General features: G+C 50.4%; 1 protein-coding gene and 1 non-coding gene across 2 annotated transcripts; one reads left to right on the top strand and one right to left on the bottom strand.

The window, feature by feature from the left end:
• Positions 1-11020: 11020 nt before the first annotated feature.
• Positions 11021-11101, top strand: trnal-caa (transfer RNA leucine (anticodon CAA)). Its single transcript has one exon. It is a non-coding gene; the product is annotated as a tRNA-Leu (tRNA).
• Positions 11102-66352: 55251 nt separating this feature from the next.
• LOC140398058 (uncharacterized) lies at positions 66353-124668 on the bottom strand. The gene is made up of 3 exons (XM_072486271.1): positions 124656-124668; positions 67212-70706; positions 66353-66799 (listed from the first exon to the last, which is right to left on the bottom strand). Exons 1-2 carry the CDS (start codon positions 124666-124668, stop codon positions 68233-68235), a joined length of 2487 nt encoding a protein of 828 aa, XP_072342372.1. The 3' UTR covers positions 66353-66799; positions 67212-68232.
• Between the last annotated feature and the right edge of the window lie 19511 nt (positions 124669-144179).

The following is a 144179-nucleotide window of genomic DNA, read 5'->3' as shown; positions in this document are numbered from 1 at the left end:
CCGACCCCTTCCTAGTCCAATTTTTGACCATGACATAACTACCGGGCTGGACTGAAAGTGAGCTAGGTACTGGGGGCGATGGCTGGTGAGCCGCGCGGACCTGGCCATGGAGTTCCTTGAGCACTTGCGTGAGGGCTAGAACATAGGCGGCCATTTCTTCAGTCATCTGATGAAACTGAACCAGTCTGGGAACCTGCAGGCTCCAGGGAGTTCTAAGTGGCCTGCCATAAAGAATCTCGGCGGGAGAGAGCCGGGCCGGTCCCGCAGGTGTAACCCGCAGCTGGAAGAGGGCAACGGGGAGCAACTTAAGCCATGTCAGTCCCGTGTCTGCTCTTAATTTAGCCAATTTAGTTTTGAAGGTCTGATTGTGTCTCTCAACCAACCCGGCCGCCTGCGGTCTGTAAGCACAGTGTAACTGCTGGCGTATGCCCAACTGGGAGCAAAACTCCTTGTTAATTTGTCCAATAAAATGAGGCCCATTATCAGAACTTAACTGAGCTGGTATACCGTACCGGGGAATGATTTCCCTCATCAAGACTTTAACCACAGTAGCAGCTTTATTATCGATAGTCGGAAACGCCTCGACCCATCTGCTGAACACATCCACAATGACCAAAACATATTTGTAACAGTGACACCTTTCCAACTCAATGTAATCCATTTGGAGCGTCTCAAAGGGACCACTGGGCAACGGGGTTTGCCCCTTCCCACAAGGGATACCTTTTCCGGTGTTATATTGCTGACAAATCAAACACCGATTACTGATACTTTGGGCCAACCCCTGCATTTTAGGGTGCCACCAAGTGTCCAGCAACAAATCACTAGTCCCTCGAGCCCCACAATGAGTTGCAAAGTGTACAAATTCAATGACCCATAAAGCCAGCACATCAGACATACAAGTCTGATGTGCAGGCGTGGTCCATAAAAAGGAAACAGAATCATATGTACAACCTAACCATTTCCACATTTGTTTATCACTCTCAGGAGCGTCCTCCTGTAACCATATGACGTCTTGGATGGTTGGCATTGACTTGTCAGAAGCAGACATATTTATAGTAGATCGTTTAGTCTGACTTAACATCTTAGGCACCATCACTTGCTGAATTTGCGCGGCTGTTCGCACTGCACGATCCGCTCGTTCATTACCAACGTCAACTGGGGTTGTACCATTCGTGTGGGCAGCGCATTTAATAACGGAAATCTGCGCTGGCATAAGGAGGGCCTGCAGTAGGTCATTAACTAAACCCCGGTGGGATATTTGACCACACATAATCATGTCAGGTTGTTCTGACGAAATGTCACTCAAATCGCCCCTTATTGTGGTAGTTTCCTGAATCAAGGCTAAACATTCTTGACCAGGCGCGTCCTCATGGACAGGGGGACCACTAAGAAAACAGGCTGGATTGATAGTGGTACAGTATTTAAATGTCAGACGTGGATTGTTCAAAAGGTATATCTCATACCTATTCTGACGAGCTGCGGTAAGATGCTGACCATTCGCCCCATATCCCTGGCATGGTACTGGTCATGGACCTGACGTGTAATATGAGGGCTTACCGAAGCTGACTGTGGCCATAAATGTGGTGATATTGTAACAAAATCGGCTGTACCTTCTTTTCCCGTGACTGTGGCTGTAACCTTGACTGGCCATTCGGTCTCAAGTAATGGCCGGTATTTGTCCTCCAACTCCCTGTTTCGTCCAGTTCTGTCATAGGCCAGGGTAACGTGATGCAGTGACTGTTCAACGTCTAACGTCCACCACTGGGGGGTGATAGAAATATAGCACTGTTGTCTCATCCTCCTCTTCGCTGATCCACCCACCCAAAGTCTCTATATTGGGGCTCCTGCTGGTAAACTATCATTTCTGCCGCTTGTTGGGGTCGCAGATCATCCTTTTTCATTACATACTCAGTCTTAACCTTTGTAACTGAGCCTCCTTCTTGGCCTACACCCTCCTTCCAGTAAAATCTGACTGCCCTTGCCATCTGGGAAGGGTCGTTCTCTGTCCAATTCATGTTATTACATTTCACAGCAGTAACCACAGAAGGTGGTAGGCAATGCATTAACATAGCACAGTATTGAGGGGAATTCTGACCATTTTGATACAGCAAATCGCCTGACTGCCCCCGGTAGATTTCATTAAAACGCTCCAGAAATTCCTCTGGCTCTTCAGTCTTCCTAGGTTTTAGGTCTAAGATAACAGAAAGATTTATGGGCCTTTGAAATGTGCTATTCAACGCATTCAAGATCTGTGTCCTTCTTTTCTCTATTTGCTCTTTTTTTTTTTAAACTTAAAAATGTTTGAAAATTCAAATTGAATTACTGCAACTTGCAAGCTTAGCTCTGATCTCAACTCAGAACTAAATTTACAATTTGCTTAACACAAACTTGTATAACATTTACAACTTAATTATTTCTTTATCTTAACAATTTTTCTTTTAACAAGTTTTTTTTTCTTTTACATACACATAAGTATTAGCAAAATCAACTATCATCTCCAGATTGACACTTTTTAAAATGGTGTCCATGATCTTCTTTAAGTTTCTATTAATCTCCAGATAAAATGAGATAAACCTTATTTCAAGTAAGTAAAACTTAAGATTCTGGCAATTTCAATCAATTGCTTTCGAAAATAATAACTTTTATCAAAGAGGTGGAGAAACCCACTGGTTTCCTTTAATTAATTCAAAACGTAACTTTGCTGGTGTTCACTGACTCAAAGGAAAGATATCCGATTACACTACAGGCTGCTGCTGTTATCTCAAAGCCTGAGTGAGAAGCACTGTCTGTTTTCAACTTCGCCTGCTGCTGTTAACCCTTTGAGAGACTTCTGCTTCAACCAATATGCAGCATTCCCCACAATCTCAACTAGACCTCGGAACTGCGTTTTTCGCCAATACAGTCCAAGGAGACAATTTTAGCTTAATCAACTATATATTTAAAACACTCACACATAGAGTTGAACCATCTTCAGATTTAAAAACAGTTATACTGGACTGAACCTTCATCTACTGAAGTCACATCAGCCCCTGAACCCATATAATAGACTGGACCTTCATTACTGAAGTCCCATCAGCCTCTGAACCCTTATACTTGGAATTGAATCATCATTTGAGATGTCCCCATCAACCCAAAACCCTAACCCAAGCCGAAACAACAATATGAAATCCCATCAATTAAATTGCTAATCCCCAGACTGACCTGTGATTTCGTCGAGGCGGTCTTTCTGTGCCAACCACGAGTGACCAGACTAATCAGACGATAAGAAGAGCGGTCGTTTTCCAGTTCTACATTGAGGGCCCTTTGTTCCCCATCCTCCTGTTCATAATCAGTCTAATTCTGATTTCGCAGTTGGATCAGGACCGCCCTGAGAAATCCCGGTTTTCGGCACCAAATGTTGATTCCCAAATTTCTTTCTCTGTCAGTCTGGCCTCAATAAAAGTTGAGATGGATTCGCACATAAAAAGAAGTTATTTATTTAGCTTGCAAGCTTGATTCATTTCATAGAAACATAAGAGACATCCAGTTTCCTATATCCCAGAAAGCGAATGAGCAAAGAAACAAAGGGATCTCTGCAAATCAATTCAAATGGTATCAAGTTTCACATACTCGACGCCCATAGGTCAGCCTATATCCCTCCTGACCTGTTTGATCTATTCTGATTGGCTCACTTCCAATCCCTTTCTCTGGCCCCTATCAATGCAGCATCACTCTCATAGACACACCTCTTCCTGCTTTTTCCATGCGGTCTCAAATCCCTTTGTCCCTAACTGCCAGAATCAAAGTGGCTTATTTCTACATTACATTAACTAGTATCTCTAAAGTAACTATTTTATATCACATTCGTCATGATTATACTGCCTGCTTTCCCAAGGCAACGGGGAGTGTATAAAACACTATTTTTTTAGGCCACTGCTAGAATATTGCGTAATGTTCTGATCATCATATTACAGGGAGATGTTATCGCACCAGAGAATGTACAAAGTAGATTTTCGGATAGGTGCCAGGAATGGAGAATTTTGGCTCTGAGGAAAATTTGTGGATAGGCTTGGGTTATTTTCTTTGGAACAGAAGAGGCTGAGGGGAGACTCATAAAATTGAGCGACCATGATAGAGTCAATAGGAAGAATTTATTTCCCTTAGCACAGAGGTCAATAACTCGGGGCCATAGATTTGAAGTAATTCACAGAAGGCTTAAAGGAGAGTTGAAAATGTCTTTCACCCAGCCATGGTGGGGATGTGGAACGTGCTGTCTGAAAGGATTATAGTAGCAAACCCTCATTGCATTTTTGCTCCATAACCTACAAGACCACAGACTCAGAACTGGGAAGTAGGATTAAGCTTGGTGGTTTTCTCAGCCAGGTCAATGACAATGGACCAGATAGCCTGCTCTGCCATCATTTTGTTTTTTTATTTCTATGAAAGCAAGAATGTAGGGTGGGAGGTGAAGAGAAGCGGGGCACCTGGTTGAGAGCGATGGAACCTTTAGAAAGCATAACTGCCGATGGGAATGATGGGATGAGAGGGGCGCTCAGGACATTGTGGGGACTGGCAGGAATTTGTTGAGGCCACATTTCCCCAAAACCGAAATGGCAATAGCTCTTGCCCCCACCTTGTCATAGAACATAGAACATAGAAAATACAGCACAGAACAGGCCCTTCGGCCCACGATGTTGTGCCGAACCTTTGTCCTAGATTAATCATAGATTATCATTGAATTTACAGTGCAGAAGGAGGCCATTCGGCCCTTTGAGTCTGCACCGGCTCTTGGAAAGAGCACCCTACCCAAACTCAACACCTCCACCCAACACCAAGGGCAATTTGGACATTAAGGGCAATTTATCATTGGCCAATTCACCTAACCCGCACATCTTTGGACTGTGGGAGGAAACCGGAGCACCCGGAGGAAACCCACGCAGACACGGGGAGGACATGCAGACTCCGCACAGCCAATGACCCATTACACACACCACGTCCCACCTAACAAGAACAAAGAAATGTACAAAGAAGCAGAAGAGGTCTGAGAGAAATGAACAAAGAATAAAATAAGATATAGAAGAGAAATAATTAGACAACAACACGCAGTGAATGAGTGAATATATTCTCCTACTTACCATGTAAAACCATTGAAGATTGACTAATGTATTAGAAATCTTGCATTGACGCGTGCTCCCTGTCAATTTTTCCAATTATGTTCTTAAGACTAGATTTATAATGTAAACTGGTTTGTAAACTTGTCATGCTGCATTTAACATTCTCATTCCATTGGCAGGTAGGTGCAACATTATGGGCCTCAGCTTTTTACAATCTAGATTAATGACTTGGATGAAGAGATTGCAAATAAGTTTGTTGATGATACAAAGCTTTGTGGAAATGCAAGCTCTGAGGAGCAGCACTGTTACACAGTGGTTGGCAATGCTGACTCAGCACCAGGGACCCGGGTTTAATTCCGGCCTTGGATGACTGTCTGTTTGGAGTTTGCACGTTCTCCCTGTGACTGTGTGGGTTTCCTTTGGGTGCTCCGGTTTCCTCCCACAGTCCGAAGATGTGCAGATTAGGTGGTTTAACCATGCTGAAATTGCCCCTTAGTGTCCAGCAATGTACAGGTTAGGTGGGGTTATGGGGACAAGGCAGGAGAATGGACCTGGGTGGGATGCTCTTTCAGAGAGTCAGTGCTGACTCAATGGGCGGAATGGCCTCCTTCAGTCAGAATTCTGTGATTCTAAGGTAACCAGATGCAGCTCAGAATAATTAGCAGCAGCAAGGGCAAGCTTGGGCCCCCAGCTACCACTTACTGCACCAACATCTGCAACACCTCCGCCATCTTCACAATACCCACAATCTTCACAATTAGGGCTGCACAGCAACACAGTGGTTAGCACTGCTGCCTCACAGCTCCAACAACCCGGGTTGAACACAGGCCTCGGGTGACTGTCTGTGTGGAGTTTGCACTTTCTCCTCGTGTCTGTGTGGGTTTCCTCCGGGTGCTCAGTTTTCTTCCACAGTCCAAAGATGTGTAGGTTAGGTGGATTGGCCATGCTAAATTGCCCCTTAGTGTCCAAAAGGTTCGGTAGGGTTACTGGATTATGGGGATAGGTGGAGGCGTGCTCTTTCCAAGGGCTGGTGCAGACTCGATGTGCTGAATAGCCTACTTCTGCACTGCAGGGATTCTATGATTCAACGATCCGCGTGGGGAAACGATTGTTAGAGACTGAATAGCTGGTGAATTTTCCCACAGTCGATGATAACCATACAAATATTAATCCCGGAAAACCTCGGTTTTCCTGACAGTACATAAGCATGAGCATGGATGAATTTGACTGAATGACTTTTGTCTATGCTGTGAATACTATGTAATACTATGGCCCAGATCTTCTGGCCCATAGATTATCAGAGACCATACGTATGACCCAAGATATTCGAGAATACCCCATGCAAGTCCCGATGCATTGAACAATGTGTGAATTATCGAGGAAGTTTGAAATCCCAACGAGCAATTTCCATGCTTCCTGGGACTCTCTGAAAAAGACTTTTGGGCTGGATATTCTCCGATCGCCGTCGCTGAAATCGCGTTCGACGATCGGCTGGAGAATCCACGTTTACGTCGGAATGGGAGGAGGCACCTTTTTTGCGATGTTTCGTCCACTCAAAAACAGTGTACGGACAGTCACCTGAGGCCCTTCCCCGGTGGGCCAAATCCCCGATGGTGTCGCTCACGTGTGCTCACACCATTCAGGGACCTCACATGGCGGCTGCGGAATGAATTGAACGCCGGCCTCCAGCTCCTCTGTGGCTGGGCGAATGTCTCTCATATCACTGTTAGGACTAGGGCTTTCCGCATTGCTGGGCGGCCCGAATGGGCATTTCAATGTTGGATAAACTGGGCTACTGGGAGGTCCTTACGCAACCGATATGCTGATTGTGATGCTAGTCTCCACACGGAACAAGGATACTACTTTTTATTTAATGGTACAGCGACCAACGTTTTGTCACCCCCATTTCCCCGCCGAATTGCTATAGGGACTCTAGTCCCTACCACAGTCCCCTGCCCTTCGGCGTGGAACCTGCATAATCAGTTAGCACGCCGGGCAGTCTCTGCTGAATTTTGCGAGAACTGGAAAAAACCTCAGGTTCTTGCACCCAACCGGGGCCACTCAGCCGGGTGGGGCATTCTGAGCGTATTGACACTGGGAGATGTGGGGGGTTCCTTGGCTGTCAGTGATCAGAATTATTTTATTTGCGGCCTTACCATCTTGGGAAATGAAACCTTGGGAGCCCTCGGGGCAATAACTAAGGAGTTGTCTCAGCTACGGTTGTTTGCAATGCAGAACCGGTATGCTCTTGACTATCTTCTGGCCCGTGAGGGTGGGGTATGCGCCATAGTACAGGGCAAGTGTATCATGGGAGTTCAGGACTTGACCGCTAACATCACTAAATTTATGGATCGCATACGGGATCACTTGGACGGGATGCAGGATCCTGGCACTTGGGGTAACTGGGGATTTGGAGGATGGAAGGACTGGTTGATAAATATGGCCATGTATCTAGTGGTAGCTATCGGCTGCATCTTTGTGGGCCTGGCCATCCTTAAATGTGTGATGGGTAGAATGCGGGGTGCACTGGATCAGATCACCGCCCCAATCACCGAGAAAAAAAATTTAACTGTTAAAATCCATGAGGGTGAGGCAGATGAAGGGGGGCTAAGACAGGAATTGGAAATGCAGCGACGGATCTTTTTAGATGAGGAACCGTAGCTATGGATTGGATAGTTCGGTTATCATGGAATGATAAAAGGAGGGAATGACGAATGTGATATAAAATAGTTACTTTAGAGATACTAGTTAATGTAATGTAGAAATAAGCCACTTTGATTCTGGCAGTTAGGGACAAAGGGGTTTGAGACCGCATGGAAAAAGCAGGAAGAGGTGTGTCTATGAGAGTGATGCTGCATTGATAGGGGCCAGAGAAAGGGATTGGAAGTGAGCCAATCAGAATAGATCAAACAGGTCAGGAGGGACATAGGCTGACCTATGTCCGTCAAGTATGTGAAACTTGATACCATTTGAATTGATTTTACAGAGATCCCTTTGTCTCTTTGTTCAGTCGTTTTTCTGGAGCTTAAGAGGCTGGATGTCTCTTATGTTTCTGTAAGATGAATTAAGCTTGCAAGCTAAATAAATAACTTCTTTTTACGTGCGAATCCATCTCAACTTTTATTGAGGCCAGACTGACAGAGAAAGAAATTTGGGGATCAACAGGGGTGGGAGCCGTTCTGCTGGCACGGGGGGCTTTGAGGGGGGCTGGGAGAACTGGTAGAGGTGGTCCAGGCATGGCGAGGCTGGTTATAGGGGGGCAGTTTTTGACAGGCTGCCGCAGTGCGCATGCGCGGCCAAGGACCCAACTCTTTCCCGGCCATATCTGCAGGTAAAGCCAGGGGCTTTACGCTGCGCAACTACTAGCCCCCCACCGGACGGATGATTGGTGTCGTAGCAGCGCCGACTTTCTGGTCGTAAGACCAGACGGATCCTGCAGACATTGCCCCAGGATTGGAGAATCCAGCCCTTTGACTCTCAGTCGGAGTTGGAGACTTTAGATACTTACTTACTGAAACAGTTACCCAAGAAACTTTGGACAGAAAAATCCTCGCCTAACCCCTGCAGAACCATGGAACTGATCCCCTCCCCCAATCACTCACACTGATCCTCCAATTCGCCCCCAACCCCTTGACTACCCCCTGATCCGATCCAACTCCCCTGATACCCACACTACCCCACGACCTCCCCCTTGTCCAAGTCCCCTGACCTGACCTGACTACCACTCCTGGCCTGGCTCAACCACCCCCAGACCCACCAACCAATTCACCAACCGAGCCGCCGTACACACCTAACCCACCTGCCACCATATCCACCTGCCACCATTACACGTGAGAACACCACCTACCAGGTACGCGGTACATACTCGTGCGACTCGGCCAACGTTGTCTACCTCATACGCTGCAGGAAAGGATGTCCCGAAGCGTGGTACATTGGCGAGACCATGCAGACGCTGCGACAACGAATGAACGGTCATCGCGTGACAATCACCAGGCAGGAATGTTCCCTTCCAGTCGGGGAACACTTCAGCAGTCAAGGGCATTCAGCCTCTGATCTCCGGGTAAGCGTTCTCCAAGGCGGCCTTCAGGACGCGCGGCAACAAAGAATCGCCGAGCAGAAACTTATAGCCAAGTTCCGCACACACGAGTGCGGCCTCAACCGGGACCTGGGATTCATGTCGCATTACATTCATCCCCCACCATCTGGCCTGCAAAATCCTACCAACTGTCCTGGCTTGACACAATTCACACCTCTTTAACCTGAGGTTACCCCATCTCTGGATCTGTAAAGATTTAATCACCTGCTAATTCTCGTATTCCAAGTATTGTCTGGCATCTTTGAATTTGTCCATATATATGTTTCTGGAACATACCTCTTCATTCACCTGAGGAAGGAGCAGCGCTCCGAAAGCTAGTGATAGCGAAACAAACCTGTTGGACTTTAACCTGGTGTTGTAAGCCTTCTTACTTATTTCTTTGCGGAAGCAATTTAAAGTTCTCACTGCCCTGCACTCTCTCTATGGACCTGTACCTTGCAAAGCTTCAAATATTCATTCACCTTGAAAGAAGCATGAACCATTCCCTATGGAAAAACATTAACATCCTCCAATAATCCTCTGTAAACATATTTCTTCCAACCACACTCCTCATTCTAGTGAATGACAATTTTAAATTAATGACTCCTTGTCACCGACTCTTACACCAGAGAAAATCAGCTCTTATCTATTCACTCCATCAAAACCCTTCATAATTTTAAAAAGCTCTATAATATTCCATTTTAGCTTTTTCGACTCCACCTGAAGTAGTCCTAAGAATCTGGAGTGTGGCATCATTGCTCTCTTTGGATTTAATATCCTTTCTATAATGGAACAAACAAAATTATGCACAATATTGTAGCAGCATCCTAACTGATGCATTGAATAAAATTCTCATCACTTTATTCTTGTAATCTAATTCCCCTTCTTTATCTTGGGCAGTTCCTCAGTGTCGTGGATGACTTCCTTCCACTCTGGGAGGTGGATTCTGTGGTGGGTAAATAGTCCGATCCTGGATCCGCAGACTCTGCCACAGGTTTGGCAGGTGGTGCTGGATGAGATGGGTGGGTGGGATGCTCTGGATTCTGCACTCTCCTTCCGATGTTTATGCATGGCGTCCACGTGCTCCCTCATATGACGCTCGAGGTGATTGCACCTTTGCGGATGTTTTTTCTCCAGCTTGTGCGTTCCAAGGCAAGCGATTCCCATGTGTCAGTGGGGATGTTGCATTTATTTAGAAAGACTTTCAAAGTGTCCTTGTAGCGTTTTCCTCTACTCTCCTCATGATCGCTTGCCACTGTGGTCTAATTCCCCAGTGCAGCTCCAACACTAAAGAAGAACATCACAGCTTGCTCGATTGGCACCCCATCCAGCACCTTCAACATTCACTCCCTCCACCACTGACGCACCGTGGCAGCCACGTGTACGATCTAAAAGATGCACTGCAGCAACTCATCAAGTTTCCTTCTACAGCGTGTCTTCACCTGGTATGAAATAGTCCAATCTGATGTACCACTACCCCAGGAATCCACATGGCACCGTCCCGAAGTTTTGGACGTACACCACGTCCCCTGGTTGAAACTCCTGGCCGGCATTCGCTTGCCTTGGTTTTGACTCTGCAGGTCCTGATCTTATTGTATTTTCTCGCCAACATCGAGGAATGTGAGACTGAGAGTGGTTCTGAGCCTCTGGCCCATCAGCAGTTCCACCAGTGCTATGCCCATCGCGGCATGCGACGGGTTCCGGAAGCTAAACAAAAACCGTGCCAATCGAATCTTCACAGACCCGTGGTCTGTTTCTTCATCTCTCTCTTGAAGGTCTACACCACTCGCTCGGCCAACCCATTTGAGGAAGGGTGATATTGCAAATTGCCAAGCTACAGACAGACAGGTAAGGTGCGATGGCCTAGTGGTTAAGGTGTTGAACTCAAAATCCAGTGGGTTTCCCTGCATAGGTTCGAACCCTACTCGCAGCGGCTATGATCCAAAATGTTTACCCGGTATTAATCATGCCCAGTAATGACGATAGTGGAGCAATATGCAGAACACGATGTCATATCATCTCAGCATCAATCTGAAGTTCTGAATTATTGTGGATGGCACGGTGGCACAGTAGTTAGCACTGCTGCCTCACATTCCAGAGACCGGGATTCAATTCGAGCCTCGGGTGACTGTGTGGAGTTTTCACTTTCTCTCCGTGTCTGCGTGGGTTTCCTCCGGGTGCTCCGGTTTCCTCCCACAGTCCAAAGATGTGCAGGTTAGGTGGACTGGCCATGCCAAATTGCCCCTTATTATCCAAAAGGTTAAATGGGGTTACTGGGTTCCAGAGATAGGGTGGAGACGTGGGCCTAAGTAGGACGCTCTTTCCAAGCGCCGGTGCAGACTCGATGGACCAAATAGCTGCCTTCTGCACTGTACGTTCTATGATTCTAGTGCACAGGTTAATGAAACAATAAACAAGCAAACAAAAAAGTGGGGGTCATTTAGTGAGAATTAAAGAGCAGGAAAGCTATGTTAGCTCTTTGTACAGAACCTTGCTTAGGTCACTTGGCAGATTTTGAACAGTTCTGGGTATTCAAATTATATAAAAAGATAAAGTGGCACTGGATAACGTGCAGATTTGAATGATGTCCGAACAGGCTCAAGCCCTTTTCTCCAAAAGAATAACCCGAGGTGTTATTTGATAGGTCTATAAGATTCTGTGATTCCGTGAAGATCGTGAAAGGTTTTGACAGGGCAGCTGTGGAGAAGGTATTTCCACTTGTCTGTAATGCCAGAATGAGGAGGCCATAAATATGAGAGAGAACTAAGAAATCTAACAGGGTATTCAGGTAAAATATCTTTCGCCAAGTGCGATTAGAATGTGGAACTCACTATCACAAAGAGTAGCTGAGGTGAACAACCAAGATACATTTAAGGGGAAGTGAGATAAACATGCGGGCGAAAGGAATAGAAGGTTATGTAAATGGGGTGAGAGGAAGGACGGGGGGTGAGAGGAAGGACGGTGGGTGGAGGTGTGTGAGAAACATTAACACTTGAATGGGCCTGGCAGGTCACATAGTGTACCTTTATGCTTGAAATGCGTTATCATGCTTTGCAACTTTGGGCAGAATTCTCCCATCAGGAACGAGGGTGGGATTTTCTGCGAACCGGCGGGGCGGGCAACTCCGGCGCGAAGGAGTGGCGTGAACCACTCCGGCTCGGGCCGCCCCGAATCCTCCGCACCTTCAGGGGCTAGGCCGGCGCCGGAGTGGTTTGCGTCACGCCAACCGGCGCCGAAGGGCCTCCGCCGGCCGGCGCGAGTTGGCGCATGCACAGGAGCACCAGCGTGTGCTGGCATCATCCCAGCGCATGCGCAGGGGGGGTTCATCTCCGCGCCGGCCATGGCGGACCGTTACACCGGCCGGCGCGGAGGAATAGAGTCCCCCCATGGCACAGGCCCGCCCGCGGATCGGTGGGCTCCGATCGCGGGCCAGGCCACCATGGGGGTACCCCTGGGGCCAGATCCCCCCGCACCCCCCCCGAGGACACCGGAGGCCGCCCGCGGAGCCAGGTCCCGCCGGTAAATACCTGCCGTAACATGCGCCGGTGGCACCGGCCGAAAACGGGCGGCTACTCAGCCCAGCGCGGGCCGGAGAATCGCCGGGGGGGCTGCTCCCAACGGCCCCCGACCGGCGCAATTCCCGATCCCGCCAAATCCCTGGCGCCGGAGAATTCGGCAGCCGGCGGGGGCGGGATTCATGCGCCCCCCCCCGGCGATTTTCCGACCCGGCGGGGGGGGGGGGGGGGTCGGAGAATCCCGCCCCTACTGTTTCCCGCTGCAGAGGCTGATGGGAAATCACGCTGTATCTTCATGCCCCACCCTCATTAATCAATTATGCACCAATGGGGTTTTGCGTCATATTCCATGGTGGGAGTGGGCTTAATTGAATGTGTCTCTTCGTCATACCTGGGTGCCAAATTGAAAAGGCGTCCAACATTACTGACCCAACATTGAAGAAGGAAGATGGAAGCCCTGAAGAAAGAAAAATAATCTTCAGGAAGATGCCGAAGCTGGAAGATGGACCTCCTCAAAGCTGTAATATCCTGATAGATGCTCCCCCAACTCATTGCTGCGGCCTCCATACCAAACTTCAGAGGTATAAATTCCTGACGTCTGCACGCCAAGTTGTTCCAGACGTGTTCTGGACCAGCAGGGTTTGAGGAGATTCGGGGGCATGGGAAGGTTCCGGTTGGGCTTTCATCTACATCCTAGATTGCAAGATGCAAATCAGTTTGATGCCAGCCTCCAGCAGGTTTCCGGATCCGCCTTGGCACCAACGGAAAATCGCACAGGAAATTCACATTGATATTAAACTGATTTTTGGATTACCGCTGAATTCTTCCCCAAACCGCTATTGAACCCACCAGCGGGAGCGTGGGTGAATTCTGCCCTTTGCTCTGGCAAACTGCACAATTTCCTGCCTGTTTTCAATGGGAGCACCAGTTGCTAAATTACCAATTCACCCAAAAATCAGGACAAGCAGTAAATTGGCAATTTCACCAATTGTGCATTTTGATCCTACGACCATTGTGTTTTTGAGCACAAATGGAATAGTTGCAACATAAACCCACCATTAAAGCAATCAAGATTGGCGTTCCCCTCTGCTCGCAGACCTTTGCCACTAATTGTACACAATCAGGAGACCGGGTTAAAGGAATAAACTTGACAATGACATTTCTCATCACTCACATACCTTCACGTATACCACAGGTATCAGTCAGTCTTTAAATATCCCTCCTTCAGGACCAGCAGACACCTGCAATGGTTCTTCAGAATTCTCATAAAGAGGTTTCCACAGGTTTCCTGTTAGTTTTTTTACCCACTTAAAACCCAAGACATCATGAGAGGTAACGAGGTGAGTTGAGCCTTACAGGTTGTGCAAATGGTCTCGCTTACCTTGGCCACCCCTGTGAGATCATTAAACATCTTCATGCACTGCGTGTGGCAAATTATAGGGTGGTAGAAAACATAGAAACAGAGAAAATAGGAATAGGAGGAGGCCATTCGATCCATCAAGCCTGCACTGCCATTCATAATGATCAGGGCTGATCATCGAACTCAATAGCCTGATCCTGCCTTCCCTCCATATCCTTTGATCCCCTTCACCCCATGTACAATATCTAATTGCTTCTTGAAAATGTACAGGGTTAAATTCTTCCCCCCCTTGACACCGAAAATCAAGAACTGCGCCTGGCGTCAAATGAACGCCAGGCTCCGGGACCTCACAGGGGATGGTGACGCAATCCTCGCCCCACACCAGAGTCGGCATGCAAAACCAGCATTTGAATGCGTTTATATATCATTATAGGGTTTGACCCAGTATGCTCCAGGCCTCCGCGATTCTCCGCCCTTTCCAGGCGGCAATGACATGAACGCGGTTCACAACAAGTATTGGAAAGTGGGGTCTGGGCGCCATGGCTTCTGAGGGAGAGAGAGGGGAGAGAGAGGACCTCAGTAAAGCCTTTGACAAGGTGCCTCATGGCAGACTCTTCCAAAAGGTGAAGTCCCATTGGATCAGAGGTGAGGTAGTAAGATGGATACAGAACTGGCTCGGTCACAGAAGGCAAAGGGTAGCAGAAGAAGGGTGTTTTTCTGAATGGAAGGTTGTGACTGGAATGGAAGTGGTATTCCACAGGGATCTATGCTTGAGCCTCTGTTGATGGTGGTGTACATAAATGATTTGGAGGAAAATGTTGCTTGTCTGATGAGTAAGTTCGCGGATGACACCAAGGTTGGTGGAGTGGCAGACAGTGTTGAGGATTGTCAGAGGATACAGCAGGACTTAGACAGGTTGGAGACTTGGGCAGAGGAATGGCAAATGGAGTTTAATCTAGACAAGTATGAAGTAATGCATTTTGGTAGGTCGAACAGAGAGGGGAAATATGCCATAAATGGCAAAACTCTTAGGAATATAGAAAGTCAGAGAGATCTGGGCATGCAGGTCCACAGATCTTTGAAAGTGGCAATACAAGTAGACTAGGTCGTCAAGAAAGCATACGGATTGCTTGCCTTCATTGGATGGCGCATCGAGTATAAAAACTGGCAAGTCATGCTACAATTGTATAGAACCTTGGGAAGGCCGCACTTGGAATATTGCGCACAATTCTGGTCGCCACACTACCAGAAGGATGTGGAGGCTTTGGAGAGGGTGCAGAGGAGGTTTACCAGGATGTTGCCTGGTCTGGAGACTGTTAGCTATGTGGAGAGGTTGAATAGACCCGGACTGTTTTCATTAGAATGACGGAGGTTGAGGGGTGACCTGATCGAGCTCTACAAGATTATGATGGTCATAGACAGAGTGGTTGGGCAGGCATTTTTTCCAAGGGTGGAGGGGTCAGTTACCAGGGAGCATAGGTTTAAGGTTTGTGGAGCAAGGTTGAGAGGAGATGTGCGAGGCAGGTTTTTTACAAAGAGTGTGGTGAGTGCCTGGAATGCGCTACCAGGGCAGGTTGTGGAAGCAGATACATTAACGGCATTCAAAAGGCATCTTGACAAACACATGGATAGGATGGGTATAGAGGGATATGGTACAAGGAAATACTGAGGATTTTGGCCAAGGTTGGTATCATGACTGGTACAGGCTTTGAGGGCCGAAGGGCCTGTTCCGGTGCTGTATTGCTCTTGGTTCTTTGAGAAGTTTCTAACATGGTTCTACACAGGAAAAAATGCAGCGCTTGCTGGGGGGTGCCTGCCAGGACCGGAAGGAGTATCTAATGGTCCAATGGATAATAATAATAAAATAATTATATTTGGGGTGTGCCCCTCAGGATTGAGGTGGCTGGACATGGATAGATGGGAGCAGGAGAGTGGTGGACAGGCTGGACCAACACTACGGTATTGCTGTAATGGACCATCTGATACTGGTTACAGGCCCCTGGCTGCTCAGTCTGCTGACAGCTCACTGTGTCCTGTTTACAGAGCCTCAGGTCATTTGGGAGCCCACCCAGGCCACCCCTCTGGAAACCGTCAGACCCCAGCTGACCCATCAACTGGATCAATCAGTGGCACACAGGGTGCTGCCACTCTTCAGTGCACTCATCAGAAGTCTAGCCTCACTACAGGGGAGGCAGGGGAAAGAGCGCACCACAAACAAAGGTCACATGCAGCCTTTGGCCCCCTCCCTGGCACACTGCCCCTTTCAGGGAAGAGGCTTCAACAGTTAGACTACCAGCTAGTCCATCCCGCAGGACCACCAACTGTCTCCAGATCCCGCCTGTGCACCATGCTCATGCTCCCATCCATTCGTCCCCCAGACAGGTTGTCAGAACCTGTGCGTAACACCCATGACCCACATAACACTGCAGCTATGCACCAACAGATGCCCACCCCCCTCGCCAAACCCATTTGTAGTACCTGCCTGTCCGAGAGGTGGGTGAAGGGAGTACGGGGGTGGAAATGTGAAAGGTTGAGGTGCAACTCGAGGTCGCCGTTTAACCTGTTGCATTTAAATGGGCGAGGGAATACTCATCTTGCGAACACGCCTTCTCTTCAACCCTCCCCCCCCTGCAGAGAATGAATTCCGGTGTCTTCCCCAGCCTAGTCCTCCAGGGTGTTCCGTGGTTGTGGCTGGGGGGCGGGGTTCGTGGAGGGCGGCCTTACCTGAAGGCGATCCTGCAAGACAAAGGACATGGCACATGGTGAGATTCTCGGGTAGAGGCGATGTGGGGGTGAGGAGTGACTAACTTGCTATAGAGACATCATTATGCATTAGGGGCTCACTATGTTGAGCTATGCCAAGCTCTGCCTGGGAGATAGCCCTCCCACTTCCCTGGCCAGCCCCATTGCCCTCTACTTGGCAACGGTTGGGATCCTTAGGTCCAGCTCACCCCCTCTGGACTTCTCCCGCCCCCGGGCAGTTAACTGTCATTTTCTCCTCGGGGGGGGGGGGGGGGGGGGGGGGGGACACAGGCAATGTGAGATACTTGTACATGTGTTACATGGAGGTTCCTTAGTTGTGTGCTCTAGGCACCTGGCCAAAGGGAACAGCACAGGTGTTTGGGTTTGGTGAAGGCTGGGATGTAAGGGGGATGCAGGTGGATAGTTTTTGGTTGACCTCTGGGGAGGGGGGAATGAGGGATGACGGACAGCAGTGACGCCAGAGGCACAGAGGCACTCACCTGGGCTGACCAAAGGAAGTCATCCATCTTCTTCTTGCACTGAAGTCCTGGTGAGAGCCACAGCACTCACCGCCTCAGCTACCTCTGCCCAGGCCCGGTTGAGGTCCATGGATGGTAGCTTCCTGCACCCACGGGGAAAGAGATGTCCTGCCTCTCCTCCACCGCATCCAACATCCTGTCCTGCTCACCATCCGTAAACCCAGGGGCAGCTCCACATGTGGCCATCTTACTGGCTGGAAGAGTGTGTGGGGATTGGAGTGCTTATAAGCAGCTCCAGCTTGTCAGGCTCTCCAGTCCTGTAATAGTTACACTCACATATATTCCCCTCCTTCCATCAATTTGGACCCTCCCCTTATGATGTTCTTGAGGAAACCTATCGTTCTAGATCTTACTGACAATAGTTTAATTTCCATTAAAGCACGACTAACTCTGGGGCTCCAACCCCCCTTGCTTCCCGTCACCTACACCCGATAATGAAGCTGATTATCCCTCATTTATTGCTACACTCAATCATTGTAAGCATGTTCTACACGATGAAGTGATCTTTCAATAAAACGATGTGGTTTGGAGAGGGAGGGTCATTCAGGAGCTGACAGAAACACCATGTATGAACCACATATCACAACATTTTTGGAAATAAGCTTCATGATGGATCTAGATGGAGCCAACTTCTCAGAGGAATGACACATCCCCAGGATCAGCACAGCAACTTAGAAAGCTTGAGATCGGGCAAAATGTGGGGTCGTGTAAAATCCAAAAACCTTGGGCTGGATTCTCCCAAAACGGGAGTGGCAGGCAAGATGGGATTTAGTGACGGGGTGCAAAAAGCCCTCCTGGACGCCTTGGAGGAGAGGAGGCTGGTGTTATAACCCGGGCCGGTCCGCAGATCAGCAGGCACCGTGCGTGGGCAGGGATGTCCGACACCGTCAGCGCCGTTGGGGTGGTTGCCCGGACAGTTGACCAGTGCACAAAGAAGCTGCACGACCTCCTCAGGGTAGCCAGGGTGAGCACCTAGCACTGTGCCCCTGACACCAACCCCCCTACCCCCCCCACACACATTTGACTCGCCTCCCTCCCCCCCAAGGGGATGGTCCCAACCCCACCCTGACCCACATGGCTGCACCCACCCATGCCAGCCGCAATGGCCGGGTGCCCTGTGCACCAATGCCATCAGAGACCGGGCTGCATGCGCCAGACCATCTAACACTGCTGCTGTTTGTGTTCTCTCTCCCCCCCCCCCCCCCCACCCCCCCAAGAATACCCAGGCCACCACGACCCTGGGAATCACAAGGGACAGACAGACACCACAACCCAGAGGATAAACACACTGGACACCACGACCCAGGGGACAAACACACAGGACACCATGACTCAAGGGACAGAAACACAGGGACAGAGACACAGCACAGCATGACTCAGGAGACCCCGGATTTCGGGTCCGATAGTGGCATTGACTTTCCGACACTGCTGTCTCCTACACCATCCACCATCTCAGAGACTATCATCTCGGTTGGGCAATTTAGGCTTCTGGGACAGTCACTGGTGAGCACCACACAGTCGTTCCGGTACAGCAGGTGGAGGTGGGAGCAGCCGAGGGGCCAGACGGTCCGGAGGGCAGCCTGGCCCCGGCTACCAGCTGCTGCCCAGACGGATCCCGCGCTCCTGGAAGATCTATTCCCACCCATAGTTCAGAGACCCAGGGACCAGAGGAGGGTATGACGGCCGGCTTCCAGTAAATGTAGACGCAGGTGGAGGGGTCCAACCACCTGCAGGTGCAGGGAGTGGTGCCGGTCATGCGTGCCACCTAGGCCAAAACCCCACGGGTGGCATCCACGGTGGAGGCAGTGGGGCGATGGTGTCGGGCATGGGCCAGGTTTTGCAAGGCAGCCATGTGCCAGAGCAAGCTGCAGATTGCAGCGGCACTCCTCAGTGTGGCCTAGTCGCAGCAGGCCATGGTTGAGAGCATCGGCACCATTGCCCAGGTGCTAGCCGGCGTCACACAGACCCAGAGGGAGATGGCCCAGTCCGAGAGAGAGATGGCACAGTCCCAGTCAGGGATGGCCCACTCCCTGTGTTCCATGGCTGCAAACATGCAGATCCTGGTCAATACCAGTGTGGGCATCCAGGACTGGCTGAGTCAGGTGTCTGGGGGCCTCGGGGTTTGGCTCCGCTCGCACCCCCGTCCCATGGAGAAGCCCAGGGGCCATTGGGCACCCTGAGGGAGGAGGAGGTGCTGGGGCCCGTGCTGGTAACTCCTGCAGGGGAGGTCCTGGAACACCGCAGCACCTCGGACTACCCCCCCTCCTGTCCCTGGTGCCTCTGGTGGGCAGCAGGCAGAACAGGATGACACCACACCACCCGGGAAGCCTGTGGAGCAGCCTGGCCCATCCACGCCGGGATTCCCCAGGAAGTGTGCCCTAGTCGCAGGGCAGGTGTCACAGCAGTCCACCTCTACTCGTGCTGTACCATCTGGGAACCACCTAGGCGTAGTGTTAGGGGCCGTAAGGCCAGAAAACTAGACACCAGCTAAGTTGGCACGGATGCAGGGCACAGTTTAGTTATAGGGGCTAGAGCACAGAATTTATATACCTCTTGACATTAAAGACATATTCTCACCGTTGAACTGTGCCTCTGTGCTCTGTCTGATGGGTATGGGGGTGGGGCGGTCAGTGATGGCCACTGTGGGTGAGGGGTGGTGGATGAGTGAGGCCCAGCGGGTGGGCCGTGCACCCCGACTGTCCCCATCACCCCGTCCCCAAGTATTCGACAGGGTCATGTGATGGACTGGCCAGCTCACATGCAGGGATCACCGAGGTGGAGGGTCCTACTGTGGGCATGAGTCAGACATTGTCTAACGATTTGGAGCACAAACCTCATCGCAGAGCGGGCTGTCATCATCCTCCATCCCATGGACAAGAGCCACTGTCACTGCCAACTCAGTGCCCCCGGATGGTCGTGCCGCAGGTATATATAACGGCGGGGGGTGTGCATGCAGGTGGTTCGGTGGTGTGGGAGGTGAGGGTGGTTGGTGGTGTGGGAGGAGAGGGTGTTCGGTGGTGTGGGAGGTGAAGATGTCTGGTAGTGAGGGAGTGTAGTATTGTGGTGTCCATGCCCCTGTCGAGCAAACCCCCCAACCCCACTAGTTGGTGAAACGTGTGTCCATTAATGCGTCCCGTTCATCTTCCTCCAGCACATCGCCCCTCTGTTGGGCTATATTGTGGAGGGCGCAGCAGACCACAACAATGCGGCTGACCCTCCTGGCCTTGTACTGGAGGGCCCCTCCAGAGTGGTCCAGGCACCTGAAGCGCATCTTCGGGACCCTGAAGCACCTCTCGACCACACCCCTGGTCGCACAATGGGCATCATTGTAGCGGTTTTCCGAGTCGCTCAGTGGCCTCCGTATAGGTGTCATCAGCCACGACTGCAACGGATAACTCCTGTCGCCCAGCAACCAGCCCCGCAGCTGGGGTGGGGGGGGGGGGGGGCCTTGGTGCTACAGTCCCTCGAACATGCCGGGTATCACAGATTGGGCCAACATGAACGAGTCATGCACACTGCCCGGTTATCGGGCGCAGACATGCAGGATCCTCATCTGGTGGTCACAGACCAGCCGAACGTTCATGGAGTGGTACCCTTCGTGTTCGTGAACAGTGGCCTGTTATCTGCCAGTGGCCGCAGGGCAACATGCACCCCATCAATGACGCCCTGGACCCGGGGCATCCTGACAATGGTAGCGAACCCCACCGCCCGGGCATCCTGGTGGGCGTGGTCCACAGGGAACTGGATGTACTAGTCCGTAAGGGCATACAGGGCATCAGTGATGGCACGGATGCACCTGTGTGTCAATGCTTGCGAGATTCCAGACAGGGCCCCACTCGGCGACTGGAACGACCCCGTTGCATAGAAGTTCAGGACGTTCAGGGACGATAGTGACATTTAAGGGGCATCTTGACAAATACATGAATAGGATGGGAATAGAGGGATACGGACCCAGGAAGTGTAGAAGATTGTAGTTTAGTCGGGTAGCATGGTCGGCACGGGCTTGGAGGGCCGAAGGGCCTGTTCCTGTGCTGTACATTTCTTTGTTCTTTGTTTGTTCTTTGACTAACACCTTGACGGCCACCGGTAGCAGGTGTCCTCCCCAACTCCCACGCGGTTCCAGGTGTGCCATCATGTGGCTGATGTGTCCAACAGTCTCCCAGCTCATCCCCATTCTCCTCCTGCATGTCCGGTCCGGGAGTTCCTCAAACGACATGCGGCGCCGGTACATGCAGACCCTCATCAGGCGCCTCCTTGGCACCATCACCACCACCTCCTCCTCCTCCTCCATTTCCTCGGCCTGTCGGGCGGGCTGCCCTCCAGCCTGAGCGGCTGGCAACTGCCCCTCTGCAGCCTGCTCCTCTACTGCAGCCTCTGCCTCCTCTCTGAGCCACCTGCGCTAATGCTGCCACAGGGCTGCATGCAGGGCAGTGCACCCCGCCACGGCAGCCAACATCGCTGGGTGGTTCCCAAACATTATGGTCTGCAGGGGAGAAAATGTTACCATGGCGCATGGACCAGTGCACAACCAGGTGCCATGGGTACATGGTCACTCCGGTTGGCATCGTGTGCCCCAGCCACATATGCACCCACCCGCATCTGGCGCCCGTGCCTACTGCCAAGGCCACCGTTTCATGGCACTGCCCTTACTGGGGGCTGCCATTGGTGTGGCCCTGGGTGTTCACCTCCAGTGGGTGTTGCCGGGTGAGTGGAGTGGCCAGGGAGCAGCACCCACCCATATGGCCATTAACCCTGTGTTCACCCAGGCTCAGTGCGTGGGCACCGCCCTGTCATGGCAGGGGCTCCCCGACTGCTCTGCCTGTGCCCCCCCTTTCCCTCCCCTCCCCCGACCCTGGCAGGGCCCCCCCCCCAGAAAGCACGGTCGGTATCCGTTCCGGGATCCCGCAGTCCCCCCATGCCAACCGGGAGAATTCGGAATTGCCGCGAAACAATTGTCAAAGCCAATTTTGGCGTCAGAGCCGATTCTCCGGCCGATCGCGGTTCGCGATTTCGGCACAATGTCTCGGCGAATCCAGCCCCTTACTTTCAGGGCTGAAGACAAGGGTAACGATTGGAGAGTGGCGCTCAGCTACAACAGCCAGAACTGTTTGTCATCCAACTCAAGCAGGTGGCGCACTAGGTTCCAAAAGAAATAAACGGGAAGTTACTCATGACAGAGAGTTGTCCTAGAAATAAATGCTCTGCTCGCTGACCAAGACCCGTCAAAACAGCAGTCACGGCCCTCTCCTTCATGGTAAGGGAAGGCAATGATTGCACCCCCAATCTCTCAGAAGTGCCCAATCCCTGACCTCAGCTGGGATCTGGTATTAAAGTGAAGGAATTGGGGTAACTTCTACAATCTACCATTCGCATCACAAAGATCCCACAAGTGGTCAGGAATTGGGGATACTGTGACTCACTTCCTCAGTTTATCTCACTGTGGGATACACTGATCCCTCGGCTGTGGCCTCAGCCAATCTGCCTGTAGCACCAAGGCTTTGCCTCGCGATTTTTCAACCATAACATTTGACCCTCACGACCATTGGCAGCTACACTCCTGACCAAACCTGTGATATTTAATGTGACTCTCTGACCAGCTAGTGAGGCTGCTGGGACTGGGCTGGTTCTTCCAAACACTGGAATTGATTCTGGAACTGGGTCAAGGAGAGGAACCCTCTGAGAGACAGTCACTGCCCTGGTAACTGCTGGTCTCAAGTATCATTGATTTATTGACTACAGCTCCGCCTTCAACACCATAATCCCAGCCAAGCTCATATCAAAGCTCCAAAACCTAGGACTTGGCTCCCCACTCTGCAACTGGATCCTCAATTTTCTGACCAACAGACCACAATCAGTAAGGATGAACAACAACACCTCCTCCACAATAGTCCTCAACACCGGCGCCCCGCAAGGCTGCGTACTTAGCCCCCTACTCTACTCCCTGTACACACACGACTGCGTGGCAAAACTTGGTTCCAATTCCATCTACAAGTATGCTGACGATACGACCATAGTGGGCCGGATCTCGAATAATGATGAGTCCGAATACAGGAGGGAGATAGAGAACCTAGTGGAGTGGTGTAGCGACAACAATCTCTCCCTCAATGCCAGCAAAACTAAAGAGCTGGTAATTGACTTCAGGCAGCAAAGTACTGTCAGCATCAACGGGGGCAGATGGTTAGCAGTTTCAAATTCCTAGGGGTGCACATCTCCAAAAATCTGTCCTGGTCCACCCACGTCGACGCTACCACCAAGAAAGCACAACAGCGCCTATACTTCCTCAGGAAACTAAGGAAATTCGGCATGTCCACATTGACTCTCACCAACTTTTACAGATGCACCATAGAAAGCATCCTATCAGGCTGCATCACAGCCTGGTATGGCAACTGCTCGGCCCAGGGCCGCAAGAAACTTCAGAGAGTCGTGAACACCGCCCAGTCCATCACACAAACCTGCCTCCCATCCATTGACTCCATCTACACCTCCCACTGCCTGGGGAAAGCGGGCAGTGTAATCAAAGATCCCTCCCACCCGGCTTACTCACTCTTCCAACTTCTTCCATCGGGCAGGAGATACAGAAGTCTGAGAACACGCACGAACAGACTCAAAAACAGCTTCTTCCCCACTGTTACCAGACTCCTAAATGACCCTCTTATTGACTGACTTCATTAACACTACACCCTGTATGCTTCATCCGATGCCAGTGCTTATGTAGTTACATTGTATATGTTGTGTTGCCCTATTATGTATTTTCTTTTATTCCCTTTTCTTCTCATGTACTTAATGATCTGTTGAGCTGCTCGCAGAAAAATACTTTTCACTGTACCTCGGTACACGTGACAATAAACAAATCCAATCCAATCCAATCCAATCCATTGCGGATCATTGCTGCATTGATGATCTACAGGTTTGGCTTAAGAATAACTAGTGAGATGATGAGAAGAGTGTGCGTACACACAAATACATACACACACACAGATATATAAATACATGTTGTAAGGGTCCTTACCAATGATTCCCTTATTTCCTCTTTGCTTATTTGTTGGCGTTAGCATTTTGATCCATGGATGCTTAATGCACATATATCTTGAAGTCAAGCAGCAGAGAGAATGAGGAATTGAGAAGTTGTAACATAACATATGGTGCTAGGTTGCGAGCAGCCAAACTGAGACTTTGTGGCACCCGAGAGATGGGGTGGGACTCCGTTTGATTGGTTTGCTGGTGGCCAATGAATTTTCCAAAAGGCCATATTCTGTCTGGTGACAAGTGGTGATTGAATCCTGCCTGAGCTGGATGATTTCCAAAGACATAAGGAAATCAGAGTTTGGTCCCTGGACACTCAGGGGAAATATCTGTCTCTCGCTCTGTCTCTCTCTCCCTGTCTCTCTCGCTCTCATAGTGAAAAGCATTACAGACTGGCAAGTCAAAATCTCGACCTGAAAGTCTGGTTTGAAAGAAACTGTGCTGGAAACAAACATATGAAATAAAGACTCGTATCTTTTACTTATTATTTTCACCCCTCTCTTCCACACTGTGTTTGTTTGTCTTGTATGTGTGTGTGTGCAGAGGGTGGGGAGAAGTTAAAGTGGGAGAATAGGAATTAGATAATAGTTAACCAGTATAATTTGCTGAATATATCATTATAGTTCTTGTTGGAAAGAAAACGTTATTGGGTGACTATAATTATTGGGCAGCCCAGGGACAATGACGGTGGGTATTTTTCAAAGAATTATTTGACAATTCAATTGTGTTGCGATTCCGGGTTAAGTGGGGGTTAAAACTGACTTCACCCTAGCCCAGGGAGCTGGAACAATATACACAAACATATGCAGACAAACGCACACACACACATAAACATATGTACAGGACTGGAATTTATAGGGGAGTTTTAAAAAATCTCTTCAAGGGATGTGGGCATCGCTGGCTAGGCCAGCATTTATTGTCCATCTCTAATTGCCCGTGAGAAGGTCGTAGTGAGCCATCTTTTTGTACCATTGAAGCCCATGTGGTGTAAGTACACCCACGGTGCTGTGAAGAAGAGAGTTTTAGGATTTTGTCCCAGTAACAGTGAAGGAACGTCCAATATATTTTCAAGTCAGGATAGTGAGTGTACTGCTACCCCCCAAACCGCCAAAAGGAAAGTTGGTCCTGAATGGACTGGCTTTTAAAATGTCTGCTTGTCGTGACAACATGCTGTGGATGGGTTAGACAGGCTGAACATCTGACTCGCTTCATTAGTTGACAGGGAGACCTGCCATCAAGAGCTGCTGGCCAGTCAGATCGACCGTCAGCTCTTGCAGTCCCAGCAGCATCAGAGCTCAATGGTGAGGGCTGCTGGGGCTGCAAGGAGGCCCACAGAGACCACCGATGGCATACGGACTCAGTTATGTGCCAGGACGTTAGGGCGCTGAGGGATCAGAGAACCTAGGGAGGGTGGAAAGCGGGGTCGTATTCTGGATTATGGAGAGAAGGTGTGGTAGTCACCACTGATGTATTATACTGTATATACATGGGTATTAGCGTAAGGCCTCTGTACTACAGGTATGGGGGTAGATGCCTGCCTGCTAGCTCCACCCAGGAGGCGGAGTATAATGTTTGTGCTCTCCGAACAGCAGCCATTTCGTAAGCTGCTGCAGGAGGCCACACATCTCTGTGTAATAAAGCCTCGATTACATTCTGCTCTCGTCTCATCGTAATTGATAGTGCATCAATTTATTACACAGAGATTTTTCAGAGATGGGCCTCCACATCAAGCCGGATCGCCTGCGCTGCATCCTCAAGCAGACAACGCCAAAAAGGACTTCCAACATTGGCTTGCTTACAACAAAGAACAAAGAACAAAGAAATGTACAGCACAGGAACAGGCCCTTCAGCCCTCCAAGCCCGTGCCGACCATGCTGCCCGAATAAACTACAATCTTCTACACTTCCTGGGTCCGTATCCCTCTATTCCCATCCTATTCATGTATTTGTCAAGATGCCCCTTAAATGTCACTATCGTCCCTGCTTTCACCACCTCCTCCGGTAGCGAGTTCCAGGCACCCACTACCCTCTGCGTAAAAAACTTGCCTCGTACATCTACTCTAAACCTTGCCCCTCTCACCTTAAACCTATGCCCCCTAGTAATTGACCCCTCTACCCCAGGGAAAAGCCTCTGACTATCCACTCTGTCTATGCCCCTCATAATTTTGTATACCTCTATCAGGTCTCCCCTCAACCTCCTTCGTTCCAGTGAGAACAAACCGAGTTTATTCAACCGCTCCTCATAGCTAATGCCCTCCATACCAGGCAACATTCTGGTAAATCTCTTCTGCACCCTCTCTAAAGCCTCCACATCCTTCTGGTAGTGTGGCGACCAGAATTGAACACTATACTCCAAGTGTGGCCTAACTAAGGTTCTATACAGCTGCAACATGACTTGCCAATTCTTATACTCAATGCCCCGGCCAATGAAGGCAAGCATGCCGTATGCCTACTTGACTACCTTCTCCACTTGTGTTGTCCCTTTCAATGACCTGTGGACCTGTACTCCTAGATCTCTTTGACTTTCAATACTCTTGAGGGTTCTACCATTCACTTATAGTCCCTACCTGCATTAGACCGTCCAAAATGCATTACCTCACATTTGTCCGGATTAAACTCCATCTGCCATCTCTCCGCCCAAGTCTCCAAACAATCTAAATCCTGCTGTATCCTCCGACAGTCCTCATCGCTATCCGCAATTCCACCAACCTTTGTGTCGTCTGCAAACTTACTAATCAGACCAGTTACATTTTCCTCCAAATCATTTATATATACTACAAAGAGCAAAGGTCCCAGCACTGATCCCTGTGGAACACCACTGGTCACAGCCCTCCAATGAGAAAAGCATCCTTCCATTGCTACTCTCTGCCTTCTATGGCCTAGCCAGTTCTGTATCCACCTTGCCAGCTCACCCCTGATCCCATGTAACTTCACCTTTTGTACTAGTCTACCATGAGGGACCTTGTCAAAGGCCTTACTGAAGTCCATATAGACAACATCCACTGCCCTACCTGCATCAATCATCTTAGTGACCTCCTCGAAAAACTCTATCAAGTTAGTGAGACACAACCTCCCCTTCACAAAACCATGCTGCCTCTCACTAATACGTCCATTTGCTTCCAAATGGGAGTAGATCCTGTCTCGAAGAATTCTCTCCAGTAATTTCCCTACCACTGAAGTAAGGCTCACCGGCCTGTAGTTCCCGGGATTATCCTTGCTACCCTTCTTAAACAGAGGAACAACATTGGCTATTCTACAGTCCTCCGGGACATCCCCCGAAGACAGCGAGGATCCAAAGATTTCTGTCAAGGCCTCTGCAATTTCCTCTCCAGCCTCCTTCAGTATTCTGGGGTAGATCCCATCAGGCCCTGGGGACTTATCTACCTTAATATTTTTTAAGACACCCAACACCTCGTCTTTTTGGATCTCAATGTGACCCAGGCTATCTACACACCCTTCTCCAGACTCAACATCTACCAATTTCTTCTCTTTGGTGAATACTGATGCAAAGTATTCATTTAGTACCTCGCCCATTTCCTCTGGCTCCACACATAGATTCCCTTGCCTATCCTTCAGTGGGCCAACCCTTTCCCTGACTACCCTCTTGCTTTTTATGTACGTGTAAAAAGCCTTGGGATTTTCCTTAACCCTATTTGCCAATGACTTTTCGTGACCCCTTCTAGCCCTCCTGACTCCTTGCTTAAGTTCCTTCCTACTTTCCTTATATTCCTCGCAGGCTTCGTCTGTTCCCAGCCTTTTAGCCCTGATAAATGCCTCCTTTTTCTTTTTGACGAGGCCTACAATATCTCTCGTCATCCAAGGTTCCCGAAAATTGCCGTATTTATCCTTCTTCCTCACAGGAACATGCCGGTCCTGAATTCCTTTCAACTTACACTTGAAAGCCTCCCACATGTCAGATGTTGATTTGCCCTCAAACATCCGCCCCCAATCTATATTCTTCAGTTCCCGCCTAATATTGTTATAATTAGCCTTCCCCCAATTTAGCACATTCATCCTAGGACCACTCTTATCCTTGTCCACCAGTACTTTAAAACTTACTGAATTGTGATCACTGTTACCGAAATGCTCCCCTACTGAAACATCTACCACCTGGCCGGGCTCATTCCCCAATACCAGGCCCAGTACCGCCTCTTCCCTAGTTGGACTGTCTACATATTGTTTTAAGAAGCCCTCCTGGATGCTCCTTACAAACTCCGCCCCGTCTAAGCCCCTGGCACTAAGTGAGTCCCAGTCAATATTGGGGAAGTTGAAGTCTCCCATCACCACAACCCTGTTGTTTTTACTCTTTTCCAAAATCTGTCTACCTATCTGCTCCTCTATCTCCCGCTGGCTGTTGGGAGGCCTGTAGTAAACCCCCAACATTGTGACTGCACCCTTCTTATTCCTGATCTCTACCCATATAGCCTCACTGCCCTCTGAGGTGTCCTCTCGCAGTACAGCTGTGATATTCTCCCGAACCAGTAGCGCAACTCCGCCTCCCCTTTTACATCCCCCTCTATCCCGCCTGAAACATCTAAATCCTGGAACGTTTAGCTGCCAATCCTGCCCTTCCCTCAACCAGGTCTCTGTAATGGCAACAACATCATAGTTCCAAGTACTAATCCAAGCTCTAAGTTCATCTGCCTTACCCGTAATACTTCTTGCATTAAAACATATGCACTTCAGGCCACCAGACCCGCTGTGTTCAGCAACTTCTCCCTGTCTGCTCTGCCTCAGAGCCACCCTGCCCCTATTCCCTAGTTCTCCCTCAATGCTCTCACCTTCTGACCTATTGCTCCCGTGCCCACCCCCCTGCCATACTAGTTTAAACCCTCCTGTGTGACACTAGCAAACCTCGCGGCCAGGATATTTATGCCTCTCCGGTTTAGATGCAACCCGTCCTTCTTATACAGGTCACACCTGCCCCGGAAGAGCTCCCAGTGGTCCAGATAATGGAAACCCTCCCTCCTACACCAGCTGTTTAGCCACGTGTTTAGCTGCTCTATCTTCCTATTTCTAGCCTCACTGGCACGTGGCACAGGGAGTAATCCCGAGATTACAACCCGAGAGGTCCTGTCTTTTAACTTTCTGCCTAGCTCCCTGAACTCCTGCTGCAGGACCTCATGCCCCTTCCTGCCTATGTCGTTAGTACCAATATGTACAACGACCTCTGCCTGTTTGCCCTCCCCCTTCAGGATGCCCTCTACCTGTTCGGAGACATCCTGGACCCTGGCACCAGGGAGGCAACATACCATCCTGGAGTCTCTTTCACGTCCACAGAAGCGCCTATCTGTGCCCCTGACTATAGAGTCCCCTATTACTATTACTCTTCTGCTCTTTGACCCTCCCTTCTGAACATCAGAGCCAGCCGTGGTGCCACTGCTCTGGCTACTGCTGTTTTCCCCTGATAGGCTATCCCCCCCCCGACAGTATCCAAAGGGGTATATCTGTTCGAGAGGGGGACAACCACAGTGGATTCCTGCACTGACTGCCTGCCCTTTCTGGTGGTCACCCATTTCTCTGCCTGCACCTTGGGTGTGACCACATTTACATAACTGCGATCTATGACGCTTTCCGCCACCTGCATGCTCCTAAGTGCATCTAATTGCTGCTCCAACCGAACCATGCGGTCTGTGAGGAGCTCCAGTTGGGTGCACTTTCTGCAGATGAAGTCATCCGGGACGCTGGAAGCCTCCTGGACCTGCCACATCTCACAGTCAGAGCACAGCACCCCTCTAACTGACATTGCGTCAATTAATTAAAATTTAAATTTAAATTTTTAAAAACAATTTTTTGAAATTTTTTTTTTTTAAATTCAAAGTTACTGTTAACTATCTGTTTCCTAGCACTAGATTTCTAATAGAAATGCGAAAGCTAAATATAGTACTCTCCGATCTCTGGCTTAGATATCCCTCTAAATTATAATTAAGTAATTATGTTTAATTAGTTACCAATGCTCAATTTTTTTAAATTTAGAGTAGAATCCCAACCAATCACTCAGGCCACAGCTTTTTTGTGATGTCACTTCAGTTTCCCCCCGACACACACACACAATTTGAAAAAGGTACAAAAGTAAAAATGAGTAAAAATCACTTCCTTACCTTCTTACCTTCTGAGTGTCTTAGATCTTACTTTGAAGCATACATCGGGTCTGCGCCAGACTCAATCTCAGAAGCTCCAGATTCTTTACATGCGGCTGAGCTCCAACGTTTTTCCCCTTGTCCAGGACGCGCCTACCTACGCAAAGGCCATGGCACTACTGAAGGAGAATTACGCTCAACAAGATCTACGCTACGCACCTCCTATCCACGTGCACCACCTTCCCAGTGAGTCGGTGGAAGATTTCTGGCATGCCCTGCTCGCCCTGGTGAGAGACTGTGACTGCCAGGCCATTTTGGCCACTGAACATTCAAACCTGCTAATGAGAGACGCGTTTGTTATGGGCATAGGGTCTGTCTACGTCCACCAGTGCCTCTTCGAAAGGGCCACGCTGGACCTCGCGGTGACCAAGAAACTAGCGCTCTCACTCACGGTCGCCTCACGCAACGTACAGGATTATGACCACCGACCGCATGGCCCACCCCACCCTGTGCATCGTGGACCCCGCCAGCGACCACCTCATTGTGGACTCCATCAGCGACCGCCCTCACCCAACCCCACGCCTGCGCCGCGCGGCAGCCAACCAACCCCGGGGGACCCAAATGCAACTTCTGCGGACAGACAAAACACCCTCGGCAGGCCCGGCTGCAAGGCCTGTGGCAAGTAGGGACATTTTGCTGCAGTGTGCCAGGCCATCTAAATCGCCACTAGCATCCCAGCACCCCCCACGTGCGGCCAGTGGCCGCCGCCATCTTTCTCTCCTCAGACCACGTGCGGCCCGAGGGCGCCGCCATCTTATCCATCTCAGGACCACTGCTCGTCGGGCACCTTATCGGGCCGCTCATTGCCTGTAACCGCCGCCGACCAGCCGCGTCTCACCTCGGTCACGGTCGACCAGTCTCGACCGCACAACCTCGCGACCGCTTCGCCAAAGGTGAAGGTCAACGGGCATGAGATATCCTGCCTTCTGGACTCCGGCAGCACTGAGAGCTTCATCCACCCTGATACGGTAAGGCGCTGACACGTCCTCGCGGTACACCCCGCTAACCAAAGAATCTCCCTGGCCTCCGGTTCCCACTCCGTGGTGATCCGGGGGTACTGCATCGCCACCCTCACCGTCCAGGGCATAGAGTTCAGCGGCTTCCGGCACTGCATCCCGCCAACCTTTCTACTTGGCCTGGACTTCCAGTGCAACCTCCACAGCCTAACCCTGAAATTTGGCGGGCCCTTACAACCCCTTCCCTGTTTGCAAACTTTACCCCGGATTGCAAACCCGTCGCCACCAGGAACAGACGGTACAGCGCGCAGGACAGGACCTTCATCAGGTCAGAGGTCCAGCGGCTGCTGCGGGAAGGTATCATCGAGGCCAGCAACAGCCCCTGGAGAGCCCAGGTAGTAGTGGTGAAAACCGGGGAGAAAAATACGATGGTCGTTGACTACAGTCAGACCATCAATCGGTACATGCAGCTCGACGCATACCCCCTCCCACGCATATCTGATATGGTCAATCAGATTGCACAGTACCGGGTCTTCTCGACAGTGGACCTGAAACCTGGCTACCACTAGCTCCCCATCCGTAAGGCGGACCCCCCATACACTGCGTTTGAAGTAGACAGCCAGCTTTACCACTTTCTTGAGGGTTCCCTTCGGCGTCACCAACGGGGTCTCGGTCACCTTACGGGAGATGGACCGAATGGTTGACTGGTACGGGCTGCGGGCCACTTTCCCGTACCTGGAAAACGTCACCATCTGCGGCCACGACCAGCAGGACCATGACGCTAACCTTTCCAAATTTCTCCACACTGCCACACTCCTCAATCTAACTTCCAGAAGGAGAAGTGTGTTCAGCACAAACCGATTAGCCATCCTCGGCTATGTGGTTCAGAACGGAGTTCTAGGGCCCGACCCTATCGCATGGAACTCCCCCTCCCCCACTGCACCAAGGCCCTCAAACGATGCCTCGGGTTCTTTTCGTGTTATGCCCAGTGGGTCCCAAACTATGCGGACAAGGCCCGCCCACTCATTCAATCCACCGCTTTCCCACTGACAGCCGAGGCTCCCCAGGCCTTCATCCATATCAACGCCGACATCACCAAGGCCGTGATGCACGTGGTCGACGAGACGCTCCCCTTCCAAGTCGAGAGCGATGCATCAGACGTCGCTCTGGCCGCCACCCTTAACCAGGCAGGCAGGCCCGTGGCATTCTTTTCCTGCACCCTCCATGCCTCCGAAATTCGGCACTCCTCCAACAAGTAAGAGGATAACAGGTAAGCTCTTTCTTTCTTTTTCTTGTTTTATCTAGAGGGGATGGCAGGGAAGGCAGTGCAATGTTCCTCCTGCAGAATGTTTGAGGTGAGGGACACCGTCAGTGTCCCTGCTGATTTCATCTCTGGGAAGTGCACCCATCTCCCGCTCCTCATAAATCTGGTTAGGGAACTGGAGCTGGAACTGGATGAACTTTGGATCATTCGGGAGGCAGAGGTGGTTATAGATAGAAGCTTCAGGGATGTAGTTACTCCAAAGAATAAAGATAGATGGGTGACGGTGAGAGGGGCTGGGAGGAAGCAGTCAATACAGGGATCCCCTGTGGTCGTTCCTCTTAGGAACAAGTATACCGCTTTGGATACTGTTGGGAGGGACGACTTACCAGAGGTAAGTCATGGAGTACAGGTCTATGGCACAGAGTCTGTCCCTGTTGCTCAGAAGGGAAGGGGGGAGACGAGTAGAGCATTAGTCATTGGAGACTCCATACTTAGGGGGATAGATAGGAGATTCTGTGGGAACAAGAGAGAGACTTGCGGTTGGTGTGTTGCCTCCCAGGTGCCAGGGACCGTGATGTCTTGGATCGTGTTTTCGGGATCCTTAAGGGGGAGGGGGAGCAGCCCCAAGTCGTGGTCCACATAGGTACCAACGACATAGTTAGGAAAAGGGATAGGGATGTAAGGCAGGAATTCAGGGAGCTAGGGTGGAAACTTAGATCTAGGACAAACAGAGTTATTATCTCTGGGTTGTTGCCCGTGCCTTGTGCTAGCGAGGTGAGGAATATGGAGCGAGGAGTTGAACATGTGGCTACAGGGATGGTGCAGGAGGGAGGGTTTCAGATTTCTGAATAATTGGGGCTCATTCTGGGGTCGGTTGGACCTCTACAAACGAGATGGTCTACACCTGGACCAGAGGGGTACCAATATCCTGGGGGGGGGGGGGGGGATTTGCTAATGCTCTTCGGGAGGGTTTAAACTAGTTCAGCAGGGGATTGGGAACCTGAATTGTAGCTCCAGTATACAGGAGGTTGAGAGTAGTGAGATCATGAGTAAGGTTTCAAAGTTGCAGGAGTGTACCGGCAGGCAGGAAGGTGGTTTAAAGTGTGTCTTCTTCAATGCCAGGAACTTGCGGCATGGGTTGGTACCTGGGACTTCGATGTTGTGGCCATTTCGGAGACATGGATAGAGCAGGGACAGGAATGGTTGTTGCAGGTGCCGGGGTTTAGATATTTCAGTAAGCTCAGGGAAGGTGGTAAAAGAGGGGGAGGGGTGGCATTGTTAGTCAAGGACAGTATTACGGTGGCAGAAAGGACGTTTGATGAGGACTCATCTACTGAGGTAGTATGGGCTGAGGTTAGAAACAGGAAAGGAGAGGTCACCCTGTAGGGGTTTTTTATAGGACTCTGAAAAGTTCCAGAGATGTAGAGGAAAGGATTGCAAAGATGATTCTGGATAGGAGCGAAAGCAACAGGGTAGTTGTTATGGGGGACTTTAACTTTCCAAATATTGACTGGAAACGCTAAATTTTGAGTACTTTAGATGGGTCCGTTTTTGACCAATGTGTGCAGGAGGGTTTCCTGACACAGTATGTAGATAGGCCAACAAGACGCAAGGCCATATTGGATTTGGGACTGGTTAATGAACCAGGACAGATGTTAGATTTGGAGGTAGGTGAGCACTTTGGTGATAGTAACCACAATTCGATTAAGTTTATTTTAGTGATGGAAAGGGATAGGTATATACCGCAAGGCACAAGTTATATCTGGGGGAAAGGTAATTATGATGCAATGAGGCAAGACTTAGTATGCAGCGGATGGAGAGGAAAACTGCAGGGGATGGGCACAATGGAAATGTGGAGCTTCTTCAAGGAACAGCTACTGAGTGTCCTTGATAAGTATGTATCTGTCAGGCAGGGAGGAAGTGGTCGAGTGAGGGAACCGTGGTTTACTAAAGCAGTCGAAACACTTGTCAAGAGGAAGAAGGAGGCTTATGTAAAGATGAGACATGAATGTTCAGTTAGGGCGCTCGAGAGTTACAAGTTAGCTACGAAGGACCTAAAGAGAGAGCTAAGAAGAGCCAGGAGGGGACATGAGAAATCTTTGGCAGGTAGGATCAAGGATAACCCGAAAGGTTTCTATAGATATGTCAGGAATAAAAGAATGACTAGGGTAAGCGTAGGGCTAGTCAAGGAATGTAGTGGGAAGTTGTGCGTGGAGTCCGAGGAGATAGGGGAGGTGCTAAATGAATATTTTTCGTCAGTATTCACACAGGAAAAAGACAATGTTGTCAAGGAGAATACTGAGATTCAGGCTACTAGACTAGAAGGGCTTGAGGTTCATAAGGCGGAGGTGTTAGCAATTCTGGAAAGTGTGAAAACAGATAAGTCCCCTGGGCCGGATGGTATTTATTTTAGGATTCTCTGGGAAGCTAGGGAGGAGATTGCTGAACCTTTGGCTTTGATCTTTAAGTCATCTTTGTCTCCAGTAATAGTGCCAGACTGGAGGATAGCAAATGTTGTCCCCTTGTTCAAGAAGGGGAGTAGAGACAACCCGGTAACTATAGACCAGTGAGCCTTACTTCTGTTGTGGGCAAAGTCTTGGAAAGGTTTATAAGAGATAGGATGTACAATTATCTGGAAAGGAATAATTTGATTAGAGATAGTCAACACGGTTTTGTGAAGGGTAGGTCGTGCCTCACAAACCTTATTGAGTTCTTTGAGAAGGTGACCAAACAGTTGGATGAGGGTAAAGCAGTTGATGTGGTGTATATGTATTTCAGTAAAGCGTTGTGTACCACAAGGATCTGTTTTGGGGCCACTGCTGTTTGTCATTTTTATAAGTGACCTGGAGGAGGGCGTAGAAGGATGGGTGAGTAAATTTGCAGATGACAGTAAAGATTCAGGGTGATTTAGCAGTTTGGATCAGAAATTGGCTAGCTGGAAGAAGAAAAAGGGTGGTGGTTGATGGGAAATGTTCAGACTGGAGTCCAGTTACTCGAGGTGTACCGCAAGGATCTGTTTTGGGGCCACTGCTGTTTGTCATTTTTATAAATGACCTGGCATAGAAGGATGGGTGAGTAAATTTGCAGATGACAGTAAAGTCGGTGGAGTTGTGGACAGTGTGGAAGGATGTTACAAGTTACAGAGGGACATAGATAAGCTGCAGAGCTGGGCTGAGAGGTGGCAAATGGAGTTTAATGCAGAAAAGTGTGAGGTAATTCATTTTGGAAGGAATAACAGGAAGAAAGAGTACTGGGCTAATGGTAAGATTCTTGGTAGTGTGGATGAGCAGACAGATCTCGGTGTCCATGTACATAGATCCCTGAAAGTTGCCACCCAGGTGGAGAGGGTTGTTAAGAAGGCGTAAGGTGTGTTAGCTTTTATTGGTAGAGAGATTGAGATTCGGAGCCATGAGGTCATGTTGCAGCTGTACAAAACTCTGGTGCGGCCGCATTTAGAGTATTGTGTGCACTTCTGGTCGCCGCATTATAGGAAGGATGTGGAAGCATTGGAAAGGGTGCAGAGGAGATTTACCAGAATGTTGCCTGGTATGGAGGGAAGATCTTATGAGAGAAGGCTGAGGGACTTGAGGCTGTTTTCGTTCGAGCGAAGAAGGTTAAGAGGTGACTTAATTGAGGCATACAAGACGATCAGAGGATCAGATAGGGTGGACAGTGAGAGCCTTTTTCCTCGTATGGTGATGTCTCGCACGAGGGGACATAGCTTTAAATTGAGGGGAGATAGATATCCCCAGGTTCGATTCCGGCTTGGGCCACTGTCTGTGCGGAGTCTGCACATCCTCTCCGTATGTGCGTGGGTTTCCTCCGGGTGCTCCGGTTTCCTCCCACAGTCCAAAGATGTGCAGGTTAGGTGGATTGGCCATGATAAATTGCCCTTAGTGTCCAAAATTGTCCTTCGTGTTGGGTGGGGTTACTGGGTCATGGGGATAGGATGGAGGTGCTGACCTTGGGTAGGGTGCTCTTTCCAAGAGCCGGTGCAGACTCGATGGGCCAAATGGCCTCCTTCTGCACTGTAAATTCTATGATAAGACAGATGTCAGAGGTAGGTTCTTTACTCAGAGAGTAGTAAGGGCGTGGAATGCCCTGCCTGCAACAGTAGTGGACTATCCAACACTAAGGGCATTCAAATGGTCACTGGATAGATTTTTGGACGATAAGGGAATAGTGTAGATGGGCTTTAGGGTGGTTTCACAGATCGGCGCAACATCGAGGGTCGAAGGGCCTGGACTGCGCTGTAATATTCTATGTTCTATGTTCCTCCGTCGAAAGTGAGGCCCAAGCGATCGTTGAAGCTGTGCGACATTGGAGGCATTACCTGGCCGGAAGGAGATTCACTCTCCTCACTGACCAACGGTCGGTTGCCTTCATGTTTAACCATGATGTGGAGATGCCGGCGTTGGACTGGGGTGAGCACAGTACGAAGTCTTACAACACCAGGTTAAAGTCCAACAGGTTTGTTTCGATGTCACTAGCTTTCGGAGCGCTGCTCCTTCCTCAGGTGAATGAAGAGGTCTGTTCCAGAAACACATATATAGACAAATTCAAAGATGCCAGACAATGTTTGGAATGCGAGCATTAGCAGGTGATTAAATCTTTACAGATCCAGAGATGGGGTAACCCCAGGTTAAAGAGGTGTGAATTGTCTCAAGCCAGGACAGTTGGTAGGATTTCGCAGGCCAGATGGTGGGGGATGAATGTAATGTGACATGAATCCCAGGTCCCGGTTGAGGCCGCACTCATGTGTGCGGAACTTGGCTATTAGTTTCTGCTCGGCGATTCTGCGTTGTCGCGGGTCCTGAAGGCCGCTTTGGAGAACGCTTACCCGGAGATCAGAGGCTGAATGCCCTTGACTGCTCAAGTGTTCCCCGACTGTAAGGGAACATTCCTGCCTGGTGATTGTTGCGCGATGTCCGTTCATTCGTTGTCGCAGCGTCTGCATGGTCTCGCCAATGTACCACGCTTCGGGACATCCTTTCCTGCAGCGTATGAGGTAGACAACGTTGGCCGAGTCGCACGAGTATGTACCGCGTACCTGGTGGGTGGCGTTCTCACGTGTAATAGTGGTATCCATGTCGATGATCTGGCACGTCTTGCAGAGATTACCATGACAGGGTTGTGTGGTGTCGTGGTCACTGTTCTGAAGACTGTGTAGTTTGCTGCAAACAATGGTTCGTTTGAGGTTGCGCGGTTGTTTGAAGGCAAGTAGTGGGGGTGTGGGGATGACCTTGGCAAGATGTTCATCGTCATCAATGACGTGTTAAAGGCTGTGAAGAAGATGACGTAGTTTCTCCGCTCCGGGGAAGTACTGGACGACGAAGGGTATTCTGTCGGTTGTGTCCCATGTTTGTCTTCTGAGGAGGTCGGTCCGGTTTTTCGCTGTGGCACGTTGGAACTGTCGATCGATGAGTCGAGTGCCATATCCCGTTCGTACGAGGGCATCTTTCAACGTCTGTAGATGTCTGTTACGCTGCTCCTCGTCTGAGCAGATCCTGTGTATACGGAGCGCTTGTCCATAGGGGATGGCTTCTTTAATGTGTTTAGGGTGGAAGCTGGAGAAGTGGAGCATCATGAGGTTATCTGTGGGTTTGCGGTCTCTGTAAGACGTGCCAGATCATCGACATGGATACCACTATTACACGTGAGAACACCACCCACCAGGTACGCGGTACATACTCGTGCGACTCGGCCAACGTTGTCTACCTCATACGCTGCAGGAAAGGATGTCCCGAAGCGTGGTACATTGGCGAGACCATGCAGACGCTGCGACAACGGATGAACGGACATCGCGCAACAATCACCAGGCAGGAATGTTCCCTTACAGTCGGGGAACACTTGAGCAGTCAAGGGCATTCAGCCTCTGATCTCCGGGTAAGCGTTCTCCAAGGCGGCCTTCAGGACCCGCGACAACGCAGAATCGCCGAGCAGAAACTTATAGCCAAGTTCCGCACACATGAGTGCGGCCTCAACCGGGAACTGGGATTCATGTCACATTACATTCATCCCCCACCATCTGGCCTGCGAAATCCTACCAACTGTCCTGGCTTGAGACAATTCACACCTCTTTAACCTGGGGTTACCCCATCTCTGGATCTGTAAAGATTTAATCACCTGCTAATGCTCGCATTCCAAACATTGTCTGGCATCTTTGAATTTGTCTATATATGTGTCTCTGGAACAGACCTCTTCATTCACCTGAGGAAGGAGCAGTGCTCCGAAAGCTAGTGACATCGAAACAAACCTGTTGGACTTTAACCTGGTGTTGTAAGACTTCGTACTGTGTTCATGTTTAACAACAGCGGGGTAAGATAAAAAATGATAAAATCTTGAGGTGGAGGATCGAGCTCACCACCTACAATTGCGAGATTTTGTATCGCCCTGGTAAGCTCAACGAGCTCCCCAATGCCCTGTCCCGAGGTACATGTGCCAGCGCACAAGTGGACCGACTCCGGACCCTGCACAACGATCTCTGTCACCCGGGAGTCACCCACTTTTACCACTTCATTAAGGCCCGCAATCTGCCCTATTCCATCGAGGAAGTCAGGGCTATCCCGTGCGCACCTGGTGAAGGCCTCCCGACCCTTTGAACGCCTCAGAGTGGACTTCAAAGGGCCCCTCCCCTCCACTGACTGCAACGTGTACTTTTTAATGTGGTCGACGAGTATTCCCGATTCCCTTTCGCCGTCCCATGCCCCGATATGATGTCTGCCACTGTCATCAAAGTCCTCAACACCATCTTCGCTCTGTTCGGTTTCCCCGCCTACGTCCACAGTGACCGGGGATCCTGATTTATGAGCGAGGAGCTGCGCCAGTACCTGCTCAACAGGGGCATTGCCTCGAGCAGGCCGACCAGCTGCAACCCCAGGAGAAACGGGCAGGTGGAGCGGGACAATGGAACGGTCTTAATGAAGTGGTAAAAGCGGGTGACTCCCAGGTGACAGAGATCGTTGAGCAGGGTCCGGAGTCGGTCCACTTGTGGTCTGGAGGGCCGTCCAGTTGGCCCTATGGTCCAGAAATCTCCCTGCCTCCCGCTGGCAGGAGGTCCTCCCCGACGCACTTCACTCCATTCGGTCGCTCCTGTGCACCGCGACCAACGAAACCCCCCCATGAACGTCTCTTTGCCTTCCCCAGGAAGTCCACCTCCGGGATTTCGTTCCCAACATGGCTGGCAGCTCCAGGACCCGTTCTCCTCCGCAAGCACGTGCGGCTCCACAAGTTTATTGGATAAGCATATGGATGATAATGGCATAGTGTAGGTTAGATGGCTTTTGTTTTTTGACTTCCCATGTCGGTGCAACATCGTGTGCCGAAGGGCCTGTACTGCGCTGTATCTTTCTATGTTTTATGTTCCAAGGCGGACCAGTTGGTTGAGAGAGTACAGCTACTCCGTGCGAACCCGCAGTATGCCTACGTAGCGTACCCCGATGGCCGCCAAGACACAGTCTCCCTCAGGGATCTGGCACCAGCTGGGTCCCCCCCCCCCCCACCTGTCCCGCCCGCCCCGGCACCTCCCTCCCCTCCCCCGGCGCACCCCACCGCAGCCCCCGCTCCAGGACAATCCGTCCTCCCCTTCCTTCCTCCCGGGGATGAAGAGGATTTTGTCACGCTCCCGGAGTCACAGAAGACCAAGCTGACGCCTGGGTCGCCACCAGCACTGCGGCGCTCTCAACGACAGATTAAGGCGCCCGATCGTCTAAATTTGTCACCTTCTCCGTAATTTTAAAACCAATCTGTATGTTTATAGTTTTCCACCCCCCCCACCCCGCTGGACTCATTTTTAACAGGGGGTGAATGTGGTAGTCACCGTCACCACTATTGTATTATAATGTATATATGGAGATTACGGGAAGGCCCCTGTACTACAGGTACGGGTTAGATCCCTGCCTGCTGGCTCCACCCAGGAGGCGGAGTATAAATGTATGTGCTCTCCGAACAGCAGCCATTTCGTAAGCTGCTCTAGGAGGCCACACATCTCTGTGTAATAAAGCCTTGATCACATTCTACTCTTGTCTCGTCGTAATTGATAGTGCATCAGAAGGCAGGTAATTGAAATAAGTGGGTGGAGGGGTGGGGGGGGGGGGTGACATCTTGGATGGAGGTGCCTAATGATACACATAAGGAAACCCCCCACATCCACTGTTCCTTGCAGCATATTGAACAATGGCTATTGCATTCTGGCCTGCCTGCCAGTGTTTTATGCCAGTGGAGGCAGATTGATGCTGTTACGTGCCAATTAATTGTGCAGTTAAGGGCCTCAATAGACCTAAGGGTAGCCAATGTAATGGATGCCATACGCACATCCTCCATCATTGGGAACAGGTTGGCGGGGTGGGGGGGGGATGGTGGTGGGCATGAAAGTCGACTGGGCATCCAACATATTTTATAGCACTCTAATAATGAATTAGAAGTAAAGTTATTTTTGTTTGCCTTTCTAAATTTAATTAGAAACCCCGCCAAAATCACACCCGGTGGGGGGCTGTAAAATCCAGCAACGGAGCCACAAGCACACAAGTGACAGTAAATCCGCTGTAGTCCCAGATGACCAGAGACTGCTTTCCCCTTTAAGGGGGAGAGCTGACTGGTGGTGGTTTAACCTGAGGATCAGTACACTTCAGGCGAGGGACAAGGTTGAGAAGGTTGGGCCTTCATGGACAGCCTCATCTGGTACTGGAATCGAACCCGCGCTGCTGGCCTTGCTTGGCATCACGAACCAGCTGTTCAGCCACCTGAGTGAAACCATACACATATGTAGACAGATAAACACACACAAACCCTCACGCAAACAGTCACTACAAGGGTCATAAAACTCTGGGGAAGTGGGTAGGGAGTGAGAAAGGCAAACTAGAGGTAAAGGAAAGTATACTGGGACTTGTCCAAAGTTCAGGAGTTTGAGCTGAGGCAGTTCTGAGGTAGATCTGAGGGACCAACAACCAGGGACTGGGATTGGACATGGAGCAGAGGTTAGGATCTGAGGGTCAGACATTGACACGATTTGGCGGAGCAGAATGTGGGAAATGGGACTGATAGATCCAATACAACACTGGAGACAATCTGGGACTATGATTGAATAACTGGGGCTAGAGTTGGATACCTAAGTTTTCTGACAGACCCCGCCAGCCAATCTCTGGTAACTGGGTAATTTCCGTAATGTTTTCCAAACATTTCTTTGCAATGCAAAAGCCCTCTGCATGCAATGATTTATTACAGATTTCAAGACAGCTTGACAAAATGGATTTCAAGAAACATCTGTATCTTATATTCATCTTGTATCCTGGAAATTAAATTTAGAAAGGCAAACAAAAATAACTTTATTTCTAATTCATTTTCAGAGTGCGATTGTTGTGTGAATATGAGACCTTGTAAAGGTTGAAAGAACTTTGTGATGCCCTGAAGCTCAAACACTTCCTTCACATCTGGAAGGGGAGGGGAGTCAGTCAAGCACTGGCTTCAGCTGACAGATGTTTGTCTTATGAGGGGGAAGCACTGGAGGTCTGCCAGCGGGACCCTGATTCACTTCAGATCCCAAGGATTGAACAGGAATGTTCGGAAAAAGAACTTCTATTCGAAAAGAGAGCATCGTTAAGTGCTCCTCATCACAGCTCTTAGAAACTTCCCAGTGTGCTTCACTTCCTAGGGATTACAGGGTAGCGATAATATTATGTGAGAAAATGAACAAATCCTTTCATTTACAGTATGATTCCACTAAAAAGGAGGGAAGAATTTTTACATAGCACCATTCGCAATCTCAGGACATCCCAAAGTGCTCCACAGCCAACGCAGTACTTTTGAAATGTAGCTACTCTTGAATGGTTGTCAGTGTGTACACAACAAGATCCCAGCAACAGCATTTCAAATAATAATGGGGTGTTGGTTGAGGGTGGGACATGGGCCACGGTGCCGAAAAAACACACGACCAGGAATTTCCTTACAAATGTCTGTTGACTCATGAACAATGCTCTTACAATCCATGCATGACTTTATTGTGGAAGATTGCATCCGCATCATGGCCTTGAAGGAAACTAGCATGAGGAGTGACGACAGCTAATTTTTTTTTATTCGTTCAGGGACTGTGGGTGTCGCTGGCTGGGCAGCATTTATTGCCCATCCCTATTTGCCTTTAATTTGAATATGAGGTCATCTCAGAGGGCACTTAAGAGTCAATCAGATTGCTGTGGGTCTTGAGTCAGACTCGATAAGGTGGCAGATTTCCTTCCCTAAAGGACATGAGTTAACTAGTTTGGTTTTTACATCAATCGATAATGGTTTCATGGTCATCATTAGACTTTTAATTCCAGATTTCCATTGAATTCAAATTTCACGTTTTGTGGTGGGATTTGAACCTGGGTTTCCAGAGCATTGCCCTTCGTCTCTGGATTACTAGTCCAATAACAATATCATTACACCACCACCTCCCCTCCGGGCTACACCTTCTATCACTTGACTGTCACTGTGGTGATGCAACTCTTAGCAACAAATCACACCTTGGTCACTCTCCCCAACTTCTCTGACACTCTCTACTCCTTTGAGCATCTCACAATTCTCCGGGGCGTATTGGCAGCTAGAGCCAGGTGCTCCATGCTTTGTTTTCTCTCAGCTCTCATTTAAAATCTCGTTCTCTACTGCCCAACAAAGTATCTGCGGCATGCTAGGACAGTGGTTAGCACTGTTGCTTCACAGCGCCAGGGTCCCAGGTCCAATTCCAGGCTTGACTGACTGTCTGTGCAGAGTCTGCACATCCTCCCCGTGTCTGTGCGGGTTTCCTCCGGGTGCTTCGCTTTCCTCCCACAAATCCCGAAAGACGTGCTTGTGAGGTGAATTGGACATTCTGAATTCTCCCTCAATATACCCGAACAGGTGCTGGAGTGTGGTGACTCGAGGATTTTCACAGTAACTTAATTGCAGTATTAATGTAAGCCTACTTGTGACACTAATAAAGATTATTAGTATCATACCGATCTTCTCACTGAGCTATCTTCACTGCTTTCATCCTTCAGCTTCCACACCGAGTGACTTTCCATCCTGTAACTGCAACCTTCAGTTGCAGCACCACGGGAGACATGGTGGCACAGTGATTAGCACTGCTGCCCCTCAGTGCCAGGGACCTGGGTTCGATTCCAAACTGGGGTGACTGTTTGTGTGGAGTTTGCACTTTCTCCCCATGTTTGCGTGGGTTTCCTCACACAGTTTAAAGATGTGCAGCTTAGGTGGATTGGCCATGCTAAATTGTCGCTTAATGTCGAAAAATGTGCAGGTTAGGTATGGTTACGGTATCGGGCAGGGGAGTGGGCACATAGGGTGCTCTTTCAGAGGATCGGTGCAGACATGATGGGATGAATAGCCTCCTTCTGCACTGAAGGGATTCTGTGGATTCAACTCCTCATGCCTTCCCTCCTCTGAATTCACTGCTCCCTAATCCTCCCTAATATCTTCCTTCATGTAAACTCCACAATCAATAGTCATAGACATTCCCTTGCCCTTGCCAGCTCACATGGCCTCACTCGTCCCTTCTTAACAGTCACAGATAAGGCCATTCCTGGTCACTTGCTTGGAGCACTCACCATCGTATGCCCATTCCACACCCCAGCACTACTTCTAAACCTCCGGTATACATTTGGGAAAAGGTATTTCCAAATTCACTTAACAACTGTATTTCTATATCTCCATTGTCTATCCTTTGGCCGTCCATTAAACACAATGAGTGGAAATTTCCGATTGTTCCCTCCTTGAGACAGGTAATTCCCACCAGAGGTCAAGGACCTTTAAATGGTCCACATTTTCCATCTCATTATAACAGTGAGTGGGACAGGAAAATTTACCCCATTTCTGTGCTAAACCACACCCGATTCTCCACCTTTGATGTCATTGTCCCTTCTCTCACCTCAAACAATCCCCCCCCCCGAGGAGGGCCCTCTTCTCCACTGCCTCAACTTGAATGGCCATGACAGACAACTGCTTTAGCCATTTACCACCTCAATCACATAAAAGACTATTGTAATTTTCCTTGCATTGCGAAAATGGGTCACTTTTCCACGATTATGCTGGGAAGCAAAGATAACCCCAACTTTTTTCCTCGATGACAAAATATCTTCATCAACCTTTTTCTCATTTCACCTCCCCCTCATACCTCCCCAGGCTCCACTCTACCCCTGTGTTAGGAAGCGTCTCTGTACTCTTTTAAATAAAACAATAATCAATAACTTCATCAAAATAAGGCAAAAGTGAAGGGCTGGGGGCTCCGTAACAAAAATCAAGGGCTGGAGTCTCCGATTCTGGGGCTATGTCCCCACGTCGGTGTGGGAATGGTGGTGTTTTACAGCAGAGAAAATGGCGCCAAACGGCCACCGAATTCCCATTTTTCTGGGGGCTAGCATGCCGGCAGTGTAGAACACCTGGCTCCAGCTGCTGATATGCCCCGGAGAATTGCCAGGTCTGTGGCTATGCAAGCGCACTGCGCTGGCATGCAGCGGCAGCGCTGTGCTACATGGCAAAGGTCGCTTGCGGACCCGGCCCACAAAATAGTGCCCCCCCCCTTTGGACGGCTCGCACGCCCCAGACCACTCCCCCCCCCCATAGTGCCTCCAACCCCGAGAAATGTCACCCCCTGCCCGTGGATCGGCCCTCCCCGACTGTGGTCCCACGCTGGACTGAGTCCGCAGCCGCCACGCCAAATTCCCAACAGGATGGGACCACACGCGACCCACACCATCGGGAACTCGGCCGGTCGGGGGCGGAGCATCGGGGGGCATGCCTCAAGCAATGTCCTGAGGCTGTCAAAATGTGGTGCAGATTTTGGAGGGGGTGGAGCATCGCGACAGCGGCGCCACCCTCGATTTGGTCGGGAACTCTGATTCTCCGGCCGATAGAGAGTTAAAGGTGCTCTAAAGAGAATTAAAGGTGCTATATTTAAATGCACTCAGCGTACGGAACAAGGTAGATGAGCTTGTGGCCCAGATTGTGACTGGCAGGTATGATGTGGTAGGCATCACAGAGACATGGTTGCAGGAGGTTCAGGACTGGCATTTAAACATCCAGGGATTCACAACCTATCGAAAAGACAGAGAGGTGAGCAGATGGGGCGGGGTTGCCTTGTTAATTAGGAGTGAAATTAAATCAATAGCACAAAACGACATAGGGTCAGATGATGTGGAGTTTGTGTGGGTGGAGTTGAGGAACCACAAAGGCAAAAAAACCACAATGGGAGTTATGTACAGGCCTCCTAACAGTGGGAGTATGAGCTGCCTCCATCATGTCAGCGTCTCTATCTCCATTTGGTTCTGTAACGACCTGTGCAGGCTTCGAGTGAGGCACCAGTGGAAGATTGTGAGGACTACCTTCCCTTGTCTCTGGTCTCTGCGGCTGTAGAAATGAGCTCCGGGGGCGGGGAATCGTTTGAGGGGATAGTCTTCTGGACCGAACGTGGTCTACATGTTTGCACTGGAGACGACCCTGGGCTTGCACCTGGTAAGATATAGGGCCCGTTTGGCGAAAGATTACACCAGGAACCCACTGGGCACCACCAGCAAAATTCCGAACGAACACTGGGTCACCGGGCGCAAACTTCCGAATCGGCCAATGCCGAGAAAATCCCTGTCCCTGCCGTTCTTGTGTGCGGCGTACTTTTGCGCCAATGTCCAGGAAAACCATACTAAGGCGGGTGCGAAGTCTCCGGCCCATTAGGAGTTCTGCGGGAGCTACCCCAGTCACCGCATGGGGGGGTGGTCCTATACGTAAACAAAAAGCGAGCCAGTCTCGTGTCCATTGATCCAGAAGACTGCTTCTTTAGGCCTCTTTTGAATGTCTGTACTGCCAACCCATTTGAAGCCGGGTGGTAAGGGGCAGTGAGGATATGGCGTATGCCGTTCATCTTCGTGAACCTCGCAAACTCCTCACTCGTGAATGGAGTGCCATTATCCGTGACCAGCGCCTCGGGGAGGCCATGCGTACTAAACGACAAACGCATCTTTTCAATTGTTGCGCAGGACGTTGTCCCCTGGGCATTTAGACTGGACGTCAATTAATAGAAGGAACATGGATCCTTGAAAAGGGCCTGCGAAATCTGCATGCAAGCGTGCCCAAGTCTGGTCATTCCCAGTGATGTAGGGGCGCGGCCGGCGGAAGCTTCTGATGCTCCTGGCAAATGGAGCAGTTTTGGGCCACCTTCTCAATGTCGGTGTCGAGGCCTGGCCACCAGACATAACTCCGGGCCAACATTTTCATTTTGGTCACACCTGGATGCCCATTGCGCAAGTCTGTTAGTATCAGCTCCTGGCCTTTTTCCGGGACAATCACACGCGTCCCCCACAAGAGGATGCCGTCTTCCACGCTGAATTCTGACAGCTTGGAGGAAAATGCCCGCAACTCGCCTGGGAGCTGTCTATGCTGCCCACCATACAGGACTATGTGCCGAACCTTTGACAGGACTGGCTCCGTCTGGGTCCACTCACGGATCTGTGATGCAGTGACAGGCAAGGTGTCCATAAAATTTAGGGTTGCAACCACCTCACCGGTCGTGGGGGTCGACATGGGGCCGGTCGATAAAGGGAATCAGCTCAGTGCGACGGCATTTGCTATCTGCGTTCCTGGTTTGTGCTCCAGAGAATACTCGTATGCAGCAAGCAACAAAACCCAGCGCTGGATCCGTGCGGAAGCAATGGGCGGTATTGGCTTATCCTCTCTGAAAAGTCCCAGCAGAGGCTTATGATCAGTCACGATAGTGAAATGACGGCCATACACGTACTGGTGGAAGCGTTTAACCGCAAAAACCACTGCCAGGCCCTCCTTCTCGATCTGCGTGTACTTTTTCTCCACTGCAGTCAATGTGCGGGAGGCGAAAGCTATCGGTCGCTCGGCCCCGTTCTCCATCTTGTGGGACAGGACGGCCCCAATACCATACGGGGATGCATCATATGTGACGAGCAAAGGCTTTCCAGGATCATAGTGGGTTAGTAACCCAGATGACGACAATTGTTGCTTTACCCGCCGGAAAGCGGTTTCTTGCGGCTGACCCCAAACCCAGGTGTGATTTTTCTTTAGCAGAAGGTGCAAAGGGGCCAACGTAGTTGCCAGATTGGGGAGGAACTTCCCGTAATAGTTTACGAGACCGAGAAAAGAATGAAGATGCGAAGTGTCAGTCGGGGCGGGAGCCTGTTGAATCGCACGCACCTTCTCTGCGACGCGGTGCAAACCTTCGCGGTCCACCCGATAACCTAGGTAGACTACTTCCTTTGCCTGAAATACGCACTTTGTGCGACGTAAACGGACTCCAGCCTCCGAAAAGCGTCTAAGGACAGCCTCCATATTTTCCAAATGTTCCTGCTCCGACATCCCTGTAATCAAAACGTCATCTAAGTAGACAGCAACACGTGATAAACCTCTCAAAATGCCCTCCATAACACGTTGAAAAATTGCGCAGGCAGAGGATACTCCAAAGGGCAACCGTGTATATTCATACAGGCCCCGGTGTGTATTAATCGTTACATATGGTCGGGAGGCAGTGTCCCGCTCCAACTGCAGGTAGGCGTGACTCATATCTAATTTTGTGAACGAGAGTCCACCTGCAAGCTTCGCGTAGAGATCCTCTATGCGAGGCATTGGATATCGGTCGAGTCGGGAAGCCGTATTCACTGTAAGTTTATAGTCGCCACACAAGCGAACTGTGGCATCTGGCTACAGCCCCTTTTATTTTCCCCAAACCAGGCTGGAATACATCTGGGTATTGTCATAGCAACTCAGTCAACCCTTCAGAAACTGTTTGGAGGATGTGCTGCCATTGCAACCGCAAATGGCGCAACCAGTCCCGACCCAACAGGCTGGGCCCATGGCCGCGCACCACGATAAGTGGGAAACGCCCCTCCTGGCATCCATAAACAACAGGGGTCATAGTTCCTGCAATGTCCAGTGCTTCCCCCGTGTAGGTGGCCAACCTGGCCTGTGAGTCGGTTAATGTAAGGGTCTGTATATCCTGCTTGATGCGGTTGAATGTCCTCTGGGCGATCACGGAGACCGCTGCGCCAGTGTCCAACTCCATCTCAAGCGGGTGGCCATTTACCCGTACTGTCACCTTAATGGGGGCCACACGGGGAGCTGCCAGACAATGCAGCTGCAGGCAGTCGTCCTCCGTCTCCACGTCCTCAGGAGTAGTCGCCGCAGGTTCATCCACATGGAAGGTACGGCCCCTGGGCTGGTCCCAGTTATGGCCCCTGGGCTGGTCCCAGTTTCGGACGGAACAACGGCGCCTCTGGCGCCCCCAGGACAGCAGTCCGCGACGGGGTCGGCGCCTACAAGTCTGACACGGACGTGGCTCCTCATCCATTGGTTCTGGAGAAGGCTCCCTTCGGGGAGGAATGTCCGACGGCCACTGGCGTCGGTCCGGACGTTGCCTCACCCAAGGTACTGCAGGAGTGCGGGGGGACGTTTTCAGACGGTTAGGGGTTGCGCCCCAAGGCAGGCACTTCCATTCCCTGTAGCTCCTGCACTCCTCGTTCTGCGCTCTCTCGGGACAATACTATTTGAATGGCCTGTTGAAAAGTCAATGTTGGCTCAGCTAACAACTTTCTCTGGGTGGCCGCATTGTTAATACCGCAAACGAAATGGTCGCGTAACATTTCTGACAAGGTCTCACCATAGTCACAGTACTCCGCAATCCTGCGTAGCCTGGATAGAAAATCGGCAAGGGATTCTCCAGGGGTCCTCTCAGCGGTATTAAACCGGTAACGCTGGACTATCGTGGACAGGGTTGGGTTAAAATGTTGCCCCACTATATTCACAAGTTCATCAAACGTTTTGGTGTCCGGCGCAGCTGGGTACGTAAGGCTCCTAATCACCCCAAACGTAGGCGGGCCGCAGGCGGCGAGCAATATGACCACCTGCCGCTCGTTTTCGGTGATATTGTTTGCCCGGAAATAGTAACGCATCCGTTGTGTGTACTGGTTCCAGCTTTCCAGCGCAGCATCAAAAACATCCAAACGTCTGTCCAGAGGCATGGTATAATAGAAAACAACTTCCAACCTGTATCCAACAAAAATCCAGGGAGGTGGCTTCAGCAGTGTAGACAGCTATTCACTTTAACCCTCGTTGCCAGTTTTGTGAGGGCCATGAATAATCCAGCACAAGTTTTAAGGATACAAAGTAATAACATTCATTTACAATAACATACATATATAACAGCAGCAGCAACTTCCCTTGCTGCACACTCCTTCCTGCTGTTTCCCAAACTGGCCAGCTTTATTTATACTTGGAGTTTACTAATGGTTTCTCCGCCCCCCTCATTGGGGAAGCTCATACTCCCACAGGATTGTGGGATTGTCATTAGTCCCCAGCCAATGGTAAGCAGGCAGTTTATAGCAACTGGGTAAATAATGCTGCCAGTGGACCAAAGGAAAGGGAATTCATTGAATGTTTACAGGAGGGCTTTTTGGAACAGCTTGTGATGGAGCCCACGGGGGGACAGGCCATTCTGGACTTAGTGTTATGTAATGAGCCAGACTTGATTAAAGATCTTAAAGTAAGGAAACACTTAGGAGGCAGTGATCATAATATGGTAGAATTCAATCTGCAATTTGAAAGAAAGAAGGTAGAATCAGATGTAAAGGTGTTACAGTTAAATAAAGGTAACTACAGGGGCATGAGGGAGGAACTGACGAAAATCGACTGGGAGCAGAGCCTAGTGGGAAAGACAGTAGAACAGCAATGGCAGGAGTTTCTGGGAGTAATTGAGGACACAGTACAGAGGTTCATCCCAAAGAAAAGAAAGGTTATCAGAGGGGGGATTAGGCAGCCATGGCTGACAAAGGAAGTTAGGGAATGCATCAAAGCAAAAGAGAAAGCCTATAATGTGGCAAAGAGTAGTGAGAAGTCAGAAGATTGGGAAGGCTACAAAAACAAACAGAGGATAACAAAGAGAGGGAAATAAGGAAAGAGAGAATCAAATATGAAGGTAGGCGAGCCAGTAAGATTAGGAATGATAGTAAAAGTTTCTTTAAATACATTAAGAACAAACGGGAGGCAAAAGTAGACATTGCGCCGCTCCAAAATGACGTTGGTAATCTAGTGATGGGAGACAAGGAAATAGCTGAGGAACTAAATAAGTACTTTGCGTCAGTCTTCACAGTAGAAGACATGAGTAATATCCCAACAATTCAGGAAAGTCAGGGGGCAGAGTTGAATATCGTAGCCATCACAAAGGAGAAAGTGCTAGAGAAACTAAGCGGTCTAAAAATTGATAAATCTCCAAGGCCCAGATGGGCTACATCCTAGAGTTCTAAAGGAGATAGCTGAAGAAATAGTGGAGGCGTTAGTTATGATCTTTCAAAAGTCACTGGAGTCAGGGAAAATCCCAGAGGATTGGAAAATCGCTGTTGTAACCCCCCTGTTCAAGAAGGGAACAAGGAAAAAGATGGAAAATTATAGGCCAATTAGCCGAACTTCGGTTGCTGGCAAGATTCTAGAATCCATTGTTAAGGATGAGATTTCTAAATTCTTGGAAGTGCAGGGTCGGATTAGGACAAGTCAGCATGGATTTAGTAAGGGGAGGTCATGCCTGACAAACCTGTTTGAGTTCTTTGAAGAGATAACAAATAGGTTAGACCAAGGAGAACCAATGGATGTTATCTATCTTGACTTCCAAAAGGCCTTTGATAAGGTGCCTCACGGGAGACTGCTGAGTAAAATAAGGGCCCATGGTATTTGAGACAAGGTACTAACAAGGATTGATGATTGGCTGTCAGGCAGAAGGCAGAGAGTTGGGATAAAAGGTTCTTTTTCGGAATGGCAACCGGTGACGAGTGGTGTCCCGCAGGGTTCAATGTTGGACCACAGCTGTTCTCTTTATATATTAACGATCTAGATGACAGGACCGGGGGCATTCTGGCTAAGTTTGCCGATGATACAAAGATAGGTGGAGGGGCAGGTAGTATGGAGGAGGTGGAAAGGCTGCAGAAAGATCTAGACAGTTGAGGAGAGTGGTCCAAGAAATGGCTGATGAAATTCAACGTGGGCAAGTGCGAGGTCTTGCACTTTGGAAAAAAGAATAGAGGCATGGACTATTTTCTAAACGGTGACAAAATTCATAATGCTGAAGTGCAAAGGGACTTGGGAGTCCTAGTCCAGGATTCTCTAAAGGTAAACTTGAAGGTTAAGTCGTAATTAAGAAAGCAAATGCAATGTTGTCATTTATCTCAAGAGGCTTGGAATATAAAAGCAGGGATGTACTTCTGAAGCTTTATAAAGCATTAGTTAGGCCCCATTTAGAATACTGTGAGCAACTTTGAGCCCCACATCTCAGGAAGGACATACTGGCATTGGAACGGGTCCAGCGGAGATTCACATGGATGATCCCAGGAATGGTAGGCCTAACATACGATGAACGTCTGAGGATCCTGGGATTATATTCATTGGAGTTCAGGAGGTTGAGGGGATATCTAATAGAAACTTACAAGATAATGAATGGCTTAGATAGGGTGGACATAGGAAAGTTGTTTCCATTAGCAGGGGAGACTAGGACCCGGGGGCACAGCCTTAGAATAAAAGGGAGTCACTTTAGAACAGAGATGAGGAGAAATTTCTTCAGCCAGAGAGTGGTGGGTCTGTGGAATTCATTGCCACATAGGGCGGTGGAGGCCGGGACGTTGAGTGTCTTTAAGACAGAAGTTGATAAATTCTTGATTTCTCGAGGAATTAAGGGCTATGGAGAGAGAGCGGGTAAATGGAGTTGAAATCAGCCATGATTGAATGGTGGAGTGGACTCGATGGGCCGAATGGCCTTACTTCCGCTCCTATGTCTTATGGTCTTATGGCTTGCCGAACGCGATTTCGGCGACTGGAGAATCCAGCCCCAAATGCCAAAAGGAAACTGAACTAATTAAATTAAAATGTCATTTCCTGTGGTGATGATGCCCACCCTGGTACCCACCCATTGGGGAAGGCTTGAAGCATGCGGTGGACGTTGTGTGCTTCCTTTCCATGGTCACCTGGCCAGGAACGTAATCATGGTAGAGGGGGAGACCGCAAGCTTCCTGGACCTGTTAATGGCCACCTTGGCCAGGCCCTGGATCCGGCCTCCCTCCTCACCCCCCTTTGCATTAGGTGGCTGAGGATCAGGATTGTGAGGCTGCCTCACAGTGCCAGGGACCCGGGTTTGATTCCACACTTCCACACTGAGGTGACTGTCTGTGTGGAGTTTGCATGTTCTCCCTGTGTCTGTTGGGTTTCCTCTCTCAGTCCACAAATCTGCAGGTTAGGTGGATTATATCATAGAATCATAGAATTTACAGTGCAGAAGGAGGCCATTCAGCCCATCGAGTCTGCACCGGTTCTTGGAAAGAGCACCCTACCCAAGCCCACACCTTCACCCTATCCCCATAACCCAGTAACCCACCCAACACTAAGGGCAATTTTGGACACTAAGGGTAATTTAGCATGGCCAATCCATCTAACCTGCACATCTTTGGACTGTGGGAGGAACCCGGAGCACCCGGAGGAATCCCACGCACACATGGGGAGAACATGCAGACTCCGCACAGACAGTGACCCAAGCCGGGAATCGAACCTGGGACCCTGGAGCTGTGAAGCAATTGTGTTAGCCACTATGCTATCGTGCTGCCCATAGCCATGCTCAGTTGCCCCAAAAATGTGCAGGTTAGGAGCAGCCGCTTCAAGTAACTAAAAAGGGGCTACAGCGATGGACAATCTTTATAAATGTGGAACATGGACTCTCCTTGGCCACAGTAAACATTGAAAATAGGAGAATGAGGAGGCCATTCGGCCCTGCGAACCTGCTCCGCCATTCAATATAATCATGACTACTCATCCAGTGCAGTAACCTGTTCCTGCTTTCCCCCATTATCCTTTGATCCCTTTAGCCCCAAGAGTACATCTAACTCCTTCTTGAAAATATACAATGTTTTCGCCTTAACCTCTCCCTGTGGAAAATAATTCCAAAGGCTCACCACTCTGGGTGAAGGAGGCCACCTGAAGAAGGAGCTGCGCTCCGAAAGCTAGTGATTCCAAGCAAACCTGTTGGACTTTAACCTGGTGTTATAAGACTTCTTACTTACTATGAATACTGCCTGCTGCTCTGCATGCTCACCTTGAGCGACTGGTGCACATTTCTCTCCCTCAATTTATAGCCATTCAGATAATAATTTATCTTCCTATTTTTTGCTACCAAAGTGGATAATCTCACATTTATCCAGATTATACTGCATCTGCCATGCATTGAGCACTCACTCAACTTTTTCAAATCACACTGAATCATCTCTGCATCCTTGTCACCCTCCTAACCAGCTTTTGTGTCATTTGCAAATTTGGAGATATTACATTTTGTTCCCTCATCTAAATCATTATTATTTATTGTGAATAGCTGAGGTTCTAGCACCGATCCCAGGGGTACCCCATTAGTCACTGCCTGCCATTCGGAAAAAGACCCGTTTATTCCTACTGTTTGTTTCCTGTCTGGCAACCAGTTTTCTATCCATCTCAATACACTACCCCAATTCGATACGCTTTAATTTTACATGCCGGTCTCCTAAGTGGGACTTTGTCGAAAGCCTTCTGAAAGTTCAAATAAACCACACCCACTGGCTCTCCTTCATCAACTTTACATGATACACCCTCAAAGAATTCCAGTAGATTTGTGAAACATTATTTTCCTTTCATAAATCCATGCTGACTCTGTCCAATCCTGCCATTGTTTTCCAAGTGCTCTGCTATTGACTCCTTTATAATGGACTCCAGCATTTTCTCCACATTCAACGTCAGGCGGACTGGTCTATAATTTCCTGTTTTCTCTCCACCTCCCTTTTTAAATTGTGGGATTACATTAGCTACCCTCTGATGCACTGTCAATTACCACAAAGACGAGAGTAGTGGGATAATCGATGCTATATTGAGCAAAGATATTGTGCCTCCTGTAGCTGCTACCAGAATGGCTGCAGCACCGGCGAGCACACACATTTATACACCACCTACTGGGCGGAGCCAGCAGGCAGGGATTTACCCATGTACCTCTGGTATATTGTCTTCCCATAATACATATAATACAGCTAGTGGCGACTACCAGATTCACCCCCTGTTAAAAAAGAGTCCGGCGGGGGTGGTGGAAATTTTATTTTACAAGTTCAGTCTGTCGGGAGCCTTATATAGAACATATAGAACAGACAGTGCAAAAGGAGGCCATTCGACCCATCGAGTCTGCACCGACCCCTCATTTCCACCTTATCCCCGTAACCCAATACCCCTCCTCACCTTTTTGGTCACTAAGGGCAATTTATCATGGCCAATACACCTAACTTGCACGTCTTTGGACTGTGGGAGGAAACCGGAGCACCCGGAGGAAACCCACGCAGGTACGGGGAGAACGTGCAAACTCCACACAGACAGTGACCCAGCGGGGAATCGAACCCTGGCGCTGTGCTAGCCACTTGTGCTACCGTGCTGCCTTGATCCTCCTCTGTGATCGCCTCAGTCCTGGTGGTGATGTGGGCGCCGGCTTGGTTACTTGTGACTCCGAGAGCGTGTTGTCCTCGTCTTCGTCACTCCTGAGTGGAACCAGTAGGAAGGCGGATCCTCCTGGGGCGGGGGCTGTGGTGAGGTTCGCTGGGGGGAGGGGGAGTGGCACAGGGGTGAATGAGGCAACCGGAGGGGGGGGGGGATTGGCGGGTTGGGGTCTGTGGGTGGGGATCCAGCGGGTGTCATGTCCCAGAGGGAGACTGTGTCCTGGCGCCCGTTGGGGTGTGCCACGTAGGCATACAGCGGGTTCGCGTGTAGGAGGTGGACCCTTTCGACCAAAGGGTCCGACTTATGGGTCCACACATGCTTCCAAAGGAGGACGGGTCCAGGAGCTGTTAGCCATGTTGGGAGCGAGACCCCGGAGGTGGACGTCCGGGGGAAGGTAAAGAGACGTTCATGCGGTGCAGAGGAGCGATTGGATGGAGTGGAGCGCGTTGGGGAGGATCTCCTGCCAGCGGGAGACCGGGAAATATTTAGACCGCAGGGCCAGCAGGACAGCCTTCCAGACCGTCCCGTTCTCCCTCTCCACCTGCCCGTTTCCCCGGGGGTTGTAGCTGGTCGTCCTGCTCGAGGCAATGCCCTTGCTGAGCAGGAACTGATGCAGCTCATCACTCATAACGGAGGATCTCCGATCGCTGTGGACGTAGGTAGGGAAACTGAACAGAGTGTAGATACTGTGGTGGGCTTTAATGACTGAGGCACGATCAATTGGACAAAGACGTTAGTTGAATCCAACTGAGACTTTATTGCTGTCCCACAGCAGCTGGCGAAATGGCTGCTGGCTGGAGGACATGCATATTTATACCCCGCCTCCTGGTCAGAGCCAGCAGGCAGGGACTACCGGCGAACCTGTCATGCAGGTCCTACCGTACAGCACCGAATACAGATGCAACAGTGGTTTACCACATTCACCCCCTGTTAAAAATTGAGTCCGGCGGGGGTGGTGGGTAACTATATACAACAATAAGTTAATATTTACAAGATTTGAGCAAACAAATGTCCTTTGATGTCCGGTGGACCGGTCAGAAGTTTAGCCGGTCCGGGGCCTTGATGTTCCTCTGGGAGCGACGCAGTGGTGTCGGCGATGTTGGTGCTGATCTGGTCGATGATGACTCCGGGAGCGTGCCATAATCCTCCATCGTCGGGCGTGGGCAGGGGGAGGACGGATGGTCCTGGGGGGGGGTGCTATTGGGAGCGACACCCCGGATGTGGACTCCCTGGGGAAGGCAAAAAGACGTTCATGGGGTGTATTGTTAGTGGCAGTACGAGTAATGAGCGAATGGAGTGGAGTGCATCAGGGAGGACCTCCTGCCAGCGGGAGGCCGGGAGGTTCCTGGACCGTAGGGCCAGTTGGACGGCCCTCCATACCGTCCCGTTTTCCCTCTCTACCTGTCCGTTTCCCCGGGGGTTATAGCTTGTCGTCCTGCTGGAGGCGATACCCTGCTGAGCAGGAACTGACGCAGCTCATCACTCATGAATGAGGATCCCCTGTCACTGTGGATGTAGGCGGGGAAACCGAACAGAGCGAAGATTGTGTTGAGGGCTTTAATGACAGTGGCAGACGTCATGTTGAGGTAATTAAATGGCAAAGGGGAATCTGGAGTATTCGTCGATCACACAGAGAAAATATGTGTGACGGTCGGTGGAGGGGAGGAGGCCTTTGAAGTCCACGCTGAGGCGTTCAAAGGGGCGGGAGGCCTTCACCAGGCACGTGCGGTCCGGCTGGTAGAAGTGCGGCTTGAACTCCGCACAGACCTGGCAGTCCCTGGTGATTGTCCTTACTTCCTCGACGGAGTAGGGCAGATTTCGTACCTTAATAAAGTGGTATAACCGTGTGACTCCTGGGTGACAAAGGCTGTCATGCAGGGCCCGGAGTCGGTCTACCTGTGCGTTGGCACATGTACCTCGTGATAGGGCGTCTGGGGCCTCATTGAGTTTGCCGGGGCGATACATAATCTCATAATTGTAGTTGGGGAGCTCGATCCTCCACCTCAAGATTTTATCGTTCTTGATCTTGCCCCGCTGTGTGTTGTTGAACATGAAGGCTACCGACCATTGGTCAGTGAGGAGAGTGAATCTCCTGCCGGCCAGGTAATGCCTCCAATGGCGCACAGCTTCAACCATAGCTTGGGCCTCCTTTTCGACGGATGAGTGCCGAATGTCTGAGGCATGAAGGGTGCGGGAAAAGAATGCCACGGACCTGCCTGCTTGATTGAGGGTGGCGGCAAGGGCAATGTCTGATGCGTCGCTTTCTACTTGGAAGGGTAGCGTCTCATCTGGCCTTGGCAATATCAGCTCTGATCCGGGCAAAGGCCTGTTGGGCCTCGGCCGTCAGGGGAAACTGGGTGGACTGCATGAGTGGGCGGGTCTTGTCCGCATAGTTTGGGACCCACTGAGCGTAGTACGAAAAGAACCCAGGCAGCGTTTGAGGGCCTTGGGGCAGTGGGGGAGGGGGAGCTCCATGAGGGGGCGCATGTGGTCGGGATCGGGATCAGGCCCCAGAACTCCGTTCTGGACCACATAGCCGAGGATGGCTAAGCGGTTTGTGCGGAACACGCACTTCTCCTTGTTGTAAGTGAGGTTTAGGAGAGTAGCCGTGTGGAGAAATTTAGCAAGGTTGGTGTCATGGTCCTGCTGTTCATGGCTGAAGATGGTGACGTTGTCTAGGTACGGAAAGGTGGCCTGAAACCCGTACCGGTCGATCATTCGGTCCATCTCCCTTTGGAAGACCGAGACCCCGTTTGTGATGCCGAAGGGGACCCTAAGGAAGTGGTATAGGCGGCCGTCTGCCTCAAAGGTGTGTATGGACGGATGGGGAGCTGGTGGTAGTCGGATTTCAGGTCTACCGTTGAGAAGATCCGGTACTGCGCAATCTGGTTAACCATGTCAGATATGCGTGGGAGGGGGTACGCGTCGAGCTGCGTGTACCGGTTGATGGTCTGGCTGTAGTCCACGACCATTCAGTGTTTCTCCCCAGTTTTAAATACTACCACTTGAGCTCTCCAGGGGCTGTTGCTGGCCTCAATGATGCCCTCCCGAAGCAGCCGCTGGACTTCGGACCTGATGAAGGTCTTGTCCTGGGTGCTGTATCGTCTGCTCCTGGTGGCGACGGGTTTGCAATCTAGCGTTAGATTGGCAAAGAGGGAAGGTGGATCGACCTTTAGTGTCGTGAGGCCGCACTCAGTAAGGGGTGGTAAGGGCCTGCTGAATTTCAGAGTTAGGCTCTGGAGGTTGCACTGGAAGTCCAGGCCAAGGATTAGTGCAGCGCAGAGGTTAGGGAGGACGTAGAGGCGGAAGCTGCTGAATTCTATGCCCTGGACCGTGAGCGTGACTGTACAGTACCCCCGGATCTCTGCGGGGTCACGCGTGGCCCCTCCTAGGAGCCGCTGGCGTACGAGATCTGACCCAATTCCAGTCACAAAAGCATCCCGCATAAGGAGGTCTGAGTGTTCCTTGGCCGTAACGGCCTGACAGTCACAGTCCCGGACTAGTGGGATTAGGGCCCGCCAGAAGTCTTCTATGGACTCACCAGGGAGTTGAGAGCGAGTGGCGAGTGCGTACCTGGCGAAGAGCGTGTTCGTTTTCTGTGCGTAGTTGTCCTTGAGTAGAGTCATGGCTTCGGCGTAGTTCGGCGCGTCCTGGATTAACGGAAAGACTTTGGAGCTCAACCTGGAATATAAAATCTGAATCTTCTGAGCCTCCGAAACAGGGATTGTTGCCGCGTTGATATACGTCTCGAAGCAAGCTAGCCAGTGCTGGAAGTCCTTTCTGGCATCGCTTGAGTGCAGATCCAGCTGCAGGTGATCGGGTTTGATACGGAGGTCCATCCTTAGAAACTGATATCAGGGGCATCATTCTCCGACCCCCCGCCGGGTCGGAGAATGGCCGTTGGCCGCCGTGAATCCCGCCCCCGCCCCCGCCGAAGTCTCCGAAGGGAGAAAAGTCGGCGGGGCGTTAATGGCGCCGCTGCCGCGGAGAATGTCACGGGTCTGCGCAAGGCAGCCGATTTTCGGCCTGCCGATATTCCCCCTTCCGGATGGGCCGAAGTCCCGTCGACGTGATGACCGTTCACGTCGACGTGAATCAAACCTCCTTTTCATCGGCGTGACCCGGTGCTCCAGGCTCACGCCGACCAGCGAGGAGGTGAGTGACGGCCTGGGGGGTTGGCTCTGGGCAGGAAATGGCGTGGCCGCAGACTGATTGCGTGAGGAGAGGTGTGTCTCGGCTTGTGTGTGTGTGTGTGCGGCAGGGGGGGGGGGGGGTGGTTAGAGTAGGCTGGGCTCCGGGGGAGTGCCGGGAGGGGGTCCGTGCCGGGGTGGAGGTTGGGGGTTGGGGAGGGGGTCCGTGCCGGGGTGGAGGTTGGGGGTTGGAGGGGGTCCGTGCCGGGGTGGAGGTTGGGGGTTGGGGTGGGTCCGTGCCGGGGTGGAGGTTGGGGGTTGGGAGGGGGTCCGTGCTGGGGTGGAGGTTGGGGGGGGTCCGTGCTGGGGTGGAGGTTGGGGAGGGGGTCCGTGCTGGGGTGGAGGTTGGGGAGGGGATCCGTGCCGGGGTGGAGGTTGGGGGGGGGGGGTCCGTGCTGGGGTGGAGGTTGGGGGTGGGGGGGGCATGCTGGGGTGGAGGTTGGGGAGGGGGTCCGTGCCGGGGTGGAGGTTGGGGGTTGGGAGGGGGTCCGTGCTGGGGTGGAGGTTGGGGAGGGGGTCCGTGCTGGGGTGGAGGTTGGGGAGGGGGTCCGTGCCGGGGTGGAGGTTGGGGAGGGGGTCCGTGCCGGGATGGAGGTTGGGGAGGGGGTCCATGCCGGGGTGGAGGTTGGGGGTTGGGAGGGGGTCCGTGCTGGGGTGGAGGTTGGGGAGGGGGTCCGTGCTGGGGTGGAGGTTGGGAGGGGGTCCGTGCCGGGGTGGAGGTTGGGGGGGGGTCCGTGCCGAGGAGGGTGATGGGAGGGCAAATGAGTTGGTCCACCTGGCCAGGTGCCAGCCTCCAACAGTTGGACCCATGCGGTCCATGCCACCTGGCTGGGGGGAGGAGGGGATATGGGCAATGATGACATGTCGTCGTTCCCCTCCTCCCCACCAGGCCGTCATGTTTTCAGACCATCCAGCGATGTTGGCCGCCGTGGTGGCAGCCGCTCATGTCTATGTTGCCCTGGATGAGGAGGAGGAGGAGGAGGAGGGGCGTGCCAGAGAGGCGGCGCAGGCTGCCGCAGAGGGGCAGGCGGCAGCCGCCCAGGCTGGAGGGACACCTGACCGACAGGACGAGGAGGGGGAGGAGGACGTCGCGGCCCCACGGCAACGGAGGCACCCGAGGGCGCCCCGTGTGTACCGGCCCCGGCAGTCATACCAGGACCTCACGGACCGGGAATGCAGGAGGAGACTCCGGATGAGCCGGGAAACTGTGGCACATATCTGCCACCTGCTGGCACACCTGTCACCGCGTGGCACTGACGGGGGACACCCTCTCCCCGTGTCCGTCAAGGTTACGGTGGCCCTGAACTTTTATGCAACGGGGTCATTCCAGGCACCGAGTGGGGACCTGTCCGGCATATCGCAGACATCGGTGCACCGGTGCATCCGGGCAGTGACAGATGCCCTTTATGCCATGGCGCACCGCTACATCCGCTTCCCCGTGGACCGGGCCAGCCAAGATGCCCGGGCCGTGGGCTTCTCTGCCGTTGCCGGGTTCCCCATGGTCCAGGGCGCGATCGATGGGATGCACGTCGCCGTGCGGCCACCTGCAGATAACAGGGCCGTGTTCACTAATAGGAAGGGGACCTATTCGATGAACGTACAGGTGGTCTGCGACCACCGCATGATGATCCTGCACGTCTGCGCCCGTCACCCAGGCAGTGTACACGACTCATTCGTGTTGTCGCGGTCATCCATCCCCGGCATGTACGAGGGACGCCATCCCCGGCTGAGGGGCTGGTTGCTGGGCGACAGGGGCTACCCGGTGCGATCGTGGCTGATGACGCCTGTACGGAGGCCACGCAATGAGGCGGAGAACCGCTACAATGATGCCCATGTAGCGACAAGGAGAGTGATCGAGAGGTGCTTTGGCGTGCTGAAGATGCGTTTCAGGTGCCTGGACCTCTCTGGGGGCGCCCTCCAGTATCGGTCAGATAGGGTCGGCCGCATCATTGTGGTGTGCTGCGTCCTGCACAACATAGCCCAGCAGAGGGGCGATGTGCCGCAGGCAGAGGAGGGCGGAGTGGAGGAGCAGCAGGAAGAGGCGCAGTCCTCCCCAGATGAGGGGGATGGGGGCAATGGTCAGGGCAGACGGGGTAGACACAGGCGGGTGGCTGTCCACCGTTACCGGCTGGCCCAGCGGGCACGGGACAGACTGATAGCCGCCCGCTTCACTGACTAGATGGGCGTGGGAATCGGGTAGTATGGCCACAGACCGCACACCATGGCAACAGCCGACCACCCACACCCCCCACCCATCCACCCACCCAGCACCCTCACCCCCCTCCCCAACCCCACACATCCCACCCGCATGCACACCACCGCCCCCCCCCCAATTGCCGATCCACCGGCGGCACAACGGGCCGGGCTCACCCAGTTGCGGGTGGACGCGTGTCTATCGCAGGCCATGGAGGATGATGACAACCCGCCCTGCGATGAGCTCCTGGCTCTACATCGTTGGACTATGTCTGACCCATGGCCACAGTACCACCATCCACCCGGACCATCCCTGCATGCGGCTGTGACACTGCAGCGCACGGTCCCGTCCTCTGCCCGGGGGATGTTGATGGCGGCCCAGGGGGAAGGGGCCAGACTCACCTGGGGCTGAGGTAAAACCACCCGTCACACACACACTTGCGCTCAACGTACATGACACGCCCGCACACTTTGGACAGAGCACAAAGGCAGCTTCGGTAGGTGTAACATTGACTTTAATAACCAAAGGAGTTCATGCACGTGCCCTAGCCCCTAAAACTCATCTGTGCCCTGCACCCGTGCCAACTTACTCAGTGTCTAATTGTTTGGCCTTACGGGCCCTTTGACTACGTCTACGTGGTTCCCCAGATGGTACAGCAGAACTGGAGGTGGACTCCTGTGATTCCTGCCCTCTGACACTGGATCCCTTTGGCGGCTGTTTCCTGGGGCGTCCTGGCCTAGATGGGCCAGGCTGCGGCCCGGGCGACTGGGATGGCGAGCTGCCAGCCTGTCCTGCCCGTTGCCCACCCGATGCACCTGGGACGGAAGGGGGGGAGTCCGAGGTGTCGCGGTGTACCGGGACCTCCCCTACAGAGGGAGCCGGGACGGACCACACCACCTCCTCCTCCCTCGGGGTGCCCGATGGCCCCCAGGCCTCTACATGGGTGGGGGATGCGAACGGACTGGTCATCCGACGCCCCCCCGACATCTGGCGCTGCCAGTCCTGGAGGCCCGTGCTGGTATCGACAGGGGTCTGCAGGTTTGCAGCCATGGAGCCCAGGGGGTTGTCAAACCCTGTCTGTGACAGTGCGACGCCGGCTTGCACATGGCCACTGGCGCCGATGCCCTCAGCGATGGCCTGCTGAGACTGGGCCATGGCCTGCTGAGACTGGGCCATGGCCTGCAGAGACTGGGCCATGGCCTGCAGAGACTGGGCTATGGCCTGCTGAGACTGGGCCATGGCGTTGAGCGCCTCTGCCATCTGGCGCTGGCACTGGCTCATGGCCTCCTGTGAGAGGGCAGCCATTTCCTGGGCCACAGACGCCGCCTGCACGGAAGGCCCAAGGCCTCGCAAACCGTTCCCCATGTCTGACACCGTCGCACCCATTGCCTCCACCGCGGACGCCACCCGTGCGGTGTCAGCCTGGGTGGCACGCATGACTGGGACCACTCCCAGCTCCTGGACGCGGGTGGACTCCTCCACCTGCGACCGCAGCCGCCGCAAGCCACCCGTCACCCTATTCGCTCGTCTCCGTGTCGGTGGTTGCATCGGATCTATGTGTGGATGCGGTAACTGCAGGAACCCGGGATCCGTCTGGGCGGCAGATGTTCGCTTGGCCTGGGCTTCCCTCCGACCGCCCGGTCCCTCTGCTGCTCCTACCTCCACCTGCTGTACCGGGACAGCTGTGTTGTGCGCACCAGTGAGTGTACCAGACGCCTCATCACTAAAGTGCCCAACCGTGGTGAGTGTTTCTGCGATGGTGGAGGGTGTTGGTGACAGCAGTGGCATTGTGTCGTGCTCTTGGTCCCACTCTGACTCCATGGCACTTTGGGGTGGGGGTTCATCTCCACCCATCCACTCTGAGTCACCTACCGTCTTCCCGGGTAGGGGTGTCCTGGGTAGTGCTGTCCCGGGTAGTGCTGTCCCGGGTAGTGCTGTCCCGGGTAGGGGTATCCTGGGTAGTGCTGTCCCGGGTAGTGCTGTCCCGGGTAGGGGTGTCCTGGGTAGTGGTGTCCCGAGTAGGGGTGTCCTGGGTAGTGCTGTCCCGGGTAGTGCTGCCCCAGGTAGGGGTGTCCTGGATAGTGGTGTCCCGGGTAGGGGTGTCCTGGATAGTGGTGTCCTGGGTAGTGGTGTCCTGGCTCGGATGTGACGGGGGTGTCGTCTCCCTGTTGCTCCAGGTCTCTCCGTCTCCCGTGGTGTGCGAGGGGCATCCTGCGGGCGTCGCATGCTGGAGGGTCCGGGTCTCTCCGTCTCCCGTGGTCTCCGAGGGGCATCCTGCGGGCGTCGCATGCAGGAGGGTCCGGGTCTCTCCGTCTCCCGTGGTCTCCGAGGGGCATCCTGCGGGCGTCGCATGCTGGAGGGTCCGGGTCTCTCCGTCTCCCGTGGTCTCCGAGGGGCATCCTGCGGGCGTCGCATGCTGGAGGGTCCGGGTCTCTCCATCTCCCGTGGTCTCCGAGGGGCATCCTGCGGGCGTCGCATGCTGGAGGGTGCGGGTCTCTCCGTCTCCTGTGGTCTCCGAGGGGCATCCTTCGGGCGGTGTGCATCTGCGGGGATGGGTGCCTGGACGTTTGGTCCTGCGATACACAATGAAGCATGCATGGTTAGACATCAGGCAGTGATCAGGTGATACGGGGGAGGGGGATATAGGGGAGGGGGGATATGGGGACGGGCTGTTGGTGGCTCACTTGCTCGTGGGCCCCCGACCTCTGCATCAGCAACCTCCCGGTCCTCAGGTCCGCCAGCCAGTTCCAGGGCCCTTTCCTCGTGTACGGTCAGTGGCCTCTCATCAGCGGGCCCTCCTCCAGTCCTCACATGCTCCCTATTGTTGTGTGCGCGCTTCTCCTGTGGGGGGGGGGGGGGGTTGGTGGCAGGGGTAAAAGGCAACAGTGTTAGGCAGGTATATGAATGCACGCCATCGGTTGCGCGTGCATTGCAGAGGTTAAGGTTAGGGCTGGATTCACTTGGGGATATGGGGGATATGGGGAGGGGGGATATGGGGGATATGGGGGAGGGGGGATATGGGGGAGGGGGGATATGGGGGATATGGGGGAGGGGGATATGGGGAGGGGGGATATGGGGGAGGGGGGATATGGGGAGGGGGGATATGGGGGAGGGGGGATATGGGGGAGGGGGGATATGGGGGAGGGGGGACATGGGGGATATGGGGGAGGTGGGATATGGGGATATGGGGGATATGGGGGAGGGGGGATATGGGGAGGGGGGATATAGGGAAGGGGGGTATGGGGGATATGGGGGAGGGGGGATATGGGGGATATGGGGGAGGGGGGATATGGGGGAGGGGGGATATGGGGAGACTCACCTTGCCTGCTCTGACGAGGTCGTTCACCTTCTTGTGGCACTGGGTGCCTGTCCGTGGTGTCAGGGCCACAGCGGTGACGGCCTCTGCCACTTCCCTCCACAGACGCCGGCTGTGGCGTGGGGCAACTCTGCGGCCGTGCCCGGGATACAGGGCGTCCATCCTCTGCTCCACCGCGTCCAGGAGCGCCTCCACATCGCGTGACTCGAACCTCGGGGCTGAGCGACGGCCAGCCATCAAGTCGTGTGTTGCGGTCGGGTGTTCCGGTCGGGTGGGGGGGAGCTGCGCGGTCTTTTGAGCCGTCACGCCGTGCAGCGCATATGACGCTACACGGCGTGAACCACTGCGCAAGCGCGGATCCCGTTACGTCGCTGCTAGCCCATTTCGGGCCGGAGACTATCGTCCCATTTTTATGACGTGACGCAAGTGGGATTTGCGCCGTTTTTTGCGCCGATCGGCGGACTTTCCGCCGATAACGGAGAATTTCGCCCCTGATGTGTGGCCTCCCACAGCAGCTGGCGAAATGGCTGCTGGCTGGAGGACACGGATATTTATACCCCGACTCCTGGGCGGAGCCAGCAGGCAGGGACTACCGGCTAACCTGTAGTACAGGTCATACCGTACATCACCTAATACAGATGCAACAGTGGTTTACCACAATGACCGTGGCAGAAGGGCATGGGATAGCGAAAGGGAACCAGGAGTAATCATCGACTACATTCAGAAAGTACGTGTTGCGGTCGGTGGAGGGTAGGGGCCTTTTGAAGTCCATGCTGAGGCGCTCAAAGGGGTGGGAGGCCTTCACCAGGTGCACTTGATCTGGCCGGTAGAAGTGCAGCTTGCACTCTGCGCAGACCTTGCAGTCTCTGGTGACAGTCCTGACCTCCTCAATGGAGTAGGGAAGGTTGTGAGCCTTGATGAAATGGAAGAACCGGGTGGCTCCCGGGTGGCAGAGGCCATCGTGGAGAGCCCGGAGTCGTTCCACTTGTGCACTGGCACATGTACCGCGGGATAGGGCGTCAGGGGGCTCGTTGAGCTTCCCGGGGCGATACAAAATTAAAGGTGGAAAGCTCGATCCTCCACCTCAAGATCTTATTGTTTTTGATCTTGCCCCGCTGTGTATTATTGAACATGAAGGCACCCGACCGTTGGTCAGTGAGGAGAGTGTATCTCCTTGAAGGAATCTTAAATTTAAGGAATCTTAACCTGTCGAACTACGCCAAGTTTGGGGGAAGCTTAGTTGATGAATCAAGTCCTGGCGCAATACGACAAGTTGTAAGATTTGTAATATTTGTAGACTGTGTTAAGTTGTTCGATTCCTTGTATTATTCGACTGTGTATAGTTGAAGGAATTTATATCATCTCTGCTATTCGGTTATCAGTAGCACTTTGCGAATACTGGAACTCAGCAGAAATTTGCAGTATAAACTCCTCAGGTGCCAAAAAGAATTGTTTTATTTGTAGTCGCTTGATTACAATTTGAAAGTCATTTAAAAGGCAATTCGTAGACAATTCGAAGCTTTCAGAGAATTACAGACATTATCTTTCTTTGCTTAGGCAGACAGCTCGAAAGTAACTTTTAAAAGGTCAAAGTCTGGCAATGAAACATGAAAAGAGAGAGAAAGCTAATCTTCAGCTAAACTCAAACTCAAAGTCAAAAGTGGACTAACATCACTGACACAGACTGGTAGACTGACAGAACCCCCAAAAGACATAAACTAAAATGGAGACTAGAATCAAAGGCAAAAACTGACTAAACTAACAGAAAGACAACACAGCACAACACACCCCCAAAGACAATAAAAACACAGACAACACACGAAAAACTAAACACTAAAACAAAACTTACAAAGACAATACTCACAAAGACAACAAAACCCCAACCTAACCTAAAATGGCCCGGAGAAACTTTTCAGTTATACACTTTCATATCTGTCTTAAGTCATCTAATTACACCCCAATATAATCCTAATTGGTTTGGGTTAGACTCAAACACATTTGATTTGATGGCAAGCCGTCCATCTTCAATGTGCAACATCAGCTTTTCTGACCTAGCTGTTATCTGCATTGTGAACAATGGTGCCTTCATGTTGCTGTGTATTCAATCCCTTGGCCTTGACAATTAGCACAAGACAGTGTCAAATTATCTTGCAACTGTGCTTTTTTTTTAATGTCACACTGTCTTTGAAAATATGCATTTGCCAGAACAACGGACTTCAGTAAAAGTGAATTATGCTGTATAAATGGGTATTAAAAACTGGGGCTCAACATTTATGCTTAAACAGCTATCTTTTACCTATACGAGTTGTATTTGAAATACTTGGCTTCTACAGTCGGCCCTTTGATAAATCGAAAAATTGAGATATATCAGAAAAGATTAAAATACATCATTAATGCGATAGGATAGGTAAAAGCGCAAAGAATCATTGCAGTTTTAAACAATAAAATGGAATTAACATTGCAACAGGCATTTCAAAATAATTATTATAATTAATAAATTAATCAAATTTGATCACATTGGTAATTAATAATAACTTCTTGTCAAATGATTATACAATAAAAGTTGAACATATGATCTAGTAATAAATGGTAAAATGATTATCAAAATTGATGTCAAGTCTTTGACATCTTCTGGATAATACACAAAAGCTTGTTGAAAGGGTTAATTTTCTTGCAGAGACAGAAAGAGGCGTATAGCTTGGAATGATGCCATTCGCATCTTTAAACTTTTTTTTTGTCACTCAAATGGACTGGGAGTAAAAGTTGGATTGCTGCCAAATTCCCGTTATCAAATTTCTTTGAACGATATGTTCTTTTGGCTTTTAATCAAAGATTGTTGTTTTTTTTTTTAAAAACCAGCTCCCACATTGTTTGAAGTTTTAATTTCCAGGCTAATTTTAAACATTTATTTTAAAATATCAAATACAATAACTTATTAAATATATAACTGAACCAATCTTGTGCTGTATCTTGATTTTCTGTAGATGAATTTGTCGATTCTGTTAAAGGAAACACAGCTAACAAGATATGTTAATTTCTTTCAATTAATAAAGCAACGTTCAGAATAATTACAGTTTTCTTAAGTTGACAGTTCTTGGCAACTTTTTAGCGATACATTGAGGTTTCTTTAGCTGCTTTGATGGCAGCCGTTGTGTTCTGAGTAAGTTCCCTTTTTCCTTTGGAAATTTTCTGTCCCAAGTAAACATCTTTCTGGGCAATTTGTGCTTTGTGAAAGCTAGCTTTGTGACTGTTAGTACTGAGGTGGTTCAAGACCATCCGTAAATCTTTGTCATGATCATCTTTATTGATAGAGGTTATCAGAACATCATCTTCATATTGGATAATGGTGGAAGGCCGAACAGGCAGTTGCCTGAGATGATTCTGTAAAGCCATGTGGTAAACAGTTGGGCTATTATGATACTGTTGTTGATTAACTGTAAAAGCAAACCATAGTTGTAGTTGCTTAGCCAGTGTTGCTGACCAGAAGCCATACTGGGTGTGTCTTGTTGGTACGTGTTACATGGTTGACCACGAGGTGGAGATGTATTGTAGTGAACATTGTCTACTTCATTATCATCTCTTGAATCCATCCGTTGTTTTTGATAGCATTTTGCCATCCAGTGTCCTACTCTACCACAGGAAAGACATTGTGGTATTTTCTTACGTGATTTTAATGGAGCAAGGGAACGTGTTTGTTCTAGCGCTGGTGGTGAAATTGTAGTTACTGCTGATATTCCTGCAGGTGCTGCAACAGCCGCCGCTGGAGCAGCAGGTAACATGGGCTGGATTTGAGCAATAGGCTGCATTTGAGCAGCTGCAGTGTTAAAAGTTGCCTGATTGTGCAAACCACGATCTATCTGAATGCATCGGTCAACTATGTCTCGGTATGTGCCAGCTGTGGCCCAAGCTGGTAAAACCAAATTCAAGGCAGCAGAAACTCCAGGTTTAACACCGGCTATAAAAGCCGTTTTTAATGGACTTAAAGTGCTTGCATCCCATGTGTCATTTTCCTGGTCGAGTGTCATCCCTGAATATTCCATCCAAGTATGTAAAAATCTTTCCTCAAAATCCTGAATATCTTCATCATTTTTTTGAAAGCAAGCTGTGATCTTAGACCAATTGGTCCTCGGGGGGCGAAATTGTAATAGCCAATTCTTGATTGTTAGCCAACCAGCTTCTAAATTTTGCAAATCGTCTCCAAGGGCAACTTCTACTTCATTTCTAAGGGTTGAACTGATACGAGTACCTAGCATGATAGTCAGAATTTGTACTCCATCAAATGGGTGGAGACTGTAAATGGCTTGTAATCTGTGAATTCCATCCCATGTGATCTTACCACCCTTTTTAGGGTGTGGAAGACCCTTGGACCATTCGTCAATTTTAGAAGGATCAATTTGTTCATGAACCCATTGGTGGTCAAATATGTTTCTCGTGATAGGTTCACCATCTTCCTCTATTTTTTTGCTTCCAACTCTAACCCGTTTGTGTTTTAAAGGGGCTAGTCGAATTGCTTTAGTATTTTGTATTGTAGGAACACTATCTTCGTCTGATTCATCCGACAGAGAAAATGATTTATGTTTAACAACTGATCTTGGCTGTGCAATTGCCGATTGTGCCACTAGGTGAGTGGCTTGGACTGCTTTCTGAGTTTGTTCAATCTTTTGTACAGAAAGCATGTTTGTCAAAGAATTGCAATGTTCAGTCACGCTGGTTATATTTCTTTCTAAAACACATCTTTCTTTCACCAACTTGCAATTTTCAAGTTCAATTCGCTCAGTTTTTAATTGCAATTGTCGGTATTTTGCCTCCACTTCAAAGACTTGATTTTGGAATTCTGTTATTTGAAAAGATAACTGCTGGAGTTCAGAGGTTTTGTTTCGCAAATCTGTTTTAATTTCATCAGAATGCTCAAGTTTGGATTTTGCATCTTGCAATTCTTCAACAACTGCAATTAGTTGCTTTTTAGTGGACCTATACTCATCATCGCTTCGCTCAGTAGTTAATTGCAACTGTTGGTATTTTGACTCCACTTTAAAAACTTGGATTTGAAATTGCTGGAGTTCAGAGGTTTTGTTTTGCAAATCTGTTCTAATTTCATCATAATGCTCAAGTTTGGATTTTGCAACTTGCAAATCTGTTTTAATTTCACCAGAATGCTCAAGTTTGGATTTTGCATCTTGTAAATCTGTTTCAAGTTTGGATTTTGCATCTTGCAATTCTGTTTTAATTTCATCATAATGCTCAAGTTTGGATTTTGCATCTTGCAAATCTGTTTCAAGTTTGGATTTTGCATCTTGCAATTCTGTTTTAATTTCATCATAATGCTCAAGTTTGGATTTTGCATCTTGCAATTCTGTTTCAAGTTTGGATTTTGCATCTTGCAATTCTGTTTTAATTTCATCATAATGCTCAAGTTTGGATTTTGCAACTTGCAAATCTGTTTTAATTTCATCAGAATGCTCAAGTTTGGATTTTGCATCTTGCAAATCTGTTTCAAGTTTGGATTTTGCATCTTGCAATTCTGTTTTAATTTCATCATAATGCTCAAGTTTGGATTTTGCATCTTGCAATTCTGTTTTAATTTCATCATAATGCTCAAGTTTGGATTTTGCATCTTGCAATTCTGTTTCAAGTTTGGATTTTGCATCTTGCAATTCTGTTTTAATTTCATCATAATGCTCAAGTTTGGATTTTGCAACTTGCAAACCTGTTTTAATTTCATCAGAATGCTCAAGTTTGGATTTTGCATCTTGCAAATCTGTTTCAAGTTTGGATTTTGCATCTTGCAATTCTGTTTTAATTTCATCATAATGCTCAAGTTTGGATTTTGCAACTTGCAAATCTATTTTAATTTCATCATAATGCTCAAGTTTGGATTTTGCATCTTGCAAATCTTCAAGAACTGCACTTAGTTGGTCTTTAGTGGACTGAAGCTGATGATCACTTTTATTTTTAACAATGATCTCTTGCTGACTGTGTATCTGTCCCGTAATTACCAGGGACCATTTTACACGTTCTGCACCGTGTAATCGTGTGCATTTTCCCCATGTTCTCTTGATATTATTGAAGGACCACTGTCCTCTGGGGATATCATACTTTGATTCAATTTTTTTTGAGGTTTCACATAGGTTAAAATGTCTACGAGTGAAAGATCTACAATCCCCCAACAGATCTTCAACAGAAACATCTGGTATTCCAGCACCCCCCTTGGATGTAGTGGGGAGTAATTTTCTGTCTGCTAAAGGCTCTGAATCTACACTTTGAATTGGATCAGCCATAACTTTTCTTGATCGCTGACTGCCGTTTTATTTAAGTTACTGCAGTGACTAATCTTCCAGTCACGCCTGATAGTCTGACCGACCGACTGGCACTTGATTTATTTAACACAGTCTATAAAAAATGTTCTTTTCAAGGGTCGAAGTACTGATTGATGCGGCTTTAAGACTTTTAATGGGTGAAAAAGATATTTCTTACCCCAGTCTAGCCGTGGGTTCCGGCTGTCTTCTGGGCCTCCTCCGATTATCTCCGAAGCTTCCCGAAGGTTCCCGACCTCCTCCGATTATCTTCGAAGCTTTCCGTCGTCACCTGGGCCTCCGAAGGTCGTCCTCAGTACTCCCCCCCCCGACTGCCTGACTACGCCAAAATGTAAGAATCTTAAATTTATAGGATTCTTAACCTGTCGAACTACGCCAAGTTTGGGGGAAGCTTAGTTGATGAATCAAGTCCTGGCGCAATACGACAAGTTGTAAGATTTGTAATATTTGTAGACTGTGTTAAGTTGTTCGATTCCTTGTATTATTCGACTGTGTATAGTTGAAGGAATTTATATCATCTCTGCTATTCGGTTATCAGTAGCACTTTGCGAATACTGGAACTCAGCAGAAATTTGCAGTATAAACTCCTCAGGTGCCAAAAAGAATTGTTTTATTTGTAGTCGCTTGATTACAATTTGAAAGTCATTTAAAAGGCAATTCGTAGACAATTCGAAGCTTTCAGAGAATTACAGACATTATCTTTCTTTGCTTAGGCAGACAGCTCGAAAGTAACTTTTAAAAGGTCAAAGTCTGGCAATGAAACATGAAAAGAGAGAGAAAGCTAATCTTCAGCTAAACTCAAACTCAAAGTCAAAAGTGGACTAACATCACTGACACAGACTGGTAGACTGACAGAACCCCCAAAAGACATAAACTAAAATGGAGACTAGAATCAAAGGCAAAAACTGACTAAACTAACAGAAAGACAACACAGCACAACACACCCCCAAAGACAATAAAAACACAGACAACACACGAAAAACTAAACACTAAGATAAAACTTACAAAGACAATACTCACAAAGACAACAAAACCCCAACCTAACCTAAAATGGCCTGGAGAAACTTTTCAGTTATACACTTTCATATCTGTCTTAAGTCATCTAATTACACCCCAATATAATCCTAATTGGTTTGGGTTAGACTCAAACACATTTGATTTGATGGCAAGCCGTCCATCTTCAATGTGCAACATCAGCTTTTCTGACCTAGCTGTTATCTGCATTGTGAACAATGGTGCCTTCATGTTGCTGTGTATTCAATCCCTTGGCCTTGACAATTAGCACAAGACAGTGTCAAATTATCTTGCAACTGTGCTTTTTTTTTAATGTCACACTGTCTTTGAAAATATGCATTTGCCAGAACAACGGACTTCAGTAAAAGTGAATTATGCTGTATAAATGGGTATTAAAAACTGGGGCTCAACATTTATGCTTAAACAGCCATCTTTTACCTATACGAGTTGTATTTGAAATACTTGGCTTCTACACTCCTGCCAGCCAGGTAATGCCTCCAATGCCGCACAGCTTCCACAATGGCTTGGGCCTCCTTTTCGACAGAGGAATGCCGAATTTCAGAAGCATGGAGGGTGCGGGAAAAGAAGGCCACGGGCTAACCTTTTAGGAGGTTAGCGTCGTGGTCCTGCTGATCATGGCCGCAGATGGTGACGTTGTCTAGGTACGGGAAGGTGGCCCGCAGTCCGTACCGCTCAACCATTCGGTCCATCTCACGTTGGAAGACCGAGACCCCATTAGTGACGCCGAAGGGAACCCTAAGGAAGTGATAGACACGGCCATTTGCTTCGAACGCAGTGTCTTGGCGGTCCTCCGGGCGGATGGGGAGCTGGTCGTAGGCGGACTTCAGGTCCACTGTGGAAAAGACCCGATACTGTGCAATCTGATCGACCATGTCAGATATGCGTGGGAGGGGGTACACGTTGAGCTGCGTGTACCGATTGATGGTCTGACTGTAGTCAATGACCGTCCTATGCTTCTCCCCAGTCTTTACGACTACCACTTGGGCTTTCCAGGGGCTGTTCCTGGCCTCAATGATGCCTTCCCACAGGAGCCGTGGGACCTCCGACCTGATGAAGGTCCGTCCTGGGCACTGTACCGTCTGCTCCTGGTGGCGACGGGTTTGCAATCCGGGATGAGGTTCGCAAACAAGGAAGGTGGATCGACCTTAAGGGTCGTGAGGCCGCATACGGTGAGGGGAGGTAGGGGTCCGCCGAATTTTAAGGTTAAGCTTTGGAGGTGGCACTGGCAGTCCAGGCCGAGTAACAGGGCAGCGCAGAGGTGGGGGAGGACGTAGAGCTGGAAGTTGCTAAACTCTACGCCTTGGACGGTGAGAGTCGCGATGCAGTACCCCCGGATTTCGACGGAATGGGATCCGGAGGCCAGGGATATTTTCTGGGTAACGGGGTGTACCATGAGGGAGCAGCGCCTGACCGTCGTGGGGTGGATGAAGCTTTCCGTGCTCCCTGAGTCAAAAAGGCAGGACGTCTTGTGCCCATCGATTTTCACCGTTGTCGTTGCGGTCGCGAGGTTGAGGGAAAGGGCCAGGGTGATCGAGGTGATCTGCAGCAGATGCTGGGACGCCCCGGGCTGGTCAGCGGTGGTGGAGGTAGCGGCAGGCGATGAACGGCCAGACGAGCAGGGGTCCTGAGGCACCGTCTAAAATGGCGCCGAAGACTTCCGGGTGTGGCTGTGCAGAGCTAGGTCGCATATTCGGTAGCTCCCGCTTGGAACGGACTTTTGGGCTCTTTTACAGGGCCCCCATGGCATTTGTTTGACATTTCCCGGTGTGGGAAGAAGACTGCAACATTCCCCTGACAGTGTCCCCCAGGAATGGCATGTCTTTTGGTTACCAGACCCGGCAGAAACAGTAAAAGATTTGGCTGCAACTACAGGATAAACAGGGCCTCTTCCAGCATGCAGGCGGGGGAAGGGCAAGCTTAAAGCTGCAAGCTGACCTGAGGGCCTTTATCAAAGGTGAATTCTAGCAGCAGAGGGAACAACTGTGAAACGATCTCACCAAGGCCACTGAAGAAGCGGGGACGAGGCTTCCTGTGGCGGCCATGGAGGAGTAGGTCGCGCATTCGGCAGCTCCCATCTGGAACGGACTCTTAGACCTTTTTCAGGAGTTTCCACAGACATTTTGGGGCAGATTGGTGAAGCGAACACTGCCAAAAGGATTCCCTCTCGAGACTTCCGGTTGCGGCTATGCGGAGCTAAGTCGCACATTCGGCGGCTCCCGCAAAAACTGACTTTTGGGCTCTTTTCAGGGTCCCCAAGAGCACTTTTGCGACATTTCCCGGTGTGGGAAGGAGTTAATAATAGCTCCCCGTCAATAAATGGCTTTAACCAGGAGCGGGGCAACAAAAAAGGTGGTGGTGGGCGAGAAGAAGGGAGGGAAGAAGGACAAAATGGCGGCGGGCGGAGACCAGGCAGCGTGGAGGCAGTGGGTGGAGGAGCAACAGGAGGGTATCCAGCGCTGTCTCAGAGAGATTAAAACGGACCTGCTGGAGCCGATGAAGGCTTCTATTGATAAGCTGCTGGAGACACAGACGGCCCAGGGGGTGGCGATCTGAGAGGCTCAACAAAAGATCTCTGACAATGAGGACGAGATCTTAGGCCTGGCGGTAAAGGTGGAGGCGCACGAGGCGCTCCACAAGAAATGGCAGGAGCGGTTCGAGGAGATGGAGAATTGGTCGAGGCGGAAGAATCTGCCGATTCTGGGCCTCCCGGAGGGGCTGGAGGGGCCGGACGTGGGGGCCTATGTGGTCACCATGTTAAACTCACTGATGGGAGCGGGGACCTTCCATGGGCCCCTGGAGCTGGAAGGGGCCCATAGAGCGTTGGCGAGGAGGCCCAAGGCTAACGAGCCTCCGCGGGCGGTGCTGGTGCGGTTCCATCGGTTCGTCGATCGGGAATGTGTGCTCAGGTGGGCCAAGAAGGAGAGGAGCAGCAGGTGGGAGAACGCGGAGGTTCGGATATATCAGGACTGGAGTGCGGAGGTGGCGAAGAGGGGGTCCGGGTACAATTGAGCGAAGGCGGTGCTGCACAGGAAGGGGGTGAAGTTTGGCATGTTGCAGCCGGCGCGACTGTGGGTTACCTACAAGAACCGGCACCATTATTTTGAGTCTCTGGAGGAGGCGTGGGCCTTTGTTCAGGCCGAGAAACTGGACACAGACTGAGAGTCGGGATGGGCGATTGGGGACTGCGGTGGATATGTTATGCCTATTTTTGGTTCGGGGGGGGGCCTTTGCATTGTTTTGGGTTTCTTTTTCTCTGTGTTTTTCTCTTTCGGGTTGGGGAGGGTGGATGGGGCGGGTTGTGCACTGTTTTGGTTGGTGGCGGGGCCTGGTAGGTGGAGAGCGCGGGCTTTTTTCCCGCGCCGAAGACTGCGGGGGGGACGGGACCGGGGCAGGGAAGCGAGGATTGTTTCCCGCGCTTAGAACAGAGGGGGAGAGCCTGTGAATGGGGAGCGGGAGAGGAGGGTGTGCCACACAATGGGAGGAGTCGAAGGGGAGGCAGGAGTGGCCGAGGTCAGCAGGAGTCAGCTGACTTGCGGAAGTGCAATGGGGGGAGTAAACCAGCTAGGGGTGGGGGGGGGGGGGGGGGAGGAGGGGGGGGGGGAATCGAGTTGCTGCTGCTAAGGTCAAGGAGGAGCTGGAGCGAGTGGGGTGGGTCGAGACGGGGGTATGCCGCTGTGGGGAACGGGCCGGGTGTGAGGTGCGAGCGCGTGGCTGGCCGAGGACAGGTCATGGCTAGTCGGCGGGGGAGGGGGGCGGGAAGCCCCCTGAACCGGCTGGTAACCTGGAACGTAAGGGGACTGAATGGGCCGGTTAAGCAGGCCTGCGTGTTCGCGCACCTGAAGGGGCTCAAGGCGGATGTGGCTATGTTCCAGGAGACACACCTGAAGGTGGCAGATCAGGTAAGACTGAGGAAAGGGTGGGTAGGTCAGGTGTTTAACTCGGGGCTAGATGCCAAAAATCGAGGGGTGGCGATCTTGGTGGGAAAGAAGGTGTTATTCGAGGCGTTGAGCATTGTGGCAGATAATGGCGGTAGGTACATAATGGTAAGTGGTAAGTTGCAGGGAGAGAGGGTGGTACTGGTCAATGTGTATGCTCCGAACTGGGACAATGCGGGTTTTATGCGGCGTATGTTGGGTCGGATCCCAGACTTTGAAGTGGGGGGCCTGATAATGGGGGGAGACTTTAACACGGTGTTGGATCCTGCACTGGATCGCTCCAGGTCTAGGACGGGTAGGAAGCCGGCAGCGGCTAGAGTGTTGAGGGGATTTATGGACCAAATGGGAGGGGTGGACCCTTGGAAATTTGCAAGGCCGGGGGCTAGGGAATTTTCATTCTTCTCACATGTCCATAAGGCTTATTCTCGAATCGACTTTTCCATTTTGAGTAGGGCGCTGATAGCGAGAGTAGAGGATACCGAGTATTTGTCAATAGCCATTTCGGACCACGCCCCGCATTGGGTGGACTTGGAGATGGGGGAGGAGAGGGACCAGCACCCGCTGAGGCTTGGAGGTGGGGCTGTTGGCGGACGAGGAGGTGAGCGAGCGGGTCCGAGGAAGTATAGAGGGGTACTTGGAGACCAACAACAATGGGGAGGTCCGATGGGAAGCATGCAGGCGGGGAAGGCACCGGGGCCGGACGATTTCCCGGTCGAGTTCAATAAAAAATATATGGACCTGTTGGGCTCGCTGTTAGTTAGGACCTTCAATGAGGCAAGGGAGGGGGGGGGCTTTACCCCCAATGATGTCCCGGGCACTGATCCCGTTGATCCTGAAGCGGGACAAGGATCCCCTGCAATGTGGGTCTTACAGACCGATTTCCTTGCTAAATGTAGATGCCAAGGTGCTGGCGAAGATCTTAGCCACGAGGATTGAGGATTATGTGCCGCAGATCATCCAAGAAGACCAGACGGGGTTTGTGAAGGGGAGACAGTTGAACGCGAATGTGCGGAGGCTTTTGAACATTATCATGATGCTGGCGAGGGAGGGGGAGGCGGAGATAGTGGTGGCGATGGATGCTGAGAAAGCCTTCGATAGGGTAGAGTGGGGGTTCCTGCGGGAGGTGCTGAAGAGGTTCGGGTTTGGGGAGGGGTTTGTCAGGTGGGTTAGGCTGTTGTATGAGGTCCTGATGGCGCGTGTGGCCACAAATAGGAGGAAGTCCGAGTACTTTTGGTTGCACAGAGGGATGAGACAGGGGTGCCCCATGTCCTCCCTGCTCTTCGCACTGGCGATTGAACCCCTGGCTATGGCACTGAGAGAGTCGAGGAACTGGAGGGGGTTGGTGCGGGGTGGGGAGGAGCATAGGGTGTCGCTTTATGCGGACGACCTGCTGCTGTATGTGGCGGACCCGGTGGGAGGAATGCCAGAGGTAATGAGGATCCTTAGGGAATCCGGGGACTTTTCGGGGTACAAGCTCAATATGGGGAAGAGCGAGCAGTTCGTAGTTCAGCTAGGGGACCAAGAGAGGGGGATTGGCGAGCTCCCACTAAAAAGGGCGGAGAGGAGCTTCAGATATTTTGGGGTCCAGGTGGCCAGGAGCTGGGGGGCCCTGCATAGGCTTAACTTGACAAGGCTGGTTGAGCAAATGGAGGAGGAGTTCAAGAGGTGGGACGTGTTGCCGCTGTCCCGGGCGGGTAGCGTGCAGTCAATCAAAATGACGGTGCTCCCAAGGTTTTTGTTCCTGTTCCAGTGCCTCACCGTGTTTATCCCGAAGGCTTTTTTCAGGCGGGTTAACAGGAGTATAATGGGGTTTGTGTGGGCGCGAGGGACTCCGAGGGTGAGAACGGTGTTCCTGGAGCGGAGTGGAGATAGGGGGGGCTGGCGCTGCCCAACCTCTGTGGGTACTACTGGGCCGCCAATGCGACAATGGTGCGCAAGTGGGTGATGGAGGGGGAGGGGGCTGCATGGAAGAGGCTGGAGACGGTGTCCTGTGTGGGTACGTCGCTGCCGCTCCCTCCAAGGAGGTATACCACGAGCCCGGTGGTAGTGGCGGCCCTCAAAATTTGGGGGCAGTGGAGGAGGCATAGGGGGAGAAGTTAGGGCCTCGGCGTGGACCTCATTACGGGGGAACAACCGGTTCGCCCCAGGAAGAACAGGTGGAGGGTTTTCGGGGTGGCACAGGGCCGGGATACGAAAGTTGGGGGACCTGTTTGTGGACTGGAAGTTCGCGAACTTGGGTGAGCTGGAGGAGAAGTATGGGCTCCCCCCGGGGAACACCTTCAGGTACTTACAGGTAAAGGCGTTTGCCAGACGGCAGGTGGTGATTCCACGGCTACTGCCACACACAGTACAGGACAGGGTGCTCTCGGGGGGGTGGGTGGGAGTGGGGAAGATCTCGGAAACTTACCAGGTGATGCAGGAGGCTTAACTTGACAAGGCTGGTTGGGGTGGCACAGGGCCGGGATACGAAAGTTGGGGGACCTGTTTGTGGACTGGAAGTTCGCGAACTTGGGTGAGCTGGAGGAGAAGTATGGGCTCCCCCCGGGGAACACCTTCAGGTACTTACAGGTAAAGGCGTTTGCCAGACGGCAGGTGGTGATTCCACGGCTACTGCCACACACAGTACAGGACAGGGTGCTCTCGGGGGGGTGGGTGGGAGTGGGGAAGATCTCGGAAACTTACCAGGTGATGCAGGAGGAGGAGGAGGCCTCGGTGGTGGAGTTGAAAGGTAAGTGGGAGGAGGAGTTGGGAGAGGTGATCGAAAAGGGGACATGGGCAGATGCCCTAGGGAGGGTGAACTCTTCCTCTTCATGCGCCAGGCTCAGCCTCATACAGTTTAAGGTGCTGCACAGGGCACACATAACCGGGACAAGGATGAGCAGGTTCTTTGGGGGTGAGGACAGGTGTGTTAGGTGCTCAGGGAGCCCAGCAAATCACACCCATATGTTCTGGGCATGCCCAGCGCTGGAGGAATTTTGGAAGGGCATAGCGAGGACGGTGTTGAGGGTGGTAGGATCCAGGGTCAAACCGGGCTGGGGGCTCGCAATATTTGGGGTGGCAGAGGAGCCGGGAGTACAGGAGGCGAAAGAGGCCGGAATTCTGGCCTTTGCGTCCCTGGTAGCCCGGCGAAGGATTCGCCTTCAGTGGAAAGATACGAGGCCCCCAAGCGTGGAATTCTGGATCAGCGATATGGCAGGGTTCATTAAATTGGAGAGGGTGAAATTCGCCTTGAGAGGGTCGGTACAAGGGTTCTTTAGGCGGTGGCAACCGTTCTTAGACTTTCTGGCGGAACGATAGACATTGGTCAATGGCAGCAGCAGCTCGGGGGGGTGGGGGGGGGGTGGTTTACTTTATTTTTGTTTATGTTATTTACACTGGAGGGTCTGAGGGCGTGTATACACCTGTTGTCTTAAGTCGGGGTGTTAATGTTAATTTATTATTTAGGTACAGGGTGGGAGGGGTTTGGTGGGTTGCTTTTTTAGATTGTGTTTTGTACTTAACCCTGTTGGATTCTTTTTTCTTTCTCATTTTGTTATTGATATTTTATGAACACCTTTAATAAAAATTATTTAAAATGGCGCCAAAGATGGCGGTACATGGCGGGCGGCATTTAAGATGGCGGCACCCACAGGCCGCACGTAGCCTGCGGGGAAGAAGATGGTGGTGCCCACGGGCCACACGTGGCTTGCAAGGAGGAAAATGGAGGCGCCCCTGAGGCGCACGTGGGGCGGGTGTAGGAACACTGGGCCTAGAAACAGCGGCGACCGACGGGGCCTGACACACAGAAACAAAGTGTCCCTTCTTTCCGCATCCGTTGCAGGTTGCGCAGCGCTGCCGGGGGTGTTTGTTCTGCCCGCAAAAATAGCATTTGGGCTTGCGGTGAGCTGGAGTTGGAAGCTGGTGGGGCCCACGATGCCGATGAGGCTGCCGTGCGGTCGGGAGCATACGACTGGACCTTACGGGAGGCCACTGTTAACAAGTTCGCGAGCTGCCTGGTTCCCGCAAAATCAAGCGTACCCCCTTCCAATAGGCGCTGGTGGATGTACGAAGACCTCATGCCCGTAACGAAGGCGTCTCGGATTAAAAGTTCTGTGTGCTGGACTGCCGAAACTGCTTGGCAGGAACTGTGAGTTCCTCCCCAGGATGTGCAGGGCACACCAGAAATCGTTTAGGGACTCACCGGAGAGTTGCTGTCTCGTGGACAGGATGTGCCTGGCGTATAGTTGATTGACTGGCCGAACGTAATGTCCCTTCAGGAGCTCCATTGCTTCGGAGTAAGTGGGCGCATCCCGAATGAGAGGAAAAATGTCAGGTCTCACCCGTGAATAAAGGACTTGGAGCTTCTGTGCGTCCGAGGGTTCCTCAGCGGATGTTCGGAGGTTGATTTCGAAGCAGGCTAGCCAGTGGTCAAAAGCGGACGTAGCGTTGGCTGCTTGAGGGCTCAGCTGCAGGCGATCAGGCTTGATGCGAAGGTCCATCGTTTTAAAAATCTTTGCTCAATAAATTGATGCCATATCAATTACCACAAAGACGAGAGTAGTGGAATAATCGAGGCTTTATTGAGCAAAGATATTGTGCCTCCTGTAGCTGGAACCAGAATGGCTGCAGCACCGGCGAGCGCACACATTTATACGCCGCCTACTGGGCGGAGCCAGCAGGCAGGGATTTACCCAATTACCTCTTGTATATGTGTCTTACCGTAATACATATCATACAGCTAGTGGTGACTACCACACCCTCCAATCTGCAGGAACTGTTCCCGAATGTATAGAATCTTGTAAGATGATTGGCAATGTATCCACTATTTCTAGAGCCACTTCCTTGAGCACTCTGGGATGTAGATTATCAGCCCTGGGAATTCATCAGCCTTCAGTCCCATTATTTTCCCCAACACCATTTCCCTACTGAGGCCTGTGGCCTGGGAGTCCCTGGACTACAGCGCCTCTGTATATGTGCGCAAGTAACCACCTCAGTCAAATTTGTTGCACCTGTGTGTGTTTAACCTCGTGATACAATTAACAGATTTCCATACTTTTCTTTAAATAATACTTAACAGTTGATATTCGGAAAAAATTGTTCAAAATAAATCAAAAGGAGAAAATTTTATTTTTCCATATTTTGTACAAAGCATTACATCATGAGTTGCCCCTCTTCTAGGACCCCAAACAATTTCTTAGTACAGGAAATCCTTTTGTGCAACAATCAGATAATTTGATGACTTGGACAAATGCATTGGGTCTTGGAGTATTTCTTTCCCTCCATCATTTGTTTCTATCAGGAGTATCCGTTATACCACAAAGAACAATTACCTGTGTAACATTCAATGGGCAAGCTATCTTTAGTACACCCCTTACATAGAATTTCCCCCCAAACATTTGATAAATAGAATCTCATATCCATTGTGCCAACAAAAGCCAATGGGCGCGATTCTCGACTCCTACGCCGAAGTGGCCGCGCCATCGTGAACGCCGTCGAGGTTCACGATGGCGCGGAACGGCCCCGGTCCCGACCGATTCAGGCCCTGACAATGGGCCAGTATTGGGGCCGCGTCATCTACACACACCAGGCCTTGTCGCCGCGTAACAGCGGCGCCGCATAGATGACGCGGCCGGCGCCGCATAACGGACGTCATCCGCGCATGCGCGGGTTGGCCGGCGCCAACCCGCGCATGCATGGTTGCCGTCCTCTATAAGTCCGCCCCACAAGAAGATGGGGGACGGATCTTGCGGGGCCGCGGAAGGAAGGAGGTCCTCCTTCAGAGAGGACAGCCCGGCGATCGGTGGGCACCGATCGCGGGCCACCCCACATTCCAGGTGAAGCCCGGTGCAGGATCCCCCCTCGCCCCCCACACCGCCCACGACTGCAGCGACCAGGTGTGGACGGCGCCGGGGGGAACCCGCCGTTTTGGCCTGGCCGCTCGGCCCATCCGGGCCTCAGAATAGCGGGGGTGCCGGAGAATCGCCATTTTCGATGTCTCCGGCGATTCTCCGACCTGCGGCCTGCAAAACCCAACCGGGCCGTTCCCGCCGCTTGGGAGGGCATTGGACTGGCGTCCCCGGAAATTTTGGCGGCCCAGGCGATTCTCCCAACTGGCATTGGAGTGGAGAATTGCGCCCAATGTGTTTCCACTGCTAAGGTACTTCAAATAACCTTTTTGTTTTATTTTCCTAGCTTCCCAGACTAAAGGACATGGGCTGCATTCTCCATTTGGGAGACTATGTTTTCCCACCAAAACAGAATTGCACCAGTTTATGATCCCCTTAGGGATAAATGAAGATTTATGCATGGCATGGAATATGAGTGATTCCCAGGGAATCCCACTATTATTCTGTCACTTTGAGGATATATTGCATTCCAAGCACTAAATGTATTCCAATCACTCAAACGTGCGATTTCACTGCACCTACCTCTCTTTGATGTGGTCTATGTTTACAAACATTGGGGTTTCACCACTTAGGCCACTGAACCATGAAGGGAAATGAATGGATCAAAGCTGCAGGTAGTTTGTAAAATCTGTCAATCACAGACCACTGCTTACTGAAAGCTATGAATGGTATTAAGCTAATGGTCTGTGGGAACCAGAGGCAGGTCATAGCTGCTCTCCTTCGAAGATTGATCTGTGGAGCTACAAAGTGAGTATTATAGCTGTATTGCTTCCCACTTCCCCTGCCAGGACTTCTCCCTATCTTCCAGACAGGGGTCCCTTTCCTTGGGGGAGGGGAGGGGGATAATAATGTGTGTCTGGGTGGCTGTGGAGGGGTTTCCTTTCAGCAGGGGTCCCTGTGGGGAGGTTCGCCATTACAGTGGTCCCTGTGAGGGGTTTCCCTATTACAGGGATGCCTGGGAATCCCCCAAATACAGGGGTGCTGGGTGATGACCCCTATTGTATGGGCTATTACAGGGGTTCCTGGGGGGTCCCCATATTACAGGGGTCCCTGGGGGGGCTCCCCTATAACAGGGGTCCCTGTGGGGTGGGGGAGGTCTGGGAGAGGAGTTGTGTGCAGGCAGTGCATTGTTGTGGGGGTGGCTCTCGGATGGACTTGGATGGCCTCTACCAGCAATGGCTGCTCCCTTAGCCCACCGCAAGGTCCACCATGTCAGGGCCACGCTGGTAAAAAACATAAGTGATCGGCACCCATATGATTCCCGACCGCGGGGACCACAGAATCAAGGGAGGCCGAACCCGCTTAATAGATGCAAGAGGGTCATTAAGAGCCATTTGCATTTATTTACATTCCCTGTCAGGCATATGGGCATACCGTTGAGCTCGATCATGGGGGGTTTGGAGCATCATGTTCAGGATGGCGCCCAGCGCCGATCCCGATTTTCCCCCGCCACCTGATTCTCAATCCCATTGGCTAACACATTCCGGGCATCCGGGATGGAGAATCCCACCCAACATTTCCCATTTTCACCCATCTAAGCTTTGATGAATCTAGCTACAGTTGAAAACCCACTAGCCTGTGAAGCATCGCTAAAAATAATTAATTTCATGTATTTGGGTCAACCCAGGGTGGAAACTAAAGTACACATTCGCTATGTTTTAAATATTTTATTTGCCCTTAAAACCTCCTCGATTTTAAGATGTTTTATCATAGTACCTATATCAATGCATTCTTATTGTATTCAATACATCAATACTGGCCTCTGGCCTCTGAATGCAGAGCTAATTCAACTGAGCAACCAAGCTTTGGAACTGCTCTGTCTCTTATTATTTGTAACATTAGTCACAATCCCCCGTCCTCATTCGTGTCTGGGATTTTTCGGTGCCACTGAAAGTTAATGGTGTTTTGGCTGGAACGCCAAATTTTCTGTTTTTGCTTGCTACAGATCTTACCACAGACGAGATCGGAGAATCCCGCACTTTATTTTTCTGAAGTAACATGAATAACCAAGATGGAAGTAAACTCTCAGGATTGCTGATTTTAAGTTATTCCAGACCTTCTCTGTCTAATATCTAAACAATATATTTAAAAGTCGCAGAGGTTTGACCCACAATCTGAAATTCATCTTTAATCCTACTAATACCATAGTTCTCCAAACTCTGCAATGCCACCTCGTAAGAAATCATCACCATGCACCATTTAGATTTAGATTAAGATTTATTGTCACGTGTACCGAGGTACAGTGAAAAGTGTTGTTCTGTGTTCAGACCAGACAGATCGTTCCATACATGATAAACATGGGGCATACGATAAATACACAATGTAAATACATAGACATAGACATTGAATGAAGCATACCGAGTGTAGTGCTACTCAGCAAACAAGATGCATGGAGCGATCAGTTTAGTCCATAAGAGGGCCATTAAGGAGTTTGGTAACAGTGAGGAAGAAGTTGTTTTTGAATCTGTTAGTGCGTGTTCTCAGACTTTTGTATCTCCTGCCCGATGGAAGAGTTTGGAAGAGATAATAACCCGGGTTATTGATTATGCTGCCCGCTTTCCCAAGACAGCGGGAGGTGTAGACAGAGTCAATGGATGGGGGGTGTGATGGACTGGGCAATGTTCATGACTCTAGTAGTTTCTTACGATCTTGGGCCAAACAGTTGCCATATGCAGCCTGATAGGATGCTTTCGATGGTGCATCTGTAAAAATTGGTAAGTGTCAAAGTGGACACACCGAATCTCCTTAGTTTCCTGAGGAAGTATAGGCACAGTTGTGCTTTCTTGGTCGCAGCGTCGACATGGGTGGACCAGGTCAGAATGTTAGTGATATGCACACCTAGGAATTTGAAACTGTCAACCATCTCCACCTCGGCACCATGATGCAGACAGGGGTGTACAACACTTTGCTTCCTGAAGTCAATGACCAGCTCCTTAGTTTTGCTAACATTGAGGGTGGGGTTGTTGTCGTTACACCACTTCACTAGGTTCTCCTGTAATCTGACTTATCGTTGTGTGAGATCCGACCCACCTCGTTTGTGTAATCAGCAAACTTGTAGATGGTGTTGGAGCCAAATTTTTCCACACACTGTGTATAAGGAATATAGTAGAGGGCTAATTATGCAACCTTGTGGAGTCCCGGTATTGAGGACTTTTGTGGAGGAGGTGTTGTTTATCCTTACTGATTGTGGTCTGTTGGACAGGAAGTCAAGGATCCAATTGCAGAGTGAGGAGCCAGGTCCTAGGTTTTCCAGTTTTGATATGAGCTTGGCTGGGATTATGGTGTTGAAGGCAGAGCTGTAGTCAATGAATAGGAGTCTAATTTAGGAATCCTTGTTGTCGAGATGCTCCAGGGATGAGTGTAAGGCCAGGGAGATAGCGTCTGCTGTGGACTAGTTCTGGGAGTATGCGAATTGCAGTGGATGAAGCTGCCTGTATGTTTCCTTTCATGGCACCAAAAGCAAATTGCAGTATCTGCTTTTCGTTAAACACAGTATATTTTTAGCAAGACAGCTTTAACTGAAAAATATCACACCCGTAAACCATCATTCAGACCATTGACACATTTGTTCTATTTCCACAGTTTCCGTTCTGCTACACTTGCCTCTTTGAACAGTTTCAGAAACACTTTTCTCTGGTAGATATCAACCGACAGAAAAGTGGCTTTTATGTCGCTGGATCTACGCTTCCATGAGCACGTGGTTAATGATCGAAAAGGATTTTCAGGATTTGCTTTTCTCAATGTGGGAAAATCTGCTCTAATACCTGAATCACACACTAAAATAAAAGCAAAATACTGCAGGTGCTGCAACTCTGAAATAAAAACAGAAAATGCTGGAAATTCTCGGCAGACCTGCCAGCATCTGTGAAGAGAGAATCAGAGTTAACGTTTCGAATCCAATACTGAGGATTGAGTTGGTATGGAAGGTACAAGGGCAAATAGGGTGGGAGGTGGGGCATGGATTGGCATCAGTTTGCATAGGACTATAAAGAACCATGGGTAAGAAGGACATGGGCGCTGGAATGTGGCGACTAGGGACTTTTCACAGTAACTTCATTGAAGCCTACTTGTGACAAAAGCGATTATTATAGCAGAAGAGATTTACCAGAATGTTGCCTGGTATGGAGGGCGTTAGCTATGAGGAGCGGTTGAATAAACTCGGTTTGTTCTCACTTGAACGAAGGAGGTTGAGGGGAGACCTGATAGAGGTCTACAAAATTATGAGGGGCAGAGACAGAGTGGATAGTCAGAGGCTTTTCCCCAGGGTAGAGGGGTCAATTACTAGGGGGCAGAGGTTTAAGGTGAGAGGGGCAAGGTTTAGAGTAGATGTACGAGGCAAGTTTTTTACGCAGAGGGTAGTGGGTGCCTGGAACTCGCTACCAGTGGAGGTGGTGGAAGCAGGGACGATAGTGACATTTAAGGGGCATCTTGACAAATACATGAATAGGATGGGAATAAAGGGATACGGACCCAGGAAGTGTGGAAGATTGTAGTTTAGTCGGGCAGCATGGTCGGCACGGGCTTGGAGGGCCGAAGGGCCTGTTCCTGTGCTGTACATTTCTTTGTTCTTTGTTGACATTGGTTGGCATGGAAGGTATGAGGGCTGGAGGCGGCAGTTAGAGTGGGCATGGGTTGGCACAGATGGCATGAGTGCTGGAGGGGACATTAGAGGGGCATGGGTTGGCATGGTGGGTGTGGGAATCATGGGGGTGCCCCTCTATGCCCCCTCCCCCCCACTGCAGATTGAAATTTCCCCCCCAGGTCAGGAAGCTTCCTTGCTGCCTTCCCGATTCCGGAGTGAAAGTCCAGGTCCAGGTGTCAATGTAGGTCAAGAAGGTTCAGGCATATTTCCCTGTAATATCCCACACGGGACCTATGAGGTGGGAATGCTTGTCTTCTCTTGCTCCTTGCGGAGTACAAGCTCCCCCGCTAGGGCCGGGATATCTCAATTACACAATGTATATAAGGTCAGCCAATGGGACAGCACTGTGGCACAGTGGTTAGTACTGCTGCCTCACGGCGCCGAGGACCTGGGGGCGATCCCGGCCCTGGATGGAGTTTGCACATTCTCCCCGTTTCTGCGTGGGTCTCACCCCACAACCTTTGGGCACCACGGTAGCACAAGTGGATAGCACTGTGGCTTCACAATGCCAGGATCCCAGGTTCGATTCCCCGCTGGGTCACTGTCTGTGCGTAGTTTGCACGTTCTCCCCGTGTCTGCGTGGGTTTCCTCCTTGTGCTCCGGTTTCTTCCCACAGTCCAAAGACATAGACATAGACAAAGAACATACAGTGCAGAAGGAGGTCATTCGAACAAAGAACAAAGAAATGTACAGCACAGGAACAGGCCCTTCAGCCCTCCAAGCCCGTGCCGACCATGCTGCCCGATTAAACTACAATCTTCTACACTTCCTGGGTCCGTATCCCTCTATTCCCATCCTATTCATGTATTTGTCAAGATGCCCCTTAAATGTCACTATCGTCCCTGCTTCCACCACCTCCTCCGGTAGCGAGATCCAGGCACCCACTACCCTCTGTCTAAAAAACTTGCCTCGTACATCTACTCTAAACCTTGCCCCTCTCACCTTAAACCTATGCCCCCTAGTAATTGACCCCTCTACCCTGGGGAAAAGCCTCTGACTATCCACTCTGTCTATGCCCCTCATAATTTTGTATACCTCTATCATCTGTCTGTGGTGAGGTGAGTACAGATTAACTTGCTTACCTTGCAGGTCAGCTGTTGAGTTCGGGAGTGAGAGCTGGGACCTTAGAATCAGCGCGGGAATTTTGAAAAAGCGCGGGGGCTGCGAGGCAGAGGGGACCATTTAAAAGGTCGCTGTCTGTGGTGAGGTGAGTACAGATTAACAACTTACTTACCTTGCAGGCCAAGTCGATGTCAGCAGGAGCGGAGCAGGCTAGTCCATTTCAGCGGGGGCAGTGCGGAAGTGATTTCTGGGAGGTAAGTTTCTCCTTTAAATTTTTTTTTAAATTCTAGTGTTTAAGGTGGGAACAGGAAGTCGACCCGCAGACTTCTGGGAAGACCCTCACCAATAAATTCTGGTGGAGAGGAAACCCGAGACACTACACGTGTAGTGTCTCCCACCCGCCCTCCTCCTCTAACCTAATAATAAAACCCTTTGGTGTGAGGTAAGTACCATATTTTATTATTGTTATTAATGATTTTTTTATTTTTTTTTTATATATAAAAAATTTTAATTTAGTTGTTAGCCAGATCTTGGTAGAAAGTTAGAGGAATGGCAGGGAAGGGAGTGCAATGTTCCTCCTGCAGGATGTTTGAGGTGAGGGATGCCGTTAGTGTCCCTGCTGATTTTACCTGCAGGAAGTGCTGCCATCTCCAGCTCCTCCAAGACCGAGTTAGGGAACTGGAGCTGGAGTTGGAAGAACTTCGGATCATTCGGGAGGCAGAGGGGGTCATAGATAGCAGCTTCAGGGAATTAGTTACACCAAAGATTGGAGATAGATGGGTAACTGTAAGAGGGACGGGGAAAAAACAGTCAGTGCAGGGATCCCCTGCGGTCGTTCCCCTGAGAAACAAGTATACCACTTTGGATACTTGTGGGGGGGGACTTACCAGGGGTAAGCCATGGGGTACGGGCCTCTGGCACAGAGTCTGTCCCTGTTGCTCAGAAGGGAAGGGGGGAGAGGAGCAGAGCATTAGTAATTGGGGACTCTATAGTCAGGGGCACAGATAGGAGATTTTGTGGGAGCGTGAGAGACTCACGTTTGGTATGTTGCCTCCCAGGTGCAAGGGAACGTGATGTCTCGGATCGTGTTTTCCGGGTCCTTAAGGGGGAGGGGGAGCAGCCCCAAGTCGTGGTCCACATTGGCACTAACGACATAGGTAGGAAAGGGGATAAGGATGTCAGGCAGGCTTTCAGGGAGCTAGGATGGAAGCTCAGAACTAGAACAAACAGAGTTGTTATCTCTGGGTTGTTGCCCGTGCAACGTGATAGTGAGATGAGGAATAGGGAGAGAGAGCAATTAAACACGTGGCTACAGGGATGGTGCAGGCGGGAGGGATTCAGATTTCTGGATAACTGGGGCTCTTTCTGGGGAAGGTGGGACCTCTACAGACAGGATGGTCTACATCTGAACCTGAGGGGCACAAATATCCTGGGGGGGAGATTTGTTAGTGCTCTTTGGGGGGGTTTAAACTAATGCAGCAGGGGCATGGGAACCTGGATTGTAGTTTTAGGGTAAGGGAGAATGAGAGTATAGAGGTCAGGAGCTCAGATTTGACGTCGCAGGAGGGGGCCAGTGTTCAGGTAGGTGGTTTGAAGTGTGTCTACTTCAATGCCAGGAGTATGCGAAACAAGGTAGGGGAACTGGCAGCATGGGTTGGTACCTGGGACTTAGATGTTGTGGCCATTTCGGAGACATGGATAGAGCAGGGACAGGAATGGATGTTGCAGGTTCCGGGGTTTAGGTGTTTTAGTAAGCTCAGAGAAGGAGGCAAAAGAGGGGGAGGTGTGGCGCTGCTAGTCAAGAGCAGTATTACGGTGGCGGAGAGGATGCTAGATGGGGACTCATCTTCCGAGGTAGTATGGGCTGAGGTTAGAAACAGGAAAGGAGAGGTCACCCTGTTGGGAGTTTTCTATAGGCCTCCAAATAGTTCTAGGGATGTAGAGGAAAGGATGGCGAGGATGATCCTGGATAAGAGCGAAAGTAATAGGGTAGTTATTATGGGAGACTTTAACTTTCCAAATATTGACTGGAAAAGATATAGTTCGAGTATATTAGATGGGTCGTTTTTTGTACAGTGTGTGCAGGAGGGTTTCCTGACACAGTTTGTTGACAGGCCGACAAGAGGCGAGGCCACATTGGATTTGGTTTTGGGTAATGAACCAGGCCAGGTGTTGGATTTGGAGGTAGGTGAGCACTTTGACAGTGACCACAATTCGGTGACGTTTACGTTAAGGATGGAAAGGGATAAGTATACACCGCAGGGCAAGAGTTATAGCTGGGGGAAGGGAAATTATGATGCCATTAGACGTGACTTGGGAGGGATAAGGTGGAGAAGTAGGCTGCAAGTGTTGGACACACTGGATAAGTGGAACTTGTTCAAGGATCAGCTACTGCGTGTTCTTGATAAGTATGTACCAGTCAGGCAGGGAGGAAGGTGCCGAGCGAGGGAACCGTGGTTTACCAAAGAAGTGGAATCTCTTGTTAAGAGGAAGAAGGAGGCCTATGTGAAGATGAGGTGTGAAGTTTCAGTTGGGGCGATGGATAGTTACAAGGTAGCGAGGAAGGATCTAAAGAGAGAGCTAAGACGAGCAAGGAGGGGACATGAGAAGTATTTGGCAGGAAGGATCAAGGAAAACCCAAAAGCTTTCTATAGGTATGTCAGGAATAAGCGAATGACTAGGGACAGAGTAGGACCAGTCAAGGACAGGGATGGGAAGTTGTGTGTAGAGTCTGAAGAGATAGGCGAGATACTAAATGAATATTTTTCGTCAGTATTCACTCAGGAAAAAGATAATGTTGTGGAGGAGAATGCTGAGCTCCAGGTAAATAGATTAGATGGCATTGAGGTACGTAGGGAAGAGGTGTTGGCAATTCTGGACAGGCTGAAAATAGATAAGTCCCCGGGACCTGATGGGATTTATCCTAGGATTCTCTGGGAGGCCAGGGAAGAGATTGCTGGACCATTGGCTTTGATTTTTATGTCATCATTGGATACAGGAATAGTGCCAGAGGACTGGAGGATAGCAAATGTGGTCCCTTTGTTCAAAAAGGGGAGCGGAGACAACCCCGGCAACTATAGACCGGTGAGCCTCACGTCTGTAGTGGGTAAAGTCTTGGAGGGGATTATAAGAGACAAGATTTATAATCACCTAGATAGGAATAATATGATCAGGGATAGTCAGCATGGCTTTGTGAAGGGTAGGTCATGCCTCACAAACCTTATCGAGTTCTTTGAGAAGGTGACTGAACAGGTAGACGAGGGTAGAGCAGTTGATGTGGTGTATATGGATTTCAGCAAAGCGTTTGATAAGGTTCCCCACGGTAGGCTATTGCAGAAAATACGGAGGCTGGGGATTGAGGGTGATTTAGAGATGTGGATCAGAAATTGGCTAGCTGAAAGAAGACAGAGGGTGGTGGTTGATGGGAAATGTTCAGAATGGAGTTCTGTCACAAGTGGAGTACCACAAGGATCTGTTCTGGGGCCGTTGCTGTTTGTCATTTTTATCAATGACCTAGAGGAAGGCGCAGAAGGGTGGGTGAGTAAATTTGCAGACGATACTAATGTCGGTGGTGTTGTCGATAGTGTGGAAGGAAGTAGCAGGTTACAGAGGGATATAGATAAGCTGCAGTGCTGGGCTGAGAGGTGGCAAATGGAGTTTAATGTAGAGAAGTGTGAGGTGATTCACTTTGGAAGGAAAAACAGGAATGTGGAATATTTGGCTCATGGAAAAGTTCTTGAAAGTGTGGATGAGCAGAGGGATCTAGGTGTCCATGTACATAGATCCCTGAAAGTTGCCACCCAGGTTGATAGGGTGGTGAAGAAGGCCTATGGAGTGTTGGCCTTTATTGGTAGAGGGATTGAGTTCCGGAGTCAGGAGGTCATGTTGCAGCTGTACAGAACTCTGGTACGGCCGCATTTGGAGTATTGCGTACAGTTCTGGTCACCGCATTATAGGAAGGACGTGGAGGCTTTGGAACGGGTGCAGAGGAGATTTACCAGGATGTTGCCTGGTATGGAGGGAAAATCTTATGAGGAAAGGCTGATGGACTTGAGGTTGTTTTCGTTAGAGAGAAGAAGGTTAAGAGGAGACTTAATAGAGGCATACAAAATGATCAGAGGGTTAGATAGGGTGGACAGTGAGAGCCTTCTCCCGCGGATGGAAATGGCTAGCACGAGGGGACATAGCCTTAAACTGAGGGGTAATAGATATAGGACAGAGGTCAGGGGTAGGTTCTTTACGCAAAGAGTAGTGAGGCCGTGGAATGCCCTACCTGCTACAGTAGTGAACTCGCCAACATTGAGGGCATTTAAAAGTTTATTGGATAAACATATGGATGATAATGGTATAGTGTAGGTTAGATGGCTTTTGTTTCGGTGCAACATCGTGGGCCGAAGGGCCTGTACTGCGCTGTATTGTTCTATGTTCTATGTTCTATGTTCTAGGTCTCCCCTCAACCTCCTTCGTTCCAGTGAGAACAAACCGAGTTTATTCAACCGCTCCTCATAGCTAATGCCCTCCATACCAGGCAACATTCTGGTAAATCTCTTCTGCACCCTCTCTAAAGCCTCCACATCCTTCTGGTAGTGTGGCGACCAGAATTGAACACTATACTCCAAGTGTGGCCTAACTAAGGTTCTATACAGCTGCAACATGACTTGCCAATTCTTATACTCAATGCCCCGGCCAATGAAGGCAAGCATGCCGTATGCCTTCTTGACGACCTTCTCCACCTGTGTTGCCCCTTTAAATGACCTGTGGACCTGTACTCCTAGATCTCTTTGACATTCAATACTCTTGAGGGTTCTACCATTCACTGTATATTCCCTACCTGCATTAGACCTTCCAAAATGCATTTCCTCACATTTGTCCGGATTAAACTCCATCTGCCATCTCTCCGCCCAAGTCTCCAAACAATCTAAATCCTGCTGTATCCTCCGACAGTCCTCATCGCTACCCGCAATTCCACCAACCTTTGTGTCGTCTGCAAACTTACTAATCAGACCAGTTACATTTTCCTCCAAATCATTTATATATACTACAAACAGCAAAGGTCCCAGCACTGATCCCTGTGGAACACCACTGTTCACAGCCCTCCAATTAGAAAAGCATTGCTACTCTCTGCCTTCTATGGCCTAGCCAGTTCTGTATCCACCTTGCCAGCTCACCCCTGATCCCGTGTGACTTCACCTTTTGTGCTAGTCTACCATGAGGGACCTTGTCAAAGGCCTTACTGAAGTCCATATAGACAACATCCACTGCCCTACCTGCATCAATCATCTTAGTGACCTCCTCGAAAAACTCTATCAAGTTAGTGAGACACGACCTTCCCTTCACAAAACCGTGCTGCCTCTCACTAATATGTCCATTTGCTTCCAAATGGGAGTAGATCCTGTCTCGAAGAATTCTCTCCAGTAATTTCCCTACCACTGAAGTAAGGCTCACCGGCCTGTAGTTCCCGGAATTATCCTTGCTACCCTTCGTAAACAGAGGAACAACATTGGCTATTCTACAGTCCTCCGGGACATCCCCTGAAGACAGCGAGGACCCAAAGGTTTCTGTCAAGGCCTCAGCAATTTCCTCTCCAGCCTCTTTCAGTATTCTGGGGTAGATCCCATCAGGCCCTGGGGACTTATCTACCTTAATATTTTTTAAGACACCCAACACCTTGTCTTTTTGGATCTCAATGTGACCCAGGCTATCTACACACCCTTCTCCAGACTCAACATCTACCAATTTCTTCTCTTTGGTGAATACTGATGCAAAGTATTCATTTAGTACCTCGCCCATTTCCTCTGGCTCCACACATAGATTCCCTTGCCTATCCTTCAGTGGGCCAACCCTTTCCCTGGCTACCGTCTTGCTTTTTATGTACGTGTAAAAAGCCTTGGGATTTTCCTTAACCCTATTTGCTAATGACTTTTCGTGACCCCTTCTAGCCCTCCTGACTCCTTGCTTAAGTTCCTTCCTACTTTCCTTATATTCCACACAGGCTTTGTCTGTTCCCAGCCTTTTAGCCCTGACAAATGCCTCCTTTTTCTTTTTGACGAGGCCTACAATATCTCTCGTCATCCAAGGTTCCCGAAAATTGCCGTATTTATCCTTCTTCCTCACAGGAACATGCCGGTCCTGAATTCCTTTCAACTGCCACTTGAAAGCCTCCCACATGTCAGATGTTGATTTGCCCTCAAACATCCGCCCCCAATCTATGTTCTTCAGTTCCCGCCTAATATTGTTATAATTAGCCTTCCCCCAATTTAGCACATTCATCCTAGGACCACTCTTATCCTTGTCCACCAGTACTTTAAAACTTACTGAATTGTGGTCACTGTTACCGAAATGCTCCCCGACTGAAACACCTACCACCTGGCCGGGCTCATTCCCCAATACCAGGTCCAGTACCGCCCCTTCCCTAGTTGGACTGTCTACATATTGTTTTAAAAAGTCCTCCTGGATGCTCCTTACAAGCTCCGCCCCGTCTAAGCCATTGGCACTAAGTGAGTCCCAGTCAATATTGGGGAAGTTGAAGTCTCCCATCACCACAACCCTGTTGTTTTTACTCTTTTCCAAAATCTGTCTACCTATCTGCTCCTCTATCTCCCGCTGGCTGTTGGGAGGCCTGTAGTAAACTCCCAACATTGTGGCTGCACCCTTCTTATTCCTGATCTCTACCCATATAGCCTCAATGCCCTCTGAGGTGTCCTCCCGCAGTACAGCTGTGATATTCTCCCGAACCAGTAGCGCAACTCCGCCTCCCCTTTTACTTCCCCCTCTATCCCGCCTGAAACATCTAAATCCTGGAACGTTTAGCTGCCAATCCTGCCCTTCCCTCAACCAGGTCTCTGTAATGGCAACAACATCATAGTTCCAAGTACTAATCCAAGCTCTAAGTTCATCTGCCTTACCCGTAATACTTCTTGCATTAAAACATATGCACTTCAGGCCACCAGACCCGCTGTGTTCAGCAACTTCTCCCTGTCTGCTCTGCCTCAGAGCCACACTGTCCCTATTCCCTAGTTCTCCCTCAATGCTCTCACCTTCTGACCTATTGCTCCCGTGCCCACCCCCCTGCCATACTAGTTTAAACCCTCCCGCGGCCCATCGAGTTTGCACCGACCAACTTAAGCCCTCACTTCCACCCTATCCCCGTAACCCAATAACCCCACCTAATCTTTTTGGTCACTGAGGGCAATTTATCATGGCCAATCCACCTAACCTGCATGTCTTTGGACTGTGCAGACATGCAGGTTAGGTGGATTGGCCATGATAAATTGCTCTTAGTGACCAAAAAGGTTAGGAGGCATTGTTGGGATATGGGGATAGGGTGGAAGTGAGGGCTAAAGTGGGTCAGTACAGACACAATTGGCCGAATGGCCTCCTTTGGCACTGTATGTTATATGTTCTCTGTAACCCAAAGATGTGCAGGCTAGGTGGATTGCCACATTAAATTGGCTCTTAATTGGAAAATAAAGGTCAGCCAGTAAGGCACAGACCACAAAGAAATCCAATAGGCATCTACCGGGTAGTGTACATAACGTTGTGTAAGGAAAAACTTTGTTCATGTTTTACTTGGAACGGACTCTCCATGTCCTTGTTAAATTCTCTTTACAGAGTTAACGTCTACATAAATAAAATCAATATGAGGACAGAGTTTGGGTTGCACCAGCTGCATGTTGACACGAGTGCGCTTCAGAAGTGTCAGATTTGTATATTTTTTGGCACTTCCCTCATACACGAACATACACTCACTAAAAATAATAATAAGAAAAGGAAAATAATAATCTTTATTGTCACAAGTAAGCTTACATTCTCGTACATGTCTTACATGTCACAAGTAAGCTTACACTGCAATGAAGTAACTCTGAAAATACACTCGTCGCCACATTCCGGTACCTGTTCGGGTACACTGAGGGAGAATTCATAGAACATAGAACATAGAACATTGCAGCACAGTACTTGGACTTCGGCTCTCGATGTTGCGCCGACCTGTGAAATCACTCTAAAGCCCATCTACACTATTCCCTTATCGTCCATATGTCTATCCAATGACCATTTGAATGTCCTTAGTGTTGGCGAGTCCACTACTGTTGCAGGCAGGGTATTCCACGCCCTTACTACTCTCTGAGTAAAGAACCTACCTCTGACATCTATCTTATATCTATCTCCCCTCAATTTAAAGCTATGTCCCCTCGTGCTAGACATCACGATCCAAGGAAAAACACTGTCCACCCTATCCAATCCTCTGATCATCTTGTATGCCTCAATTAAGTCACCTCTTAACCTTCTTCTCTCTAACGAAAACAGCCTCAAGTCCCTCAGTCTTTCCTCATAAGGTCTTCCCTCCATACCAGGCAACATTCTGGTAAATCTCCTCTGCACCCTTTCCTTTTTTAAAAAAATATATTTTATTGAAATTTTTCGTTCACAATTTTTTCTCCTTACACATCAAACATAAAGAAAATTTAACAGTACATGTAACATGATAACTACAATCTAATAAAGAGTAACTAACTAACATGGTAAACTAACCAATTAACATAAAATGAAACTTTCCCCTCCCCCCCCTCCTCTCCCCCCCCCCCCCCCCCCCGGGTTGCTGCTGCTGGTCATCTATCTTCCCTCTAACGTTCCGCTAGGTAGTCAAGGAATGGTTGCCACCTTCTGGTTAACCCTTGAGCCGATCCTCTCAGTGCAAACTTAATCTGTTCCAGTTTTATGAACCCCGCCATATCGTTTATCCAGGTCTCCAGTCCGGGGGGTTTCGCTTCCTTCCACATGAGTAAAATCCTACGGCAGGCTACTAGGGACGCAAAGGCCACCACATCGGCCTCTTTTGGCTCCTGCACTCCCGGCTCATCCGCAACTCCAAATAAAGTTTGACCCGGACCTTCACCACCTTCGAAATCACTCCCGTCACTCCCCTCCAATACCCCTCCAGTGCTGGGCACAACCAAAACATATGTGTGTGGTTTGCCGGGCTTTCGCCGCACCTCCCACACTTGTCCTCCACTCCGAAGAACCTGCTCAACCTTGCTCCCGTTATGTGTGCTCTATGTAGCACCTTAAATTGAATCAGGCTAAGCCTGGCACACGAGGAAGAGGAATTTACCCTGCTTAGGGCATCAGCCCACAGACCCTCCTCTATCTCCTCCGCGAGCTCTTCTTCCCACTTTCCTTTCAGTTTGCCCACCAGCTCCTCCCCCTCTTCTCTCATCTCTCGGTATATCTCTGACACCTTGCCCTCCCCGACCCACACCCCCGAGAGCATTCTATCCTGGATCCCCTGTGTCGGGAGCAATGGAAATTCCCTCACCTGTTGTCTTGTGAACGCCCTCACCTGCATATACCTAAAGAAATTTCCCCGGGGCAGCTTATACTTTTCCTCCAACGCTCCCAAGCTCGCAAACATCCCGTCTATAAATAAATCTCCCACCCTCCTAATTCCCAACTGGTGCCAGCTCTGGAATCCTCCATCCATCCTCCCTGGGGCAAACCTATGGTTGTTCCTAATTGGGGACCCCACCAGGGCTCCCAGCACACCTCTCTGTCGCCTCCATTGCCCCCAGATATTTAATGTTGCTGCCACCACTGGGTTTGTCGTAAAAAAGTTTGGTGAGAACGGTAGTGGCGCCGTCACCAGCGCCTCTAGACTCGTCCCTTTACAGGACTTTCTCTCTAGTCTTTTCCACGCCGCTCCCTCTCCCTCTATCATCCATTTACGGATCATCGCCACATTGGCGGCCCAATAGTAGTCGCCCAAATTCAGCAGCGCCAGTCCCCCTCTGTCTCTGCTACGTTGTAAGAACCCCCTCCTTACCCTCGGAACTTTCCCTGCCCATACGAAGCTCGTGATGCTCCTGTCTATTTTTTTAAAGAAGGCCTTAGTGATCAGTATAGGGAGACATTGGAATACAAATAGGAACCTCGGGAGGACCATCATCTTAATTGCCTGCACTCTGCCCGCCAGTGACAGTGGCTGCATGTCCCACCTCTTGAAGTCCTCTTCCATTTGTTCCACCAGTCGTGTCAGATTAAGTCTGTGCAAGGTTCCCCAGCTCCTGGCTATCTGAATCCCCAGGTATCGAAAGTTTCTTTCCACTTTCCTTAAAGGCAGGCCATCTATCCCTCTACTCTGGTCCCCAGGGTGTATCACGAAAAGTTCACTCTTCCCCATGTTAAGCCTATATCCCGAGAAATCTCCGAACTCCCTCAATATCTGCATGACCTCTGTCATCCCCCCACTGGGTCCGTCACATACAACAGTAGGTCATCCGCGTAGAGTGACACTCGGTGTTCTTCTCCCCCTCTAATCACCCCTCTCCATTTTCTGGAGTCTCTCAGCGCCATGGCCAGTGGTTCAATTGCCAACGCGAACAGTAATGGAGATAGCGGGCATCCCTGTCTTGTTCCCCTGTATAGTCGGAAATACTCCGATCTTTGCTGACCCGTGACCACACTTGCCGTTGGGGCCCCATAGAGGAGTTTGACCCAGCTAACAAACCCGTCCCCGAACCCGAACCTCCTCAGCACCTCCCATAGATACTTCCACTCCACCCTGTCAAATGCCTTCTCTGCATCCATTGCCGCCACTATCTCTGCCTCCCCCTCTACTGGGGGCATCATTATCACCCCTAATAGCCGTCGCACGTTGACATTTAGTTGTCTCCCCTTTACGAATCCTGTCTGGTCTTCGTGCACCACCCCCGGGACACAGTCCTCTATCCTCGATGCCAGCACCTTTGCTAGCAATTTGGCGTCCACATTTAGTAGTGAAATAGGCCTATAGGACCCGCACTGCAGCGGATCTTTATCCCTCCTTCAAAATTAGCGATATCGTCGCCTCCGACACTGTCGGGGGCAGAGTTCCTCCTTCCCTGGCCTCGTTAAAAGTCCTCACCAACAGCGGGGCCAGCAGGTCCACATATTTTCCATAAAATTCCACCGGGAACCCATCTGGTCCCGAGGCCTTCCCTGCCTGCATGTTCCCCAGCCCCTTGGTAACCTCGTCCACCCCAATTGGTGCCCCCAGGCCTTCCACCTCCTGCTCCTCCACCCTCGGGAACCTTAATTGGTCCAGAAACTGCCGCATCTCCTCTTTTCCCTCCGGGGGTTGGGACCTATAAAGTCTTTCGTAAAAGGTCTTAAACACCCCGTTTATCTTCCCTGCTCTCCGTACCGTAGCTCCCTTTTCGTCTCTAATTCCCCCTATTTCCCTCGCCGCTGTCCTCTTTCGCAGCTGATGGGCCAATAGGCGACTAGCCTTTTCCCCATATTCATATCTCATCTCTTGTGCCTTCCTCCACAGCACCTCCGCCCTCCTGGTGGTCAGAAGGTCGAACTCCGTCTGGAGTCTTCGTCTCTCCCTGTACAGTCCCTCCTCCGGGGTCTCCGCAAATTCTTTGTCCACCCTTAAGATCTCCCCCAGTAATCTTTCCCTTTCCTTGGCCTCTGTTTTCCCTTTGTGGGCCCTGATGGAGATCAGCTCTCCTCTGACCACCGCCTTTAGTGCTTCCCATACCACTCCCACTCGGACCTCCCCGTCGTCATTGGCCTCCAGGTATCTCTCGATACATCCACGCACTCTTCCACAGACTCCCTCATCCGCCAACAATCCCACATCTAATCGCCAGAGTGCACGCTGCTCCCTCTCCTCTCCTAGTTCCAGGTCCACCCAATGTGGGGCATGATCCGAGATAGCTATGGCTGAATGCTCAGTTTCTTCCACCCTCGAGATCAACGACCTGCCCAAAACAAAAAAATCTATCCGGGAGTACACCTTATGAACACGGGAGAAGAAGGAGAACTCCCTGGCCTTCGGTCTAAGAAATCGCCATGGATCCACTCCCCCCATTTGGCCCATAAACCCCTTAAGCACCTTGGCCGCTGCCGGCCTTCTTCCGGTCTTAGATCTGGATCTATCTAACCCTGGGTCCAGCACGGTGTTGAAGTCTCCCCCCATTATCAAGTTTCCTACCTCCAGGTCCGGTATACGTCCCAGCATCCGCTTCATGAATCCTGCATCATCCCAATTCGGGGCATATACGTTAACCAACACGACCTCCATTCCCTCCAGCCTGCCACTCACCATCACATATCTGCCTCCACTATCTGCTACAATGCTCCTTGCTTCGAATGATACCCGTTTCCCCACCAGTATGGGCACCCCTCTATTCTTTGCATCCAGCCCTGAATGGAACACCTGTCCCACCCATCCTTTCCTTAACCTAACTTGGTCCGCGACCTTCAGGTGCGTCTCCTGGAGCATAGCCACGTCTGCCCTCAGTCCTTTCAAGTGCGCGAACACTCGGGCCCTTTTAATCGGTCCATTTAGGCCTCTCACGTTCCACGTGATCAGCCGCACTAGTGGGCTACCTGCCCCCTTCCCGCGTCGACTAGCCATCACCCTCTCTAGGCCAGTTCCACGTCCCGATTCCGTGCTCCCACTCGTTCCCCAGGTGGCGCATTCCAGCCCCGACCACCCTTTCTTTCGCCAGTTCCTCTTTGATTTCTGCAGCAGCAACCCAGTTATCCTCCCCCCCTCCTCCCCCCCCCCCCCCCCCCCCCGCTAGATCCCCATCTAGCGTGATTGCTCCCCTCCATATTACTTCCGCAAGTCAGTTGACTTCAACTGACCCCGGCTTCTCCTGCTCACTCCTTGACCCCCCCCTGTGTGGGGAACTCCCATCTACCTTGCGCCGATCTTCCCGCCATCGTCTTTCTGGCGCGGGAACAAGGACAGTAGGCTCCATATTCTCTGTAGCTGTCCCGCCCCTTGTGGCGCAGCTCCCTCTCCCACCCCACTCCTATTCCTCATCCTCCGCCTATGTCTCTTCTTTCCCCCCCCACCGGCGCCCACATTTCTTAGTGTCCCCCCCCTTCCCAATTTACATCTCTATATACATCGACAGTGACATTTCCCTCTAATATCAGTCCCTCAGTTCCGATCCAATTTCTCGTCTTTAATAAAGGTCCATGCTTCTTCCGCCGTTTCGAAGTAGTGATGTCTCTCCTGGTACGTGACCCATAGTCGCGCCGGCTGCAGCATCCTGAACTTCACCTTCTTCTTGTGTAACACCTCCTTGGCTCGATTAAAACTCGCCCTCCTTCTCACCACCTCCGCACTCCAATCCTGGTACACCCGTACCACTGCATTCTCCCATCTACTACTCCGTACCTTTTTGGCCCATCTCAGAACCACTTCTCTATCATTAAAGCGGTGAAATCGCACGATTGTCGCCCTAGGTGTTTCTCCCGCCTTTGATCTCCTCGCAGGGACCCGATGAGCCCCCTCCACTTCTAAGGGGCCCGAAGGGGCCTCAGCTCCCATCAGCAAGCTTAGCATCGTGCTCACGTAAGCCCCACAGTCCGCTCCTTCCACTCCCTCAGGGAGACCCAGGATCCGAAGATTCTTCCTTCGTGCTCTGTTTTCTAGGGCCTCAATCCTTTCAATGCACTTTTTGTGGAGCGCCTCGTGCGTCTGTGTTTTGACCGCCAGGCCCAGGATCTCGTCTTCATTATCCGTCACCTTCTGCTCCACCACGCGGAGCTCTGTCTCCTGAGTCCTTTGTGCCTCCTTAAGCCCCTCAATTGCCTGTAGCATCGGGGTCAGCACCTCCTTCTTAGGTAGCTCCACACACCGTCTTAAGAATTCGTCTTGATCGGGCCCCCATGTCGCCTGGGCTTTCTCCGCCGCCATCTTGCTTCTTTTTCCCTCCTGTCCCTATCATCGAGGATTCTTCGCGATGTAGCCGCAGCCACCGATATTTTTCTCTTTCGTTGGGGGGGACTCCCTATTAACTCACCCCACACCGGGTTTCGTCGTGAAAAAATTCCCCGTTGGGGCTCTTAAAAGAGCCCGAAGGTCCGTTTGAGCTGGAGCCGCCAAAACGTGTGGCTTAGCTGGGCATCGCCGGAAGTCTTCCTCTGCACCAGAGTTTTGTACAGCTGCGACATGACCTCATGGCTCCGAAACTCGATCCCTCTACCAATAAAAGCTAACACACCGTACGCCTTCTTAACAACCCTCTCAACCTGGGTGGCAACTTTCAGGGTACATGGACACCGAGACCTCTCAGCTCATCCACACTGACAAGAATCTTACCATTAGCCCAGTACTCTGTCTTCCTGTTATTCCTTCCAAAATGAATCACCTCACACTTTTCTGCATTAAACTCCATTTGCCACCTCTCAGCCCAGCGCTGCAGCTTATCTATGTCCCTCTGTAACTTGTAACATCCTTCCGCACTATCCACAACTCCACCGACTTTACTGTCATCTGCAAATTTACTCACCCATCCTTCTACGCCCACCTCCAGGTCATTTATAAAAATGACAAACAGCAGTGGCCCCAAAACAGATCTTTGTGGTACACCACTAGTAACTGGACTCCAGTCTGAACACTTCCCATCAACCATCACCGTTTGTCTTCTTCCAGCTAGCCAATTTCTGATCCAAACTGCTCAATCTCCCTGAATCCCTTGCCTCCGTATTTTCTGCAGTATCCTACCATGGGGAACCCTATCAAACGCTTTACTGAAATCCATATACACCACATCAACTGCTTTACCCTCATCCACCTGTTTGGTCATTGAAAACAGCACGAGTGGAGAGAGAGCCGGGACATTGAAAACAGCGCGAGAGGTGAGTGAGCTGGGACATTGAAAACAGCGCGGGAGGTGAGTGAGCCGGGACATTGAAAACAGTGCGGGAGGAGAGAGAGCCGGGACAGTGAAAACAGCGCGGGAGGTGAGTGAGCCGGGACAGTGAAAACAGTGCGGGAGGAGAGAGAGCCGGGACAGTGAAAACAGCGCGGGAGCTGAGTGAGCCGGGACATTGAAAACAGCGCGGGAGCTGAGTGAGCTGCGACATTGAAAACAGCGCGGGAGCTGAGTGAGCCGGGACATTGAAAACAGCGCGGGAGGTGAGTGAGCCGGGAAACTGAAAACAGCGTGGGAGGTGAGTGAGCTGGATAATTGAAAACAGCGCGGGAGGTGAGTGAGCCGGGAAACTGAAAACAGCGCGGGAGGTGAGTGAGCCGGGACATTGAAAACAGTGCGGGAGGAGAGAGAGCCGGGACAGTGAAAACATCGCGGGAGCTGAGTGAGCCGGGACATTGAAAACAGCGCGAGAGGTGAGTGAGGCGGGGCATTGAAAACAGTGCGGGAGTTGAGTGAGCCGGGACTTTGAAAACAACGCGGGAGGTGAGTGAGCCGGGAAACTGAAAACAGCGCGGGAGGTGAGTGAGCCGGATAATTGAAAACAGCGCGGGAGGTGAGTGAACCGGGACAGTGAAAACAGTGCGGGAGGAGAGAGAGCCGGGACAGTGAAAACAGCGCGGGAGGTGAGTGAGCCGGGACAGTGAAAACAGTGCGGGAGGAGAGAGAGCCGGGACAGTGAAAACAGCGCGGGAGCTGAGTGAGCCGGGACATTGAAAACAGCGCGGGAGCTGAGTGAGCTGCGACATTGAAAACAGCGCGGGAGCTGAGTGAGCCGGGACATTGAAAACAGCGCGGGAGGTGAGTGAGCCGGGAAACTGAAAACAGCGTGGGAGGTGAGTGAGCTGGATAATTGAAAACAGCGCGGGAGGTGAGTGAGCCGGGAAACTGAAAACAGCGCGGGAGGTGAGTGAGCCGGGACATTGAAAACAGTGCGGGAGGAGAGAGAGCCGGGACAGTGAAAACATCGCGGGAGCTGAGTGAGCCGGGACATTGAAAACAGCGCGAGAGGTGAGTGAGGCGGGACATTGAAAACAGTGCGGGAGTTGAGTGAGCCGGGACTTTGAAAACAACGCGGGAGGTGAGTGAGCCGGGAAACTGAAAACAGCGCGGGAGGTGAGTGAGCCGGATAATTGAAAACAGCGCGGGAGGTGAGTGAACCGGGACAGTGAAAACAGCGCGGGAGGTGAGTGAGCCGGGACAGTGAAAACAGCGTGGGAGGTGAGTGAGCCTGGAAATTGAAAACAGCGCGGGAGGTGAGTGAGCCGGGAAATTGAAAACAGCGCGGGAGGTGAGTGAGCCGGGACAGTGAAAACAGCGCGAGAGGTGAGTGAACCGGGACATTGAAAACAGCGCGGAGCCGGGACAGTGAAAACAGCGTGAGAGGTGAGTGAGCCGGGACAGTGAAAACAGCGCGGGAGATTTAAAAAGCACAGGAGCTGCGAGTCAGAGCGGAGATTTTAAAGATCGCGGACTAGTTTCTGGAGCCGTTCGGAGGAGGAGGAGCAGTCTCTGTCAGGGAGAGAACCTGAGAACATCTAAGACACTCAGAAGGTAAGAAGGTAAGTCAGTGATTTTTACTCATTTTTACTTTTATACCTTTTTCAAATTGTGTGTGTCGGGGGGAAACTGAAGTGACATCAAAGAAAAGCTGTGACCTGAGTGGCTGGTTGGGAATCTAGACTAAATTAAAAAGTTAAGCATTGGTAACTAATTAAACAGAATTACTTAACTATAATTTAGAGGGGTATCTAAGCCAGAGATCGGAGAGATATATTTAGCTTTTGCATTTGTTTTAGAAATCTAGTGCTAGGAAACAGATAGTTAACAGTAACTTTGAAAAAATAAAAAATATATACTTTTTTTAAAAAAATTTAAACTTTTAATTTTAATTAATTGACGCAATGTCAGTTAGAGGGGTGCAGTGCTCTGACTGTGAGGTGTGGCAGGTCTGGGAGGCTTCCAGCGTCCCGGATGGCTTCATCTGCAGAAAGTGCACCCAACTGGAGCTCCTCACAGACCGCATGGTTCGGTTGGAGCAGCAATTGGATGCACTTAGGAGCATGCAGGTGGCAGAAAGCGTCATAGATCGCAGTTACATAAATGTGGTCACACCCAAGGTGCAGGCAGAGAAATGGGTGACCACCAGAAAGGGCAGGCAGTCAGTGCAGGAATCCCCTGTGGTTGTCCCCCTCTCGAACAGGTATACCCCTTTGGATACTGTCGGAGGGGATAGCCTATCAGGGGAAAACAGCAGCAGCCAGAGCAGTGGCACCACGGCTGGCTCTGATGTTCAGAAGGGAGGGTCAAAGTGCAGAAGAGCAATAGTAATAGGGTACTCTACAGTCAGGGGCACAGATAGGCGCTTCTGTGGATGTGAAAGAGACTCCAGGATGGTATGTTGCCTCCCTGGTGCCAGGGTCCAGGATGTCTCCAAACGGGTAGAGGGCATCCTGAAGGGGGAGGGCAAACAGGCAGAGGTTGTTGTACATATTGGTACTAACGACATAGGCAGGAAGGGGCATGAGATCCTGCAGCAGGAGTTCAGGGAGCTAGGCAGAAAGTTAAAAGACAGGACCTCTAGGGTTGTAATCTCGGGATTACTCCCTGTGCTACGTGCCAGTGAGGCTAGAAATAGGAAGATAGAACAGCTAAACACGTGGCTAAACAGCTGCTGTAGGAGGGAGGGTTTCCGTTATCTGGACCACTGGGAGCTCTTCCGGGGCAAGTGTGACCTATATAAGAAGGACGGGTTGCATCTCAACCGGAGAGGCATAAATATCCTGGCCGCGAGGTTTGCTAGTGTCACACGAGAGGGTTTAAACTAATATGGCAGGGGGGTGGGCACGGGAGCAATAGGTCAGAAGGTGAGAGCATTGAGGGAGAACTAGGGAATAGGGACAGTGGGGCTCTGAGGCAGAGCAGACAGGGAGAGGTTGCTGAACACAGCGGGTCTGGTGGCCTGAAGTGCATATGTTTTAATGCAAGAAATATTACGGGTAAGGCAGATGAACTTAGAGCTTGGATTAGTACTTGGAACTATGATGTTGTTGCCAGTACAGAGACCTGGTTGAGGGAAGGACAGGATTGGCAGCTAAACGGTTCAGGATTTAGATGTTTCAGGCGGGATAGAGGGGGATGTAAAAGGGGAGGCGGAGTTGCGCTACTGGTTCGGGAGAATATCACAGCTGTACTGCGGGAGGACACCTCAGAGGGCAGTGAGGCTATATGGGTAGAGATCAGGAACAAGAAGGGTGCAGTCACAATGTTGGGGGTTTACTACAGGCCTCCCAACAGCCAGCGGGAGATAGAGGAGCAGATAGGTAGACAGATTTTGGAAAAGAGTAAAAACAACAGGGTTGTGGTGATGGGGGACTTCAATTTCCCCAATATTGACTGGGACTCACTTAGTGCCAGGGGCTTAGACGGGGCGGAATTTGTAAGGAGCATCCAGGAGGGCTTCTTAAAACAATATGTAGACAGTCCAACTAGGGAAGGGGCGGTACTGGACCTGATATTGGGGAATGAGCCCGGCCAGGTGGTAGATGTTTCAGGAGGGGAGCATTTTGGTAACAGTGACCACAATTCAGTAAGTTTTAAAGTACTGGTGGACAAGGATAAGAGTGGCCCTAGGATGACTGTGTTAAATTGGGGGATGGCTAATTATAACAATATTAGGGGGGAACTGAAGAACATAGATTGGGGGCGGATGTTTGAGGGCAAATCAACATCTGATATGTGGGAGGCTTTCATGTGTCAGTTGAAAGGAATTCAGGACCGGCATGTTCCTGTGAGGAAGAAGGATAAATACGGCAATTTTCGGGAACCTTGGATAACGAGAGATATTGTAGGCCTCGTCAAAAAGAAAAAAGAGGCATTTGTCAGGGCTAAAAGGCTGGGAACAGACGAAGCCTGCGTGGAATATAAGGAACTTAAGCAAGGAGTCAGGAGGGTCACGAAAAGTCATTGGCAAATAGGGTTAAGGAAAATCCCAAGGCTTTTTACACGTACATAAAAAGCAAGAGGGTAGCCAGGGAAAGGGTTGGCCCACTGAAGGATAGGCAAGGGAATCTATGTGTGGAGCCAGAGGAAATGGGTGAGGTACTAAATGAATACTTTGCATCAGTGGGATATGGCTGGCACGAGGGGACATAACTTTAAACTGAGGGGTAATAGATATAGGACAGAGGTCAGAGGTAGGTTCTTTACGCAAAGAGTCGTGAGGCCGTGGAATGCCCTACCTGCTACAGTAGTGAACTCGCCAACATTGAGGGCATTTAAAAGTTTATTGGATAAACATATGGATGATAATGGCATAGTGTAGGTTAGATGGCTTTTGTTTTGGTGCAACATCGTGGGCCGAAGAGCCTGTACTGCGCTGTATTGTTCTATGTTCTATGTTCTATTCACCAAAGAGAAGGAATTGGTAGATGTTGAGTCTGGAGAAGGGTGTGTCTGGGTCACATTGAGATCCAAAAAGACGAGGTGTTGGGTGTCTTAAAAAATATTAAGGTCGGTAAGTCCCCAGGGCCTGATGGGATCTACCCCAGAATACAGAAGGAGGCTGGAGAGGAAATTGCTGAGGCCTTGACAGAAATCTTTGGATCCTCACTGTCTTCAGGGGATGTACCGGAGGAATGGAGAATAGCCAATGTTGCTCCTCTATTTAAGAAGGGTAGCAAGGATAATCCAGGGAACTACAGGCCGGTGAGCCATACTTCAGTGGGAGGGAAATTACTGGAGAGAATTCTTCGAGACAGGATCTACTCCCATTTGGAAGCAAATGGACGTATTAATGAGAGGCAGCATGGTTTTGTGAAGAGAAGGTCGTGTCTCACTAACTTGATAGAGTTTTTCGAGGAGGTCACTAAGATGATTGATGCAGGTAGGGCAGTGGAAGTTGTCTATATGGACTTCAGTAAGGCCTTTGACAAGGTCCGGAGGGCTTGGAGGGCCGAAGGGCCTGTTCCTAGTACAAAAGGTGAAGTCACACGGGATCAGGGGTGAGCTGGCAAGGTGGATACAGAACTGGCTAGGTCATAGAAGGCAGAGAGTAGCAATGGAAGGATGCTTTTCTAATTGGAGGGCTGTGACCAGTGGTGTTCCACAGGGATCAGTGCTGGGACCTTTGCTGTTTGTAGTATATATAAATGATTTGGAGGAAAATGTAAGTGGTCTGATTAGTAGGTTTGCAGACGACACAAAGGTTGGTGGAATTGCGGATAGCGACGAGGACTGTCAGAGGATACAGCAGGATTTAGATTGTTTGGAGACTTGGGTGGAGAGATGGCAGATGGAGTTTGTCCGGACAAATGTGAGGTAATGCATTTTGGAAGGTCTAATGCAGGTAGGGAATATACAGTGAATGGGAGAAGCCTCAAGAGTATTGAAAGTCAAAGAGATCTAGGAGTACAGGTCCACAGGTCACTGAAAGGGGCAACACAGGTGGAGTAGTCAAGAAGGCATACGGCATGCTTGCCTTCATTGGCCGGGGCATTGAGTATAAGAATTGGCAAGTCATGTTGCAGCTGTATAGAACCTTAGTTAGGCCACACTTGGAGTATAGTGTTCAATTCTGGTCGCCACACTACCAGAAGGATGTGGAGGCTTTAGAGAGGGTGCAGAAGAGATTTACCAGAATGTTGCCTGGTATGGAGGGCATTAGCTATGAGGAGCGGTTGAATAAACTCGGTTTGTTCTCACTGGAACGAAGGAGGTTGAGGGGCGACCTGATAGAGGTCTACAAAATTATGAGGGGCATAGACAGAGTGGATAGTCAGAGGCTTTTCCCTGGGGTAGAGGGTTCAATTACTAGGGGGCATAGGTTTAAGGTGAGAGGGGCAAGGTTTAGAGTAGATGTACGAGGCAAGTTTTTTACGCAGAGGGTAGTGGGTGCCTGGAACTCGCTACCGGAGGAGGTGGTGGAAGCAGGGACGATAGTGACATTTAAGGGGCATCTTGACAAATACATGAATCGGTTGGGAATACAGGGATACGGACCCAGGAAGTGTAGAATATTGTAGTTTAATCGGGCAGCATGGTCGGCACGGGCTTGGAGGGCCGAAGGGCCTGTTCTTGTGCTGTACATTTCTTTGTTCTTTGTTCTTTGTTCTCAAAGAACTCAATAAGGTTTGTGAGGCTTACCACTGCTTAACCACTTCCTTACCTTGCAGGTCAGCTGTTCGGGAGAGAGAGGGAGCCAGGACCTTGGAAACAGCGCGGGAGTTTCAAAAAGCGCGGGAGCTGCGAGGCAGAGGGGACAGTTTAAAAGGGCGCGCCGTGGGTGAGGTAAGTACTGCTTAACCACTTCCTTACCTTGCAGGTCAGCTGTTCGGGAGAGAGAGGGAGCCAGGACCTTGGAAACAGCGCGGGAGTTTCAAAAAGCGCGGGAGCTGCGAGGCAGAGGGGACAGTTTAAAAGGGCGCGCCGTGGGTGAGGTAAGTACTGCTTAACCACTTCCTTACCTTGCAGGTCAGCTGTTCGGGAGAGAGAGGGAGCCAGGACCTTGGAAACAGCGCGGGAGTTTCAAAAAGCGCGGGAGCTGCGAGGCAGAGGGGACAGTTTAAAAGGGCGCGCCGTGGGTGAGGTAAGTACTGCTTAACCACTTCCTTACCTTGCAGGTCAGCTGTTCGGGAGAGGGAGGGAGCCAGGACCTTGGAAACAGCGCGGGAGTTTCAAAAAGCGCGGGAGCTGCGAGGCAGAGGGGACAGTTTAAAAGGGCGCGCCGTGGGTGAGGTAAGTACTGCTTAACCACTTCCTTACCTTGCAGGTCAGCTGTTCGGGAGAGAGAGGGAGCCAGGACCTTGGAAACAGCGCGGGAGTTTCAAAAAGCGCGGGAGCTGCGAGGCAGAGGGGACAGTTTAAAAGGGCGCGCCGTGGGTGAGGTAAGTACTGCTTAACCACTTCCTTACCTTGCAGGTCAGCTGTTCGGGAGAGAGAGGGAGCCAGGACCTTGGAAACAGCGCGGGAGTTTCAAAAAGCGCGGGAGCTGCGAGGCAGAGGGGACAGTTTAAAAGGGCGCGCCGTGGGTGAGGTAAGTACTGATTAACCACTTCCTTACCTTGCAGGTCAGCTGTTCGGGAGAGAGATCAGTTTTGGGAGCAGGCCTATTGGCTGACTGTAAATCAGGAAGGATACAAAGGGTGTGGCTGAAGTGCCTATAGAAACAGAGTGCTGAAGGCAAACAGAGTGTATCTGAGTTTGGGTAAGGCTGAGTTCGGGTAAGAGGGGAGTGACAAAAAAAAAAAAATCAAATTAATTAAGTAAATTAATTAACTAGTTAAGGGAATTTGGTGCTCACCTGAAGGAGGTGCAGAGAAGCAGACCTGTGAGGGAGTCTCTGCAGCAATTGCATCACAGCCAGCAGGTAAGTGATTGGCTTGTAACTGGTAAGTGATTTCTCTCTCTTTGACTTTCTCTTAGCTGTGTAGTGTAGTTCAAATTTAACTTCAGGTTTAAGTAATGGCAGGAGAGCTCAGACCCGTGTCATGCTCCTCTTGTGAGATGTGGCAAGTCAGGGACCCTTCTGGTGTCCCTGACTCCTTCATCTGCAAGAAGTGTGTCCAACTGCAGCTCCTGTTAGACCGCTTGACGGCTCTGGAGCTGCGGATGGACTCACTTTGGAGCATCCGCGATGCTGAGGAAGTTGTGGATAGCACATTCAGTGAGTTGGTCACACCGCAGATTAAAATTACTGAGGCAGACAGGGAAAGGGTGACCAACAGACAGAGGAAGAGTAGGAAGGCAGTGCAGGGATCCCCTGCGGTCATCTCCCTCCAAAACAGATTTACCGTTTTGGAAACTGTTGGGGGAGATGGCTCACCAGGGGAAGGTGGCAGCAGCCAGGTTCATGGCACCGTGGCTGGCTCTGCTGCACAGAAGGGCGGGAAAAAGAGTGGCAGAGCTATAGAGATAGGGGATTCAATTGTAAGGGGAATAGACAGGCGTTTCTGCGGACGCAAACGAGAATCCAGGTTGGTATGTTGCCTCCCTGGTGCAAGGGTCAAGGATGTCTCGGAGCGGCTGCAGGGCATTCTGGAGGGGGAGGGTGAACAGCCAGCTGCCGTGGTGCATATAGGCACCAACGACATAGGTAAAAAACGGGATGAGGTCCTACAAGCTGAATTTAGGGAGTTAGGAGTTAAACTAAAAAGTAGGACCTCAAAGGTAGTAATCTCAGGATTGCTACCAGTGCCACGTGATAGTCAGAGTAGGAATGACAGGATAGCTAGGATGAATACGTGGCTTGAGAGATGGTGCAAGAGGGAGGGTTTCAAATTCCTGGGACATTGGGACTGATTCTGGGGGAGGTGGGACCTGTACAAATCGGACGGTCTGCATCTGGGTGGGACCGGAACCAATGTTCTCGGGGGGGTGTTTGCTAGTGCAGTTGGGGAGGGTTTAAACTAATGTGCCAGGGGGATGGGAACCGATGTAGGAAGTCAGTGGGGACAGAAACAAAAGGCAGGAAGGGAGAGTGTGTAAAGCATGACCAGAGAAAGCAGGGCAGAGAGCAAGGAAGGTCTACATTAAACTGCATTTATTTCAATGCAAGGGGCCTGACGGGCAAAGCGGATGAACTCAGGGCATGGACGGGCACATGGGACTGGGATATTATGGCTATGACTGAAACATGGCTAAGGGAGGGGCAGGACTGGCAGCTCAATGTTCCGGGGTACAGATGCTATAGAAAGGATAGAACAGGAGGTAAGAGAGGAGGGGGAGTGGCGTTTTTGATTAGGGAGAACATCACAGCAGTACTTAGAGGGGATATATCCGAGGGTTCGCCCACTGAGTCTATATGGGTGGAACTGAAAAATAAGAAGGGAGAGATCACCTTGGTAGGACTGTACTACAGGCCCCCAAATAGTCAGCGGGAAATTGAGGAGCAAATATGTAAGGAGATTACAGATAGCTGCAAGAATAATAGGGTGGTAGTAGTAGGGGACTTTAACTTTCCCAACATTGACTGGGACAGCCATAGCATTAGGGGCTTGGATGGATGGAAATTTGTTGAGTGTATTCAGGAGGAATTTCTCATTCAGTATGTGGATGGACCGACTAGAGAGGGGGCAAAACTTGACCTCGTCTTGGGAAATAAGGAAGGGCAAGTGACAGAAGTGCTAGTGAGGGATCACTTTGGGACAAGTGACCATAATTCCATTAGTTTTAAGATAGCTATGGAGAATGATAGGTCTGGCCCAAGAGTTAAAATTCTTAATTGGGGCAAGGCCAATTTTGATGGTATCAGACAGGAACTTGCAGAGGTAGATTGGGGGAGACTATTGGCAGACAAAGGGACGGCTGGTAAATGGGAGGCTTTTAAAAATGTGTTAACCAGGGTGCAGGGTAAGCACATTCCCTTTAGAGTGAAGGGCAAGGCTGGTAGAAGTAGGGAACCCTGGATGACTCGAGATATTGAGACTCTGGTCAAAAAGAAGAAGGAGGCATATGACGTACATAAGCAACTGGGATCAAGTAGATCCCTTGAAGAGTATAGAGATTGTCGAAATAGAGTTAAGAGGGAAATCAGGAGGGCAAAAAGGGGACATGAAATTGCTTTGGCAAATAATGCAAGGGAGAATCCAAAGAGATTCTACAGATACATAAAGGGGAAAAGAGTAACTAGGGACAGAGTAGGGCCTCTTAAGGATCAACAAGGGCATCTATGTGCAGAGCCACAAGAGTTGGGTGAGATCCTGAATGAATATTTCTCATCGGTATTCACGGTGGAGAAAGGCATGGATATTAGGAAACTAAGGGAAATAAATAGTGATGTCTTGAGGAGTGTGCATATTACAGACGAGGAGGTGCTGGAAGTCTTAAAGCGCATCAAGGTAGATAAATCCCCGGGACCTGATGAAATGTATCCCAGGATGTTGTGGGAGGCTAGGGAGGAAATTGCGGGTCCCCTAACCGAGATATTTGAATCATCGGCAGCCACAGGTGAGGTGCCTGAAGATTGGAGAGTGGCGAATGTTGTGCCCTTGTTTAAGAAGGGCAGCAGGGAAAAGCCTGGGAACTACAGACCGGTGAGCCTAACGTCTGTAGTAGGTAAGTTGCTAGAAGGTATTCTGAGAGACAGGATCTACAAGCATTTAGAGAGGCAAGGACTGATTCGGGGCAGTCAGCATGGCTTTGTGCGTGGAAAATCATGTCTCACAAATTTGATTGAGTTTTTTGAGGGAGTGACCAAGAAGGTAGATGAGGGCAGTGCAGTAGACGTTGTCTACATGGACTTTAGCAAAGCCTTTGACAAGGTACCGCATGGTAGGTTGTTGCAGAAGGTTAAAGCTCACGGGATCCAGGGTGAGGTTGCCAATTGGATTCAAAATTGGCTGGACAACAGAAGGCAGAGGGTGGTTGTAGAGGGTTGTTTTTCAAACTGGAGGCCTGTGACCAGTGGTGTGCCTCAGGGATCGGTGCTGGGTCCACTGTTATTTGTGATTTATATTAATGATTTGGATGAGAATTTAGGAGGCATGGTTAGTAAGTTTGCAGATGACACCAAGATTGGTGGCACAGTGGATAGTGAAGAAGGTTATCTAGGATTGCAACGGGATCTTGATCAATTAGGCCAGTGGGCCGACGAATGGCAGATGGAGTTTAATTTAGATAAATGTGAGGTGATGCATTTTGGCAGATCGAATCAGGCCAGGACCTACTCAGTTAATGGTATGGCGTTGGGGAGAGTTATAGAACAAAGAGATCTAGGAGTACAGGTTCATAGCTCCTTGAAGGTGGAGTCGCAGGTGGACAGGGTGGTGAAGAAGGCATTCGGCATGCTTGGTTTCATTGGTCAGAACATTGAATATAGGAGTTGGGACGTCTTGTTGAAGTTGTACAAGACATTGGTACGGCCACACTTGGAATACTGTGTGCAGTTCTGGTCACCCTATTATAGAAAGGATATTATTAAACTAGAAAGAGTGCAGAAAAGATTTACTAGGATGTTGCCGGGACTTGATGGTTTGAGTTATAAGGAGAGGCTGGATAGACTGGGACTTTTTTCCCTGGAGCGTAGGAGGCTTAGGGGTGATCTTATAGAGGTCTATAAAATAATGAGGGGCATAGATAAGGTAGATAGTCAACATCTTTTCCCAAAGGTAGGGGAGTCTAAAACTAGAGGGCATAGGTTTAAGGTGAGAGGGGAGAGATTCAGAAGGGCCCAGAGGGGCAATTTCTTCACTCAGAGGGTAGTGAGTGTCTGGAATGGGCTGCCAGAGGTAGTAGTAGAGGCGGGTACAATTGTGTCTTTCAAAAAGCATTTAGATGGTTACATGGGTAAGATGGGTATAGAGGGTTATGGGCCAAGTGCGGGCAACTGGGACTAGCTTAATGGTAAAAACTGGGCGGCATGGACTGGTTGGGCCGAAGGGCCTGTTTCCATGCTGTAAACTTCTATGATTCTATGATTCTATGAGGCACGACCTACCTTTCAAAAAACCGTGTTGACTGTCTGAAATCAAATTATTCCTTTCCAGATGATTATACACCCTATCTCTTATAAACCTTCCCAAGGTTTTGCCCACAACAGAAGTAAGGCTCACTGGTCTATAGTTACCGGGGTTGTCTCTACTCCCCTTCTTGAACAAGGGGACAACATTTGCTATCCTCCAGTCTTCTGGCACTATTCCTGTAGACAAAGATGACTTAAAGATAAAAGCCAAAAGCTCAGCAATCTCCTCCCTAGCTTCCCAGAGAATCCTAGGATAAATCCCATCCGGCCCAGGGGACTTATCTATTTTCACACTTTCCAGAATTGCTAACATCTCCTCCTTATGAACCTCAAGCTCTTCTAGTCTAGTAGCCTGAATCTCAGTATTCTCCTCGACAACATTGTCTTTTTCCTGTGAGAATACTGACGAAAGATATTCATTTTGCACCTCTCCTATCTCCTCGGACTCCAAGCACAACTTCCCACTACTGTCCTTGTACTCTTACCCTAATCATTCTTTTATTCCTGACATATCTATAGAAAGCTTTAGGATTATCATTGATCCTACCTATGTAGACCACGACTCGGTGGCCCACATAGGTACCAACGACATAGGTAGGAAAAGGGATAGGGATGTAAGGAAGGAATTCAGGGAGCTAGGGTGGAAACTTAGATCTAGGACAAACAGAGTTATTATCTCTGGGTTGTGACCCGTGCCACGTGCTAGCGAGATGAGAAATAGGGAGAGAGAGCAGTTAAACACGTGGCTTCAGGGATGGTGCAGTCGGGAGGGTTTCAGATTTCTGGATAATTGGGACTCATTCTGGGGTCGGTGGGACCTCTACAAACGGGATAGTCTTCACCTGGACCAGAGGGGTACCAATTTCCTGGGGGGGGGGGGGAATTCGTTAATGCTCTTCGGGAGGGTTTAAACTAGTTCAGCAGGGGATTGGGAACCTGAATTGTAGCTCCACTATACAGGAGGTTGAGAGTAGTGACGTCATGAGTAAGGTTTCAAAGTTGCAGGAGTGTACCGGCAGGCAGGAAGGTGGTTTAAAGTGTGTCTTCTTCAATGCCAGGAGCATCCGGAATAAGGTGAGTGAACTTGCAGCATGGGTTGGTACCTTGGACTTCGATGTTGTGGCCATTTCGGAGACATGGATCGAGCAGGGACAGGAATGGTTGTTGCAGGTGCCGGGGTTTAGATATTTCAGTAAGCTCAGGGTAAAAGAGGGGGAGGGGTGGCATTGTTAGTCAAGGACAGTATTACGGTGGCAGAAATTATGTTTGATGAGGACTCGTCTACTGAGGTAGTATGGGCTGAGGTTAGAAACAGGAAAGGAGAGGTCACCCTGTTAGGGGTTTTCTATAGGCCTCCGAAAAGTTCCAGAGATGTAGAGGAAAGGATTGCAAAGATGATTCTGGATAGGAGCGAAAGCAACAGGGTAGTTGTTATGGGGGACTTTAACTTTCCAAATATTGACTGGAAACGCTATAGTTCGAGTACTTTAGATGGGTCCGTTTTTGTCCAATGTGTGCAGGAGGATTTCCTGACACAGTATGTAGATAGGCCAACGCGAGGCGAGGCCATATTGGATTTGGTACTGGGTAATGAACCAGGACAGGTGTTAGATTTGGAGGTAGGTGAGCACTTTGGTGACAGTGACCACAATTTGATTATGTTTACTGTAGTGATGGAAAGGGATAGGTATATAACGCAGGGCAAGAGTTATATCTGGGGGCAAGGCAATTATGATGCGATGAGGCAAGACTTAGGATGCATCGGATGGAGAGGAAAACTGCAGGGGATGGGCACAATGGAAATGTGGCCCTTGTTCAAGGAACAGCTACTGCGTGTCCTTGATAAATATGTACCTGTCAGGCAGGGAGGAAGTGGTCGAGCAAGGGAACCGTGGTTTACTAAAGCAGTCGAGACACTTGTCAAGAGGAAGAAGGAGGCTTATGTAAAGATGAGACATGAAGGTTCAGTTAGGGTGCTCGAGAGTTACAAGTTAGCTCGGAAGGACCTAAAGAGAGAGCTAAGAAGAGCCAGGAGGGGTCATGCGAAGTCTTTGGCAGGTAGGATCAAGGATAACCCGAAAGGTTTCTATAGATATGTCAGGAATAAAAGAATGACTAGGGTAAGCATAGGGCCAGTCAAGGACAGTAGTGGGCAGTTGTGCATAGAGTCCGAGGAGATAGGAGAGGTGCTAAATGAATATTTTTCGTCAGTATTCACACAGGAAAAAGACAAAGTTGTTGAGGAGAATACTGAGATTCAGGCTAGTAGACTAGAAGGTCTTGAGGTTCATAAGGAGGAGGTGTTAGCAATTCTGAAAAGTGTGAAAATAGATAAGTCTCCTGGGCCGGATGGGATTTATCCTAGGATTCTCTGGGAAGTTAGGGAGGAGATTGCTGAGCCTTTGGCTTTGATCTTTAAGTCATCTTTGTCTACAGGAATAGTGCCAGAAGACTGGAGGATAGCAAATGTTGTCCCCTTGTTCAAGAAGGGGAGTAGAGACACCCCGGTAACTATAGGCCAGTGAGCCTTACTTCTGTTGTGGGCAAAATCTTGGAAAGGTTTATAAGAGATAGGATGTATAATCATCTGGAAAGGAATAATTTGATTAGAGATAGTCAACACAGTTTTGTGAAGGGTAGGTCATGCCTCACAAACCTTATTGAGTTCTTTGAGAAGGTGATCAAACAGGTGGATAAGGGTAAAGCAGTTGATGTGGTGTATATGGATTTCAGTAAAGCGTGTGATAAGTTTCCCATGGTAGGCTACTGCAGAAAATACGGAGGCATGGGATGCAGGGTGATTTAGCAGTTTGGATCAGAAATTGGCCAGCTGGAAGAAGACAAAGGGTGGTGGTTGATGAGAAATGTTCAGACTGGAGTCCAGTTACTAGTGGTGTACCACAAGGATCTGTTTTGGGGCCACTGCTGTTTGTCATTTTTATAAATAACCTGGAGGATAGCGCAGAAGGATGTGTGAGTAAATTTGCAAATGGCACTAAAGTCAGTGGAGTTGTGGACAGTGCGGAATGATGTTACAAGTTACAGAGGGACATAGATAAGCTGCAGCGCTGGGCTGAGAGGTGGCAAATGGAGTTTAATGCAGAAAAGTGTGAGGTGATTCATTTTGGAAGGAATAACAGGAAGGCAGAGTACTGGGCTAATGGTAAGATTCTTGTCAGTGTGGATGAACAGAGATATCTCGGTGTCCATGTACATAGATCCCTGAAAGTTGCTACCCAGGTTGCGAGGGTTGTTAAGAAGGCGTACGGTGTGTTAGCTTTTCTTGGGAGAGTGATTGAGTTTCGGAGCCATGGGGTCGTGTTGCACGTGTACAAAACTCTGGTGCGGCCACATTTGGAGTATTACATGCAATTCTGGTCGCCGCATTATAGGAAGAATGTGGAAGCATTGGAAAGGGTGCAGAGGAGATTTACCAGAATGTTGCCTGGTATGGAGAGAAGATCTTATGAGGAAAGTCTGAGGGACTTGAGGCTGTTTTCGTTAGAGAGAAGGTTAAGAGGTGACTTAATTGAGGCATACAAGATGATCAGAGAATTGAGTAGGGTGGACAGTGAGAGCTTTTTCCTCAGATGGCGATGTCTAGCACGAGGAGACATAGCTTTAAATTGAGGGGAGATAGATATAGGACAGATGTCAGAGGTAGGTTCTTTACTCAGAGAGTAGTAAGGGTGTGGAATGCCCTGCCTGCAACAGTAGTGGACTCGCCAACACTAAGGGCATTCAAATGGTCATTGGGTCGACATATGGACGTTAAGGGAATAGTGTAGATGGGCTTTAGAGTGGTTTCACAGGTCGGCACAACATCGAGGGCCGAAGGGCCTGTACTGCGTGTCATGATATTCAAACACACACATCATGATAGACACACCAACAGACAAATCAGAACACACAACACCACAACCAATCACAGAAAGATATAAAAGCACAAACACGACACCTGGTGGTCAGTATTAGCTGGAGAGGAGGACCAGGACAGACCTGCTACACGACACGCTCAGGGAGACAGCACGTGCAGAGTATCCAGAACCAACTGTAGATAAGAGTTAAAATAAAATAGAGTTGTACTACATACAACTGTGTTGGCTCATCTGTGCACCAGAGAACCCAACACCACATGGTACAGGAGTGGATCGATACCTGCCGTAGTACACAGGTAGCATACCTCAGTGTACACAGACAACCAGCAATGCCCAGGCAAAATGATAGAGCTCCCGGTTCTGCAGCCGCTCCAGTGCCACGGCGATCTCCGCGAAAACTGGCGGCGATTCCGGCAAGTGTTCGAATTGTTCCTGGTGGCAGCTGAACTCCAAGACCTGGATGATAGCGAAAAAATTGAATTTCTCCTCACCATCGCCGGTGCAAGGGCAAAAGAAACATTCACAAGGTTCAGGTTCTTCAGGAGGCAGCAAAGGTACGATTACCAGGCAGTCCTGGACAAATTCTCCAAGTACTGTGAAGAAAACGCAATCCAATCGGCAAGTAAAGGTAAGAAAAGCGGCAGTACTCACCTCGTGGCCGGGATCCCGGAGCCCGAATTCCCAGAGGCCGAAATCCCGGGCCTGAGAGAGGGCTGGGTCGAGGTCGGCGGCCATCTTGCTAAAGGTATCACAGTTGCGCGAGCAGTGCGCAGAACCGGAAGTTTCGTTTGCGCATGCGCGAGATGCTGCGCATGCGCAGTCAAGAAAACGGCCATCGGTAAAGGAACAGCGATCTGAGCATGCGCAGTCGCTTCCTACGTGCTACATACCGAGCGCCAGGATGTCAGAGGCCCCAGACCGCACCAATTTAAAGGGGAAACGTCCCAAATCCAATTTAAAAGGGAAACGTCCCAAATCAAAAAAACAAAAATCTGTTAAAGCTGTAAAACAACCTTCCCTCACCTGGAATGACCGCACATTGCCGCAAATTGACCCAGGAGATGAATTTGACCTCCGACAAGCAGTTACCTACGCACAAGCCGATGATTCCGACCTCGAATACTTCGATGATGATCTTTACAGTGTTTCCGGACCTCGCGAGCCCAATGATAGCTCCGTGGTCCTATACGCCTATGACTCGGACGAACCTTTCGTGTTGCACATTGGCGGCCCCCACATTGAATCCGACGCAGATGCGGATTCATTTTTCGGATTTGAGGATCTTCAACCCAGCAGATATGACGTCCCAACTTATCAGTACCGGATGATGCTGCAGCCTGACATTAACAGACAGGGAGTGGTGCAAGCACACGGAGAGCGCCCTGCTGCCACACAGAGCGCGGTCCACGTCCCGCTCAACGTTCCTGACTCTATGAAAGAAGACATGCAAGACTCCAGAGCGCAGTCCTCGCATGAACCAGAAGTGACTCCAGAGTCACAAGCCTCCACAGCAAGCTCGTGGACAGACTCCACAATTGCAGAAACGCAAGACTCCAGAGCGCAGCCCTTGCATGAACAAGAAGTGACTCCAGAGTCACAAGCCTCCACACAGAGCTCGTGGACAGACTCCACAATTGCAGAAACGCAAGACTCCAGAGCGCAGTCCTTGCACGAACAAGAAGTGACTCCAGTGTCACAAGCCTCCACAGAGAGCTCATGGACAGCCTCCATGATAGAAGCAACGCAAGACTCCAGAGCGCAGTCCTTGCACGAACAAGAAGTGACTCCAGTGTCACAAGCCTCCACAGAGAGCTCGTGGACAGCCTCCACGATAGAAGCAACGCAAGACTCCAATGTGCGGTCCTTGCAGGAACAAGACCATGAGGGTCTAGCAACCTCTCCTGACCAACCAGCGGCAGACGATGCAAGTCTGCCATGCTCACGTGAACAGCAAGAAGGCTATAACAGCCTACCATGCTCCACTACACAGCAGCATGACCATGACGGTCTCTCATGCTACAATGAAGGGCACAGCGCTGAAGACTGTTCCAGCCCAACTGAAGACAAGCCAAACGAATCGCCTCTTCCAAGCCCGAAGAAAAAAGATTTATGCGCTGACCTTCAGGATCATTATAGCCGAACAGAGATTAATAATGCTGCACGGGCACAGAAGGATGCTGAGGATTTGCTAAAGAAATTAATTGAATGTTTAACTAGCAAGGAGCAGACTGAGAATTGCCAGTGTTTTAATACGGATCGAAAAAATGGACAAGACATTGATCCTCAGGTAATGGAAATAACTCAACCTGAATCATATCTACAGCAGGGACAATGTCTCCCTTCAACACAACGCCGCAAAGTCCCAACTTCGGAGACCAGCAGTTAGGCAGTAATGACTCTTCAAACCTTGAGGGGAACATTAATTGCATTGAACCGATACACACTCCACTGATAAATGAGCAGAACATTGGAGCAAGAATCCTGAGGACACCGACATCGAGTAGCCAGATAACGAATTTAAAACCCGCAGCAGTTTCAAGTGAACCAAGTGTGCTTTCCACTAATGGTGAAGATGCAGATAAGGTCGACCCAATTATCCATTGTACCACACTAACCCCAGTGATTAAGCAGTTATGTATGGGGAGTATAATGTGGGCAATTGAGAACAGTAAAAGAGAGACTGTGACCATGCCAGTCCCAGCAAAATCAGACCCAGAGACCATGAAGGCATGTACATTAGACAAAGATACATATGAGGTACCTGAGAAGAAAAGTGAAACGGAATGTTCTTTGGAAAATAGTACAATGTCGATAGAAACATTGGATCCTATATTCGAGACCATACATATGGGAGAATTTGGGGGTAATAAACAAGGTTCTGCAATGTCTGGGGGAAGATTTAAAATTCCAAAGAAGAAAAGCCCAAATGAAGGACAACGGCAAGACAATGACAGTCCACCGACATGGTGTGCACCACCAGATGAAAACTCTGACAATTTACCCAACCCTAGTGAACAGCAAGCTGCTAATGAGGATCTATCCACGGGATGTGAGACGAGTGACGACAGCATCCCACTTCCCATGCAAAAGGTGCAAGGTGACAGACCTCGCCTAGTGCGTACCGAGGCACTCGACGATCACGGTGGGACCACTGACGACTGCGGTGGCGGCGCACCGCTTCCACCCTCGATGGCTCGAGCCTCTCCACTGGTCGGTGCATTCCTGCATGTTCCGACTCCAGAAGTGCAGCTTCAGGGAAGCTCGGCTGCCTCCAGTGAACCTGTTGGGACTCCAGACGGGGAGCATCGACGGAAGGCAGACCGGACTCCAGATGGGGAGCAGCCAAGCGCCGACTCTGATTCGCTCATGCCAGACCTTGCTCCGGATGGGCGGTGTCGCGGCCTCGGTGATGGCACGCTCAGGGTGACGGCGGATGCCACGGCGACAGGGAATGGATCGCGTGGCAGTCCCACTGGGTCGGCAGTGGCAACCAGCACCGGCGGTCCAAGACGGACGCACCAATTTGCGCCATCGCCAGACGTTGATGCGAGCAACAATTCTCTCTCCAAGGCGACATGCTTCGACGTTTCTCTGCGGAGCCGCCCTTCCGGCACAGCAGGTGGCCGGAACCAGCGTGCACAGTCTCAGCCAACTTCCACATCTGGCACAGTCATCGCCTTGCATGATATTAGTGATGGTGCTTCTTCGATGGCAACGACCCATCGGCTACAAGATGCCGTCCACCACAAACATAAAAAGAAAAAAGACTCCACCTTGTTCCTGGCATGCAGGGCGGATGGATTGGTGCGTAGGCGCAATCAGCGAGCTTTGCGCCGCCTTCCACGCTCGCAACTGAACCGTACGCACACGCCGGATCCTCCACTGGTTCCCAAGGATGACTTCGTGGAGATGCCACGGATCATGCCCCTTCCATCGCCACCAGAACCAAACCACAGCCAAGGCAACACTAACAAAGATGTTGAATGTTATATTTGCACGAATGAGAAACCAAGCACTGCACGAAGTACAACAAATGGAAAAGTAGAGACTTCGGCAGCAGCATCACCTCCAACAGTCCAAGGTGAACCAGTGTGAACCCAAATCTCCACAGCTGAACCGGCTTGAGGACCAGCCTATTCTTGAGGCAGTCACCCATTAGACTGGACTTATAACGCTGTTCATACGTTCAAAAAGTCAAACACTTCTGTATTATAACCTGTTGTTGTTTATCGTTCCAGATATCGTCTAACCGGACCACTGTTCAAGTTTTTTTTTTTCTCTCGCATTCATGTTTTGTTATGGTACAACCTTGTTAGTGTGACGCACCCGACATCGCCCCATGTAAATAGTTACGTCATATACACACGCTGTACACAACACACACACACACTCTTAGATGCACTCAGGACCGATTATATTTATAACCACGTAGGCACATACCTTTGTAAAAAGGAGAGGAGATGTCATGATATTCAAACACACACATCATGATAGACACACCAACAGACAAATCAGAACACACAACACCACAACCAATCACAGAAAGATATAAAAGCACAAACACGACACCTGGTGGTCAGTATTAGCTGGAGAGGAGGACCAGGACAGACCTGCTACACGACACACTCAGGGAGACAGCACGTGCAGAGTATCCAGAACCAACTGTAGATAAGAGTTAAAATAAAATAGAGTTGTACTACATACAACTGTGTTGGCTCATCTGTGCACCAGAGAACCCAACACCACACTGCGCTGTAATGATCTATGTTCTATGTTCATACATCCCAAAAGTTCAGAATCTGAGCATCACTGTCAACTATCAGAGCAATAATTCCCTCCTCCCTCCCCTAACTCTAACACCTCGCCTTATACCTTATGGTCAATTGTCTGCAATATTAACACGACAGTTGCTCCTCATTCTTCGCCAGGGTTGGAGGAGGGGTATTCAAACCGTAGAGTTTCCTTTTGGATTCACCAGAATTGTAATAGGAAGAAGGGATTAGAGTTACAAAGAAATGTTCGATAAATCAATTCTTTTCATTTGACAGAGAAAGATTTCTGAGGTTTTTCAAAATTACAGGTTTTCGGAGAGTAAATGATGTGTGACTGATGCATCACTGCTGAATGAGTAACTCGAAATGCAGACTCAGGATTATCATAAAAAAGGATGAGGGAAAGCTCAGAAAAATATTTTCCTACAGAGGGTAATTAAGACATGGAATGCTTCACCACAAGTGGTTGCTGAGGTATTGATCACAGGTTTAAAAGGGAAAGGGATAACATTTCAAAAGGCTCCAAAGAGAAGACTACTAATGCATCAGAAAATGCAAGATGAGCCAAATGGCTTCACTCCAAGCTGTAGTTTCTACAATTTAAGGATCAGCCTGGTTGCTATGTGGGACATTAGAGGGTATGAGTGTCGATCCTGACAACTAATGTGTTGCTTCACAGAAGGGCATAAAGCAAAGTCTGACACCGATAAGGTGATATTCAATCAGATTATCAAAAACTTGGTCAAAGAGATAAGGTTTAAGGAACGTTTCATTAAGGGCCAGGAAGCCAGCGGTAGGAAGAATTTATTTAACAGCACATAAAGTCTGCCCCACGGCAGTAACTATTTATACTTCACAGTTCCCATTGGGACAACCAGCACGTCAGTCCCTTTTTCGGGCCGACTTTTATGCTCAATTTTACGAGCCCCAGCATGGTGGGCCTAAACCCACTTCCGAGGAAGCCTGTACTCTACCAGCCCCTTGGGGAGATCGATTGTGGTTTCCCCATAGACCTCGTTGGGGTTATTACAGTCTCAAAGGAGGAAAGTGACGTAGAGAGGCAGAGATGTTTCGGGAGAGAATTCCAGAGTGTCGGGCCTAGCGAATTGAAGGCACGACTACCAATGGTGGAGCAATTAAATTTGGGTTTGCACAAGACGGCCAAAATTAGAGGAACGCTGACATCTCAGAGGGTTGTGGTGTTGGAGGCAATTACAGAGATACGAGGGTCAAGGCCATGGAGGAATTTGAAACAAGGGGGAGAATTTTAAAAGAAAAGCACTGTTTGACTGGGAGCTAATGTATGTCAGCAAACACAAGGTGATTGGGAAATGGAACTTGCTGTGAATTAAACATGGGAAGCAGCATTTAGGATGATCTCTGGTTAATGGTTGATAGAAGTTAGGGGAGCAGCCAGGAGTGTTTTGGAAATGTCAAGTGGGTAACAAAGGCACAGATGAGGGTTTAAGCAACAGATGAATTGAGGCAGGGGTGAGGTTGGCCGATGTAATGGAGGTGCAAATGGGGAGACCCAGGGCCATGCTCTGGGGACCTTGGTTCAAATCGCACCAGGGCAGTTTGTGTAACTACAATTCGCTAAAAAGCTGGAATTAAAAATCTAATGACGACCATGAAACCATTGTCTTAAAAATCTCGGGCTGGATTCTCCAATCCTGCGGCTATGTCCGCTGGCTTTACCTACAGATATGGAGGCACAAGGTGGTGGCCTGCGGCGGCCACATGATGCAACATGGTGCCAGCCACGCGCGGACCCGGCCTGCCAAAAGTTACCCCCCTTGTGACCAGCCTCGCCACCCCGGACCACCCCTCCCCAGACCCCCAGCCTCCGCCGAAGCCCTGTTAGCAGAACGGCTCCCCCCTGACTGTGGCAGCGCTGGCCTCAGTCCATAGCCGCCATGCGAGGTCCCCGAACACTGATCACACGTGCCCCACGCCATCGGGGACTCGGCTCATTGGGGGCGGAGCACTGGGGGAGGGCCTCAGGTGACGTCCTGAGGCTGTCCATGTGGCGTGCGGCGTAATACCTGAGTACGCCATTTTTGAGGTGGCGGAGCATCGCAAAAACAGCGCCGTCCCCGATTCCGGTATAAACGGGGATTCTCCGGCCGATCGGCAAACTCGATTTCGGCGTCGGCATTCGGAAAATACAGCCCCCCATCTAGTTTGCTAATGTGCTTTAGGGAAGGAAATCTGCCATTCTTACCTACATGTGACTCCAGACCCACAGCAATGTAGTTGATTCTTAAATGCCTGCAAGGGTGGGCAATAAATGCTGGTCCAGTCAGCGACACCCACATCCCATGGACAAATTTTTAAAAATAGGTCGTCTTGGTTTTTTTTAAAAGTGTATTTTTGGGGAATAGTGGGGGAAGCATTCCCAAACTGATAATCAGCCATGGAGACAGATTATGAATGCTCCTTCCATGGTCAACAAGTCCTGGTGTTGGACTTGAATCCGGAGCTTCTAGTCCAGAGGCAAGGGCGCTAAAATTCTGCCAAAGCTGGAATCAGTTGCAACGGTATTACAATTAAATAAGGGTAACTACAAAAACATGAGGGAGGAGCTGGCCAGAGTTGATTGGAAAAGGAGCCTAGCAGGGAAGTCAGTGGAACAGTAGTGGCAGGGGTTTTGGGGGGTTAATTGGGCGGCACAACAGAAATTCATCCCAAGGAGGAGGACACATGCTAAGGGGAGGACAAGGCATCCATGGGAAGTCAAGGACAGAATAAAAGAAAAAGAAAAAGCATACAAAGTGGTGAGGATTAGTGGGAAGCCAGAGAATTGGGAATCCTTTATAAGCAAGCAGAGGACAACTAAAAAAGCAGTAAGGGGGGAGAAGATGAAATATGAGTGCAAGCTAGCTAGTAATATAAAAGAAGATAGGAAGAGTTTTTTTCAATATATAAAAGGTAAGAGAGTGGCAAGAATAGACATTGGACCACTGGAAAATGTGGCTGGAGAAGTAACAATAGGAAACAAAGAAATGACAGAGGAACTGAATAGTTACTTTACAGCAGTCTTCGCGGTGGAAGACACCAGTGGGATGACAGAGCTCCAGGAGAATCAGGGGACAGAGGTGACTGCAGTGAACATCACTAAGGAGAAGGTTCTGGGGAAACTGAAAGGTCTGAAGGTGGATAAATAACCTGGACCGGATGGACTACACCTCAGGGTTCTAAAAGAGATAGCTGAGGAAATTGTGGAGGCATTAGTGATGATCTTTCAGGAATCACTGGAGGCAGGAAGGGTCCGGGAGGACTGGAAAGTGGCGAATGTAACACCACTGTTTAAGAAGGGAGGGAGGCAGAAGATGGGAAATTATAGGCCGGTTAGCCTGACTTTGGTCATTGGTAAGATTTTAGAGTCCGTTATTAAAGATGAGGTCGCGGAGTACTTGGAAGTGCATGATAAAATAGGACTGAGTAAGCACGCCTTCGTCAAGGGGATGTCATGTCTGACAAATCTGTTAGAGTTCTTCGAGGTAGTAACAAGGAAATTAGATAAAGGAGAACCAGTGGACGTGATTTATTTAAATTTTCTGAAAACCTTTGACAACGTGCCGCATGGGAGACTGTTAAATAAGTTAAGAGCCCAGGGTAAAATTCTGGCATGGATAGAGGATTGGCTGACTGGCAGAAGGCAGAGAGTGGGGATAAAGGGGTCTTTTCCAGGATGGAAGCCGGTGACTAGTGGTGTGCCTCAGGAGTCTGTGCTGGGACCACAACTTTTCACAATATATATTAATGATCTGGAAGAAGAAACTGAGGGCACTGTTGCTACGTTTGCAGATGGTACTAAGATTTGTAGATGGACAGGTAGTATTGAGGAAGCAGGGGGCCTGCAAAAGGATTTGGACAGGCTAGGAGAGTGGACAATGAAGTGACAGAGGAAATACAATGTGGAAAAGTGTGAGGTTATGCACTTTTGAAGGAGGAATGGAGACATATACTATTTTCTAAATTAGGAAATGCTCAGGAAATCAGAAGCACAAAGGGACTTGGGAGTCCTTGTTCATGATTCTCTTAAGGTTAACGTGCAGGTTCAGTCGGCAGTTAGGAAGGCAAATGCAATGTTAGCATTCATGTCGAGAGGGCTAGAATACAAGATTTGTATACTTCTGAGGCTGTATAAGGCTCCGTTCAGACCCCATTTGGAGTATTGTGAGCAGTTTTGGGCCCCGTATTTAAGGAAGGATGTGCTGGCCTTTGAAAGGGTCCAGAGGAGGTTCACAAGAATAATCCCTGGAATGAAGAGCTTGTCGTATGAGGAATGGTTGAGGACTCTGGGTCTGTACTCGTTGGAGTTTAGAAGGATGAGGGGGGATCCTTATTGAAACTTACAGGATACTAGATAGAGTGGAAGAGTGGACGTGGAGAGGATGTTTCCACTTGTAGGAAAAACTAGAACCAGAGGACACCATCTCAGACTAAAGGGATGATCCTTTAAAACAGAGATAAGGAGGAATTTCTTCAGCCTTGGGAGGGTGGTGAATCTGTGGAATTATTTGCCGCAGAAGGCTGTGGAGGCCTTTACACTAAAGACACTGAGTGTCTTTAAGACAGAGATAGATAGGTTATTGATTAATAAGGGGATCAGGGGTTATGGCGAGTAGGCGGGAGAATGGGGATGAGAAAAATATCAGCCATGATTAAATGGTGGAGCAGAATCGATGGATCGAGTGGCCTAATTCTGCTCCTATGTCTTATGGTCTTGTGGTCACAAGATTTCCATGGTGACCCTTGTGATGTTACAAATATGAAGTCGGGAGCTCGTCTCGGGATCAAATATGACACCAAGCTGTGACAGACTGGCTCAATCTGTGCTCACCCTGCACCGTCCCTGCTGTGTCTGGAGCTGCTTGAATAGAGTCGGGGTCTCATCTCATCTCATCTCATCTCAATTTCTGCCCACAGTGAGCGGTACGCTGAGGGAGACAGCTGCAAAAAGCTTCTCGCTCCCGAACAAATTGGAAAAGGAAGAGTTAAGTTGCAACAATATTGAACCGAGATGTTGTAAGAGAAGCGGAGACACACAGTATGTATCCAATTATCCCAGCAATGTGCCAGCAGCCACATAACAGACTAGCTGCCGTCTCAAAGCCATGACACAGAAAATGCAGCTGCGTTTGCAACTGAGTGTCAAACAGTTCAGAGACACTGTGAAGCGTGGGCTAGAATCAAAATAGTATCAGTGAGAAATAAGACTGGGACACTCCATGGCTTGCTGCAGGTTTCGATTGGTGATTCTCTACCTCCTCCTCATCAATGGTAAGGGTTTGTTCCCTCCTTTATGAGATGTTTAATCAAACAGACGATATGCGCCAAACAGTTTGGTGTGTTCCCTCACCCACTAACTTTCCCTCAGTTTCAATGTAATTCAGCAACACCTCGTGGATTCTGTGCTGTTCAAATTCTTCTCAGTCCTGAAGAGTAAAACCAGTTGTATTTTACACCTGTGATGAGTGTTGGGGCGATTCTCCGGCCGCATTGCACCCAGCGCAAATCCTGCTATGTCGGAAGAATTACGGGAGAGCCCCGAAACGGGATTTGCGCCGGGAGGAAATCAGTTTCCGAATCTCCCGGTCCGCTTCACCTGGAATGAGCAGGGTGCTGCCCAGAAAGTGCTGGGCCCTGAATAAAAATTATTCGCATTCATTTTAATCTCATTAGCGAGATTAAAATTGAATGCAGCGGCCTCCCGGTATTCATCCCCTCCCCATTCCACCGAGCACAAATCACTACTGGTCCCTAAACACGGGGACCAGCATCCAGAGGCACTGAGGGAAAGCTGCATTGTCAGAGGGTCAGCACTGAGAGAGTGCTGCACTGTTGGAGAGTCAGTATTGCGAGAATGTTGCACTGTTGGAGGGTTAGTGCAGAGAGAGTGCTGCACTATCAGAAGGTCTGTACGGAGAGAATGCTGCTCTGTCAGAGGATCAGTACTGAGGGAGCGCTGCACTCAGAGGGTCAGTACTCAGAGAATGCTGCACAAATAGAGGGTCTGTACGGAGAGTTAGGGCAGCATGGTAGCACAAGTGGCTAGCACTGTGGCTTCACCGCGCCAGGGTCCCAGGTTCGATTACCCGCTGGGTCACAGTCTGTACTGAGTCTGCACGTTCTCCCCGTGTCTGCGTGGGTTTCCTCCGGGTGCTCCAGTTTCCTCCCACAGTCCAAAGGTGTGCAGGTTAGGTGGATTGGCCATGATAAATTGCCCTTAGTGACCAAATAAAAGGTTAGGAGGGGTTATTGAGTTACGGGGATCGGGTGGAAGTGAGAGCTTAAGTGGGTTGGTGCAGACTCAATGGGCCGAATGGCCTCCTTCTGCACTGTATGTTTTATGTTCTATGTTCTGTGTAATGCTGCACTAACAGAGGGTCAGTGCAGAGTGAGTGCTGCACTGTCAGAGGTTTAATACTGAGAGTGTTGCACTGTCAGAGGGTCAGTACTATGAGAGCGTGCACTCAGAGGGTCAGTACTGAGAGAGTGCTGCTCTCTCGGAGGTTTAATACTGAGAGTGCTGCGCTGTCGGAGGTCAGTACAGGGAGAGTACTGCACTGTTGAAGGATGAGTACTGAAAGAGTGCTGCTTTGTCAGTGTCAGTATTGCAAGAATGCTGCACTGTTGAAGGGTAAATACTGAGGGAGTGCTGCACTTTCAGGGATTTAATACTGAGAGTGCTGAATTGTCAGTGGGTCAGTACTGAGAAAGTGCTGCACTGACAGAGGGTCAGTATTGAGAAAGTGCTGCACTCTTCTAGGGTCAGTACTGAGCGAGTGATGCATTGTCAGAGGGTCAGTACTGAGGGACTGCTATACTGTCCGGGGGTCAGTACTGAGGGAGTGCTGCACTGTTGGATGGTCAGTACTGAGAGAGTGCTGCACTGACAGAGGTTCATAGGTTTAATATTAAGAGTGCTGCACTGTTGGAGGGTCAGTATTGAGGGAGTGCTATACTGTCAGAGGGTCAGTACTGAGGGAGTGCTGCACTGTTGGAGGGTCAGTACTGAGAAAGTGCTGCATTCTTCGAGGGTCATTACTGAGAGAGTGCTGCACTGACAGAGGATCAGAGGTTTAATACTGAGAGTGCTGCACTGTTGGAGGGTCAGTATTGGTGGAGTGCTGCACTGTTGGAGGGTCAGTACTGGGAGAGTGATGCATTGTCAGAGGGTCAGTACTGAGGGAGTGCTGCATTGTCAGAGGGTCAGTACTGAGGGAGTGCTGCACTGTCAGAGGATCATTACTGGGAGAGGAATGCACATTCGGAGGGTCAGTACTGGGAGAGTGCTGCACTGTCACAGCATCACTATCAAAAACCGGCTTAATATTAAGAAACGGCTGAAGGCATTGGACACTGCAAAGACCATGGGCCCTGACAATATACCCCCCACCCGGCTGCCACCCACCGGTGGGGCATCACCTGGCCAACTCAAGGGCAAAACCCACTGTAGCCCTACAGGGGTGCCAGGCAGGGGCCACGGAGCATACTGCAGACAATGGGCAGCTCCAGCCAACGGTACTCTTGGCAGCAGGGATGGGCACCAGGGCCAGAGGTGGGGGGGGGGTGGGGGAGGTGGGGGGACGGGGCAGAGCACGCAGTGAAAACCAGGGCCACCATGTAGCCCGGTGGACCTGGTTGAGCACGGGGATATGCACAATGCTAACATGTCGACCTTTCACCTCCTGCAGAGAATTCAATCTGCAATGGAGGCCTTCCTTGTAGTTGCTGCAGCTGTGGGGGATGCCCTATGGCTGTACGAACTGGACCTGCTTGAGGAGGAGGAAGCTGCAGCAGCAGAGTGTGCCGCAGAGGATCAGAAGGCAGCTGCCCAGGATGGAGAGCCGGCCACCCAACAGATCAAGGAGGTGGAGGTGCAAAGGAAGAGCCACATGAGGCCCCATGTGTACCGGCAATGCCTGTCATTTGAGGAACTGCTGGACCGTGCATTTTGGCAAAGGTTTCGGCTGAGCAGGGAGACAGTGCAACATATCTGCCAGATCATGGCACACCTGGCACCGCGGAGGTTTGGGGGAGGACACCCGCTCCTGGTGACCGTCCGCCCTGACCTACTGCGACACGGGGTCCTTCCAGGCGCCCAGTGGGGACCTGTCCAGGATCTTGGTGCACGGGTGCATCCACGCCATAATGGAGGCCCTTTCTACCCAGTCGTTACAATACATCCATTTCAATGTAGACCAAGCCCACCAGGATGCCCGTGCGCCATGCGATTCAGGTGCATCTGAAGGAGCCCTCCAGTATGCTGTTGTGAGGGTCACCCGCATCGTCCTCCACAACAGTGTGCAGCATAGGGGTGAGGTCCTTGTGTAGGAGGATGAACACCAGGCCTCGTCCGATGAGGAGGATGCAGGGGATGGGGAAGGTGGGCAGCAGTTGGGGCCCAGGCAGGCACGGGAGGCCGCATGACGTGTGCACAAGGACCAATGCGCACGGGATGCTCTAATCGCCTCGAGGATCACCGATTTGGTGGGGGGGGTGGGGGGCGAAGTGGCAAGGAGCACAGATACCGCATCCCACCTCCCCACCATCCCCCCCACCACCACTGACCACCCCAGCATCTGCAACTCCCTCCATGATACATACCTACCGCACTACAGAGTGCGGGCCCTGGGTTGGTAGTAACAGCGGGTATGGACCTTGAGACGGAAGATGATGACAATCTGCTCTGCGATGAGCTCTGTGTGGTGTTGGGTGTTCTGACACACAGATGAGCCAACACGGTTGTATATGGTACAACGCTATTTTATTTAAACTTACTATGTACAGTTTTGTCTTTGCACTCTGCACGTGGGGGTTCCCTGCTTGTGATGTTTTAACAGCTCTTCCTTGTTTCTTTGTCCCCAGACCTACTGACCACCAGGTGTCGTGCTCGTGCTTTTTATGTGGTTGGTGTTCTTGTCTGTCATTGGTTGTGGTGTTGTGTGCTCTGATTTGCCTGTTGGTGTGTCCATCATGATGTGTGTGTTTGAATATCATGACATCCCCCCTTTTTACAAAGATATGTGCCTACGTGGTAATAAATATGATCGTGTCGTGAGTGCATCTAAGAGTGTGTGTGTGTCGTGTGCAGCATGTGCATATGACGGAACTATGTACATGGGGCGATGTCGGGTGCGTCACATGAACCAAGTTGTACCATAACATAACATAAATGCGAGCGAGAGAAGAAGGAAAAAAAAAACTTGAACAGTTGTCCAGTCAGACGACATCTGGAACGATAAACAACAACAGGTTATCATGTAAAATTGTGCAACTTGTTAAACATATGAACGGTATTATAAGTCCAGTCTAATGGGCTTGCGACGAGTTCGGGTCGATCGCCTCAAGGGTGGATCAAGAACCACCGGCTGCTGTGCAGGCATGGCCATGGGTGGCGATGGAAAGGGCGTGATGTGCGGCAGCTCCACAAAGTCATCCTCGGAAGCCTGTTGAGGATCTGGCGTGTGTGTACTGTGTGGCTGTGAGCGTGGAAGTCGGCGAAGGGCGCGCCGATTGCGGCGACGCACTGAACCATCCGGCATGCGAACCAGGAACGAGCGGGGAGCCACTTGTCGGAGGACTTCGGCCGGTGCTGACCAGCCACCATACGGTTGATGGACGCGTACTTTGTCTCCGGAGGACAGGGGGGGCAGGTCCGTCGCTCGTGTGTCGTACCGACTTTTCTGGCGATCACGCTGCAGTTGCATGTTCCGAAGAACCGCCTCATGGTCTGTTGTTGGTGCCAGGATGGAAGGTACTGTCGTCCTGAGGGAGCGACCCATTAGTAGCTGCGCTGGTGAGAGACCCGTGGATAGCGGGGCCGATCGATAGGCCAGCAAGGCAAGGTTAAAGTCCGATCCGGCAGCAGCCGCCTTGCACAGGAGCCGCTTGGCGATGTGGACACCCTTTTCAGCCTTCCCGTTCGATTGTGGATGCAGAGGGCTGGATGTCACATGAGTGAAACCATATGCTGTGGCAAAGGACGACCATTCACGGCTGGCGAAACAGGGTCCATTGTCTGACATGACAGTCCTTGGAATGCCATAGCGAGCAAATGTTTCCTTGCAGGCCCCAATGACTGCGGACGACGTCAGATCATGGAGAGGCATGACTTCCGGGTAGTTTGAGAAGTAGTCTATAATAACGATGTAATCTCTGCCGAGCGCGTGAAATAGGTCAACACCCACCTTCGCCCAGGGGGACGTCACCATCTCGTGTGGTAGAAGTGTTTCCGGAGGTTGCGCCGGCTGAAACCTCTGACAGGTTGTGCAGTTGAGCACCATGTTGGCTATGTCTTCATTAATACCCGGCCAATATACCGCCTCCCGGGCCCTTCGTCTGCATTTTTCGACGCCCAAGTGGCCTTCGTGTAGTTGATGAAGAATCATCTGGCGCACGCTGTGCGGAATAACGATCCTGTGTGATTTCATAAGGACCCCGTCTATGTTGGTAAGATCATCTCGCACATTATAAAACTGGGGGCACTGCCCTTTGAGCCACCCTTCCGTCATGTGGCGCATCACTCGCTGCAGAAGGGGGTCAGTCGCCGTCTCTGCGCGTATGTGGGCCAGACTAGGATCATCAGCTGGCAGATTTGCTGCTGTCAGAGTTACGTGTGCCTCAATTTGACGCACGAACCCCTCCGCATCTGGTGGTGTGCTCACTGCTCGGGAAAGAGTGTCCGCCACGATGAGCTCCTTCCCCGGAGTGTAGATCAGTTCGAAATCGTACCTCCTGAGTTTAAGTAAGATGCGCTGGAGGCGAGGAGTCATGTCGTTCAGGTCTTTGTTAATGATGTTGACCAGGGGGCGGTGGTCAGTTTCGACCGTAAATCGTGGCAGGCCATACACATAGTCGTGGAACTTGTCCAGTCCAGTTAACAAGCCCAGGCATTCTTTTTCGATTTGCGCGTAGCGCTGTTCGGTAGGGGTCATGGCTCGTGAGGCATATGCAACCGGGGCCCATGACGACGTGCTGTCTTTTTGCAGGAATACCGCTCCAATACCAGATTGGCTGGCGTCTGTTGAGATCTTTGTAGGGCGAGTCGTGTCAAAGAAGGCCAGCACTGGTGCCGTGACCAGTTTGTGCTTGAGCTCCTCCCATTCCCGCTGATGCGATTGGTGCCAGTTGAATTCTGTCGATTTTTTTACGAGATGGCGCATATTTGTTGTATGAGAAGCCAGGTTGGGAATGAACTTCCCAAGGAAGTTGACCATGCCCAGGAATCTTAAGACAGCCTTCTTGTCAGCCGGTCGTGGCATGGCTGTGATGGCGCTAACCTTGTCTGCATCGGGACGGACCCCTGACCTTGAGATGTGGTCCCCGAGGAATTTCAGCTCCGTCTGGCCGAAGGCACACTTCGCACGGTTGAGACGCAGGCCATTTTGTCGTATGCGGGTGAAGACACGTCGTAGACGATGCATGTGTTCCTGCGGAGTGGTGGACCAAATGATGATATCGTCCACATATACACGTACCCCTTCGATGCCTTCCATCATCTGCTCCATAATGCGGTGGAAAACTTCAGATGCTGAAATGATGCCGAATGGCATCCGGTTGTAGCAGAATCTGCCAAAAGGGGTGTTGAATGTGCATAGTCTTCGGCTGGCCGGGTCCAGTTGGATCTGCCAGAATCCTTTGGACGCATCCAATTTGGTGAATATTTTGGCTCGCGCCATCTCGCTGGTGAGGTCCTCTCGTTTCGGAATGGGATAGTGTTCCCGCATGATGTTGTTATTCAGATCTTTAGGATCTATACATATACGGAGCTCGCCAGAGGGCTTCTTTACACAGACCATGGAGCTGACCCATGGCGTGGGCTCCGTGACCCTGGATAGGACCCCTTGGTCCTGAAGAATCTGCAGTTGTGCCTTGAGGCGGTCTTTGAGTGGCGCAGGAACCCTGCGAGGTGCGTGAACGACAGGGATGGCGTCCGGTCTGAGTCGAATCTTGTACGTGTATGGCAATGTCCCCATGCCTTCAAAAACCTCCTGGTTGTGAGCAAGGAGGGAATGGAGATTTGCGTGGAACTCAGCATCCGGGAAGTCGGATATCTCATCTGGAGAGAGAGACATAATGCGCTGTACCAGGTGAAGGACCTTACACGCCTGTGCACCCAGTAACGAGTCCTTTGATGAGCCGACAACTTCGAAGGGGAGTGTGGCCGTGTACATCTTGTGGGTCACCTGTAGCTGGCAAGATCCTATGGACGGGATGACGTTCCCGTTATAGTCAACCATCTTGAGCCGGGATGGCGTGATGGGTGGTTTGACCTTCATGGCCTGGACTGCAGAATATGCAATCAGGTTGGCGGATGCGCCGGTGTCCAGACGGAAGGCGACGCGCGATCGGTTGACCGTCAGGGTGGCACACCACTCATCGGCTGGATTGATGGCATTGACCTTGTTGACATCGATGACGGAAACGCGGAAGGCATCCTGGTCATCTGCATCACTTAACTGGAAGTCTTGATGCGTGGGCTGGACGGTCCTGACTTGTCTGCGAGATTGTCGAGGATGCGCCGGATCCATGGGTTGAGCCGAACGACAGTGGGCTGCGTAGTGGCCCATCTTGCCACATCTGAGGCACTGTCGGTTTTTTGCAGGACATTGCCCTTTTAAATGTAGAGCTCCACAATTGCCGCACGTCATGACGTCACGGCGTTCGTTGCGCCACTGCGCATGCGCAGTGCGATCTTGCGGTGGGCGCGCCTGCGCAGTGCGTCCCTCGTTGTGGCCGTTATTTTTGGCGCGCACCTGCGCGGGAGACCGCGAAAAGCGCGGGAAGCAGCCGCTGTCGTCCGGGCCGTGGGTCGGGAAGTAATCGACGGCCTGGATGCGTTCGACGTCGTGGGCGGCCTGGCTTGCCGATTCGACGGCTGGGGACCCCCTCCGTGCCAACTCGGACGCCTGAAATTGGGCAAAACGGCAGGTAGCATTTTCGTGGAGGACACAGGCTTCCACAGCAGACGCTAAGGTGAGGCTTTTTATTTTAAGAAGCTGCTGGCGTAGGCCACTAGAGGCAATGCCAAAAACAACCTGGTCCCTGATCATGGACTCTGTGATGGTGCCGTAACCGCAGGACTGCGCTAGAATCCGGAGGTGCGTCAAGAAGGGTTGAAAAAGCTCCTCCTTACCTTGCAGGCGTTGCTGAAAGAGGTATCTTTCAAAACTTTCATTTATTTCAACTTGAAAGTGCTGGTCCAGCTTGAGGATGACCGTGTCATATTTGGACTGGTTTTCGCCCTCTTCGAACACCAGTGAGTTGAAGACGTCGGTGGCGTGCTGACCTGCGTAGAAGAGGAGCATTGCCATCTTCGTTTCATCCGAGGCACTCTGTTTTTCGGTGGCACGGATGTACAGGTCAAATCACTGCCTGAAGAGCTTCCAATTGGTACCTAGGTTCCCCGCGACCTGCAACGGCTGCGGTCCGTCGGTGTGGTCCATGTCCAGAATGGCAGGTTAGTAGGCAGGTATCGATCCACTCCTGTACCATGTGGTGTTGGGTGTTCTGACACACAGATGAGCCAACACGGTTGTACAACGCTATTTTATTTAAACTTACTATGTACAGTTTTGTCTTTGCACTCTGCACGTGGGGGTTCCCTGCTTGTGATGTTTTAACAGCTCTTCCTTGTTTCTTTGTCCCCAGACCTACTGACCACCAGGTGTCGTGCTCGTGCTTTTTATGTGGTTGGTGTTCTTGTCTGTCATTGGTTGTGGTGTTGTGTGCTCTGATTTGCCTGTTGGTGTGTCCATCATGATGTGTGTGTTTGAATATCATGACACTCTGCTGGTCTGCATTGTTTGGCAATGTCTGACTCCTGCCCATGGTAGCACTTTCCACCATCCACCTTGGTGATCCCTGCATGCGAGCTGGCCATTCCATCACATGGTAGCATCAAATCCCTGAGGTGACGATGGTGGGGATGGTCGGGGTGGGGTGGAGCTTGGGGAGGCCAGGCCACCCACAACGTCCGCCCATTAACCACCTCCCCACCCCCCTGCACCCCCACTGTGGCCAGCCAGGACCAGCCTACCCTTCACACCCATCTGACAGAGCACCGAGGCAGTTTGTAACATTGTGAACAGGTGTTTAATGTGACAATGTATATATAGATTTGTGCCTTAGTCCCTATCACTAAAGTGTGCTCTGCACCCATGCCAACTTAACAGGTGTCTAGATTTCTGGCCTTACTGGCCCTAACTCTACGTCTTGGTGGATCACCAGATGGTACATCAGGGGTGGAGGTAGCCTCCTGTGATTCCCACCCTGCAGCCAGGCCTGGAGGGGCCTGGTTGCTGCTCGGGTGTCCAGGTGTCATGGTGTCGCCCTGTTCTATCCGCTGCCCACCAGAGGCACCAGGGACAAGAGGGGGGAGTGGAGGGGGGATCCGAGGTGCTGCGGTGTTCCGGCACCTCCCCTGCGGGAGCCACCGGCATGGGCCCCGTCACCTCCTCCTCCCTCAGAATGTCCAGTAGCCCCCGGGCTACTCCATGGGAAGGGGGTGTGAGCAAAGCTATCCCCTGAAGCTCCCTCGCCACCTGCCAGTCCTGGAGGTTTGCTCTGCTCTCAAGCAGAGTCCGCCATGGAGCACAGGGAATGGAGCATCTCAGTCTGGGACTGCGCCACATCACCCATTGACTGTGCCACCTGTGTCACATCAGCCAGTGACTGCGCCATCTCCCTCTGGGACTGGGCCACCTCCCTCTGTGTCTGTGCCATGTCGGCCAGCGCCTGGGTAATGCCGCTGATGCTCACCGCCATGGCCTGCTGTGATGGTAGCATTGGGGCATCACAGTAGCATTGTGGATAGCACAATTGCTTCACAGCTCCAGGGTCACAGGTTCTATTCCGACTTGGGTCACTGTCTGTACGGAGTCTGCACATCCTCCCCATGTGTGCGTGGGTTTCCTCCGGGTGCTCCGGTTTCCTCCCACCGTCCAAAGATGTGCAGGTTAGGTGGATTGGTCATGATAAATTGCCCTTAGTGTCCAAAATTGCTCTTAGTTTTGGGTGGGGTTACTGGGTTATGGGGATAGGGTGGAGGTGTTGACCTTGGGTAGGGTGCTCTTTCCAAGAGCCGGTGCAGACTCGATGGGATGAATGGCCTCCTCCTGCACTGTAAATTCTATGATAACCTATGACTAGGCCATGCTCAGGAGCACCTCTGAAATTTCCAGGTGGCTCTCACACATGGCTGTTTGTGAGGCGGCAACCTTGTCCTGGGCCTCGGCCAGCCCCTGCTTAGAATGCCCCAGGCCTTGGACATGCTAATCCACAGCCAAAACCATCACCCCCCAATGCTTCCACTACGGACTCCACCAGTGCAGGGTTGGCCTGGGTGGCACGCATTGTCGGCACCACCTCATGCTGCTGCACCTGGTTGGACTCTTCCATGTGCACCTGCAGGTGCTGGATTCTCGCCGACAACCACTCATGTAGTCCCTGGCTCTGTGACTGCATCGCCACAATCAATGGGACTGTCCGTTCCAGAAGCCTGAAACCTGTCTGGGCAGCAGCTAGTTCCTGAGGTCGGCCTGCTCTCCAACTGTCCGCCCCCTTGGGTGTTCCTACCTCCACTTGATGTATCAGAGCAGGTGTGTGGTGCGCACCAGATAGTGTGCTAGGAGCCTCTTCACTAACATGCCCAATCGAGATGAGTGTCTCTGGGTGGTGGAGGGTGTTGGAAATCTGTGTGAACACCAGACTCGAGCTCCAGGGGGTCCTGAGTCTCGGTGGAGGGCTGGTCTCCGAGCTGCTCTCCTCGTCACTGTTCGGCTCCCAGGGTGGGGCAATGCCTGGGGGTGGGGGACAGCAGATGGATCTACCCTATCTCCAACAGGTCCTGCAAGACATAAGACAAAACGCATGATGAGAGCACAGCTCGGGGGAAGGGGGGGGGGGCGGCGTTTTGACAAGTGTCAAGTAACATTGGGCAGCACGGTAGCCCTGTGGATAGCACAATTGCTTCACAGCTCCAGGGTCCCAGGTTCGATTCCGGCTTGGGTCACTGTCTGTGCGGAGTTTGCACATCCTCCCCGTGTGTGCGTGGGTTTCCTCCGGGTGCTCCGGTTTCCTCCCACAGTCCAAAGATGTGCGGGTTAGGTGGATTGGCCATGATAAATTGCCCTTAGTGATCAAAATTGCCCTTAGTGTTGGGTGGGGTTACAGGGTTATGGGGATAGGGTGGAGGTGTTGACCTTGGGTAGGGTGCTCTTTCCAAGAGCCGGTGCAGACTCGATGGGCCGAATGGCCTCCTTCTGCACTGTAAATTCTATGATAATCTATGAAACATTCATGCCACACAAGTTCCAGGCAATGGCCATCTTCAATAAGAGAGAATCAAAACATCGCCCTTGTCATTTAATGGCAACCCCCACCATCAACGTCCGGAGGGGTGCAATGACCAGAAACTGAACTGGACTAGCCATATAAATATTGTGGCTACAAGGGCTAGGAATCGTGCAGTGAGTACCTCACCTCCTGACAACACAAAATCTGTCAACCACCTACAAGGCAAAAGTCTGGAGTGTAATGGAATACTCTCCACTTGCCTGGATGAGTGCAGCTCCAACAACACTCAAGAAGCTCAACATCATCCTGGACAATGCAGCCCACTTGATTGGAACCACTTCCTCAAACATTCACCCCATCCACCATTGATAAAAAGTGGCAGCCGTGTGTACCATCTACAAGATGCACTGCAATAACTCACCAATGACCACTACTATCTAGAGCGACAAGGGCAGCAGATACCTGGAAACATCACCACCTGGAAGTTACCCTCCAAGTTACTCACCGCTCTGACTTGGAAATATATTGTCGTTTCTTCACTGTCATTGGGTCAAAATCCTGGAACTCCCTCCCTCCCAGCACTGTAGGTGTATCTACAGCTCATGGACTGCAGAGGTTCAAGAGGCAGCTCACCACAATCTTCTGAAAGGCAGTTAGGGATGGACAACAAATGCTGGCCTGACCAGTGACTCCCATATCCCGTTAAAAATTAATGTTAAAAAAAACTTAAGAAGCCGGGTGTTGTGTTATGTACTCTGGGATAACACAGGCTGAAACTGGATGTAGCTTTAACCAAAAGATACTCCAGACCTTGAAGTTAGTTCAATCTGATTTATTGAACCAGGAGCACAGTTAGCACAGTTTTCTATGAGTTCAACTCTCTGCTAACCTAAGCGTGGTTACTCTGTCTGACTGAACCATACTAGCTCTTAACCACGTGCTGGAGGTGTGATAATGTACACACACCCTGACTCACTCTGTCGATGTTCATCAGTGGAAAGAGACGGGGTGTGAGTGCCTCGTGCCTTTTATAGTGAGATACCACCCCTGAGTGTCCTGCCTACTCATTGGTCATGTCCTGTTCTCTGTGTTCATTAGCTGCCTGTCTGTGCCTGTCTGCATATCATTATCTGCATGTCTGCATATCATGACATCTCCCCTTTATTTTTTATGTTTTATTGGCACATGGGAACGTACTTACATGTGGTGGCATATATTAACATATTTACAAGCGGTGGCATATGTGAACGTATTTACATGTGAAGACAGCGAGAAAACAGAAAATAGCAAACAAAACAAATGTTCATAAGTCAAGTCTCTGGGGCTTAGAACATAGAACATAGAAAAATACAGCACAGAACAGGCCCTTCGGCCCACGATGTTGTGCCGAACCTTTAATCTAGATTGATCATAGATTATCATTGAAGTTACAGTGCAGATGGAGGCCATTCGGCCCATTGAATCTGCACCGGCTCTTGGAAAGAGCACCCTACCCATAGTCAACACCCCCACCAAACACTAAGGGCAATTTTGGACACTAAGGGCAATTTATCATGGCCAATCAACCTAACCTGCACATCTTTGGACCGTGGGAGGAAACCGGAGCACACGGAGGAAACCCACGCAAACACAGGGAGGATGTGCAGACTCCACACAGACAGTGACCCAAGCCGGTATTGAACCTGGGACCCTGGAGCTGTGAAGCAATTGTGCTATCCACAATGCTACCGTGCTGCCCTTAAGAACAAATAAATCTACATGATATCATTTTACCGTAATCCATGTACCTATCCAATAGCTGCTTGAAGGTCCCTAATGTTTCCGACTCAACTACTTCCACAGGCAGTGCATTCCGTGCCCCCACTACTCCCTGGGTAAAGAACCTACCTCTGACATCCCCCCTATATCTTCCACCATTCACTTTAAATTTATGTCTCCTTGTAATGGTTTGTTCCACCCGGCGAAAATGTCTCTGACTGTCTACTCCATCTATTCCCCTGATCATCTTATAAACCTCTTTCAAGTCGCCCCTCATCCTTCTCCGTTCCAATGAGAAAAGGCCTAGCACCCTCAATCTTTCCTCGTAAGGCCTACTCTCCATTCCAGGCAACATCCTGGTAAATCTCCTTTGCACCTTTTCCAAAGCTTCCACATCCTTCCTAAAATGAGGCGACCAGAACTGTACACAGTACTCCAAATGTGGCCTTACCAAAGTTTTGTACAGCTGCATCATCACCTCTCGGCTCTTAAATTCAATCCCTCTGTTAATGAACGCTAGCACACCATAGGCCTTCTTTACAGCTCTATCCACTTGAGTGGAAACTTTCAAAGATGTATGAACATAGACCCCAAGATCTCTCTGCTCCTCCACATTGCCAAGAACTCTACCGTTAACCCTGTATTCCGCATTCATACTTGTCCTTCCAAAATGGACAACCTCACACTTTTCAGCGTTAAACTCCATCTGCCACTTCTCAGCCCAGCTCTGCATCCTATCTATGTCTCTTTGCAGCCGACAACAGCCCTCCTCACTATCCACAACTCCACCAATCTTCGTATCATCTGCAAATTTACTGACCCACCCTTCAACTCCCTCATCCAAGTCATTAATGAAAATCACAAACAGCAGAGGACCCAGAACTGATCCCTGCGGTACGCCACTGGTAACTGGGATCCAGGCTGAATATTCGCCATCTACCACCACTCTCTGACTTCTATCGGTTAGCCAGTTCGTTATCCAACTGGCCAAATTTCCCATTATCCCATGCCTCCTTACTTTCTGCAGAAGTCTACCATGGGGAACCTTATCAAATGCCTTACTAAAATCCATGTACACTACATCCACTGCTTTACCTTCATCCACATGCTTGGTCACCTCCTCAAAGAATTCAATAAGACCTGTAAGGCAAGACCTACCCCTCACAAATCCGTGCTGACTATCCCTAATCAAGCAGTGTCTTTCCAGATGCTCAGAAATCCTATCCTTCAGTACCCTTTCCATGACTTTGCCTACCACCGAAGTAAGACTAACTGGCCTGTAATTCCCAGGGTTATCCCTATTCCCTTTTTTGAACAGGGGCACGACAGTCGCCACTCTCCAATCCTTTGGTACCACTTCTATTGACAGTGAGGATGAAAAGATCATTGCCAACGGCTCTGCAAATGCATCTCTTGCTTCCCATAGAATCCTTGGATGTATCCTGTCAGGCCCAGGGGACTTGTCTATCCTCAAGTTTTTCAAAATGCCCAACACATCTTCCTTCCTAACAAGTATTTCCTCAAGCTTACCAGTCTGCTTCATACTGTCCTCTCCAACAATATGGCCCATCTCATTTGTAAATACAGAAGAAAAGTACTCGTTCAAGACCTCTCCTATCTCTTCAGACTCCATACACAATCTCCAGCTACCGTCCTTGATCGGACCTACCCTCTCTCTAGTCATTCTCATATTTCTCACATCTGTGTAAAAGGCCTTGTGATTTTCCTTGATCCTACCCGCCAAAGATTGTTCATGCCCTCTCTTAGCTCTCCTAATCCCTTTCTTCAGTTCCCTCCTGGCTATCTTGTATCCCTCCAACGCCCTGTCTGTACCTTGTTTCCTCATAAGTCTCCTTTTTCCTCTTAACAAGACATTCAACCTCTCTTATCAACCATGGTTCCCTCACTCGACCATCTCTTCCCTGCCTGACAGGGACATACATATCAAGGACACGTAGTCCCTGTTCCTTGAACAAGTTCCACATTTCACTTGTGTCCTTCCCTGACAGCCTATGTCCCCAACTTATGCACTTCAATTCTTGTCTGACAACATCGTATTAACCTTCCCCCAATTGTAAACCTTACCCTGTTGCACGCACCTATCCCTCTCCATTACTAAAGTGAAAGTCACAGAATTGTGGTCACTATCTCCAAAATGCTGCCCCACTAACAAATCTATCACTTGCCCTGGTTCATTACCAAGTACTAAATCCAATATTGCCCCTCCTCTGGTTGGACAATCTACATACTGTGTTAGAAAAGCTTCCTGGACACACTGCACAAACACCACCCCATCCAAACTATTTGATCGAAAGAGTTTCCGCTCAATGTTTGGGAAGTTAAAGTCACCCATGACTACTACCCTGTGACTTCTGCACCTTTCCAAAATCTGTTTCCCAATCTGTTCCTCCACATCTCTGCTACTATTGGGGGGCCTATAGAAAACTCCTAACAAGGTGACTGCTCCTTTCCTATTTCTGACTTCAACCCATACTGCCTCAGTAGGCTGATACTCCTCGAACTGCCTTTCTGCAGCTGTTATACTATCTCTAATTAACAATGCCACCCCCCCCCCCACCTCTTTTACCGCCCTCCCTAATCTTATTGAAACATCTATAACCAGGGACCTCCAACAACCATTTCTGCCCCTCTTCTATCCAAGTTTCCGTGATGGCCACCACATCGTAGTCCCAAGTACCGATCCATGCCTTAATTTCACCTACCTTATTCCTGATGCTTCTTGCGTTTAAGTATACACACTTCAACCCATCTCCATGCCTGCAAGTACTTTCCTTTGTCAGTGTTCCATTCCCCACTGCCTCATTACACTCTTTGGCGTCCTGAATATCGGCTACCTTAGTTTCTGGACTACAAATCCGGTTCCCATTCCCCTGCCAAATTAGTTTAAACCCTCCCGAAGAGTACTAGAAAACCTCCCTCCCAGGATATTGGTGCCCCTCTGGTTCAGATGCAACCCGTCCTGCTTGTACAGGCCCCACCTTCCCCAGAATGCGCTCCAATTATCCAAATACCTGAAGCCCTCCCTCCTACACCATTCCTGCAGCCACGTGTTCAGCTGCACTCTCTCCCTATTCCTAGCCTCGCTATCACGTGGCACCGGCAACAAACCAGAGATGACAACTCTGTCTGTCCTGGCTTTTAACTTCCAACCTAACTCCCTAAACTCATTTATTACCTCCACACCTCTTTTCCTACCTACGACGTTGGTACCAACGTGCACCACTACTTCTGGCTGCTCACCCTCCCCCTTAAGGATCCTGAAGACACGATCCGAGACATCCCTGGCCCTGGCACCCGGGAGGCAACATACCTTCCGGGAATCTCGCTCGTGACCACAGAATCTCCTATCTATTCCCCTAACCATTGAATCTCCTACAACTATTGCTTTTCTATTCTCCCCCCTTCCCTTCTGAGCCCCAGAGCCAGACTCAGTGCCAGAGACCTGGCCGCTAGGGCCTTACCCCAGTAGGTCATCCCCC

The sequence above is a fragment of the Scyliorhinus torazame genome, chromosome 21 (assembly GCF_047496885.1).
Source record: "Scyliorhinus torazame isolate Kashiwa2021f chromosome 21, sScyTor2.1, whole genome shotgun sequence".
In the NCBI taxonomy this organism is placed as follows: domain Eukaryota; kingdom Metazoa; phylum Chordata; class Chondrichthyes; order Carcharhiniformes; family Scyliorhinidae; genus Scyliorhinus; species Scyliorhinus torazame.
Note: the sequence above shows the minus strand (reverse complement) of the source record. Positions and strands in the feature narration are given on the sequence as shown.